Genomic DNA, 144179 nt, shown 5'->3' on the forward strand with positions numbered 1-144179 from the left:
CCAGATGTTTTATGTATCCAGGAACATAGGCGCCAACTTCTGCTCGTGCTGGTAGGTGCTTGATCCCGCCGCTGCCTCCTCCACGGCCCCCATTCCAACCCCTTCCCCGAAGTCCCCGCCCCAACTCTGCCCCTCCCTGCTCCTATTCCAACTCCTTCCCCAAATCGCAACCTCAGCCCCGCCTCATCTCCTGAGCACGCCACGTTCCTGCTGCTCCTCCCAGAGCCTGCTATGCTGCCAAACAGCTGTTTGGCAGCAGCAAGCACTGGGAGGTAGGCGGAGGAGCAGGGACGTGACACATTCGGGGCGGAGGTGGAGCAAAGGTGAGGCGGGGAGGAGAGCTTGGCTGCCGGTGGGTGCAGAGCACTCACTAATTTTTCCCCGTGGGTGCTCCAGCCCAGGAGCACCCATGGAGTCGGTGCATGTGTCCAGGAAACGTGGTTGGTTGAAAAGCTTACTTTTAAAATTCCACAGTATGTTGCCTTTAGGCAAGACTGAAAACTAGGAAAAGGAGGAGGAGTTTGTACTTTCATAAGGGAAAGAATGCACTACATAGCAGTAGAGAATGAAGAATTAAGCCTCAACTATGATGCTGTTGAGGTCACAATGCAGAAGACTAATATTTCTTTATAGACACTATAAATCCTTAATTTATGTGGGAAATTAGAAAGTTCAGAGCGACAAGAAACAGTGAAGAATACTAAAAGACCATATACTACGTGTCGTAACCTAAATAGTCATAATAAATTGTGGGGGAGCAAGACAACTGATAAATGGTGCATGCTTAGAGTTCACTGGTTTTAAACAAGTGTACCCCAACCAGATTTAAATGCAGCAGATGGTCGTTTTCCCTGCTTAGACCTGGGAATTATAACAGAAGGTATTGGAAGTATATGCAAATAGAAAATATATAAGGAAGAAGGAATGGGGAGAAATCATTTCCCTATGCTCATTACTTTTCAAGGGCAAGGTAAGGTTGAAGGTAATGGAAAATTACTCACCTGTAAGTTTAAGAAAGCTAACTGGGGGCTATTTACAAGTAAATGTACTGAATTTGTGAATAATCATTGTGAGTGATGACAAAATTTCAGTGATAATGTAACAAAAGGATTACTAGCAGCAGCTTCTGTAGCCAGACTAGGTTACTGAAGTACCCCAAAACCTCACTTCCGTGGTGGAATGAGGAGTGCAAAATGGCAGTTATAAGAGGTCCGGGAGGGACATGGGGGCCAGCAGTAGGTGAGACACCAGCCTGCAGAGGGCGCTCTGGGCTGGAAGAGCTAATTCCCGAGATGATCAGCAGGAGGCACCGTGCTGGTGAGTCCCACCTCGCTACAGGACCTTTTACTCCAAAATTCTCTAATCCACCCATACATTCTTCTCCTTATCCCTATTGCACCTACTCTGTATAGCAAGCCTCTCCTCCATGGCACATCATGTGCCTTTTCAACATCTTCCTCCCCTAAAACCACTCTGCACCTTATCTGTAATGCCATTGGTTTCCCCAGCAGTAACCCACCATCTGGGTTTCCCAACCCTCTATCCCCACCTTGCCTCAGTGGCTACTGCCAGTCACCATCTAGCCCCCGCTCACTGAGGCAGACTGCAGTCTGTAAGCCACTCATCATCGGCAAGGAGGGTGTGGACTTGCTGCCTTTGTCTAACCCTGGGCTGCCCCTCTGCAACCCCAGTACCTGCTTTGGGCCTTCAGCAAGGCCTGCAGCCTGGGGGTTCTCCAGGCTGGAGCTCCCCAGCTCCTCTGGCCTTTCCCCAGCCCTGCTGCACTCCAGTACCCTGCTCAGCTCCCAGGCAACCAGGTCCTTCTCTCTCTACAGCTAGAGGAAGAGTCTCTTTGAGCTCCTGGTTCACAGCCCTTTTATAGGGCCTGCTGTGGCCTGATTGGGGCATGGCCCCAGCTGTGGCTGCCTTCCCCATCAGCCAAGCCTTTTTTCTCAGCACCGGCCCTCTCCAAGGGCTGGCTTTTAACCCCTTCTGAGCCGGAGCGGGGTGACCGCCCCACTACAGGGCCATGCAAATCAGAGTTGGGAAAGTTATGTCAAATATAGATAATATTAAAAATGGTACACCATAGGGAGGTGTTATCAGCCCAACCTTATTTAATATTTGATATATGATGTCCCAGAATAAATAAATGCTAGGGTATGTGTTACTCTATTTGCAGATGATTGTGCTCTGTGGGTTAAGAGCAGGAATACTGAGGTGTCAGAAAACAGAAGTGTTATGAGAGACCTCTGACTGGGGAAATGCATGGGGTTTCGAGTTCTCCATTGCTAAAATCAAAGGACTGATCTTTACAAAAAGGAAAGTTACAAAGGAATATAAAACTATCTGTTTGGAGAACAAATAGATATGGTTAAAAGGTTCAAGTTCTTAGGGATACTCAGAGGTGAAAGTAAACCAGTATGGTCTGGTACGGTGTACCGGCAAGAGCCCCTGGCCCTTTAAATCACCACCAGAGCCCCGGGCCACCACCGTTATCCCAGGGACTCCGGCAGCGGGGCTCAGGCAGCAATTTAAAGGGCCTAGGGCTCCAGCCGCTGCGGGGAGCCCCGGGCCCTTTAAATCGCCACCCCATCCCCGCTGCCGGAGCCCTGGGGTAGCGGCGGCAGGGCTCTGGCGGGTGATTTAAAGGGCCAGGGGCTTCCAGCCGCTTCTACCGCAGCCAGAGCCTCAGGAAGTTTAAATCTTGATTTAAAGGGCCTGGGTATTTAAAGGCCCCGCCTCTTCTGGTTGAGGCCACGCCCCCTGCTCAGGACTCCGGCGTACCAGTAAGTCCTTTAAGTTACTGTCACCCCTGGGGATATTTGATATTAAATTACTTTGGAAAGATCATATAAACTATGTTAAAGATAAATGTACAGGAAGGATTGACTTGCTTAAAAGTCTTGCTGGGACTAATTGGGAGACAGATAAGAAAACACTACTGATGGTATACAGAGCCTTAAGTAGACCAATTATTAACTATGGCTGACAAGGTTTTGGGTCAGCATCAAAATCAGAACTTAAAAAATCAGATTTAATACAAGCCAAGGCACTATGAATTGCATGTGATACATTTATTACAACACCTATGTGTGCTACAGATAGCATCTAGGGAAATGCCAGTTACGCTATGAGTGAAACTACTGGACCTAACTTTCTGGGCCAAAGTTAATGGGAACTGCAATGATGAAGTACCAAACACATTTGAGGATTGTTGGGAATTCGATAGGTGAACTATAGCACACGATGTTAGAACTCCACATGCTGTTCGAGTTAAAGTGTGGATGCAGGGGCTGAAAGACAAGGAAAAGCTGAATGAAGTCAAAACTTTTAGCCATGGGAAAATTATTTATGGATGGGAAGTCACATGTCCAAATGTGGATTTAGATTTTATAGACTTCATTTTTAATACATACTGTATTTTTATTAAATGTATCAGTGTATAGATGAAAAGTGGAGTTGGTTTTGTCAAATATATACAGATGGGTCCAAAAAAGAAGAAGAAAACCCAGGAAGAATAGGGACAGCACACTGTATACCAAAATAGTCAGATATTCTTTTAGCTGTACTATTTAGTGGTCATGACAGCCAAACTAGAAGCAATAATGCTAACATTAAATTGGCTCTGGGATGTACACCCCGCAGCTGCTGTCATTTTTTCAGATTCAATCTCAGGCCATATGGCAATAAAAATGGGTGTCTCCGTATGTGATTTAATTAATGAAGTTATGTGTAATAACAGAGTTAGTACAGATGGGGATACATGTAGCATTAGCTTGAATCCCAGAGCATATTGGGATAGCAGGGAATGAAATGATAGACAAAGCAGCTAAAAATTCTGTGGCGGGGGGGGAAAAGGAAGGATTGACATAGAAATACCCTTAAATAAATAGGAATTCAAAAGCCTAGTATAGAAAAATGTAAAGGAATGGCAAAAAGTTGTATTAATAAAAAAAGATAATTTTTTTGCATTGTGCCCTACAGTTGAGGATTATGACATACTACAGGACCAAGATGGGACTAATGAAGTGCTTAGGTTTAGAGTAACTGGCCATTGTGGCTTAAATAAAAAAAACTCTTCATAAATATTTGTCTTCACAACACTGCAGTGAGGTGGTAATTTTTACAGATGGGGAACGGACTCATGGAGAAACGAAGGCCCCAGTAGACAAAAGTACGTACTAATTTTGAGTGTCCAACATGAGACACTTAGGGCCTGATTTTTTCAAACTACTTAGAATTTCTGAAGTACTTTATATCAATTGCAGCATCCTGGGATTTTAAGATTCTATGCCTGGGCTATGTTTCTTTTCTCCTAACATAGCACCTGCAAAGTGTGGCACAGTGGAATTGTTATGAGTGTTAGCGTTTCTCTGTGGGTGTGACTGGGTGCACCACTCACCGGCATCGCCTTCAGATCACTCTGGGGATTAGCTCTCGCAGCCAACACCCCTTCCCATGGTCACATGCCATCACATCATCTCTCTCTCAGGTCTGTAGCTCCTCTCTCATCCCATGAACCAGAGCATCCTTTTCATGACTCAGCCCTCCAGCCAGTCACTCAGCATCCCCCCGTTCTAAGGTAATCAAAATCTTTTCTTCAGCAATTCTAGGCAGTCTTCCCATTCACTACCTCAGGTACCACTCCTTCACTGGCTGGTAGGAAAACCCAGGCCCAATGTCTACTCCAGGTTCCAGTCCAGGGACCCTCCACCTAGTAGTTCTGGGCTTTACTCTTCTAGTCCTCACTGCTTCTTCCCTAGATTACTTCCTACCACTCCTGGTTCCCCCATTTTGCTGGGAGTATCAGCTCCAAACCCTCCACCCAGGTTGTGACTGCTGCCTTTTTCAGTAGCCTCTATCTGTTGCAAGGTACCTGGCTTTATAGGCCCTACCTGTTGCTGCCCAGCTGATCTTGCTTGCAATCAATTCCAGGCTCCCTCTCTCTTCCTCCAGGTGCAGCCTGTGGAGTTAATAGGCCTACCTGGACACCTTAATCCTTTCCAATCCTCGGTTTGGTGGACACCCCATCACAATGGGTGGCAGGATTCCAGCAGCTCCAAAAGAAGCTATCATGAGGCCTACACTTAAAAAAATAATAATCAATTCTTGATGTTAAAAGCCTGATGATCAACTTGTGTCCCATCTCTCATTTTTAGGGAAGGTTACTGAGAATATTCTGACAAGGCAACGCTGGCTGTTTCTTGATTCCTCAGAGTTCCTTGACTCTGGGCAATCTGGTTATAAGCCTTGGTATGTGATAGAAACTGCACTGGTTGTGCTTGTTGATTATATCCTCCTAGCAATGGACAAGACAAACTGTTCACGCTGATTCTTTTAGATATATCAATATCCTTTGATACAGCTGACCACAAGATTTTGTTGCCAGACATAAGCGGGGATGTCTTCTTTTTCATGGGCACCAGCAGCAAGATCACTGAGAGCCCAGGAGAGACAGTCTCCCCATTCACAAATCTGCTGCCGAGCACTACACTGGCTGGTGGGAGGAGCCATCCTGTTCAGCCTGTCACCCTGGGCTGCAGTATCCCAGTGCAGAAGGAATCTAAAAAGAACTTAGCTGCCAAACTCTAACCAGTCTCTACTGAGCATGTGCAACCTGAGATTTTTTCAGAGGCTCCTTACCTGGCCAAATTCGGGTAGATTTTCACACGGACAGCAAAAGGTACTTTTTGGATTCCAGGGAAAGATGCCTTCCTCACCAAATCTGTAGTTACACCTCCATCCATTGGAGCAGGAAGAACTTTTCAATGAAAGGGTTATAAGAACTTTTTTAACATTGGCAAAAAAAATGCCAACTTTCTTCTCTGAAAAAATCTTTAAAAGAGAAAAAAATCAGCCGAGGCATGGAAAATGTCAGGCCAAGCAGTTATTTGGCAAAGTTATAAGCAACTGAAAACAGGGTCTTATAATGGGAAGTGGCAAAGAGTCCTGTGGCACCTTATAGACTAACAGATGTATTGGAGCATAAGCTTTCGTGGGTGAGTACCCACTTCGTCAGATGCATGCGCGAAGTGGGTATTCACCCACGAAAGCTGATGCTCCAATACGTCTGTTAGTCTATAAGGTGCCACAGGACTCTGCCGCTTTTACAGATCCAGACTAACACGGTTACCCCCCTGATAATGGAAAGTGTTAGGCAACATTAATTACAGGCATCACTGCTAGTTCTGTTTATAATTCATGAAGAGACACAAGCCCCATGCATCAGACTATATCCTCCCCTCTATTTTATGCAGAACTCTCCATTGAATGAACTGGGGAGTCCCGTATATGGACTAATGCCAGAACACAGCCCATCATTTGCAACTTATGCCATTTCCGAAATGGAGTATTATTGCCTTGGTCTTATTGCCTGGCTCCTGTTTTAAAAACTCAGACTGGAGCTTGCATACCTGCTGCCCTTGTACAGCCAAGTCCCCAGGCCATACAAAAGCAATTAAATGTCAACACTTGACTAGGGAACAGTATAATTGCCAAACAACTGAATGTACGTTCACAAGCTCTACCAGAAGCTTACATTCACATAATAAGCTCTGCTCATGTACACAGCATAATAATGAATACAAGCATTGTATGAAGCTTGCAAAGCTTTTTGCATTAGCCTTGATTTCACTACCCTTGGGAACACAGTGCGGAGGCATTTTACAATAGTACAAACTTCAAAAAAAATTCACTAAAATACTACATTCACTTTGTGCCCAGGTGTGCCTACTTTTGTCTCTCTTGTTTTCTTCTTTCCTGCTGATTTTGAAGAAGCAATTAAAAGCCCAGTGACTTTTGTAATAGATGGTAGAGAGATAAACAACATCTGACCCATGTGATCTTATGAATAAATAGCGATTTAGATGTCATTGTATAGCAGCAGAATTTTTCGATGGTTGCTAGGGAGACTGTCATCTGCATCATATTGCCTGACACAAAGTTTTGGTGGTCTTGACTTTTTCATTCCCTGAGATACCCAGTGGAATTCTTCAGGCAGTCAGTATCTGAGCACTCTGTCGGCTCCTTTCATATCTGAATGACACATTCTGCTAGTCCAAACTCGAGTATCATTTTAGTAAAGGTATAGGTGAGTCAAGTTATTCTAGCTACATTTTAGTACCGTCTAGGCAATATGATGTTTCATAGTTATGGATTTTGGTGGCTTAACCAGAATGGCACCTGATCACACAAATTTTCTTGGAAAATTATAGCTGTACTCTACAAAATTCCCAGTGAATTCAGTCAGAGCACAATTGGGTCCTCTGTGCAGTTTGTAGGTTCAGGCCTTTTCATTTTAAGTACAATTTCGAGCAAGCTGCGCAATGTTGTGTGCAGGTTTACAACCTCTTTGAAGGTTTTTTCATGTCTGTCTCTTTGCACATGTGGGGAATAGATTTATGCTTACATGAAGGTAACAGGCAATGCAGTGTTTTAAATACAGTAGACTCCCATGTATCTGAATGGCCTGGGAGACATCCAAAACTTTTGGACATCCAAGCATTTGGATAAACATAAGTGATGAACTAACTAGTTAACAGGGCAACATGGGGGAACACACTCTGGATTCAGATAACTAGGATTTTTGGAGAAAGGGAATTTGGATATCTGGAATCATACTCGATGGTTACTTGCTCACCTCTGAAAAACATTTTAAGGAAACAGAGCTTCCTGTAAGCAAGGAAAGGCAGAAGAGCAGAAACTCCATGAAGACTGTGTTATTCCAATCTAGTTACCCGAGAGGCACTCAAATACTAAACTTGTGTCAGTACAACACCCTAAAGCAGATCATCCATATTAAACCTTACTCTTGCCTTTCTTTTCAGTCAAATTATTTGTAGCCTGCATATGTGCTTTGAAAGTCTGAGCCTCATCTGGCTCACAAAAGATACAAATTACCTTAGAAACTGGAAAGAATCCTTGTTGGTTGCAGAACAGTTTCCTCCAGGCTGACATCGTTTTGTAGAAATCAGGAAACAGGTTGTAAGAAGAAGCTGCTGTTCCCTACTGTACTCCTTTGTTCCTGAAATACTACACAAAATGGCTGTGCTAACTTGCAATGGCTCTACCATCCCCCTAGGGGACCATTCTGCTGACCCAGGATGACTGGCGCACTCCTGCCCTAGACATGCCCCCAGTGCAGGGAAGGGTGGTGAGAGGGACGAGGAGTGGGTAGTATAGAATTGGCTACGCTAGTCCGACACCACCTAGGCACTCCCCTAGGCAAAGGGAATCCTCAGCTGCTTCCAGGGGGCATGCCATCTATGTAAGCAAGGCATGCATTGCGTGCCTGACTGGCTGTGCATTGTCCATCTGGTGGCCCACCGGACAATTCCATCTGGCCTCCAGAACAAAATGGCATCCTTCACACAGCATGACCTCGCATGCACCATATGAGTGAGTCACGCTGCATGGAAGACACCATTTTGGATCCCCTAAGGCAAGCAAGTTGTTGCGTGCCTTACTAAAACTGTCACTGCAAGCCACTGGCTCTCAGAAGGAGCATTGCAAAGCAACCAGACGGAGGGGGAAAGGATCAGGCCCTTTAACTACCAGAACAGTGAAAAGTTGCTTTAGTCTAAACAAGAACCAGGCCCTCTATGTTTAACGTAGTCAAATCAGGTTAAATTCAGAGTTAGCTGGAAACCATAGGGCCATACATTCCCCTCCCTTTTGCAGCGAGATATAGAATAGTTGGCACTATGCTCTGATGTTAATGATGCCAACAACTAAGCCTGCTGCTACAGGGTAGTACAAAGGGGAAATGCATACTGGGCCTAATCTGGCAAAGGGCTGAGCACCATCCAACTCCCAGTACATCTGATCAGGTCCTTCTAAACCCTGTCTGGCTGGAGTGGCTATACGGAGCCACCAACAATTCCTTTGCTGTACTTACACTGCAAATCCATTCTGCAGCACAGGGAGGCTATAGTGAGACAGAAGGGGAAGGTGACAGGGAACTGCTGTTTGATGTTCCATGAGCAAACTGCTGTGGCTGATGTCGGAATCAGCAGTACAACTCACACCCCACATATGCTCCCATTGACAGGGTTATGGGCGCACCTTGCCAAGGGAGCACAAGTGACAGCTGTGCTACCAGCACTGAGGGAGGAAGTGGGAGGCATATACAGAGACAGAGCGAGCTGACATGTTCGGTCTAGAAATCACCTGGATTAGAGGCTTGAGAATCCTTGGCGTCTGCTTGTGTGCCAGCCCTACCCCCGCCACATTTATGCTACGCTAGCGAGGAATGTCCAGTGGAATTTAGGGACCTCCACCCACATGGTTCATGTTTCTCTCTTCACATGGCGAAACATGGGTTTGACATAGGGAGGGAAGGATTAGGATAATAGGCTCTAGAGATGGTTTGGCCACCCACTTTACCTCGCTGCTTGTGCAGGATTGCTCCCTGCAGCACAGTTCTTTATGAGGTGCTCTCTGCTGGGATCCAGAGATTTTTAAAAGGAGCGATTTGACTCTAAAGCCACAGAAAAAGCAGCTCCCTAGCAAGGGGGGCTCTGCAGTACAGGTGCTCTCAGCACCATGCGTCTCATGTGACCATCTAAATGCAGTGCTGAATACTCTACCAGGACAGCTTTACCAACACAATGGGTAGCCAACAGCCTCCACTTTGGTCACCCTTGTGCTACGACAGCAGAAACCATCTCACTTTGATCTGATGCTCTGAGAAACAGTGAGATGAAACATCCACTTAATTTATATAACTAAATGCTTTTAAATAAATCAGCAAAAGTTTATGCTAATTCTGTGTACATGACTGAATACCGGAGGGGGACACAATGGTTATCTTGTCACCTTATAGGGTAGACCAGTATTCTTTAGCAGCCATTTCAAAGTGAAAGAAAGGGCTCCACAGGCAGATGATTATAAAAACTGTCTCTGAAAGTCTAGTGAGGGCCAGATCCTGAGAAGTAGCTGTAAATTGACTCACCACCTCTCAGGATCAGGCCCTAAATGAGTATGTTGAAATCCAGGGCCACATTCCGAGCTGATGCAATTCCATGTGTTCTGGAGTGCTGGGAGCTCCAGAGCTATGCTGATTGACACCAGCTGAGAGTGTGGGGCATAACTGCTTTCTCAAAGTCCACTTATGAGAGTTGCACTTGGAATATTTATAAATTTGGTTGTCATTTGAAAGAAATTACAGCTGCAGCTGCTCATGGTAGCCTGACAGCATTCTCTGTTGCTATGTATCTGGGAAGCCTTAAGATTCAACTCTAAAAGACTGGTGGTGGGGGAAAAAATAGTCTTGTTTCACTACTGTTACACTGATTTTAAACCGCTGCATTTTCAAGGAGTGTAATTGAATGTATTCTGGGTTTCAAAGCAGTGGATCAGAGTGGAGAATCAGGCCCTCTAATGTGTAACAAAGGACAGGATTGTCTCTTTTTGGAGAAAAGGCTTTAGCAATTAATTTGGAGAGCTGGTTGCAGCTCACAAGAGAATGTGGAAAAACTAACTCAACTATGAGTAAATGGAGGTAAATGCCTGGAGCTCCATGTCGGGGCGGAGGGGGGGGAGAAAAAAATCTGCCATATGAATCTGGAATTTCTGTGCTTTCATCAAATCTACAATTCCGTTTGGTTAATGGGGCTGAGAGCATCAGAGGAGATTCTAGTGCCTTTCCACAGTATGCATCCGATGAAGTCAGCTATAGCTCACGAAAGCTTATGCTCAAATAAATTGGTTAGTCTCTAAGGTGCCACAAGTACTCCTTTTCTTTTTAATAGGAATGTAACTTTAGGGCAGGTTTAGGGTAGTACTTTCACGCCTGAATGACCTCAGACACAAAGACACCATCTGCACTGGCAGAATCACACAGGGAAGCTTTACAAGTGCTTGTCGAAACAATGCCAAGCCCTAGCCAGCAGCACTAGCATTCTCCATATTATTCAAACAACAAAATTCTTGCAATATTTTTTGACAAATAGCTGGGAAAAGAACAATGACATCGAGGCATGCTTTTCATTGTTCCCGTGAACAATGGTTTAGATTTTGGCTGAGCTCAGAGCCTTAAAAATTGAATATGAAATATCAGGCCACCATGAAAATTAAAATAATGTAAGCATACAAGAATGAAAAACATATTATAAGATACTATACACTGCATCCAGTTATAAAAAACATGTATACTATTTTATGTGAGAATAATGTATAATCATATAACTGAAGCCTCATAATGCATACGCCCAACTTTAACTTTGGCAAATTCTGAATTTTAAGTGCTAATTATCATGTTCAGTCTCCGTGTACAGTTGATATAGTTGTGTAGTTATTTTGTATGGAGTTAATATTACAATTCACATTTAAAGAAAGAAGTTCTACACAGTAGAAATAACCCTAAAAGGCAATTCCTGGAACAATCTTTTTTTCTGAGAGGAAGAAATTCTACTGAACAGAAATGCATAATCAAAAAACAAAACACCATGATATTGCTAACCTGAGAAATTTAAATTAACCTTTATTTACAGACAAAATTACACCATCAGAGCCTAAAATTTGCATTTCCTCATTAGCTCTTTACTATTTGTAAAGTTCACATATCCGGTGAAACTGACATGAGTAGTACATACATTGTAACTGTATGCAAGAGATGACATGTTTATACTGGAAATGCAGATCGACATATCAGTCTACTTTATTCTATTCCTCATGGTATCTCACTGCCTTGTGGTGTAGACAATGCAAACAAATTATTTAACGTCTCTGAGATGCCCTTTTTCTCCTTTATTGCTTCCTGGTAACATAGGAGACCCACCAATTGATGCTCTTATAGGCTTCTGATATAAACAATGTTCTTATTTTATTTGTGTATCCAGCCATTCACGCTTAATATTCCTTTTTAACCCTCTTCATTTACATCTTACCAGACACGGTGCATGCTTCTTTCTATTGGCTTCACTATGGTTGGATTTCCAAGCATGTCTTTAAAAGTATAGTTCACAAAAGGAGGCTGGCTACCACTGTTGTGAATTGTTTTTAATGAAGGCGTTTAAAAATATACAGTACAGCTCCACAAAACAGAGATAAGCATTTTAAACCCAGGATAAGTCCATTTAAACCTGCCTTTGACATTTCCTGACCAGTCATAGATTGATATGCTACCATACAGCCTGGCAGCATAGAATAGCAACAGAGGCTATAACATATGTTTTAGGAGCTGGTTACCACAAGTGTTACCCAGAAATTATACTGGGGATTTTTCATGACCTAAACGCTGGTTTTTAAATGAGATTCGGAATATCACCCTGTAGAGTTTTAGCACAAATGCTACTCGGTTTGCCCAAATTGCAGAGAACAGCTCATCTCTTCACATAAAAGCTTTCAGAGCTTTTAATTTAGTGAGTTACTGTTTATTTTAATGAGTGGGTTGGAGATGATTTGGCATTACTAGGGGAAGATTAATTTGTGTACTAATACAATTCGAAAGTTCACTCAATTTACACAAAGAAATGAAAAGCTTAAACTCTCAATAAAAATTCAGCTATTTCACCCACTGATGTTTATAACATGTGCTTCATCAGAGCCAGAATAAGTGAGGCATCGGGAAAAAAAATCAGATCAGTGAAAATGACTTCCCAAATTTATATCAAGGCTTTGATAATTACAACTGTGTACCCTACACTTCAAGGCGCACTGGCTGAAGCAGGGCAAAATGACTGTAATGCTCTGTTTGTGCTGCTGTAGCTATAGGTCTGTCAGTATTTTCGTTATAACCCTCCACTTCAGGAATAAACTAAATGCAGCTCGCACAGAACTCACGAGGAGTTTATCCATTGACTTCAATGGCAACCAAACTTAAACATCAAGGGACTTTTTATGGTGAAGGACCTGATCCTGCAAACCTTACTCATATGAGAAATCCTCATTTAAGGAGCCCTCAGTCAAGTACCTCAGCCATAAAATGATATTTGATACAGAAAGGATTTGCCTAAGGTAGTGGTTCCCAAACTGTGGTTTGAAGAGCATTTTCTGTGGGCCATAAAGACTTGGCTGTTCAGAGAATGCAGCTCCTCCTCCTTGTTTGTAGCTGAAAAATAATGCCCAAAGAAGTTAAAATATATTAAATATTTTCCTAATGTTACACTTCCATGTCAGCAATGTTGTAGTTGCCACAGGAATGTTGTTCAATTTCTAACTGGAGGGGAGGTAGCTCTTGCAATCACTAGTGAGAATGGAGATTGTCCAGAAGCCAATGGCCTATTGAGCTGTAATTTGTTGTGACAAAAATTTGAGAACCACTGATTTAAGCCTATTGAAAAAAAAAATCTCTTTGTGGTTTAATCCCTAAACACAAACCTTCTTTTCCCCTGAAAAACTAAGAGGCCTTACCTCAAAACCAACTGATTTTAACAACAATGTTCTGCAGATAAGGCTACATTGTTTTTTCAGTTATTGTTTTAGAAATTAACTATTGTGCACATTAACTTTTTGCATTAAAAGTGACAAAAAATGTCAGCACACAGATTCACCGCGCTCTCAGGACCTATGTATTACCTCAATAAACTGACTAAAAACATGGCAGTATGTGGGTTGTTGATCTGTTGAGGTAAAAAAAACCCAGACACAGTATATCACAGTAACTTTTCTGAACTATGGCATGAACCATGCTGTATTTAACATGTAATAATTGAAAAGTTCACATCATCTTCAAATAAGTCATTAAAGTCTTTTTTTACCAAATTATATACATGAACAAGTTTTGGTTCTCCCAATGCCTCCTTAAAAAGGATCAGGGGAATTAAAATAAAGACAACGTCTGCTTCAAGTTCATAGGCTATTTTAAAATAGAGTTAATGTCAATAATACAGGTTATTTCACTGACTTTTGCTTATGCTGTTACGCAAGAAAGAGCAGTAAGAGTGATAAAAGGACATAAATGAATGTCTGTGTGCTGGCCTGGATTTTCAGATGTAACTGCAAATTTCCTTCCTTTGCTGAGGTTAAAGTGTGATTGTGTACTAAAGTTACTGAACGAAATTGTAAGGCTTCATGTTTATGATGTTTTGATTTCCAAATCAAATTTGCTCAATTTACAAATACAAACTGTTTTTTTTCTTATGAAAGTCATAGAATCATAGACCTAGAATCATAGGGATCTTGAGAGGTCTAGTCCAGCCTCCATGCTGAGGCAGGACCAAGTAAACCTACACAATCCCTGACAGTTATGTAATCTGTTTTTAAAAAACATCTATGATGCAGATTCCACAGCCTCCCTTGGTCACCTATTCCAGTAGTCAACTATTCTTATAGTTAGAAAGGATTTGTGCTGCAGGTTAAGCCGATTACTACTTTTGTCTTCCTAGGTGAAAGGTCTTGGCCTAAGCAGGTTTCTCACCTATATTCAGTTTCCAGTGGCTTCAGCCCATTCTTGATTGAAGGGCCCATCTTTTTCAGCTTGCAGAGCTCTGGCCCCTTGTGTCTGTCCACTAATGGATGCCAAAGATGGCCTCTCTCCTTGCTTATATTTTCAAAAGTTCAATGACTTTATTTAGAGAGGCAACATAAGATAATACAAGAACATAAGAATGCCCATACTGGGTCAGACCAATAGTTATCTAGCCCAATATCCTGTCTTCAGACAGTGGCCTGTGCCAGATGCTTCAAAGGGAATGAACAGAACAGGGAAATTAGAGAGAAATCCATCACCTGTCTAGTCCCTCGGGGACACTCAGAGCATGGGGTTGTATATCTGACCATTTGGGCTATTAGCCATTGATGGACCTATCCTCCATGAACTTATACAGTTCTTTCTTGAACCCATTTATACTTTTGGCCTTTACAACATTCCCTGGCAAGTTCCCCAAGTTCCCCAACAAGTTCCCCAAATTGACTGTGTGTTGTGTGAAGAAATACTTCCTTTTGTTTGTTTTAAACCTGCTGCCTATTAATTTCTATTCCCAACTGATAAGGCCTCAGTTGGAGTACTGTATCCAGTTCTGGGTGCCACATTTCAGGAAGGATGTGGACAAATTGGAGAAGGTCCAGAGAAGAGAAACAATAATGATTAAAGATCTAGAAAGCATGACCTATGAGGAGAGATTGGAAAGACTGGGTTTGTTTAGAGTGGAGGACTGAGGGGTAGGATATAACAGTTTTCAAGTACATATAAAGTTGTTACAAGGAAGAGGGTGAAAAATTGTTCTTTAACCTCTGAGGACAAGACAAGAAGCAATGTCCTTAAATTGCAGCAAGGAAGGCTTAAGTTGGACATTAGGAAAAATTTCCTAACTGTCAGGGTAGTTAAGCACTGGAATAAATTACCTAGGGAGGCTGTGGAATCTCTGTCCTTGCGAGTTTTTAAGAATAAGTTAGACAAATGCCTGTCAGGCATAGTTTAGTTGTTACGTACTCCTGCCTTGAGTGCAGGGAACTGAATTAGATGACCCCTTGAGGTCTCTTCCAGTCCTATGATTCTATTGTTGGCTCATATTCAATTTATCTTTTTCAGCAGAACTACTGGCTAGCCAGTTATTCCACAATTTGTAGCTGTGCATTTGATCTTTCCTTCCTAAGTGAAATACTTTGCACTTCTCTTTACTGAATTTCATCTTAGTGATTTTAAACCAGTTCTTCAATTTATCAAGGTCATTTTGAATCCTTATCTCCTGTCGTCCAAAATGTTTGCAACCCTTCCCAGCTTGGTGTCATGCACAAATTTTAGAAGCATACTCTCCATTCCATTATCCAAATCACTCATGAAAATATTGAATAGGACCAGACCCAGGTGTGACATACCCGACTACAATCCAGACCAGTGAGTAGCTGCGTCATCCCTGCTATGTGACGTGGGACGCCCTTTACAATGCCTTACTGCTGTAGCAACCAACCTGGACTACTCACAATCAAACAGCCTCCAGCATGCAAGTCACTCCCAGCTATGTCTGTGTGTGCTTCAGCCAGCCAGCCACCTCTTGGCTGTTACAGCCTTAAAGATTACCAGCATGTGACCCAAATCCAGTCCCAGATTTCTGCCCCCCCCCCCCCACCCCCAGCCTCTCAAAATAGGCAGCAGGTTTAAAACAAACAAAAGGAAGTATTTCTTCACACAATGCATAATCAACCTGTGGAACTCTTTGCCAGAGGATGTTGTGAAGGCCAAGACAATAACAGGACTCAAAAAAGAACTAGAGAAGTTCATGGAGGATAGGGCCATCAATGGCTGTTAGCCAGGATGGGCAGGGATGGTGTTCCTAGCCTCTGTTTGCCAGAAGCTGGGAATGAGCAACAGGGGATGGATCACTTGAGGATGGCCTGTTCTGTTCGTTCCCTCTGGGGCACCTGGTATTGGCCATTGTCGGAAGACAGGATACTGGGCTACATGAACCTTTGGTCTGAGCCAGTATGGCCGTTCTTATGTTCAGCTTCCCCCACATCCATTAGGCCAGTAACCCTGTCAAAGAAGGAAATTAGATTGGTCCATGGGTGGCACGTAATGCTGCTGGGGGGTGCGGGGTGCACAGATCTGGGTCCCTCTGAAAAACCTCCCCCCAACCATGGGCCCAGGGTTGGAGAAGTTCTCATGGCACAGAGCTTTTTCTGGTCTCGGGCCACAGGGGGAAAGGAACAAGCGGGGGGTGAGGCTGCAGGGGAGGGAAGAGGTGGAATGGGGGCGGAACAGGAGCAGGATCATGGGGGAAGGGATGGAATAGAGAGGGGCCATGAGTGGGGCCGCAGGCAGAAGAGGCGGAATGGGGAGGGGCTCAGAGCTCCAGCCAGGTCAGATAGATCTGCCATGGTCCCAGCCAACTGTGGCTCTCAGCACCCACGCCCCGGCCAGGGCCACTGCGGGAGGCGGGCGGCGAGCAGCAAGTGGGGATGAGGTTTCGAGCGGAAAAGGCGGGGAGGGGGCTAGCCTCCCCAAGGGAAGCTTCACCCTCTGCCCATGGCTTGGTCCTGCAAACTCAAAACAGGCTTGGAGTTAAAAGCAGTTCTTTTTTCCTCATATATCACGATTAATACAAAGATTTGCAGACCAAATTATGCCTTGTTACATCTGGGCAAGCCCATTGAAGACTAACAAAACCACTCTTCAGCTCCTACCTTGAAGAGTACTTAAAGAAAAATGAGGATTACATACACTACTCTAAGAATTATATCTAGACACACAATTTTCAGAAAAACAGTATCTTTTCATCAGGTGGAAGCTGCTATTGATTTTATACTTGTCAGCAGCAACTCCAGTCAGGTGATACAGAGCCGGGAAGGCGATGGGGGAGGGGGGGATCTTCAGGGAGAATCAAGGCCTAACTGGCCCATGATGCCCCTCTAAACTACACCCAGGAGCTGGTACCTGTTCCAGATGGTGGCTTGTTAGCCAATTAGCAAGGGAGAAGCTGAGTTCTATAAGACTGCCTGCACAGCATAATTAGGAAGCTGCTCAGGTAGGAAGGGAGATCCCAGGTGTGAGGAAGAAGGAAAGTGCTGTTCCTACGCAAGGCCTGGGCCTGGGCCTGGGCCTGGGCCTACCAGCTAGGGAGAACCAGAGCTAGCTCCTGTAAGGGAGGAGCCCTGAGTTATGGCTTAGAGGAAGATCCCCAAAGGAAGATGGTCGAGGCACTAGGGAAGGGGGACAGTAGGGGATGCTTGTTGTCAGGTCTGGGAGGCCAGCTTTTGGGTGCTTTTAGAGAGGCCCAGCAGTTTGGGGCTGGAGAGCTGAACTACAGGAGTAGAGTAGGAGTTGAGCTGTGGGGTGGTGTTCCAAGGGGGTAACAGAAGAGGCCAATGCAAGCAGGCTAGGAGCCCTGAGTTAGGGCCTTCAGGGAACAGGAAAAAAAGGCCAGCAGGGGCAGAGCACTGGTTTGTTGTATTTGGACTCCCAGCAAGGGAAAAGCCAGGGGAGCTGACACTCGGACAAGAGTGAGAGAGAACTGAGTTGAGCCCAGGAAAGGTGAAGGAACTCTTGTTTGTCAACTGGAACCCTGAGTACTCATAGGTGGTTTGAACTGTGGGCTTGGCTGGATGGCTGAACCATGGAAGACCCAGCAAGAGGCAGGCAGCCTGCAGGAGGTGCTGGAGCTGAGGATACTGGTGACATTAGGCACTGAGGCAAGGGGGCACTCCAAGGATGAGTGTGCCCTATAACAGCCTGATTCAAAGCCCACTGACATCCAATGGAAGCCTTTCCTTGGACTTCAGATCAGATCCAGTATCTCAGAACCCAGCAGGAGGAAAAAAAACTCAAAACTTTCAACGCTGTTGTAAGGCCAGTTTTAAATCAGCATTTAGTTAATATAACTCTGACCCTAGGAGCACCCCAGTGTCAGATGGTATGGAGCTCCCTAGTATGGAGCAATGAATCTCAGCTGGCCTCGCCAGCTCAGTCCACTTCACACTAAATCCAGTGGGGGCATTTAATGTCCTCAGAAAACTAATAACTCACTGGTCATTAATATTATGATGTATGTACAATTAACCTGCAAAGAATTATACTAAATGTGCTGGAAATAGGTAACTAAAAATGTCTACACCAGGCATATCAGGAGAAATTGCTACATAGGTTTTTCCAGACAAAGGAAAGGGGCTGACACTTCAAGCCAAGTGTGGCAAGGGAAAGTGGGCCAGCCATTTGTATCGTAGACTGCAAGAAGATCATGTGCATTGTAAAAGTCCCAAGTGGGGGAGGAGCCAGCAGTGGAAAGGAACTTTATCTGGGGATACACTTCAGGATTATACATTTCAAATGTTTACTGGACTATAAAAAGGGGGAGGGGAAGAGGAGATCCCTTAAGTTATCCTTAACCACAGGAGACAAAGAAAACCAAGCACTTCAGGCTATGTAATTGATCCTCAGCCAGGACTAGCCAGCCATGCTGGAAGAATGACTATGGTGAGAACTTTTTTGAACAAAAAGTCTATAGTTTATTGCATTTCAGTCTTGGTAGCATATTTTTGCAACTATTTCTATCACTTAAGCTTATGTCTATGTCAATGAACTTTAGTTTTTACTATAAACCAACTCAGGACTATGTTGAAGGAAAGGGTGAGAGAACCCCAGGTAAGTTAACCAGCTGCTGTGTACTGCCTTGTTAAAAGAACAGCAAAATTGGTAGTTTTGTGGGCGCTACAATAAGCGGGGACTGAGCACTGCAGAAAGATGTCTCTGGGGAGAACTTGGGGCTGGGAGGGTGGTGGAGATCCCTCTGCAATGAGTAACTGGGTGGTGGAAGCCTGGGTGAGATCTGCATGCTTGTAGGCTGTCTGGGCTGTGAGCCACAGCAGAATAACATTCAAGGCACCCAGAGTTGCAGGGCAGGTGGTGATTGAATGCTTTATTGTCCTGGGTGAATCCCAAAGGATCACAATACCCACTTTTAAATTTATCCTTTTTGAAATTATTTAAAAATGTGGTTAACTAACTTATCTTGCAACAATTTTGAACTGAATATCTTTTCTGATCTTTATACGCTACAGATTGTATAACTCTGTTGTTGTGTACACTTCCTAAATAGAATATATACGTGTAAGAAAAAAAATTCACATATCAACATTCCTTTTTAAGCATAACAATTTATTTTGCACACAAGTATTATTTACAGAAAAAGGTACTTTTTTTGGAAGTTGTTCAAGTTCAATAGATTTATCCTGAAAGAAAATTTTATATTTCCATTATAAAAACATATTTCCTTTGCTATGTGAAAACCTGGTGTTTAACTCTCTGGATTTCTTTATCAGGGCTTTCTTTTGAACTTCGTCAAATCGATTGACTTGGAGGTCCTGGTCTCTGTCAAATGGCCTTCTCTCTTGAGGCTTCTTATCTTCAGCTGCTTTGCTCTTTAATTTTTTATGATGCATATCCATGAGAGATTCTGATCTTTTTGAGTCCTGGAAATAGGGGAAGAAGGAGGGTGAATATTGCAGAATGATGGTGAAACGTAGCAAAAACAAAAATGACATAAGCGGTGTTAGAGTCAGGATGGTTAGGAGGAATTCCAGAAAAACAAGTTAAGTTACTGGGCAACATGAAAGTAAATGAAATTCAATGTAGACAAGTGCAGGACAACTCAAATTAGAAAAATACACTTTTATACACAGTTTTAAAATGGGGATCTTCCCTCAAACTGTCACTGGAGACAAGTGACTATGCAGTTACAGGAAAAAAAGTACTAAAGCTTGGTCTTAATTCAAGAAAATACTTAAGCATGTGTTTAAATTTAAGCATTAGATTAGGCCACTGAAGTCAATAGGACTACTCTCCTGCTTGAAGTTAAGCACAGGCTTAGGTGCGTTGCTGAATCAGTGGCTCATGTTGTTTTTCAGAACCTGATGCTGCTCTCATACAAGTCAATGGTAAAACTCCCATTGATTTTAAACAGGAGCAGCATCAGTCCCAAGTAGGGGATGCTGCACCATCCTCTGAGAGTAAAGGGTGTACGTCCTGCTATGGCTAGCCAGTTCCTTGGAACTCCTATCCCACTGCAAACCTGTGCAAAGGCCTGACACAAACTGGTCTATAAGCAAATCTGCTTGTATCTTTGTCTATATTTTTAATGACATCTACATGAAGACAAGCTCTTTGTTAAATTCTATTTTTTCTTCTGCTTATTCCCCACCTGTAGTCACTATCTTCTGTGATATCAAACTGTTGCTGTTGAAAATCATTAAATCACAGGCCAGACTCATTCCTGGTGTAATTCCACTGACTTTAATAGAGTTACACCAGAGGACTGATAGTGCCAAGTTATCACTGCAGATGCTAAAACTAAGATATAAAGCACTTTCCATGGAAGCGGCCTTGGTAGGAAATCAATGGAGAGAGGTCATTTTCAAATGGCTTTTCTTCCTTTTCCTAAGACTCAATTCTATGCAGAACATTTTTCAAAACATTCTCGGAGGCATCAGCTAACCTTGCACAGTAACAGGTTTCTCGTTGGTAGGGGAGATGACAATACAATTTAAAAGAACTGCATTTATGTAATATCCGCAGCGGAACTAGGAGCAGGAAATGCAGAGAAAATTCAAGACCGTACACTAATAGCTCTGGATCTGTAAGCCCTATAAATCTGAAAAGATACATCACCTAATGAACTGCAAATCAATTATTAAGAGTGCCCCATAAACTCAGTTCTTCTAATATAAACCAAGGTTGCTGTTCTCTCAGTTAATTGTTTTCTCTCAGGAGATTTGACTGTCTTCCAGCTGATGGCTGTAAACAAGGGAGAAAAGGAAGGGGCAGCTGTTGGACAGACAATAGCCCATGCTGTGAGACAGCAGTGGGTGGGGGAGGGAAGTGATTGTGAAGCTGATATGAGGCAGATTTTTAGTTACCAATATTTGTCCATGAAAACCACAACTGCTTTTGCAGAAAGCAAGGACTATTTCCAAGTAAAAATATTACCCGAAAGGCAGACAATTATGGTATTGATCTCTTAGGCACATCGAGCCTCCTTTGGATGGTTTTATATTTTAACCTTTCAATTAAACCTGTAATGCTGTTTTCTTCCAGGGATGCCTATAATTCAGTGCAGTCTTTTACTGTTTGACTTGAAACTGTCTGTTCCCAGCAATGGAAGTTCTACCATGGGAATCATTTAAGTAAAACACAAACTCATCTAAGACAATGCATATAAAAACCCTACACACAGACACTATTTTTCAGCAGCGGAAGGGCCCAATCTTGCTCTTGTTGAAGTCAAGGGCAAATTCTCTAATGGCTTAAATGGCCGCAGGTTCGGGCCCCAGAAGAGAAGAATGTAGTGATATTGCCATGGAAACCAACAGTGCTAGGAATGAGAAACCAAAAGAGAGTAAAGAAGTCAAGGAAACCTAGAAGAAAAAGCATTCTGTGCTTATACTTACATTGTATGAAGATAGCTGCTCAGCCAGTCTCTTGTCTCTCGCCGATAATACAATTTCTTCATCAGCTTTACTTGTTGACTTCTTTGCCTCTTGCATTTCCTGATGAAAGAAAGCAGACTGCAATTATGAGCAGGCAGCATACCTGAAGTAAGTGACAAAGAAATCTATATTTATCTTGCTTAAATATTAGAGGAGCAGGTCAAGATAGAGCCTTGGTGCCTCTGCCCCTCAGGCATTTTTGTTCTGCTTGATAAGAAACAGCCTGGCCACACTGTTCGTTAAATTGATACAGAACAATAGACTTCCCAGGCTGTAGCAGACAGAGATAGAATGTTTAATGTAAGGAAAATAACTACTTTAGGTCTGAAATTTCTGTGTTTGGGAACATAATGAGAGCACTTTTATTAGGTTTTCCCTGCATGGCAGAGGGGAACTTTGAGAAGACCTATAACATAGACTGTTAAGTTTATATGAATGAATGAATAAATAAATGCTCACTTGGGCTTTCCTCTCTCTGTCAGCTGGAGTATCTGTCCAAATTGACTTATCTCCTGATTTCTCATCTGTTCTTCTCTTGAAAGTTCTTGGGCCCAATCCAAAGCCTTTCAATTCTGGTGGAAGCTCAGTCATCCAAGACTCCCTTGAAACTTGCTTGGACCCATCCTTTAAGAAAAAAATTACAATTTATTTTTAACTTTCCACTATGGATTCTTCTAGATAACATTTTCTTAAGTGCTACAGTCATTTAGCATCTTCAATACATATAGCTGGGCTTGCTAAAATTCACACAAACCTTTTTAGGCCAAGAAAACACGCACAGTCAAAAGTATTAACTTACGTCATCTGAAGAAGTAAGTTTTTCTTTCATTCGCTGAGCTCTGCGTTCAAAGTCTCTAGTTACATTGGATTCTACTGGTCCTTTTGCAGGCATTGGACCTATGACAGCGTCTTCCTCACTATCTGTTGCCTTCCAAAAATAAAATAAGATCTCTATCAACCATAATAGGTCACTACAGAAATATTTTTAACTACATAAATTGTATGCTATTGTCTCCCTAATGGTTCATATAAACCCAACTCTCTTCTCAAACATGCCTGTCACCAATAATTTCTTTCAATATTCAGAAAGAAGAAGTGTATTATAAATGAACATTACTTATACATCCAAGCATTTAAAAGCTGTGCAGTCCCAGCTCTTACTCCCATTGCCTTTAATAGAGACCAGATTATTTCTAATCTCTACACTTCTGAAAGTGTCACCAGTGGTGGTCAGCAGAACTCTTGCCTGAGAGACATTAATAATGCACTTTTTTTAAAGATGTGTAGAATATTCAACATCAAGATATCATCTTTTGATACTCTGCTCACTCTCCTGAAGCTCTTAGTGATAAATGATTATCAGATACAAGTGAAATGTACACGTACAACTCTGATATCATGGGCACCAATATATCCTCCATTGCCACCATCAGCATTCTTAAGGTATTGCCATAGGTGTGCCTAGCATTTTACATAGCAAGAAAAGAGCTTAGAATTTCAGCTGATTATAGCAAGACTGGATGTTGGGAGGAGGATAACAGGAAAAGGTGGGGGTGGAAAGAAAGAAGGAATACACAGAATATAGTTATGGGATTGCTTCACTGGTACAGCATATGCTATGCTAGTTCCTACTTAAGGTTTGGTGTGTTTTTTTTAAATTCCCTTTCAGCATTGTTTAAAATGGAATTTATATTATTTGAAGGATTGTTGGAAAAAAGTCAGATCTGAAGAGGGCTGGATGGAGTACAGAATAAAGGGAGATGTTCTAGGTGTAGAGTGCTGAATGGGAGATGGCGCAAAAGTCCTTTTAAGAGAAAAGAACTACCATGCCTGCAGACGCTCCAGGTAAACAAAATGAAAATGTATTAGATATTCAATGATTTCATAGAGTTTAAAATCATCAAATTATGGTGTAGACCCGTTTATAAGCCGACCCCCACTCTTTGATGCGTCACTTTTACCAAAAAGTATTCTGCTTCTGAACGAACATATACGGTAAGTTAGGTGGAAATGGAAGGACACAGGTTCTGTGAAAGAGACTGGCAAGTGACGAGTGATGAGCTGTAGGAAGTGGCAGAGTTGTGCAAAGCCTTGAAAATGAGAATAAGGAGTTTGATGCTGATGTAAAGGTGGGGCACGTTGAGTGGGATAGATGCATTCAAGTGGCAGAGGAGAGTATCTATTGGTAACCTACAAGGCAACAACAGGGTTGGCATAGCCCAGAGGAGCGAGCTTGAGTGGAGAACAAGCTGGTGTTGGTAGGGAAGTAACACCACCACTGTGGGCAAGGCTACCTCCTACTAGAGACAGGGACAACAACATGACCAACAGTCCTAGGTACCCCAAGAACCATCCCAATAGACAAGTGTCCCCACCTCCAGTCGATAAGGAAAACCACGGACCCAATCTGGATATTTTGTAAAGGAAGATGTGGCAGGCTTTAGACACCCCGTGAATGTTGGAGAAAGGTGTCACGGAGTGTGGGGGAGTCCAGGCCCTGCACCCCTCTTCCTGGGATTCACTGCGACTCTCTGCCAGCCGATAAAACAGAAGGTTTATTGGACAATAGGAACACAGTCTAAAACAGAGCTTGTGGGTACAATCAGGACCCCTCAGTCAAGTCCTTCTGGGGGGCAGGGAGCTTAGACCCCAGCCCTGGGGTTCCCTGCATTCCACCACTCCACCCAAAACTGAAACCAAACCCCACCCAGGCAGGCTCTCTCCTGCAGCCTTTGTCCAGTTTCCTGGGCAGAGGTGTTACCTACCCCTCCCCTTCCTGGCTCAAGTTACAGGCTCTCAGGTCTCCCATCCCCAGTGAAACTCCCCTGCCACATTCCCAGGTCAACACTCCCCACTCCATGCTGCGTCACATCTCTTCCCCACCCCCATCCCCCTCCTTCGAGACTGAACTGAGCAGGGTCACTCTGACCAGTGACCTGGGGAGTTCAGGGCCCCTTCTCCGGGACAATGCATCCGCTATCATGTTGGCACTTCCCTTTGCAAGGACCACGTCCATGTCATAATCCTGCAGGAGCAGGCTCCACATCAGGAGTTTGGCGTTGGCTCCTTTCATCTAGTGCAGCCAGGTCAGGAGAGAGTGGTCAGTGTACAGGGTGAAGTGTCGCCCAAACAGATATGGCTCTAGTTTCTTGAGGGCCCACACCATGGCCAGGCATTCCTTCTTGATGGCCACGTAGTGTTGCTCCCAGGGTAGCATCTTCTTGCTCAGGAACACGATGGGGTGTCTGTCCCCCTTTTCATCCTCCTGCATTAACACCGCCCCCAGTCCCGTGTCTGAGGCGTCAGTGAACACCACAAAGGGCTTGTCAAAGTCTGGGTTTGCCAGAACTGGGCCACTGACCAGAGCCTCCTTCAGCGCCTGGAAAGCCTCCTGGCACTGCTTGGTCCAGACCACCTTGTCTGGCTTCCCCTTCTTGCATAGCTCGGTGATGGGGGTAGCTATGGCACTAAAGCGGGGCACAAACTTTCGATAGTATCCTGCCAACCCAATAAAGGCTTGGACCTGCTTTTTGGTGTGGGGAGCGGGCCAGTCTCTGATCACCTCCGCCATAGCTGGTTCCGGCTTTAGGTGGCTGCTCCCCACCTGATAGCCCACGTAAGATACTTCAGCTATCCCCACCTTGCATTTCTCAGCTTTTATGGTCAGCCCAGCCTCCTGGAGTCGGTCCAGCACTTGTCTAACCTGGGACACATGGTCCTCCCAGGTCTGGCTAAAGACACAGATGTCATCAATATACGCCACGGCAAAACTCTGCATCCCCCTCAATAGCTGATCCACCAGGCGCTAGAAGGTGGCCGGCGCTCCCTTGAGGCCGAATCATAGAATATCAGGGTTGGAAGGGACCTCAGGAGGTCATCTAGTCCAACCCCCTGCTCAAAGCAGGATCGATCCCCAATTAAATCATCCCAGCCAGGGCTTTGTCAAGCCTGACTTTAAAAGCTTCTAAGGAAGGAGATTTCACCACCTCCCTAGGTAACGCATTCCAGTGTTTCACCACCCTCCTAGTGGAAAAAGTTTTTCCTAATATCCAACCTAAATCTCCCCCACTGCAACTGCAGGTGAGATAAGTACCTGTCCCAATCCTGCGGCTGCTGGTTCATAAAGGTTTTCAGCATCGTCTTTAGCATCCCACTGAACCCCTCCACCAGCCCATTGGACTGGGTTTGATAAGCTGAGGCCCAGTTGTGCCAGACCCCACATTTCTCCCACAAGCACCGGAGCAGGGCCGACATGAAATTGGATCCTTGGTCTGTCAAGACTTCCTTGGGGAACCCCACTTGGCTGAAAATGGTCAGGAGTGCATCTGCCATGGTGTCTGCTTCAATGGAAGCTAAGGGCACTGCCTCTGGGTAGCGGGGGGCAAAATCTACCACCACCAGAATGTATTTCTTCCCCGACTGGGTCGTCTTGCGGAGAGGTCCCACTATGTCCATGGCCACCTTCTGGAAAGGCTCCTCTATGATGGGCAAAGGTTTCAAAGCTGCCTTCCCCACCCTCTGACAGGGGTCACAGGATCAGCAATACTGCCAGACAGTGGTAAAGACTCCAGGCCAGTAAAAGTTCTGTAGCAACCTCTGCCGGGTGCGCCAGATTCCCTGGTGCCCTGAGAGGGGGATGTAATGGGCCAGGTACAGTAGCTTGCGGTGATACTTCTGGGGGACCACCAGCTGCCTCCTGATCCCACAGGACTCCACTTCCCCTGGGGGAGCCCATTTTCAGTACAGGAACCCCTTCTCCCACAGGAACCTCTCCTGGCAACCTCTCCTCATGGTCTGTACCACACTGAGGTCTGTCAGGTCCCTCAGCTTCTGCAAGGAGGGATCTTTCTGCAACTCGGCCTGGAACTCAGTGGCTAGGGAAGGGATGGGGATTGGTTCCCTCTCATTGGCTGGGTCTGAGGCCACAGCCTCTCTGAGCCATGCCCCTCGGCGCTCCCTCCCCACCAGGGTAGGGTTCTGCGCCTCGGGTGTAGTACCCTCCCCAAGTCGGGGCACAGTGCCCCTCGCTGGCTCTGGGTCACAACCAGGGCGGTCTGGGGGTTGCTTGGCCAGTCCTCTAGGTCCCCCTCCCCCATCAAAACCTCAGTGGGCAAATGGTGGTGCACCCCCATGTCCTTGGGGCCCTCCTTGGCCCCCCATTTCAGGTGTACCCTTGCCACAGGCACCTTGAAGGGGGTCCCACCCACCCCCATCAGGGTCAGGTAGGTGTTGGGCACCACCTGATCTGGGGCCACCACCTCAGGCCGGGCCAGCATCACCTCCGCGCCCGTAACCCAGTATCCATTGACCTTTCTCCCATCCACCTCCAGGCACTCGCGCCGCAGGGACAGCCCCGTGCCCACCCTGTAAACAGAGAACCCTGAGTCCAGAGCATCGAGCCCTCTGGAGGAGCTGGCCTCGGGTACTCTTCCCTCCTGAGCAGGTGGTAAGCTGGCAGCCCCCCTTGCCTGGGCTGTCTGCCCCTCGTCCAGGTGGGTCCCTACCCAGTTAACCCTGGGAGGTTGGGTCTGCTCAGTCTGTCCCTGAGTCTGGGGCACTGGGTCCGTACGTGGCCTCTCTGGCCACAGCAATAGCAGCTCATGTCATGTTGGTCCCCTCGAGCGGGTCGGATGGTCCTGATGCCATGCGTTCCCTTTGGGAGGGGGTTCTCCATATTTCCCAGCTGGGAGGTCCCATGGTGACTCACTCTCTGCATCATGGGGGGCCTGTTCTTTTGGGACTCCTCCCTGCTACCCCCTGACCAACTGTTCACAAACTCGTCGGCCAGCTGCCCTGCATGCTGTGGGTTCTCTAGATTTTTGTCCACCAACCATAGCCTCAGGTCGGAAGGGCGCTGTTCATACAGTTGCTCCAGTACAATTAGGTCAAGCAGGTCCTCTTTAGCTTGGGCCCCAGCTGTCCACTTGCGGGCATATCCCTGCATTCGGTTGACCAGTTGTAGGTATGTAACCTCAGGCGTTTTACGTGACTCTGGAACCTTTTCCGGTACATCTCGGGGGTCAGCCCAAACTCACGGAGCAGGGCCTTTTTGAACAGTTCGTAGTCCCCTGCCTCCTCCCCTTTCATTTGGCTGTACACCTCCACGGCTTTGGGGTCCAGTAAGGGGGTGAGAAACTGGAGCCTGTCTGCAGGATCAACCCTGTGCATCTCACAGGCATTCTCAAAGGCCGTCAGGAAGCTATCTATGTCTTCCCCCTCCTTACGCTGGGCCAGGAAGCACTTATCAAAGCTCCTTACAGTCTTGGGTCCCCCCTCACTCACCACAGCTGGGGCCTCACTGCTCCTCAGCCTGGCCAGCTCCAGCTGTCTCTGCTTTTCATGCTGCCTCTGTTTCTCCTTCTCCTCCTGCTCATGCTGACGTTGCTTCTCCTCATGCTGACGCTGTTTTTCATGATCCTCCAGCTCCCTCATTTTCATCTCCCTCTCCCATTCCAGCCAACTTCACTCCAGGGATGGGGAGCTCCGCCGGGAGGATCTCCTGCTGGCTGCCAGGATCAGGGTGCCCTCAGTATTCACTGGGCTTCCCCCAACCCCTCCCCTAGGCATAGGTAGGAAGGGTCTTGGGATGTCCTTGGCAGCAGTCTGACCCCTCCCAGCCCGGTCAGGCCCCAGGGCCCACGCTGCGTCCACTGGGCGGCTTCCCTCAGGGACAGGGATTGGGTCATCCAAGTGATCCTTCTCCTCCAACTGGGCAATCAGCTGTGCCTTAGTGAACCTCCCAATGTGCAGCCCCCTCTGCCTGCACAGCTCCACCAGGTCGCTCTTAAGGCATTTAGCATACATATCCCTGCTGGCCACTCGCAGGCCTGTGCAGCTTTCCACGGTTTTCAGGAAGAACCTCTAGGGTGCCTGTCCTTCTTGAGGTCACCTCCTCTTTGCCCCTGGGACCGCTCGCTGCAATCCACCGGGGGACCCTGTTACTGCAAAAGTCCTCTCTGGTCACACACTCCCAGGGGTTAACCACCCCCTGAAACCGTGTCTCTCTGAATCTTCAGCACGCCTGGTCCCCGTCAATCCCCCTTAATTTCACTATTCCCCAGTCACTTACTGCAGGAAGCGCCATTCACGGGGTGCAGTACATCCCACCTCTGCCACCAGTTGTCACGGAGTGTGGGGGAGTCCGGGCCCTGCACCCCTCTTCCTGGGATTCACTGTGACTCTCAGCCAGCCAGTAAAACAGAAGGTTTATTGGACAATAGGAACACAGTCTAAAACAGAGCTTGTGGGTACAACCAGGACCCCTGAGTCAAGTCCTTCTAGGGGGCAGGGAGCTTAGACCCCAGCCCTGGGGTTCCCTGCGTTCCACCACCCAGCCCAAAACTGAAAACAACCCCACCCCCAGCAGACTCTCTCCTGCAGCCTTTGTCCAGTTTCCCGGGCAGAGGTGTTACCTGCCCCTCCCCTTCCTGGCTCAAGTTACAGGCTCTCAGGTCTCCCATCCCCAGTGAAACTCCCCTGCCACATTCCCAGGTCAACACTCCCCTCTCCCTGCTGCATCACAGAAGGCAAGAGAGTAGGAGGACAATGAGGTTGTGGGCCCACAAAACTGACACAACTGCAGAATTATCTAATGTGATGGAGAAAGGAAAGGAGGGATTTATTTGGGTATGAGACGGTTTTGTCATGCTGAGTTTAAGTTGACAGGTGGGCTTCCAAACAGTGGATGAGGCAGTGGCAGAAGAGAGTGGAGAGAAAAAAACACCAATTTCAGTGTAAAATAAGTTACTCACCTTGTGCAGTAAGGCGGGTTCTTCGAGATGTGTGTCACTATGGGTTCTCCACTGCAGGTGTGCTTGCCTCCCTGCATTGCTGATTGGAGAACTTCAGTAGTAGTGTCGATCAGACAGCAGATGTGGGCTAACCCCCCTCAGTTCCTTCTCTACTGCAGAGTCATAGACAAGAACCCTGGAGTACACAGGAGGAGGGTGGTTTGTGGAGCACCCACGGGGAACACATCTTGAAGAACCATCATTACTGCACAAGATGAGTAACTTCTTTGAGTGGTGTTCGTATGGGTGCTCCACTGCAGGTAACTCCCATGCACTATCCTTATTAGCAGGTTGGGTCTTTGGAGTTGGGTCAGTTACAGATGACTGTATTGTGGAGCTGAAGATGGCATAGGAGGTGGAAACCTTTGTCCTAGCCAGATAAAAGGCTAGGGTTTAGGTTGTATGTGCGAGGAGGAAGTCACGGCTGCAGGAAGAGGTTTACTATACTGTTGAGGAACCTTTTCGTGGTTGGGTGTGATAGTACTGAGTATCCCTCTACTGGTTGGTGGAAGGCTGTTCTAGCTGCTAGGTGCAACTATCTGAGAGCTTAGAGATAGTCCTGGTCTTTTTAGGGCCAGTGCCTAGACTACGAGATGTGAAAGATGTCAGGGATATTTGTTGGGAAGTACACCGAATCCGAAACCTGGACCATTTTTGCTGGTAAGTATGTCATGTTGAGGACTTTTTACCGTGTAATAATACCTCCTTGTACCTCCTTGGAGCAGGAGCTTTCTAGGTGTTGGAACCAAGAAGGAGTCATGCCTCAAAGCGAAGAAACCCTACACCTCAGCCTGGGGAATATCCTCTGCTCTCTGAGAGGAGGTACAGAGTGGCTGGGAGAGGGATCAATGAGCACATTGGAAGCTATGACAGGTAAGAATACCAGGTCTGTCTTGGCCAAGTAGGATGATTAGTATGATGTGCTCCATCTTTTTATTTTCAGCAGGACAGTAGGGGAAAAGGAGGAAAGGCAGAGAGAAAGTCCCTGTCCCAAGGGAGGAGGAGAGCATCACCCAGAAAATGTTATCCTATTCCAGCTCTGGAGCAGCAGCGTAGGCATTTCTTGTTCAGGTAAGTGACAAACAGATCTATGGTCAGTGTCCCCCACCACCCTAATAGAGTGTGAAGTATTTCTGGGTCTTGCTCCTACTTGTGGCTCTGTGGGAATTCCCAACTGAGACTGTCTGCTATCGAGAGTTGTGTGCCCAGGAGGTAAGCTGCTGACAGTGTGACTTCGTGGAAGATACACCAGTTCCACAGTCTCATTGCCTCTGCACAGAGAGAGGGTGAACTGGCTCCCCCTGGTCAATTTATTTAGTACATACAGGCTATGTTGCCTGTTAAGACTCTTGTGTGCGATCCTTTCATCAGTGGGACAAAGTGGGCACAGGCATTCCTGACCGTCTTTAGCTCAAGGAGCTTCATGTAAAGGGCTATCTTTGTGGGTAACCACATGCCTTGTGTTGTGAGGTCATTTAAATGTGAACCCCACTCTGAGCGATGTGTCCGGGAGAGGTGGGGGGAAGGTTGTGAGAAGGGGGTGGCTTTTCCAACGTTCCCTGCGTCTTTCCACCACTCTAAGGAGTTCTTGATCCTGGTGGGTAGTGACAGGGGTTTGTCTAGTCTGTCCCTGTTTGGTCTGTAAACTGAACTGAACCACATATGCGAGGCTTCCCATGCAATGCCTCCAGGTGGTATTACCGCTGTGCTCGCAGCCATTTGCCCCAAGAGTTGGAGGGAGTGTCTGGCTGATATTTGTGGGCTGCTCTGTATGGTCTGAGTGTGGCCAGGGAGAGAAATCTGTGTTGAGGTAGAAGAGGTCTGGCCTGTAATGGGTCGAGGTTGGCACCTATGAATTCCAGGTTTTGCACTGGAACAAGGGTTGACTTTTGGCTGGTGATCTGTAGGCCCAGTTCTGTGAACAAGTGCATTGCAGCTTTACTGACTCAGTGAGCCTCTTGGAGGGATTGTCTTCTCAGAGCCCAATCATCCAGATAACAGTAAACTGTGATCCCCTGGGAGCATAAGCGTGTGGCCACTACTGAGAGAACCTTAGAAAATATTCTCAGGGCCAATGATAGCCCGAAAGGGAGTAGCCTTTACTGGTAGTGTCTTGTCCTAGAGTGAATCTGAGAAATCGTCTGAGAGGGTAAGATTGCGATACAGAAGTAGGCATCCTGAAAGTCGAGGGCTGAAAACCAATCGTCCTATTCCAACACTGGGATGATCATTGCTAGAGTGATCTCGAATTTTTGAGCTTTGACAATCTTGTTGCGAACTCTGCAGTCTAGTATGGATCTCCAACCTCCCTTCCTATTGAGAATTAGGAAATATCAAGAGTAGAATCCTTTGCCTCATAGATGTTGAGGTACTGGTTCTATGGCTTCTAACTGGAAGAGACTATTCAACTCTTGGCATAATAAACTCTCATGAGAAGGTTCACTGAAAAGGGACACGGAAGGGTGTTGGAGAGGGCAGGGATGTAAAATGGATAGAGTACCCACTGCGAATGATCTCTAGGATACATTGGTCCAATATTGTGTGTTTCCAGGTGCTGCAGAACATTGTCAACCAGTGGCCAAATGTCAACCAATGGCTGTAGCAGTTGGAGGAAGTGGTCTATTTACACCTCAACCAACACATCAAAATTGGTGCTTGGATGTAGACTGCTAGGATGAGACAGATTGTGGGCCAGATGGTTTACACCTTGAAAATTTGTTTTTCTTCCTCTGTGGCTTGCAGTAATATTGAGGTAGGTATTGGGAGATGCGTGGTTTGTTCTGGGGCTGCAGACTACACTTCCTCTTTTGTCCTGGCATGTAGATGCCCATGAACAGAGAGTGGTCCAAGAATCTTCAGGGTGTGAAGAGAGGCCTGATTCTTTTCCACTAAGAGCTTAGTGAATCAAAGGGAAGGTTTCCAACGGCTGACTGTACCTCCTTTGGGAATCCCTACAGATGGAGCCATGACACCCATGGCATCACCACCACGTTGGAGAAGGACTTGGCCACTGTGTTGGTTGCATTGAGGACAGATTGTAGCATTGTCTTTCTACTAACTGTCCCTCCTGGATAATGGCCTTAAATTGGTTGAAATGTGACTCAGGCAGCTGCTCAATAAAATCGCTCAGTTTTGAATAATTTATGTAGTCGTATTTTTCTGTCAGGACTTGGTAATTGGCAATTTGAAACTGAAGAATGGCTGAGGAGTTCACCTTCCTCCCAAAGACATTCAAATGCTTCCAGTCACTATCGTAGGGAGTGGACCTCTTCTGTGTTGATGGACACAGGAACTACAGACGCTCCCCGATTTACACAATCGTTCCGTTCTGGAAAGCCTTGCGTAACTCGAATTTTGCATAAGTCAGACACGTATACCTGAACGTTACGCAAAAAACAAACAAACCACCCCACTCCTCTTTCTAGCTTAGGGAACTTTTTCTGTAAGTGCAAATTTGCGTAAGTTGGGTCTTGCGTAACCTGGGGAGCCTCTGTAATAGCATCCTCCACAATGGACTTAGGTGGAGGGTGGGAGAAGAGGAATTCAGTCTCCCTTGCTGGGACATATTTTTTGTCCGGTCGCTTGCAGGTAGGTGCCACCAATGCTGGGGTTTGCCAAATGATTCTTGCCAGGTACAGAATGGCCTTGTTAATAGGGCAATCTTTGAAGACTAGGATGAATGGACTATGTCAAGGAGATGATGGTGGGTGTCTGTGACTTCTTCCAGCAGTATTTGGAGCGTGTCTGCCACTCTCTTCGCTAGGTCCTGGAAGAGACTAAAGTCATCAGCCAGAGACAGTGGGGGAGCCATGACTGCCCCATCTAGGGAGGAGGATCTGGTCCTTGGGGTCACTTCTTTCTCAGCACTGCCCTCCTGTTCTTCCACAATTTCTTCTGGAGGTTCTGAAGCTCTGGACACCGCAGCTAAAGGGGTGCATCTCGAGGGTTCTCAAGTGGGGCCAGAAGCTCGAGAGGCATGCTGGCGACAGGCAGCCCAAGGGTCCCAGTATGGCCACTGTGGTGGCAGAGAGCGTGGTGGGGCCATCTGAAGGTATGCTCGAGGGTCCTGTTGATATTGGACACTGTAAGGAGCCTGGGAGGAGTACTGTGATGCTACCTCCTTGGGTTTGCTATCTGAGCCCTCACTAGAGGGCGGGGGAGTGGGGAGGACTCCTGTGCTGGGCAAAGACTCAGTGCAAAGGTGCTGGTACCAAGAAGAGGCTCTGGTACATCAGATACATGGAGGTCCCTAGAATGTTGGAATTCTGGTGGGACCGCCTGACTTGCTGCCGCTGGCAGTACTGGGGAAGATGGGGATCTTGTCTGTACTGGCTGCTCTGGTGCTGGATGAGGTGTTGATGTTGGTATCGATCTAGACTTTTGTACGAGCAATGCCTTTGTAGCAGAGTGCTTATTCCTGTCCTTGTGACTCAGTGCCTCTGCCCATCGGGTCCATAGGCTTGTCAACTCTACCAGCCACTGCGAACTTCCATGAGCCATAGGTACTGGACTGGGATGGTCTTGCTGCTGATAGTACTGAGCATGCTGGAGAGCGCTTATGGCTCTCTCAGGGCTCACTGTGGTGGACTTCCTGCTTCGACGATTCGTGAGAGGGATTAGCAGCTTGTTTCTTTGACCTGCAACCTTTAGATGCTGAGGGCTGTAGCGAAGACTCACATCTGCCAGGTGACTTGTGGCGAAGGGCCAGAGAGGGTCAGAAAGCCGCCTCCATGAAAATAATCTTCTGTCTGGGCTCTCTATCCTTATGAGAGTGGGACCTGAATTGTTGGCAGAGATCATACTTTTGTTGAATGTGGCCTTCCGCAAAGCAGCAAATGAACTGGGAGTACTTGTCTGAGGTAGGGATCACCTCTTTGCAAGAGAGGCACTTCTTGAAGACCAGTGAACTGGGCATACCCCATTGGGGGAAGGGTCCACAACGGGGGAGGGCGGGAATGGGGAAAAATTTTTTTTTAAAAATTGAGAAAAATAAGGGGAAAAATGACTACACTAAGTACTAACTATGTAAATGCAAAAACGAAAGCAATTGTTGTAGGTGACTGCAAATAGCTATATCTTGAGCCAGGGGTGGTTGAGAAGGAACTGAGCAGGGTTAGCCTGTGTGCACTGACTAGTCTCATCGCAGGGCACAAGGAGAGACAGCACATATACTGACCTAACGGACATGGCTACCGAAGTTCTCCCATCAGCAGCACAGGGCTGCAAGCACACCTACAGTGGAGCAATCATAGGGCCACTACTCGAAGAAGGCGGCCATTTGAGACCATAATCATGGATGGGGTCACCCTGGTCTACAGCACACAGAGAGAAAGAATGGCCAAGGATAAAACCCTGTTGGAAACTGACCACTAGTGGGAGCAGGAAGAAGTGGAAAAACTGAAGCAATACTCCAAAAGTTAGCGAGAGAGAGAGAGGGGTATAGAGTCATGAAACGAGGGAAGAGTTGAAAAGGATGTTGTGACTACCTGCATCCAATAGAAGTTAGAGTTGAAAGGCTGAAGAGGACAAGGATGATTATCCTTTCATAACCCTAATAGTTTGTGTGCATGTAATAGTATTATCTCTTCTCTTTTTACCCTAAAGCTTTTTCACTGATTTTAAACTATAAGTATTGAATAAACTACCACTGTGGTATTTTGTTGTTTCTCAGGATGTGGCCAAAGAGGCTAGAAAAAAAAATCTGGAACAAAAGTTTAAAAGATTTCACAAGTTATCATAAGCGCTTTGAAGATGAAAGATAAAGAAACTCTGCTAGGTTTTAATTGAAGTCCATCTTGTTTCCTTGCTCATTAATGTTAAGTTCAACACACTCCTACCTCCTGTCCCCAAATACATGCACTTAAACAAATCTAAAAATACACAGGTATTGTGAGATAATTCAATACACAATTACAATGAAGAGTCGACAGAATAAGCTGTCTCTACAGATAACAAAAACCTTCTCTTGCCAAACTGAATAGTAAAAAAAAAGTTAATTATTTTAAGGTAGAAAATGCATATCCTCTACAACTGTGCAATAAGTGTCATAGGAACAAATCGCATCAATCACAGCTAACACACTAAAAGATTATAAAAATTTTTACCTGTTGAAACTAGAAAAAAATCTCTGCAATAAATTAAGTTTCTTTGTTACAAACACTTCACTTGACACATGATCTAGAGGTCCCTATTTAACAATGGAGGAATTTTTATACTTTTTTGTTTGAAATGTAGAAACAGCCGAATTTTGATATCTCTGCAACCAGACATTTGTCAATATGACAAACTGCTTAATCATTATTTGCAGTTAGGAATATTTTTAAACAGCAGACTATCATTCTTCATTATAAATCGTGACAATACGCGCTGTAGGAGGTAGCAGAATGGTCACAGCACAAAGTGTTAATAAAAAAAGCTTGGTTTCAAAACAGCACTTACACTCTAGTAGGCTGGGGCCTTGCCTTGAAAATTGAAACGCTTCAGAACAACAGAATAAGGAAAAGTTGGTACAAACACATGCTAACGTTTACCTGAAACAATTACGTGTGTTATGACACTAAACATTTGGCAACAATTCTGTCACATATTTTACACCTTCCCTACCAGTATATATTACCTTGGAGCAGGGCTCCCTGCTAAGTCACGTACCAGTGTGAGTTAGGCATTCAGAGGTAGTAGTGAGAAAGGAAAGACACGAAGGGCAACGGGAGGGAGTAATGGAGAGCAGAATTTTGAAAAAAATCTCAAATAGGGAGGAGAGTATATGGGAAGAAAAATGACCATTTCCCATCCTAAAGCACACCATGATCTGACCAGTAATTGAAGATGACATGCACAGGAGGAGGGGGAGCACTTGTGCCCAATTTTTACTTCCTTATGATAGATAAAGGAGGCATGTAAAGGTATATCAATTTTTTTTTACTTTTTTAAAAACATACAATTCAGGCCCCATCTACATAGAACCACTGACATATCACAAAAGACAAGAGCAACTGAGAAGATATGCAAAAAGAAAAGGAGTACTAGTGGCACCTTAGAGACTAACCAATTTATTTGCGCATAAGTTTTCGTGAGCTACAGCTCACTTCATCGGATGCACAGATAAGATTTTAGACATGTTTAAAACTGTGGCGTTTAAGCTCAATACAAAAATGAACACTTTGGAGAAACTGTCATTGTTAAATATTCAACACCCCTCTCCTTCAAAATAAGTGTGAGATCTCATACTAACTAGTCTAACAGCTCTTTATATCTAGTATGAGAATCATCTGAGCCCAGCACTAATCAACTTTCAGGATTTTTCTCCAGCCACTGCAGGAGTTCAGGGACAGATGGTAGTTTGGGAAGCAGCCCTAGATTACTGCCTCTGTTCACAGTGCAAGAGTGAAGTTTCCAGGTGTGGGGCGTTGGGAATCTGCTGTATCCCTCCCTACTCAACTGTCAATGGGCACTGTCCCAGACTTCTGGGAATGTAGTTTAGAACCCATCAAGCCAGGCTAGCCATTCTGACCATCCGGCTGTCTCTCTCCCAGAAACAGGGAAGTGAATACCATCTATTTGGGATTTATTTGCATTTTGGGTCCTGGGAAGGGAAGCTTGTTTGAACTGTGCCACAATACCCTCTAGGGAGAGACTATCATACCAGAAGAGAAAGTGAGGTGACGTTTGTTTGACTACAAGTCCACAGGCTTGGCTTTTTTATTTAATTCAGTCTACAAACACCCATCCTCCAGCAAAACCAAGAAAAGAGCAGACTTTGTGGTAAAGAATAAGAAGTTTGACTCCATTTTATAACACCTGCTGTTTGCACCCTCATCCCTCCTTTCCCACAAACCTCACAACATTTCCTCTCCTTTGGCCAGCTCCTTACTTCTATCTTCTTGCTCCTCACCAACTCCCTGTCTTGATGTTTTCTCCCAACTCACTTGTTAGATAACTAAACTTAGACTGTAAACTCTACAGGGCAGGGATTATTTCTTTTCTAAATTCCTTGAAGTGCCTAGCATGCTCAAGCACAAGATAAATGAAAAGGTGGGCAGAGAAACTTACTTTTCCTCTGCACAACCCCTTTCAGACAGGATTCTGCAGTTACAGTTCAGAAGCTACTTGATTATCACTGATTGTTTATACTGCAATGGCACCCAAAATGAGCCAGATATTTTAGACCGTAAACTCTACAGGATAGGGATTTGTCTTGCTCTGTAGGTGGAAAGCAAGATCTACTGTATTAAAAAGTTATTTCAGTGGGCTTTGGATCAGGTCATCAGTTTGTTAGAATCCTTCAGATGCCAACGCACTATAAATACAAGATAGATCAGTGCCATTTCAGTTTTTACAAACCTGGGTATGGAATTCTGAAGAAATAGAAGATCCTATGGAATAGCTGTTATCCTCAGTATACTGTGTAGGCTTCCTAAAACCAGGTGGCAAAGCAGGACCTATAACAGGCCTCAAAGAGAAAAAAAGAATTCTTATTTCCTTTCCCTAATTAAAAAAAAGTATCAGCATGAAAAGCACATTTAAGTAACAACTTTTTATTGTTTGCAGCAAGAATCAATATTTGAACAGTTCAGTAAAATGGTAAAGTTGAATGTGTATTCTCTTGTAAAGTCACATTTTCATTGATAGTCATACATTTTCATCTTTCTATGTACATACACAAGGGGGATATCAACTTGAAAAATCACACTTCCATCTCCACGTTCCAGATTTTTAAAGTTATCACTTAAAAAAAAAACAAACCACAAGTAGGTACTGTCTTTATTAAATACTTTCCATCTGTTCATCAATATGACCTCCACTATCCAGGTTTTTGTGCAATCAAAAATACCTCATTAAAGTTTAAGGCCAGAAGGGACCAGCAAATCACCAAGTCTGACCTCCTGTATATTCACAGGCCAACAACATTACCCAGCACCCACACACTAAACTCAACAACCAAAATTAGACTAGAGGATCATTAGACTATTATGTGCCACAGGCAGAGAACTGGAGGGATTGAGGTGCACCACTGCTTGAGGCCCCTTTTATGGCAGGGAAATGATTAAATGAGATATACCCAGATAATCCTGACAAATGACTCGCACCTACACTCTGTGATGGAAGGCGCAAACCCCCAACATCACTGACAGTCTGACCCAGGGGGAAATTCCTTCCTGACCCTGCATATGATGATCCGTTAGACTATAGGTGCTGACTGTTTTTGCCTGTGGGTGCTTTTGAAGAAAGACAGAGAGAGAGAGAGAGTGTGGGGGTACTCTGCCAGTTTTGGGAGAAGGCTATTTTCAGCATATTTATACATTTCTTTATTCTAGTTATTGAATAAGTCTATCATTGGTATCTTTACTATTTGAATGATTAAATTATTATGAACTACATAATTACATTATAATGAATTACAATATATTAAGATCATTGCAATCACCTTCAAGCTGTCTTCACTAACGTCCCAGTTTAAAGACATTATGTCTCACTGGAGCTTTCTGGATGAAACTGTCAGCAATCTTATTTACATCTAGGTTCCCTGTTATTACTGAAATGCACATTAAGGACAGCTACATTAGTCAGTTGTATCTGTCCCATTGATGACTGGAGATAATTTTTAAGTCTTCTGAAGCAGGAAAATGAGCATTCCACAGTTCAGAATGATACAGGCACAGTGAAAAGGATTCTTATGAATTGGCAGTACTCTGGAAAGATAGTGCTTCCAGAGTTCAGCAAATGACTCCAAGATGTGTCTCTTGATTTATGCACCATCATTTTGTATGTATTGTTGGGTTTCTATTTTGCCATGTGCATTACTTTGCATTTAACATTGAATTTCATCTGCCATTTTGTTACCAAATCACCCAGTTTTGTGAGATCCCTTGTAACTCTTTGCAGACTGTTTTGGACTTATCTTGAATAATTTTGTATCATCTGCAAACTTTGCCACCTCACTCTTTACCCCATTTTGCAGAGCATTTATGAATATGCTGAACAGGTCTGATCCCAGACCAGTACAAGCCCCTTGGGGGACACCACTATTTACTTCTCTCCATTCTGAAAATGGACCATTTATTCCTCCCCTTTGTTTCCTATCTTTTAACTGGAGTGCCTGGGAATGTTTTCAGGATCATCTGAGGATCCTTAATGTAATGACAAGCCTTTTGTTATTGTAATCACCCTGTCTCTGTTTATAAACAAACTGCCTGCCCCAAGAGAAGAAGTTGTTAGCAGCACAGAACTCATCACATTCCACACTCAAGCTCTGACTCCTGGGAACTGAGCACCCACTAAATTTTTTTTCCATGGGTGCTTGAGTCCCAGAGCACCTACGGAGTCAGGCTCTATGCATTAGACCAGGGGCGGGCAAACTTTTCGGCCCAAGGGCCACATTGGGGTTGCGAAACAGTATGGAGGATCGGTTAGGGAAGGCTGTGCCTCTGGAAACAGCCTGCCCCTACCCCCCGCCCCCTCCCACTTCCCATCCCCTGACTGTCCCCCTCAGAACCCCCCTGCTCCTTGTCCCGGGACCCCCCGCCCCTAACCGTCCCCCCGCTCCAGGACCCCACCCCCTATCCAACCCCCCCGTCCCCTGACTGCCCCGACCGCTATCCACACCTCCACCCCCTGACAGGCCCCCCCAACCCATCCAACCCCCCCCCCACTCCTTGTCCCCTGACTGCCCCCTCCTGAGACCCCACCCCCTATCCAACCCCCCTGCTCCCTGTCTCCTGACCGCCCCCCCTCCGAACCTCCGTCCCCTGACTGCCCCGCAGGACCTCCTGCCCCTTATTCAAACCCCCCACTCCCCTTACCATGCCGCAGCAGCAGCAGCAGGACAGGCTTATTGCAAAGCCTGGGAGGTGGCTGCGGGGGAGGGGGGACAGTGTGGGAGGGGAGGGGAGATCAGGGGCCGGGCAAGGCAGTCCTGCAGGCCGGTCCCACAGGCCGGATGTGGCCCATGGGCCATAGTTTGCTCACCTCTGCATTAGACCCTCAACATGTTAGTAAGAGCCAGCCAGCCAAGCACCTGAGAGAAAATGCTCAGTGACACTTCAGAGTCCTGGCCCCCCACACCCAATGTCCCATCTCCAGTTGTGGCCATTCCTGATGCTTCAAAGGAGATTTAAAAAAACAAAAAAAACCACAACCCAGAAGACACTGGGGGGAAAAATAATACCTTCCTAACTCCTGCAGACGGCTGGCTGAAACCCTAAACATAAGATTTTAGGAACAGAGGAAATGAGCCCCAGGGCCATTGAATTATGCTTTTATTAAATCTGGTATAATCTAATCAATCAAGCCTTGCAGCAATGATGCTATTGCCAAGACTTCAAGCAAAACAAACAAAATCGTACCAGACCTATAGTCAGAGGATTACACCTACTAACAAAAAGGAGATAGAACAAGGGGCGTATGTGTAAACAGGGGGCACCTGCAAGGTTCAGGGGCAATCCTCCCCCGAGAAGCCAGCGTGCTGTAGCAGGAGTGCTAGGAAGGGGAAGGGTGCTGATAATTCTACTGTGGCACTGCCCTTAGCTAGAGAGCTCCATCTTTCATTGCAGCCTCTGGCTTACAAGTGTCTGCTAAATGTGAAGCTCCACCCCCATCTAGCTGCTGGAAGAGAGAAGCAGCTTTTTGTCTTCTCTTCTGCTTTCTCACGACTAAGGCAGTCTCCACCCAGGAAGGCTTTTTGGTATAACCGAAGTGTGAATTTAAAACAAATACATTTATACTGGCAGTACCCCTTATTTTGGCGGAAGAGTGCCTTTCTTCGGTTTAGCTTACGTTGCTTGGGGAGGGGTGTCCGCCAAACAAGAGAAAGCTACTCTGGCTATGACACTGTAGCCGGAGTGTGATTGTGAGTGCGGGTAGACAGACCTGTGCTAGCTCAGGCAGAGCTAGCACACTAAGTCACGTGGATGTTGCCACACTGACAGCGGCTTGGGCTAGTTGCCTGAGTCCAAGCCTGCCGAAGCCCTTAGTCCAAGCTTGGGTGGTTAGCCCTAGCTGCTGCCCATGCTGCAGTGTCTGCTCTGCAATTTTTAGCACACTAGCTGAGGCAGAGTTAGCATGAGTCTGTCTACCCGTGCTGAGAATCACACCCCAGCTGCAGTGCAGATGTTCCCTCATAGTCCAGAGTAGGGTATCTATGCTGGGGGTTATACCTGTATAACCCATAAAACTTCCCCATGTCGACAAAGCCTGAGAGAGGGGCAGGCCTCCGTTACTCTACCCCCTCCCACCTTGTAGGCTGTTCCAAGGAGTGGGTAGGAAAATGGTTTTCAATATTCTACACGTCCCACAGCCTCCATTTCTGTGGTGTCTTCTGTATGAAGAACTCTGCTGCTGCTGCTGCTCAGGGCTTTCCTCAGCAGCATGGAGCGGACATGATTTTTGACAGCTTCCTGGCTGCCCAGATCATCTCGAACAGCAAGTGCGAATCCGAGTGAAATCTTGTTAATACGCTCTGCTGTTTGGCACAGCTTTGCTGTTTTTCTACAGACTCAGGCAGAAAACAGGGCTGCTGTTTACTTTTGGCACATATGCAGAAGATTATTTTTAGAAATATAAGGGCAGGAAACAATATTTTTTAAAATGAAATTTTAAGTTATGCAAAAAAATCGATGCATTGAGGACCCCCTACTTGCCTGAGAGTTTCCCCATTAGTCACTAGATTTTTCAAGCCATAGCTATTATTATGGTTGAAAATGCACTCTCTTCTCCAATCCTATTTTTATGAGGCTTAATTTCTTCAAAATTTGTACACTTGGGGCTAAAACGTCTTATGTTTGTTTTCAACTCTGATTTTAATTTTTTTTCCGAAAATATTCACAAGTTGAATTTTCATATTATAATATTGTTAGAGGGGGATATTCTTTTCAAAACTAAAGAAAACGGTTCATTTATATTTTGTACTTAACTAACTCAAAAAAGGTGTTTTAAAAGCTGAAAATTGTCATATATACAGTGCTCAGTTAAGAATATATGCTTTGACAAATTTGAAAGATGTGTCTGAGAAATAAAGATGTTCGAAAGGAGTGGGGGATATATTATACAAGGCATAAACAGTATATCCACACACACTTATGAGCCAATCATACATTGGGATATCCATGCACTGAAATCAACATGCATCATTTTGTTTCAGTAATTATGGACTAGATTGAGCAGATTGTAATCTGACCAGAATAAGGGGCACTGTGTTGTTTTGCTGCCCCTGGAATAGCCCAGGAGGGAGACTGCAACTAGGCATCACAATCTCCTTCCCACTCTCCCCACTAATCTGGGGAGGGAGTAAATGGCATCAGATCTATACCAGTCACATCATGTGCTCCTCAATGTCCCAGCATAGTTACACTGCCAGTGCACTGGGGAGCGGTAGAAGAGAGACAAGGCTCTGCCTGGTCCATGCCCTTTTCACACATTTGCTCAAAAAGGGGAGATGGTAGCTCTGCAAAGTCTGTTTCTCTCAAGGTGCAAGGGGATCCCTTTAATGCCCCTTTGCTCCCTTGTGCCAGCACACAGAATGGGGCACAATCTGGCCCCATATGTTCAGTTAATGCACATTAGCCCTAACTGTGCTTTGTTTAATTTGACCATTTAGAAGCAAGTCACTAAACAAAAAAAAAAAATGCGGGAGGGTAGGGGACTAAAAGACTTTAAGACACTCTTAATACAGTATATCCTGCTTAATAGCAATCCGGATACTAGCAACTTTTGGTTACTGGCAAGATTTTGCTGGTAATCGATCCTATTCCATTAACATCAATGTAAATGGAATTTGGATATTGGCAACAGCATGCTGCTTATTAAGAATCTTTCTTTTTCTTTTTTTTTAAAAAAACAACTGCACACAGGTTTGCGGGCCTGCAGTCGGGGAAGGAACCGCTGGGATGTGCTGTGTACACCCTGCACACAGCCTTGCACGTGCTTCCCTGGCTGCAGGCCTGAATAACTGTCTGTGGCAGGTGCTCAGTCCATCCCAGTACTTCCTTCTGGGACAGCTGCCTGGCAAATCAGCCTGTGCACATGGACCACACAGGAGGTAAGTGGCTGTGGACTGGCACGGGAGGATGTGGTCAGGAGAACAGTGGAGAGGGGAAATGCAGCACAGATGTCGGAGCTGCATGGTACTGCTCCCTGAACTCTCCAGGCTGTGCCCTGCTGGGGGCATGCACTGTTGAAGGAACGAAGTGCTGGGACATACTGAGCCCCAACCTTTGGAGAGTTCAGGGAGAGGTATGGTGCAGCCCCAAGGGTCACCAGCATCTCTGATCCCCAGAGAAAGCCCCAGCATCCAGACTGCAGCTTCCATCCCTGCTGCTGCCCTGCCTGCAGCCAGGCTTACAGGACTGCGGCCAGGAAAGGCATGTCCAAGCACTTCTTTCCCTGGGTGCTACCTCAGAAACCTGCCTTTCACTTATTAGCAACTGACAATAATACAGTACCAACTTTTTGCTGGCAACCAAGGGATTGCTAGTAAGCGGAATCTACTCTATGTCAGAAAGTAGAAGTGAAAAGTGCACAGTTCATTGCTCTTTAGTGCACCTTTAAATGGCTGCCTTTCCCCCTCTGGGCCCAATCCTGCTAGCCATGTTCACATGAGTAGTCCCGTCGACATCAAGAGGACTAACTGTGTAAAGCTTTCAGGAGCAGACCCTTTGGCTGTTTTATTAGAGATCCTATTTTTATATGGCTGAAAGAACGTCTCTTGTCCAATGAAACATGTTTTCAGTATTATTTGTGCTGTGGTAGTACCCAGGACCCCACCGTGCAGGGTGCTGGTTCACATTTACTTGCATTTATACAATAATAACCGGGAGAAGAAGGGTAACAGTCACATAGAGTTGTTATTGATGTGTACAACTAGATGGTCCCAAATAATCTAAAGATTAAAAAAAAACGCAAATAAATAATAAAATCAGCTTTCCCCAGCTGCTGTCCCACCTAGCCATTGTTTGGCTGACTTCCTTTATGTGTGACAGCAGAAATCGTTCCTTGAGGAGGGATTTGAAGGATGAGAGGGTAATGGTCCTTATAATGAAAGCAAGCGCTGAGATACCATGTTACTCTGAAATAATTATACAGCTATTTATACTACTTTTAACTACACATTTGGAGACAGTTTTATTGCATTAAAGATGTGGAAGCCCTGGTATAACTTCGCCTGCCGGACACTCACCAAGCTGCTGTTTTGAGTCCACGTGCTTTTAAGCTTCCTGAGTCTAAGCAGAGTCCAGGCACTGCCTTTGGATCACTGGCCACATTCTGGATGTGCAGATCTTCCAGCTTACACTACCTCCTGAAAGTTCAACTGCCTACACCCTATGTTTTGTGCTAGCTCCCCCAGGTTCTCCAGTATCTTAAGCATAGCCTTTCCCAGAGTGCCAACTTTGAGGGAAATCTAGTTTACATTCACCTCTCTAGGTATACGATAGTTGAAACACACAATGCACAGGCTTTGAAAAAGTTCTCAAACTAGTCACTCTTTACTACAGATAGCACAAGACATATACATATCTAGACAAAACAATACAACATCTGCACACCATCCCTGCCTCAGTTTTCTCACCTCTCTTGAGCATTCTTTGGGATTTGGCTCAGTATTTGTTTCTGGAGTTTGGGATCCTTCCTCTCTCCCTGCTCTCCTGTACATGGCTTCTCCTTTGGAACATGGAATCTCTCTGATCTCTTCTCCCTCTCTTTCCTCCAGCCAGCCTCCGTTGACCTTGGCTGGTTCTACAGTCAAAGGTCCCCTTTGCTACAAAAACAAGTTCTGTTTGTTCCCCTCTCCTGCCCAAGCTTCTCCTTGTGTCTGACTCCCTCTGAGTATTTAAAGGTATTACCACCTGGTTTCTTTGGTTTCCTGTTAAGGGATTTTTCCACTCTTCAAACCTTCTTCCCTTCAGACAACCTAGGCAGAATTAGTTCTCACAGCTCAGACACGGTCAGGTGCCACAGGTCTCAAAGCCAGGCCTGCAGGGCTGTTAAGCAGCAGCCTTATCTTCTGTGCCATTGAGCTAGAAGGGCGGACAACAGAACTGCTGCTAATATCTCATCACAGAAGCTACACCCACTGACTCACCATGGTCAGATGGCTAACAGCCGATTGGACACCACCGGGTACAAGACTTCCTGTCCCATTCCTTGTCTGAGCAACTAGTCATTAGGCCTGTTGATGCGCAGACCCCTGAGACCAGGTCCCTGCTTCCTCTCTACCATGCCTTGTTCCTGTTGCCTGCTTCCTTGCCCTGACCCAGTTGCAGACTCTGATTTTGACCCCTGGCGTGGCTTCTGACCTCCGGTGTGATCACAACCCTGTCTCTGCTGCTAGCTCCAACCACTAGTCACACAGCTCAGGTTTTGGGCTCTGCCAAGCACCATCCTTAACATACCCATTGTTCAGCCAGAGTTCAGTTGTTAAAGTTAATGATTTATTTTATCTGTTCTGTAATTTCTTCCAGACGGGTGTGTTTATGAGAGTGAGAGAGATGTCATGGACCCTGGCAGCCCATGGTAGACCTACTTCACGTTGCAGCACCCAATGATACAATATCATAAAATTAACCAGAATTTATACATTGTACACAGAGAGTTTCCCCAAATCATCTCAACAGATTTAAACCTGGAGGACAGACAGTCGTATTTCTTAATATATAGAAATTCTCTCTCAATAGAAGCTCTCAGATTGGAGAAACACTTTCAACTATGGAATTTCTTGCAGACTGTAATGCTACAACCAGAACTGTTCAGCAGCAGACTGGCTCATCTTCCTAACAATGACATTATTTCTGACAGGTAAATATTGGATCATTTTATCTACTAACTCTTTATAGCACTGAGGAAGCAAACAGCACGGATGTCAAAAGCAAATCTGCAAGGAAGTTTCTGCTGAACATTTTATCTAACAACATTCTCTTGAAAGTAGTGATTTCTGTACAGAATATCATTTTGGATTACACTGGAAAGAGCTGAGATTGATGTGAAGATTAGGAGGCTGTCAGATACAGTTAAATTCTGAAAGGAAAATTAACAACTATCTTTCTCCAATAGGTATTTTATAATTGCGTGTGGTTGAATGGGCTTAGTTTCTGACAAAGAGGCTATAAACAATGCTGATTTAGTAAAATATGATTTTAACAAATATACACCATTCAGCATTGTTTACATGAAGAAAACTAATGATCCCAGTGTATTAACAAAACAACCACTGCAGTCATATAACCGTATTATATGACATAGGAACAAATTAACACCTCAGTCCTGCAATGAGTTCCATGCAGGTGGGCCCCCGCACCTGAGGAGTTCATAGAGTTTGGGCCTAATACCAATAAAATCTTCAAAAAAAAATATTGAAAAAAACCACAAGCGTACACCATACAACAGTTTGCCTGACTAACACGTATAGCATACTCTTTTTGAGCTTTATCTTAGAAGGTGGGAGAAATTTGATATTCAAAATATGATTAGACAGTTCATATACAATTTTCCTCTTCTCTCGGACTTTCCAGAGGGTACATGGGGAATTTTGTACTCAAATTACAAAGGAACACTGCTATGTGGAAGAAGGAATTCTAATCACATAAATCTTAAGTATAACTAAGGTGTTCACTGATAGAGCCACAAAATATTTTATTGAAAATAATTATGTTTTAACAAGAGGAGCCTGAACACTATTCCGCTTTAATTACCTCTCTGGAGAATCATCCTGCTTTTTAAACCCAGGAGGAAGAGCAGGTCCAAAAAAGCCATCATCGTCATCTTCCCGAGCTCTTTTCTGTTTTCTACAAATACAGTGATTGAGCTTAATAATTACTCTGACATAGATGGCAATTATCTATACTTTAAAGGAAAAAAAAATAAAAATGATTTCCAAAAGTCTTACATTATGTACTATCTTGCTGTTACCATGGAAACACAGCATAAGAATCTGAAAATTTGGAGCAATTAAATATTTGTTAGCATAAATCTCATTCTTACACTGCAGTGACATTTTAAAAAAAAATGTTATTGGTGTGCAGAAAGAGAAAATCAAATAGTAAAACATGGTAATGCTGTTTTGCATGCATAAAGTAGTTTTAACACCAGCATATTTCTTGCTACATTTTTACCATCATTCTATACATTTTGACTAGTACTTTTCCAAATCGAATTTTAGACCGAACAATGAGTAAATAAAACCCTGGGGGGAAGTGGGGACTATTTACAGTAACGATCATTACATGGAAATCGTATAATGCCCTCTAAGACTCCAATCCTGCAAACACTTACATGTTCTTAAACTTTGCACATTTGACTAGTCCAATTAAATTTGAGTATGTGCAGTTTGCTGAGATTTGCTATTAAAAAAAAAACCATACCCACACTTGTTTAGAGCTTGATCACGCACAGGAATGTTTACGCTGATGTCAGTGGGAGTCAGACTGGTCCCTATATACAGTATTATGACGACAGGCATGTTACAAATATCTAAGTTAAATAGATAATAGCCTAAAAAGGAGATAAAAATGTTTAAGATAAACAGATAATAGAGTTAACATGAACACTGTATCTAGGAGCCCAAACCAGTTCCCACTGAAGTCAATAGAAAGATTCCTATTAACTTGCTAGAGAATCAGAGTTGGATCAGGCCTACTGGGAGTTGAAAATTGTTCACTATGTCATTGGTAATCTAATTTTCCCTGTGATCATCCATGTGATCTATAACTTTGATGTTATGACAATCTGAGTATTCTTACCATATACCTGTTCCTAAAACAGGTGCAGTATCTCCAGTTAGTATGTTTATATTCATGTAGAGTCAAAGGCCACATTTTTCAAGACTTTATGCCTAAAGTTAGAAGAGGCTTAATTTTCAAAGATGCTAAGCACCTCTAGCTATTAACTTCAATGAGATTTGTAGGTGCTTAGAACTTCTGAAAATTGAGCCACTTCTATTTAAGTTCCTAAATATGGATATAGGAGTCTAAGTTTAGGTATACAAGGTTTGAAAATTTTGGCCTTTTTCTTTTTTTTTACCTCAAAATTTCATTCCTACCTCCAATACGTTTCTTAATATACATTTATATTAGGAAACACTAATTTCAAAATTGACAGTCCACTCAAAGTCTACTATAGATGCCATTGCTTATTGCTAGCAAAGATATAGTTTACCAAAATACACTTCCATGAACAGGCCCATCACAGCAACTTTAATATTAGTTATACTAACAAGCTGCTTCTTACTTTCTACAGGGAAACTTGCTGTACTTTGGAAACAGAATTCACTCAATATTAAGTTTTCAGATTTCTAATAAGTGCCCACCATCCACATCTGTTGTGTATACACACAAATTAAACGTACAATCTAAAGGTTAAGTGACACGTCAACCTAGACACAAAATTAAAGTGAAATGAAAAATTTAGATTGCACTGAACAAGCCAGTCACAGTCTAAGGAGACACACAGATTAGGTAGCCACTATCACCCTGGAAAGGATGAGGGGACAACGTTAGCAGACTTTATTTTCGTGTATGCTTTTTTTAGTTGCATAATATAGCCCCTTTCCGATTCTGCATCTGGGCTAATTCAGTCAACTCATTGTATGAAGTGGTCCAATTTCTGCTTATTTTACCAGTGTAAATTACATGAATGACACACAGACTGACTTGGGTACTGGATCAGTGTCCTGCTCCTCTTCAGAATCTCTATTTGCTTCTCTGAGCAGAGGAGGAGACTTGGGGCCTTCATCACGGTCATGCATTTCTGAGCTTTTTTTGTAGCCAGGAGGCAATACTGGACCTGCAACTAAACATGAAGATTTAGTGTGGATATTTTATTAAACACTTTAAATGAATATTACCACTTTTGGCATCATCAAAATGTGTACTTCACTGGATTTAACTTTATTCAAAACAGTCCTGTCTCTACATAAGCGTTAACAATGATTTAACAAAGGTCCTGACACAGCCGAGCACTAAGAACAAGCTTGAATAATTTGCTGAATAAAGATTGATTTCTTTGTTGAATTAGGGCCTAAATGAATAATTGATATCACAGGATTGAATGGCTCTGACACTACTGGACTTTTTATAATTTCACAGTGCATTCTGAGGCATAAACTCCACAGGGCCTTTTGAAATTTCAAACACTGATTTTAAGGCAGGGAAGGGAAACTTATTTGTCTGGGAAGAGGTACAGTGAACTTTTACTACAGCCAAAGAATTAGAACAAAAAAAGATCAGGTACAATGAAGTCAAATAAATGAAGGCTGAGAGAAAATGACATCTACAGTTAAAGAGCTGTGACCTTTTAAATTATGCAAAATAAACCAGATCCATCTAGAAGCTCAACTTTTAATTGGTTTCAGAGTAGCAGCTGTGTTAGTCTGTATCCGCAAAAAGAAAAGGAGTATTTGTGGCATCTTAGAGACTAACAAATTTATTTGAGCATAAGCTTTCGTGAGCTACAGCTCGCTTCATTGGATGCATGCAGTGGAAAAATACAGTGGGGAGATTTTATATACACAGAGAACGTGAAACAATGGGTGTTACCATACACACTGTAATGAGAGCGATCAGGTAAGGTGAAAGATTACCAGCAGGAGAAAAAAAAAGAAACCACCTTTTGTAATGATAATCATAGTGGGCCATTTCCAGCAGTTGACAAGAACGTGTGAGGAACAATGGGGGGGGAATAAACATGGCATATTTTTCCCCTTCTACTGTTCCTCACACATTCTTGCCAACTGCTGGAAATGGCCCACTATGATTATCATTACAAAAGGTGGTTTCTTTTTTTTCTCCTGCTGGTAATCTTTCACCTTACCTGATCACTCTCATTACAGTGTGTATGGTAACACCCATTGTTTCATGTTCTCTGTGTATATAAAATCTCCCCACTGTATTTTCCACTGCATGCATCCGATGAAGTGAGCTGTAGCTCACGAAAGCTTATGCTCAAATAAATCTGTTAGTCTCTTAGGTTCAACTTTTATTAGGTAAGTCTTAGACAAGGATGAGAAAGATTAAAGGGGACATTACACAACTCATCATTTCTTCACGTAACTAAAACACAAAACAAGAACAACATACAATTTACAAAGCAAGCACTGATCTGCCTCTCATCTCAGCTTCTTGTTTGCATGGAAATGAAATGAACCAAGACAACAGATCCACGAGTCCATTTCAATACCAGATATTTCTGGTCAGAGTTGTGCATCCCCTCCACCCCACCAAAAAATTATAAAATGTGATTATGGAAGACACAGGAAAGAGGCCAAGGATTAGTAAGCAACATATTATACTGACTACTGTCAATATGTTACCCATTTTGGTTTGTTTGATCAGTGTAACTGAATGCATGGCATATATATTTTTAAATAACTGATCAAAAATAGATTTAAGACCCTGAAAGCACCTATGCACATTCTCAACTTTACACAACTTAAATTCAGTGGCATTACACATGTATAAAGTTAAATTTATGTATAAATGTTTGCAGGATCAGAACCTAAACGAATAAAGTATCCTACAGGTGTGACAGACAATTATAAATTGGGCTGCTAATGCTACCTATTATTAAGGTTGCCCCAAACTCCCCATTATAAGACCCTGTTTTCAGAGACTTAACACTTTACCAAATATTAACCATTTGGGCTTAAGTTTTCCATGCCTGGTGTCTGTCTCGGGCTGAAATATTTGGAAAATTTCAGCCAAAATGGTTCCGCATTTTCTAAGAACAGGGCTATGGAAAAATACATTGGCAGAATTTTTTAACATGGGCAAAACAATCTCTTCTTTTAACAGATCCTTTGAAGCAGGGACTTAAAATTTGGTGTGAATATGAACTTTGTGTCAAGTAAAAGAAACCTTACTTCTAGCATCTCCTAACTTTTGAATGCTTGATGTTGAAACCTTAATAGTGCCCTTTTAATGTAGTTGTTTAATGTAGTATGTTATATGCAAAACCAATAAGTAGGCATAATGAAGCCAAAAGAATGGATTATTAAATATTTGCTGACATACTGCCTTATGAAAATTACACATAACCAAACTGTGCATGTGAAGTAGCAATTCCATTTCATGAATATTGACATTAATAAATGGTTGTCTTCACTCTTCTGATTTAAGGTATCAAATTAACCCTTTCTGATGGAATTACAAGATTGAAAGTGCACAATTTTGTAGGTCATTTTCTCTAAAGAAGGTAGGCTACAGAGTAGCAGCCGTGTTAGTTTGTATCCGTGAAAAGAAAAGGAGTACTTGTGGCACCCGAGAGACTAACAAATTTATTAGAGCTAAGCTTTCGTGAGCTACAGCTCACTTCACTGGATGCATACGATGAAGTGAGCTGTAGCTCACGAAAGCTTATGCTCTAATAAATTTGTTAGTCGCTCAGGTGCCGCAAGTACTCCTTTTCTTTCTAAAGAAGGTAGATGCTAAAAAAGAGGTCTAGAAATGAAAATGTCCCTGAGGAAAAGCGAAGGACAAGCTCATACATAAATTCAACTACCAAACAAGTGAAAAAAATACATATTTGAAGAGTTGTTCAGATCAGGTCAAAAGAAAAAAAACATCAAGTATCAGTCAAACAAGAGCAAGGCCCAGGAAGGAGCAGCTGGGAAGTGGTGGCAGCAGTGGCAGGTGTGGAATGCTGACATCCTTATCCCCTAGCAAGGTGCACCAGTTCCCCCCATCAAATATCCTCCCATGCACCACAGATAGACCTTTAAACTAAGAATAAAGTAATATTGTTTAAAAATGGTTAACATAATCTGCCTCCGTATAATAACCTTTTAAGATCATTTTACACATGTTAAGTAACCATTTTAAAATTCCTCTAGAGAATTATCTCATAATACTGAATGAGGTTTAGCTTAAATCCATTTATTTGTGCTGCAGACAATGTTTTACAGAATTTGTTGCAAAGCCACTTTAGATCTTTCTCAAGGGCATTCCAACAGCACATAGCAATAATACCAGCATCTTGACTGTTTGCCCAAAGGCTTCTTCAGAACTAGCACAATGTAGATCAGCATAAGCAGCATAAGATATATAAAGCGCTGTATTTTATATTTGTCCGGTGATTTTATGCATTGCAAAACACATTGGATGTGATTTTCAGAGGGGTAATGTGGGTGCTCAAATATGGTTGTAAGAATACTCATAGACAGAATGAATTAAGTTAAATTGTTTTCAAATACATAGTTCAATTTTGCGCTAAGACATAATTTAAACATCCTCCCCAAAATAAATGAGTTTAAAATATAGTCCTTTCTTAAGACAAATGCAGCAGCAAATAGTGAAGCATGACAAAGCAACCTACTCTATGTGAACCAAACCCGAGGTATCTGCGGTCTATCACAGATGACAAAATTCAGTTAAAGGACAAGCAAATGCTATGAAACCTTAAATAGACAAAGTGTAAGGCCAGAAAAAAGTAGTAAGTCTAAAAAAGTCAGTAGCATTAACAATACCTCCCCGGAGGAGAGAAAATAGTAAATTATATGGCAGCTCTGTGTGTGTAAAACAGCAGTTCTCAATCTGTGGGTCGGGACCGCAAAGTGGATCACAAGGGCTGGCTTAGACTTGCTGGGGCTTGGGGCCAAACCCCGAGCCCCACTGCCCAGGGTTGAAGCCCAACAGCTACAGTCCTGGACAGTGGGGCTCAAGTTACAGGCGCCTGCCTGGGGTTGAAGCCTTTGGGTTTCGGCTCCCCACCCCCGCCTGGAGCCCAGAGGTCGGGCTTTGTGCCCCCGGCCCCCCCCCCACCTGGGGCACCAGGGTTCAGGCGAGCTCAGTCCCTCCCCTCCTGGGGTCGTGTAGTAATTTTTGTTGTCAGAAGGGGGTCGTGGTGCAACGAAGTTTGAGAAACCCCTGATGTAAAATATCCTAGAACACAACTACAAGAAAACAGAGTGGTCGTGTGTGTTTATCTTTGACAGGCTCTATGAAATCATCTGAAAACTGGGGTGCAGCACCAGGCAAGTTGCAACTGTGGCCCTCAATGTCACAAAGAAAAAAAGAAATCACTTGCATTAGAGCTCGCAGAAAATCAGCGGCTGTGAAACGAGCAGCTTGCCTCGGCCTTAGCTGTAGCAGGGCAGGAGCACCCAAGAGAGAGGGGTCACTTTGCCGCGCAGCCGCGGCGTTCAACCGCTTTTCCATTTGCGGACCCCGAGAACGTTTCGAAGGAAGGGGCGGACCCCGCCGGCTGGAAAGCGCCGCAGGAAGCGCCACCCGGCCGGCCAGCGGGCAAACAGCCCCGTGCGGGGGTTTGCTAACGGGTCCCGCGGGGCGGCCCGGCCCGCCGAGGCGGGAGACGGGAGGACGCGCTGCTTCGGCCAGCACGGAGCGGCGCCGGGGCTACCCACAGCCCCCGGCTGGGACCGGACTGAACCGCTCTGAGGAGCCCCCGCCTCACGGCTGTATTCCCGGGCCGCACCCAGGTGCCGCTTAAACCCTGGCGCTGGGGCGGCCCGGCCCCCTAACGCGTCCTCACCCTGGCTGAAGTCCTCATCCGGGTCCGCCTCGGCACAGCGGGCAAAGCCCGGGGGCAGCGCCGGCCCCATCAGCTCTCGGGCCATGGCACAACAACGCCGCCGCGGGAGGCGCATGCGTATTGCGTAGCGACCCGTGCGGCCCAGACAAACCCGCCGGCGCACAGGCGGCTGACAGTCTCCATGGCTCTTCCGGCGCTGTGCGATGATGTTCCCCGGTCGTGCGGCCGGCGGGGTTCCGCACGCTGGCTTTGGGGCGGGGTGTTTACAGTAGTGCCGGAAGTGACGTATAATGCAGTGGCCGCCTGCGTCCCCCATGTGGAGGCAGCCGCCGCTGGCAGTGGCAGCACGGGAGGCCGGAGGGGTCTGTTCGGGCCTGACATGAATCCATTCGCCTGGTACCCGCCGCCTCCCGTGTTCAGGCCACCTGTGTTCTGCCCGCCCCCGGGGCCCCCCGCCTGGGACCCCAGCTTCTGGGCGCCGCCGCCTGGGGATTATCCGCCTCCTGGCGCATGGTACCAGCCGTCACCGGCGTACGGCGAGCGGCCGACAGCCCCGCACCCAGGTAGGGGAGACCCCCGCGGGGGCAAGAGGGAGGGGCTTCTGCACCTGGGCCGGATATTCCCCCTCTCCCTGTTCTCCCAACGACCACCCCACTCCGAGGGGCTCCTGCCTCGTTTCCTCATATCCATCCTTCTGCAGGGGGTTTCTCCCCAGCTGCGTCTCGGGGGTGGGGGGTGCGGAGGAGTGGTCCTGGGTGCTGCAGCCCTGCTTCTCACGTGCACTTTGGCTTGCGGATCTGCTTAGGTGGTTGTTGCTTTCCTCCAGTGCTGGCTACTTCTTGCTTATGACTCAAAGAAGGACGGGGTAGTTCCCACGCTCTTTCCCAAGCTTCCCAATCCTGAAACTTAAAACCAGGTTTTTGCCTTTTATTTGCCAAAGATTTGGTGATGCTGTAATATATCTCCAGGGAGGCTGTGTCCTTTTGGGGTTTGCCATGTTGATGATGTTATTGAAAAAACAAACCAAAACATTCCTGTGTTATCTGCACTTTTAAATAATAATAAATCAGTATTTTAGATTTTTTTTTTTTAAGTGGTAGCACTGATTTTCAGGCAGTTTTTTAAAAGGATTGATAGAATAAGGGAGATCCTGAGAAGTCTCAACAGTGACGTTTAGGACACCAAGGGATATAAGATAACAAGTAGTGTAATAGTGTGGTTACACAGATGAGGTAAGGAATATCAGATGGATCAAAAACTTCCATATTTCTGTTTTTCTTTAAAAGATTTTTATAAGGTTATTTCAGTTATTTAGCGTGCACTCTTTTCCCCAAATATAATATTGAAGAAAGTATTAAACAGCTATGTGTAATTTCATTTTTCTTGTAATTTTTTTTATTGAAGGTGGAAATTGCCATTTTACCCAAGAATGGCAAGCTGAACAAACACCTGCATTTTTTAAACATTCTCCAGGTGGAAACTTCAAGCAAAAGGTACTTATTATAGCTATTACGTGGAGTTTAGTAACTCAGTTGTACTTCTGGGTTACAGTACTCTTAATCCCACCACACCGGTTAGGGTTATGTTATAACGTATGTTAATCATTATGTTATAAATGAGAGCATTCCATGATGAGACAAGTCTGCAAGTCCTGGATTCGTTCAAGGGAGGTATACTCTAATCAACTTATTGAAATCGTACATTGTGCACATGATTCTATTGTTGAGACATACTAACCTTGCAACAGCCTTTATTTCTGGTGATGAAGCCACTTTGGTATTTTGGTTATGTTGGCAGTGGTGACACTTAGTAAAAAGATGTAACTTGTAAACTGAGCACATTTGAGTTGGAAACTGCAAGATATGGAACACAATAATTTGATCTTTTTAGTCATTTTTCTGTCTAGATTATGTATCAAATGTTTTGACTATTGAAATTCCATCTAAAATAATTTAAATATCTTCCTGAAAGCATATTCCGGCATATTGGTTTCTATTTAAAAGAAAGTGTAACTTATTTTTTGAAAAAATGAACATAACAGTGTTACTCTTTTAACAGAACAAAAGGAAAAAAGAACCAGTTTTCTCTCATTATTGTGATACTTGTGATCGTGGCTATAAAAACCAAGAAAAATATGATGAACATGTTGCACAGCACACACAGGTTGGTTTAAATAGGCGGGAAAGTTTGTCTTATAAAACGGCTTATATTTACAATTTACAGCCATACCATTTTGGACTGTGGTTTCATAATCTAAGCAGGTGTTGGTCCTAGTCAGTGCTTGAATGGGAGATCACCAACAGAAAATCACGTGCTACAGGAAGTGTTGGTAGGTGGCACTTTCTTTGGAGTCCTCTCCTTCACTAACTCCAAATAGTGCAAGGAGTCGCTGTGTTGCTACGGGTGTGCTTTTTTGATTTAAGATGTAAAATGGAGGCCCTAACTGAGTACAGAGGTTCTGCCTGTACTTATAGGCGTTGGGGTGCTGGTCATGTAGGTCTTTGATTCATAATGGTAAATGTAAAATTGGTAGTTAGTAGTTGAAATTATCCATGGTATATGAACTAGTCATACAATTTTGCGTGCATTACTGAAGTCTTTGGGGATGACGCTACTAGAGGGATTTGCCTTGTTTTGGCCTCTATAGGTATCCAGTACAGCATGAACCTAACAGGTGTTGACAGTGTGCTTGTGCTGTTTGCATCCAATTTGAAATGCTGAAGGTCTTCTGCCCTAGAGCAGGGCTGACTACAGTGTGTACAATTTAGGCAAGTCCTCTATGTTGGGGCTAAGACTAATTCTCGGATGCCAGCTGCCCCAATTCCTGCATGAAATGGTGGAAGGTCTTCACTGCTATAAACTGTTGCGTGCATTCTGAATCCTAAGATGTTATCCTAAATGAGTACTGGGGAGAATAGATATTTTAAAACATAGTGAACATAATGTATTACTCTTACGCCACTTAGTAACTGAATGTCTCCTTTTTAAAATGTAATTCTTAATGCTGTAGTATTGGTACTTAGCCTTTTACATTTTCAAAGCTCTGTGCGAGGAACCGAGACTATGCTGGCAGTTGTTGTTTTGTTTCACCATTCAAGAAAGTGATCTACTATGCAGTGGTATGCAGTATAGTTAAAAATAAGTGAGCTACATCTTGACTCTTTTTGTGCGTAATTCCATTCAAATAGCGTCAGAGTATTTTTCTTCTCTTTCAGTGTGCAGAAGATGGTTGCAGTTTCAGTGCACATGAGAAGTTGGTTCAAATTCACTGGAAGAATGTAGGTACCCCAAGCTGCTTCAAAAATTGAGTCCATGAAAATTGTAGAATTGATTATTAGCTTCTCCTCTGGCTGTCTTTATGCATTTTTATATTTCTTTAGAATGACAAAGTCCAGTCTCAGCCTTAAAAACTGAACCTCAGTCCCATGTTAAACATGAAAAGTATGTAAAAGACAACATAATAGAAATAACAATCACCATGTTTCATTTTTAGTCTTCTCATTTTCTATATGTTACACCCAACTTCAGCACTGTCTGTGTTTTTTAAAGTTGCAGATATTCATGTAATTGCATAAAGGGAATATTCAGTCACATTTTGTAATGCTTCTGAAAACTTGTCCTCCCTAGATGCATGCTCCTGGTGCTAGAAGAATACAATTAGATACTCCAGAGGAGATTGCTAAATGGAGAGAGGAAAGAAAAAGGTGAGTAAGCTTCAGAGACTGTAAGTTGTAAGAGGCTTTCAGTTCCAAAACTTCTCATCACTCTCGTGCACTTTTCCCTTGGGGTTCCTAACGCTTAACTTAATTATTTCTTTAATGCTTTGAGGGGGCAAAAGATTCAAACTCTCAAGTTACGCCAGCAAGAAAAATGTATGCCTCAATCTTTAAGATGCATTATTTTGTCTTTAGATAACTCATACTGTTTTTACATGTCATGTTTAAAGCTCAGATTCCTGAAATGAGGAATGTGTGCTGGATGAAGTTGGAAATAGTTGGGTCTGAAATAATGAAGATGTGAACATCTGAATATGGTGTACTTACCACCGCTATAGTATACTTCATTGGGTGCAGACGTCCAGAAATTGACAAGTAATTTCTGTAGACTTCAAATTTCTACCTAACATTCTTTCTAACCTGTATCCCTTGATTATCATACAGCAAGCTCTGCTAATTCATAAACAGGGGTGTGCGCAGACATTTAAATTTGACCACTTTTGGAGGGCCACGTTAAATACACACAAATGAAGCGTTCGTATGCTGTCCACCCTCTCCCTTCCCTGGCAATTTCTCTGGGCACCTCTGGCAGGATGCCTCTGGTGGGGATGCCCAGCAGTGAGGAGGCAGCGGCTCCCCCTGGCAGCAGCACTCTCTGTGTCCCTGCAGCCGTGGGGTGGAGGAAGCATCAGGGTGGCTGGCTGCAGGCTGAGCTCCTCCTCTCCCCAGCCGTGCAGCTGCTGCTGCTTCTTCCCTGCTGCTGGAGTCCCTGCATTGCTGCCTGCTTTGCAGACCACCTGTTGAGGTGACTCGGGGGTGGAGGCAGCAGGGAAGGAGAAGCAACAGCTGCAGTGGGGGAGGGAGAAGGAGTTCAGCTGGCAGCCAGCCACCCTGCTACTTCCTTCACCGACTACAGGGACACATGGAGATTTTTTTGGGGAGTGTGTGTGTGTGTGGAGGGCGTGCCCTTCTTGCCCCCCCCCTTGTGTATGTCCCTGTTCATAAAGAGCATTTATTCAAGGATGAGTGCTGCTCGGTACCTCTTTCTACTACAAAAACCTTTTCCCGTTTGTAATAGCGTAAAGCACTTTAAATCAAAAGGTATAAGAGATTAAGCTGATTAAGCTTATTCTGTGGCTAATGCATTTATGGGAATGACCAGTTCCTCATCTGTGAAATGGAGATAATGCCTACACTCACAGATAAGCTGAAAGAAAAACAGCTGGATATTTGAAAACAGACACTGTACTGGTCTGAACCTGATCCTACTGAATTTTCAAAGATCAACAGGTTGCAGCTGATTAATAGTTCAGGTTGTCACAGATGTTCTAGATTTTGTTTCTCTGACTGCAGTTGTGTGTTATGAACATATTATATTTATATAGGTGTATAGTGTCTCCCTCTCCCTTACTTTTATTTTATTCATTATTTATATATATGAGAGAGAATTTGTGGTAATGCTTTATAGCATTATATTAGAGAGGTGGGTTTTATTACTGCACTTCAGAAGCAAAACTGGCTCCAGCTTGCAGCCATATTGCAATTGGCTATGATATTACTAGATTGCATAAGAATAGGCCTGGCCGTTGCTTGGATGGGAGGTCTCTTATGCACATAACTGTAGCTCTTCCATGTTCTGCAGAACATCTTGTGTGTCCAGAACTGCTTCTCCCCTTCCTACCCTGTAATAGTCACATGGAGGACTTTTTTATTCAGATGTACTGACATTAAAATCCTGCAATAAAACAAAGTAAGCATGAACTGACTTTGTGTGGAATGGGTCAGTGGATTTGGTGTAGGATGAAAGAGGTACCGTGGAACTGGGGAGATAAGGTGGGCACTGGGATTGAGTTACTGGGCTGGAAACCGGTGGGTAGGCTGGCCAGGGGGTGCAGGGAAACCTACTGCTCTGACCCTGTGCCTTCTGTTCTCCCACATGGCTCTCCGGTTTCTCCTTCTGGAGACATACTAAGAATTGCCTGCACACTGTCTTAATAGACCTTGGCAGGTTTATTATCAGTTCAGGACTCACCCCTAGTGAATCAAAGGAGGTTTGCCAGATGGAGGAGATCTTCCCTTCTCTGTGGTAGATCTACAAGCTCTACTTGTCAGGATACTGCCTCCAAGCCTCCCTCTCTCACCATGTCTCAGTCATAACAGTAGCAAGGAGGGGGCAGGGGGAGAGGGAGGCCCAGTGACAAGTTTGTCTGACAAAGGGGACTGTGTATCTGTGCTACAAAGGGAGCAATTTTTCTAGGAAAATCTATGGCCTGACAGACTTTGGCAGGTAAGATGATGTGAAGTCATGTTGGCAAGCTTTGAATTTTCTGAAAAGCTAGGGGTAAGGATGTTGGGGTGCGGGGCGGAAGGAGGAGGTAGGGACTCTTGCCAGAGAGTCACAGGATAGCAGGGATTCGGTGCTAGGGAAGCAGGCTGGCCGCAGAGAGGAGCTAAGATGGGTAATAGAGACAGCACTGGAGAATAGAAGTTCTTTACAAAGATGTAGAGTTCTTTTTGAAATAAAACAGTTACAGTGAAGAAGCTTGGTATTAAACTTTCCGAAATAACCTAATGTTGTGACCTGCAGCGTAATGCACTGGTGGGTGATAATTCAGATACGTCTACACAGCATTCTGGAGCAAGCAGGAGTGAGCCTTTCATCCCGGGTTCACAGACTAGCTGCATTGCCCTAGCTGTCTAAAAATAGCTGCATAGACAGCTTTCTGAAGCTCGGACCCTGAAGCCCAACCCACCCCCCAAACCCAGGTTTCAGCACCCAGTTCCAGCCCAAGTTGCAACTTCAAAGCTCTGTCTACACAGCTATTTGTAAAGTGCTAGCACAAGCCCCACTAGCCCAGTGCTAGGAGTCTTGCTCCCGTGGGCTCCAAAATGCTGTGTAGACATACCCTTCAAGTTTGTTGCCTCTTTGAGTGTGAGGAGGTCCAAAATAAGATTATCTTCCTTTGTTTTTTACATAAAGTTAGAAAATTGACATTTGTCCTCCTTAGTGAACTCATCTTGGGAACAATCAATGGAAGATTTCCTGCTCATGTGAAGTATTTAAACCCCACGTTAAGTGGAAGCAGCAACATAACCTTATCTATGGAGCCACTACGGTGCCTCTATAAGGCTTGACTTTGTGCATTAATGACTTTTGTGTGGAAATGTACAAGTGATTTATCTTCAGTGTAGTCTTGATTATAATCCCGATATACATTTGTTGCGAGGAGTGTGAGTTAAGTCTTGCTTCGTAGCTGCCACCCAGAACACTTTGTCACATGCAAACAAAGTACATAGCAGGAAATAGATCAGGGGTGGCCAACCTGTGGCTTCGGAGCCATGTGTGGCTCTTCAGAAGTTAATATGCGGCTCCTTGTATAGGCACCGACTCTGGGGTTGGAGATACAGGCACCAACTTTCTGATGTTTCGGAGGGTGCTCACTGCTCAACCCCTGGCTCTGCCACAGGCCCTGCCCCCACTCTGCCCCTTCCTGTCCCCTCCCCTGAGCCTGCCGTGCCCTCGCTCCCGCCCCTCCCTGAGCCTCCTGCACACGACAAAACAGCTGATCAGGAGGTGCGGGGAGGGAGGGGGAGGTGCTGACTGGCAGGGCTGCCGGTGTGTGCGAGGTGCTGGGAGTGGGGTGGGGGAGCTGATGAGAGGGCTGCTGGCATATTACTGTGGCTCTTTGGCAATGTACACTGGTAAATTCTAGCTCCTTCTCAGGCTCAGGTTGCCCCCCCACCCCTGGGAAATACATGTTTTTGTCTTAAGAGCCCTCTTGTGGTGAAGTGCTAATAGAGTTCTGGGAAAAAAGGAAATCACCACTCCAGAGTAAAATTTTCCCACAATGATTATAGCAATTTTTAGCACAAACTGTGGAAACGTTCTGCTGCATCAACAACACTAGACCATCAATTTTTCTATTACCAGTTCAGTTTTTTTAATATTTTATTTGTCAAAATAACACAATATAATCATGCCAGTTACAATTATTTTGGTACTTTATTTCAAAATATCTGTCAGCAAGTATGTCTGTAGCAATACAGACCAAAAAACAAATTCTGGTAATTTTTTTTTTTTGACAGATTCTTTACGAGGCATATTAATACAGAACTTTGTGTAATTCATTTAAATTATAATACAGAACTGTATTTCCTGCACCTGTCAGAAGCAGTGCAAAGGCTTGGGCGAGTCAGGGGTAACAGAGGAGCTGAGGGAGAGGGAAGGAGCCTAGGAGTGAACCTGGAGGGTGTTGGGTGTGAGGTTTTCGTTGGGAGGCAGGGGAGGATTGTTAATGTGTTGGGGAGGCTCCTGTCCCCTCATCCCCATGGGTATCTGCAGCCCCAGGCTTAGCGCTGTCACCCCACTAGCTCCTGAGCCCATGCTCTAGTCTGTCCCCCCACTAGCCGTTCTGAATCCCAGTCTGTGACCCCCACAGCAGCTCTGTGTGCCCTGCCCTGTCCTAACCTGGCTCAGCAGGCAGGATGCTGTGATGAACTCTTCTCCTGGGGGAATTCTGCAGCACTGGGCATAGAATTGTGTATTTTCCCCACATAAAAAACATTTTGCCTAATTGCTGCAGTTCTTTTGCTCCCCAGAGGCCACTGTAGTGCTAGAACAGCAGGCATGAATGCAGCTGGCTGTTCTCGCGCCACAGCGGCCTCTGGTGGGCAAAGGTGGAACAGCACTACTTGGCAAAATGTGTTTTGTGAGTGATAATGATATTATGCGAGACAGATGAATTCTGCGCATCCACAGATGTGCAGAATTCCCCCAGGAGTAACAGTTAATGGGGAAAAAACAAGCTTAACTTTTGTCTAATAACTTTAATGACTGTTAGCTGCTGTAGGTACCAAAGCTTCCTCTTTATCCTAAAGCAATTCAAAAGGATTTCTTGGCTCACTTCCATGTTACCTGGAATTTGGTGTTATAGCAAACTGGCTTTCTTTTTCAGCAAAGCTTCTAGAACCTTCCCCCCACCCCATTATTAATAAGTGTTGCAGAGTTCATTAAATAGAAATATCTTTAAATGTAACCTATGATATTTGTACCCTTTGACTAATTTTTGTGGCACTAGGATAGCTCCAAATAAAAATCTAGTATTTTAGGATAGTTGAAAATTAATAGTGGGTTTTTCACATGCAACTCCTTTCATCACTTCGATTCAAAAAGTCTCCTTTTGGGGGAATATTTGTGGGCAAATTTCCAACTTGTGCTGATGTCAGTTCTGTTTGCTTGTACAGCAAGACTCCCATTTTGTTTGTAGTTATACTTCATCTTCTGTAACGTTGTCCTTGGGAAGGTCAGATAGCAAAGCACAAGGTGTTAACACCCATGGCAAGAAGTACATTGAAACATTCATTTATGTAATGGGATTTAAGCTGTTCATACATGAAGACATGGCTACTGTTTGGCCTACATTAAAAATGCAGTTTGGTTTTGGTTTTGTTTTGGATTTCATTACAAAATACTTTGTAGCACAGGAGATGCATTTTGTACATCAGACTAAGTACCTCTACATCAGAAATTAAAGACTGTTTAATTTTCAGTAAAAACAGGAAGTTAACTTACAAGGTTCTATCTTGATGGTGACCGAAGCATGACTAACAGAATGCCCAAGTAAATATTTAATGTTTCTGAATAATACAGTAGAATTTTACTCGTCTGCACCTTAGATTTGGTTTTGAAACTGGTCATCCTGAGAACCAACTTTAAGGTCTTTGTACATTGAAGTAGTGACTGCTGAGTTTGTCCTGTTTCGGGAGAAGACTACAGTGGTGTGCTCAATGGGTGATGATCTCCTTAGATCTTCTGTGGTGGGTTTTTTTTTTTTTTTTTTTTTTTTTTTTTTAAGTTATAGCAGTGATATTACTTTATTGTATTCCCTCAGAATGAAGGCTTCTCCTTTCCAACTTCTGACGTTGGAGAAGGAAGTGTAACAGTCTTTCAGAATATAAACCATTTGAGGCAGGAACTGTGTTTGTAGAATGCTAGGCATAATGGGGCCCTTACTAGTTGCCTTATAGGTGCTATTGCAGCATTAATGTTGTTCTTTTTTCTCTTGTGCTTTACCTTTCAAAAAACAAGTTAAAATAGATTTTTAATGAAGTAGTAATTAATAAATTCTGTGAAAGGGATATTAAGCCTCATGTTTTAGAGATTAAGCCAATCTCTTACTATTAGAGATTAGGATGAGATTTAATGTGGTAGTGGGGGGTGTGGGCAGATTCACACCTCTGCCTCCTGCTTAGTGCTTACACTTTTCTTTGAAGCACCTGGTGCTGGCCACTGGAGATGGGATACTGGTCTAGATAGACCTCAGGTTTGATCTTGTATGGCACTTTCTGTGTTTCTAAACAGCCCTCTGTTGGGGTATGCAGGTAAAGCCAAACACCTGTTGCATGGCCCTCGATTTGCATGTCTTAGCTGGCTGCCTAGTCACTGGAAAAGTTCTAGGTTTATGTGCATATAAACATTCTGTACTAGACACTAACAGATGAGGGAAATAGTATGAGCTGGATTGAATTAAGGGCATTGGCAAATTTCTAGGTACCCTGCAAAAACTATTCACTTTTTATAAAGTAAAACTGTATGATTTCCTTGTTGAATCTGAGTCAACTATAAAGGTGTCTACAGTTAATTCTAAGTAAACTTTTACTGGTGAAATCTTTTATACCTGAATTGTGTAAGGACTCAAATTTTTCTGCTCAGTATGTGTGTGCAGATACTCTTAATGTCATATTGCAAATAAGTTACTGCAGAAACTTTGTATAAAATTGCCAGAGAAAAATACTTGGAAATGGGCTCGTTGCTGAGCTATAATGAATAGGAATAATAAGGCTGTGTAACTAGGAACTTGTTCTAAAACATGTCCACTAGGTGGTGTAGTTCTGTGGTTTATTTCAGTGCTTTTGTTGCCGTGTGGGCATCTTATTTATAATTAATAGGTGCAACAAAATGACTACATGCGTGGCTTCTGATACTCTTTTTATAAAATGAGGCTGCTCTGTTATAATACCCTGAAAAACTGTAGCTTTTGTGAAGCAGTAATTGGGCCTCCAGTAAAGTAACAATTTAGAACTGAAGTTGTGCCGATGAGTCACAGTAAACAGTGCATTGTAACGAAAAGGGAGCACCAGAGGGAATCTGAGCTGGTAAGCAGTTTGGGGTTGTGATATTAGAAAAACAATTTTCTTCTTTCTGAAAGTTCCTGTGGTTATTCAGGAGGGATTTTTTTTAAGGTAATCATTTGGTGAGCTCATAAATAGATAACAGTGTGTTCATTTCTGTGCTAAGACTCTAAGGGCTCTTTTTAATTCCTCTTCTGTTGCTGGGTTTTTTCAACTATGAATTGTTACTTTGCAGGATCAGAATATATATCAAAATATATTTATTTTTTATATTCGTTGCTCCATCTTCCAAGAATGTGTGTCCTACTAAAACCTATTAGTGAGTCTGCACCTACACCAAGGATGCAAACCCACCTGTAATAGGAAAATTGATACTCTTCTCTCTTCTTAGCCTGCCCAAACAGAACTTTTTTAATCTAGGAAATGTCACTTTAATTGTGGTGGTGACTATGGACTTTGAACTTGCTGTTCCATTGAAAGTCCTGAGGCTGTTTGGGTACTCTCCGTGCCTGGTAAGCACCTCCTCAGCCTCAGAAACCTAAAGTTAGGCAGGTGTGGTGAGGTGCTTTTTGGGGCCTCTGTGCTCACAGACAATGCAGGCAACCAGTAGAGGGCTCTGATGTCAACTTTGTTGATAAAGCTAGTAAATTTCATTTGTGTATTTCCCTCCAGCATGTGGAAAAGTCTCTTGACTTGTTGTTTTGGCAGTTGTATGCAGGGAGAGAGGCAGGGTAAGAAGAATTATTTACCATGAATATGTTTGCCTTCCTTACTATCTCAGAGTGCATTGTTCTCATCTTGCTTCCTTTATATGGTACTCCTGGGGGAATTCTGTGCCACTGCACATGTGCAGAATTCATATCCCCCTGGAGATTTCTTTGCTTCCCTGCAGAAAATACAGGGGAAACAAAGGGAATTTTTGGGGAGGAGGCCAATGCACCTACTTTAGGGGAGGAAGCGGGGGGGCGGAGCAGAGGAAATGGGGGAAGGGTGGGGGGGAGGAAAGGGGGTGGGATGAGGCAGGGGACAGTGGGGAAAGGAAGGGGGAGGGGATGAGGAGGAGGCAGCGGGGAAGGGAATGGGGAGGGGAAGCAGGAGCCTGGCATGCGGCGTCTCCTTGCAGCAAGTGGGGCTCCCCCGTTAAGCAGGCCCATCAACCCCCCCCTCCCCAGCCCCTTGAGCCTCACCCCCTTGCCCCTGGACCACATCTGGACCCCCACACCACTGAGCCCCATCCTCCCACACCCAGATCCCCCCCGCTGAGCTTCAGCCACCCGCCCGCAGAGTCCCATTGCCTGTTCACCAAGAACCCCCCAATGAGCCCCTCTGCATCCAGATCCCCCCACACTGAGTTGCCTGCACCTAGATTTCCCAACACAGAACCCTTTCACCCCACACCTGGATCTCCCCATACTAAGACCCTCTACACTTGGATCCTGCTGGGCTGAACCTGCCTGCCCACACCTTGTGCGCCTGACACAGAGGAGCAGGCCCCCGGGGTGTTTCTGGGTCAGGCCTGGCCCTTGTGCGGGGTCAGGTGCAGCCTCCGTGCTGAATCCCTGTCCCGGGGGCGAGGGCTGCAGGATGATCTCCCACCTCTGGGCAGCTAGTGGCTTGGGCTCCCCATTGCCATGCTGGAGCCTTCACATTTATTTATTGACAAATAAAATTTGCAGAATTTTAGAATGCTGTGCGCAGAATTTTTATTTGTTTGATTTTTCCCTCAAGAGTAATATGGGAAGTACTCCTTCATAATGAAACCTGTGCATTCCATTGGTCCATAAGGAATCAAACTATCCTTTCCCTAGCCGTCTCTTCTGGGGAAAGATTATGAAGGTTATAGCAAGGCAACTCTGGAGTAATCTGAAATTCTTACATTTCCCTTTCAGTTGGTCTTCAGGCCTAGGTATAGTAGAATGTGCATTAGCTGACCATCTCCTTCTGATCTTGTTTGTTTTCACTTGCTCCACTTTTTCTCCCATCCAGTTTTGTCATGTTTCTAGCTGTTCAGGTTAGGGACTGTCTTCTACATTTCTTTGCGGTGCACACTTGGGTGCTCCATGAATGAGTATGAATGCTGACCAAAAGATTGTTTGTTTGTCTGTGGTCTTTTAGATGAAGTAAACTCTGCTGCTAGAGTGGTCTTGTTTCCTCTGTTGGTGCAACCACACCAGGAAAAAGTGTTTTCTTATCCCGTGTTTGGTAACACATGACTAGTAAAGACGAGGCAGTTAGTATTTTTAATGTGCTAACAGGTTGAGTTACGGGGAGCGTACGGCATGCCACAACTTGCTAACCTGCTAGCAGATGTTAGAATCATAGAAGATTAGGGTTGGAAGAGACCTCAGGAGATCATCTAGTCCAACCCCCTGCTCAAAGCAGGACCAACTGAATCATCCCATCCAGGGCTTTGTCAAGCTGGGCCTTAAAAACCTCTAAGGAAGGAGATTCCAGCACCTCCCTAGGTAACCCATTCCAGTGCTTCACCACCCTCCTAGTGAAATAGTGTTTCCTAATATCCGACCTAGACCACCTCCACTGCAACTTGAGATCATTGCTCAAGATGGCTAAAAAACAAAGATTTTTTTTTTAACATTGATTTTATTTTAATTAAATACAGATTTATTTTAAAAAAAAATCAAAGTATTTAAAATGGTCAAGGCCTACACTAATCTATTAATTTTATTTAAATAATTAAAAAAATACCATTAAGCAGTATGTGTTTGCTGTTAAAGTTTTAAAGAAAGCCAAAGCACTGAACATATGGAAATCACTGGCTAAACAGTACCCAGAGTTCGTTAAAGGGCTAAACCAGATTTTGACAGCAGAAGTCTCTTTTGCAGGTGCGGAGAGAATATTTCTTTAGTTTATTCAACTAGTTCAATTTAATTATTAGTTCTTTCAAAGTTAAGAAAGTAATTGGGAGTTGAAAAAGCAGGGAAGCTTGTTTCCTTTTTCCAGGCTATGAATGAAAATGATGTGTGAGAGGCTGAGATCTGCTAGTTCTGAAATCTTGAAGGACCTGGTGACCAGAAACAATAGTTCAATTCACTAACTACAGTTATTTTGTTTAATAAATCAGTTAATTCTAAATGCAAAACATCTTTTCATTAACTTTTTTCTTATGAATCCAGCACATTTAAGGTAGTTTTATTTAACTAATGGAAAAACAATTTTAAAATGCTATTTTTGTGGGGTTTTTTTCTAATTGGATTTAAATTTACATTCACATACAGCTTGACACAAATTACAAGTAAAAAATTAATCTAGGGAGTAAGAAATGGATCATTCGCCATTTTCTACATAATGTAAAAGGTAAAAATTAAGAATCTGAACAAATGTCTGTAAGCTACATAATTGCTTAAAAAATGTATGTAGGTATGGTGTTTCCTCCTTATTAGTAAAAAGCACCAAATTTAGTGTAAAGGCTATATATAGTTGCAAATCAGTATGTTTTAATTCTTACCAACCAATGAAATTCAGCCCTTCTTTAGGAAAATAGGTAAAATCAATGATTTAAATCAAGGCTTCCTGCTTGCAGATTTATATAATGATTAAAATCAGTGATTTCAATTGCTTTGATTTAAATCAATCTACCAAGACCAATTCTTTCCCAAGTGATAGGGTATTTTAGGCGCTTAGATACTGGAGTTTGCTTTTTGTCCACTGGTTGGGCAGAGCCTGTACCTGACCTTTTAAAAGCCCTTCCTTGTTTTTTGAGTCTCTCTTTGACTGGTTGATTAGTTGGGGAGGAAAATGTCCTTGTCATACTACCCTTTGAAAAAGAGGCAAAAACTGTTCTGTTTTTTGTCTAAATTTTTGGATATATGCCCTGAGAAATGTTAAGTCATAGAATCATAGAATATCAGGGTTGGAAGGGACCTCAGGAGGTCATCTAGTCCAACCCCCTGCTCAAAGCAGGACCAATCCCCAACTAAATCATCCCAGCCAGGGCTTTGTCAAGCCTTACCTTAAAAACCTCAAAGGAAGGAGATTCCACCACCTCCCTAGGTAACACATTCCAGTGCTTCACCACCCTCCTAGTGAAAAAGTTTTTCCTAATATCCAATCTAAACCTCCCTCACTGCAACTTGAGACCATTACTCCTTGTTCTGTCATCTGGTACCACTGAGGGCAGTCTAGATCCATCCTCTTTGGAACCCCCTTTCAGGTAGTTGAAAGCCGATATCAAATCCCCCCTCATTCTTCTCTTCTGCAGTCTATAAATCAAAAACAAGTTCAGCCTGGGAAAAGAGAAGAGATGCCCCCATAGTGCAGATACTCTCTCTGTTTAGAGAAGTGTTTCTCCCCACCCTCCCAACCACCTTTTTCTTGACTTGATAGGACTTATTTTTAGGCATTTATGCATATACAGGAAGCAGTCTTCCTTAACTTGAGCTTCTTTACAAGATTCTTTTTAGATGAAAAATCTGAAGAACTGCCCCAAATTGCGGTGTTGTCAGAAGAGGTTTTTGAACAAATTGATAAATTAAACAGTAATAAGTCACCAGGACCTGAGTGTGTTTACCCAAGAGTTCTGATGGAACTAAGATATGAAATGGCAGCACAACTAAGTGTGATATGTAACCTATCACTTAAATTAGCCTCTGTACCAGCTGACTGATGCATAGCTAAGGTAAGGCCAGGTTTTTGGGGTTTTTTTTTTTTTGTTTGTTTTGCTTAAAATGCTCCATAGGCAATCCTGGCAATTACAGGCCGGTAAGCCTACCTTCAGTATCAGGCAAATTGGGTGAAACTATAGGAAATAACACATTTATCAGACACACAGATGAACACAATATGTTGGTGAAGAGTCAACACGGCTTTTATTGTGGGAAATCATGCTCACCAATTCATTAGAATTTTTTTTGAGAGTGTCAATAAACTTGTGGACAAGGGGTGATCCAATGGATATAGCATACTTGGACTTTTTCTGAAAGTTTTTGACAAGGTTTCACACCAAAGGCTCGTAAGTAAAGTAAGGAGTCATGGGATAAGAGGGAAGGTCCTCTCGTGGATCATTAACTGGTTAAAAGATAGGAAACAAAGGGTAAGAATAAATGGTCAGTTTTCACAGTGAAGAGGGGTAAATAGCGGGGTCCCCCAAGGATCTGTACTGGGACCAGTTCTGTTCAACATATTGTAAATGATCTGGAAAAAGGGGTAAACAGTGAGGTGGCTAAGTTTGCAGACGGTACAAAATTATGCAAGATAGTTAAGTCCAAAGCTGATTGGAAGGAGTTAGAGGGATTTCACAAAACTGTGTGTCAGAGCAACAAAATGGCAGATGAAATTCAGTGTTGATTGGAAAACATAATCCCAACTATACATACAAAATGATGGGGTCTAAATTAGCTGTTACCACTCAAGAGAGATCTTGGAGACATTGTGGTTAGTTCTCTGAAAACATCTCCTCAATGTGCAGTAGCAGTCAAAAAAGCTAACAATGTTAGGAACCATCAGGAAAGGGATAGAAAATAAGACCGAAAATATCATAATGCCACTATATAAATCCATGGTATGCTCACACTTCGAATACTGAATGCAGTTCTGGTCTACTCATCTCAAAAAACAATATAGTAGAATTGGGAAAAATACAAAGAAGGGCAACAAAAATTATGAGGGGTATGGAACAGCTTTCATATGAGGAGAGATTGAAAAGAGTGGGACTGTTCAGCTGCTAAAACAGACGAGGGGGGGGGGAATATAATAGAGGTCTATAAAATCATGAGTGGTGTGGAGAAAGTGAATAGGAAAGTGTTATTTATTCCATCACATAACACAAGAACCAGACATTACCCAGTGAAATGAATAGGCAGCAGGTTTAAAACCAACAAAAGGAACTTTTTCTTCACCCAATGCACAGTCAACCTGTGGAATTTGTTGCTGGGGATGCTGTAAAGGACAAAAGTATAACTGGGTTCAAAAAAGAATTAGGTAAATTCACAGATGATAGGTCTGTCAGTGACTGTTAGTCAAGATGGTCAGGGACACAACCCCATGCTTCTGCTAGAAGCTGTGACTGGATGATAGGGGATGGATTACTCAATAAATTGTCCTGTTCTGTTCACTCCCTCTGAAGCATCTGGCACCAGCCACTTTTGGAAGACATGATGTTGGGCTAGATGGACCATTGGTTTGACTCAGTATGGCCATTCTCATGTTCTTAAGATCTCTGCCAGAAAAACAAAAAGATTCGTTTTTCTGTAGTGTGGGTACTTTGTGGACAAGCCTGGGCACTGAAGTTCTCAGAATTTGTACAGCATGTGCAAAAGTTTAAGCTTTCCCAGAAATGTGCCCCACCCCTGACCTGGAAGGACTGTCTCCATAAGTGTGTAGTTATCTATGCTTTTTCATTTCTTGATCTCTCTGCCAACAAAGAAGCTAATTGTGACTGTAGTTTTTGAAATGTGGGCACCTTCCACTGGGGTCTGGATTAATGTTGCCTACTCTGCATATAGGCTACTGAATAGGCGCCATATTGTGACTTCTGGTGACTAGCAATCTAGGCTGCACTTGAACTGGTGACCTGAAGGTAACAGGTTTTAGAGTGGTAAGCCATGTTAGTCTGTTTTGAAGGTAACAGGCTTCATATCCTATTACCAATCAATACTTTTAAAGATTTTTTTTTTTTTTAAATCCTCTCTTCATAATAAATGGCACAGTGAATGTGTTTTGAATGGCTCATCAATCTAGCAATGGTATAACAAGGTCCAATGGCTGGAAGTTGAAGCTAGACAAATTCAGACTGACAATAAGGTGTACGTAAGTGAGGGTAATTAACATTGGAACAAGTTACCAAAGGTTTTGGTGGATTCTCCATCACTGGAAACTTTTAAATCAAGATTCGATGCTTCTATAAAGAAATTTTCTAGTTCAAGGCGGGACTATTTGCGGGAGTTCTCTGGCCTGTGTTATAGAGGAAATTAGACTAGATGATCACAGTGGTCCCTTTTGGCCTCGGAATCTCTATGAAAACATGAATCTAAGCATGATTGGTGAAAACCTCCTAATACCAGAGTTCCTGTTCAAGGCAGCATTTTCAGAAACCAATTCTGCTTTTTCCATCCTTGTCCTTCAGCTTGTCTTGCATCAGTGTGACTTTTTAGCACTTAACTTCTGCTGATATATCATAAAAGGAAGCTGAGTGTGACGAGACTAAATATTTAGGTCTGAAGACTGTTTGTTTTTGATAAAATATATATATATATATATATATATATATATGTATAGCTGTTCTAGGCTTCTCACTCTTCCATCTTAATAGACTTTATAAAATGTTAATGACCTGAATTACTCTCCTAAAGAACAGAATAGAATTAGATGATTATGTGTAGCCTTTTGCTGTCTCAAAGTGCTTTACAGAGCAATGACAGCTAGATACTGAAAGTGTCATGGCTGAATATGCATCCAGAGACTCTTTTGGTGATACAGTTTTGTGGGTTTTTTATCTCAAAACCCAGTGTCAATGAGACTGATAAGCGGAAACTCAGTCTCATCCTCCATGTGAAAATCTTGCTAAACATATATTGTGCCTTTTAAGACAGTTAAAACTAGATTGCACGAAGCACTTAAAATAAAAAATTGTAGGGCAGAATCCTATTCTGTCATAGAGAGTGTGTGTGTGTAAAAAGCTCTGCACTTCAAGGTCCATCTGCACCCACATATATAGGGGTAGAGGTATATGTATTTTTCTTAACCAATCCCTGCTTCAGGAGGAAACAATTTGATTTTAATATTTCATTTTTTGTTTGTGCAACTAAATCTTTCCTGTGCTGTTCATAATACAAATGTGGGTTAGACCAGGGGTGTGTAAAACATTTTTAAAACAAACATATATTTATTTGCTCTAGAAACTTTCCTACGTTGGCCAACATTGAAAAGAAGAAAGCATTACTGAAAGAAAAAGAGGAGAGAGGAGAAGTGCTGACAACTACACAGTTTGGGTAAGCTTTCTCTGACGATTTTGTTCACTCTAGTAGTTGGTCCAAAAATACTATCTTTGATTCTTTTTACCTTTTGTGCAAATACTTGTAACTTTCACTGTACATGTATATAAACTGAGTGCACTTGTATCCTTCATGTAACCCACCAACATGTTACCAATTTAATACGTTGTTCACAGTATTCCATAGTGGACTGTAGTGAGTCTGATCCAGTTGAAACAATACGTTTACAACTTTTGATGTGTTTGCAGAGTTCCACTCTCTGGCTTGTTTAAGAAAACCAAGTTGCAGAATAGCCATTAGGCTAAAGTAATAGACGCCGAGTCTTTGAAAGAGAAGTTACATTGTGTGACTTTGCCCCTACCTGAATCTGACTTGTCTAATGCACTCTCTCCCTGCTTCCCCTTGCAAGAGAGAGAGGGGAAAAAAAAAAAAAAAGTGACTTGGTTTATGATTATAGATTGTATTTCTCTCTCCTCCTCTCCCCTCCCCCCTCGCCTTCATTTTTTCAAATGGTGGGGTCAGAGTAATAATAACAAACTTAAGAAGGAATGATCTATCTGAGTTTCTAAGCTATCTAATTATCACTGTAAACTGGTTTGGTAGCTGAAAGTACCTTCAATACTCTTATTTTCATCTCTTCCACCTTGCCTCATCTTGATTTCTCCTCTGGGGCTCTTCTTTGTTCCTCTTGGATTTTATTTGTTCACTCCCCTCATGTACTCTGATCTGTTTTTCCCCCCTCCATACCTCCACATGTGTGGCCTCTGCTCTTTTCCTCCACACCTTTTTGCATACTGTTTGCCTCATGTCGAGCTTCATCAGTGGCTTTGCTTGAATACTGCTATAGGGAGGGGTTTTTTAAAGGCATTATAATCTCCCAAACTTCCAGGGTCTGGCTTAGTGGACAGAGGATCTGAGTGGGGGCAGCAAGAATGTTCCCAGCTTGTTATGTCAGACTCCTTCCTGCCTCTTTGTGGACCTTTCTTTTTGCTGTGGGAAAGTGGGCTTGGGCCTTGAAGTTGTCTACAGTAAAAATTCTTGCACCAGTGTTACTACATTGATTTGGTTATGCCTGTGCAAATCCCTCATATAGATGGGCTGCACAAATGCAAAGTGGACTTATACCAATGTAACCTAATTTTGGTAATGTCCACCGTTGCAAATATTCTTAATGTAGACGAAGCTTCAGAAGCCAATCCTGTCACTTATATCTCTCCTAGCATCTCAGATACATCTCAGATTGCCTTTACTCATCTCTTCTGGCCCATAGCAAAGCCCTCTGCTCTTAAAGAAATAAGATGGGATTCTCCTTGCAGGTGTGGGGAGGAGTGTGCAATTGCAGGGGCACTTCAACAAGTGCTTGATTCTTAGTACTAGTTGTGAATTTAAAGCACTGAATGCATGAAAACAGACATTAAGCGACTCTCCTACTTGGTTAGTAACTGAAGTTAAAAGTGAGTCTGGCTTGTCAAAGTAACAAAATCAATGGTATTTAATAATTTTTGTTTTACCGCATGTGGCTTCACTAGTGAGTTGTGACTCAGCAGCAGCCCTTAGGTATCACTCAGCAATTATACTTAAATCTCCTACTTCTCCTGGTCAGAAGAGTGATCAGAAAAATGACCGAAACTGTGTCCTGTTTGTTCTCAGTAAGTGATCTCTATAACCCTGGGTTTCTTAAAAAGCCTCTTTCCTAACTGTTAGCCCTATAAACTCAATCTGTTGTCCAAAAAGCTGTAATTTCTGGTATGAATGTCAACAATAGCAATCTGGAACTGGTGCTTAATCTTGCAAATTTACTGATGTGTGAGACAGAGGAGGATTCAGCTTGCTCTCTGGAAGCTTTCCTATTGAGGCAAATAGCTAAGTAAGATTTTTCAAAAGCATTTGATACTTTTATACCACCCTTGAATTCTGGCCCCCTGAAGTGCTTTACAAATGTTAATTCTCAACATCCCTATGGAGTAGATTAGAGATGACCACTTCACCTGTCATTTCAATGTAGCTACCTGCAGGGTGGAATGTAGCAGCTGGTTAATACTGCACAGTTATGCTGTAGTTTTGAACAGGAACTGAAGAATGCATTTGCTAATAGAACCAGCAGATGAGGGCAGAATGCAGTTTCCAAATTGGAATTTGACTGGGACATCCAATTCTGGTTCTTGAGAAGTACCTTGGGTTTTTAGTGACCACAAGTGGTCAGGACCTTGGTTTTATGTCTTGGTCAAAAGACAGCACCTCCAGCATCACAGCCTCCCTTAACCTGTGAAACATTGGTTAAGTATTGCTATTTATGTTAGAGGAGTGCCTAGACACTCCAACTGAGTTCATGGCCCTATTCTGCTAGGCACTGTACAAACATGCAGTAAGAGACAGTTCCTGCCCCAATGAGTTTACAGTCTAAATAAAAGCAAAATGTGGGAGAAAGAGTTCTCCATACCTTGTCCCACCCCCATGGGGGTGGGTGGGTGTGTGTGTGTGTGTGTTTCTCCATTTCTCTGTCTCGCTTTCTTTGTCGTCTTCCCTCCCCTCCCCCCATGTTTGTGTCCAGCATAGCTTCGTCTGCCTTCTGTCATGTCTCAGTTCACTGTGCCAATAGCCAAATGAGACTTACTAGCCCCAAATAAAGCACTTGTAGATAGGTGTTCTGGTAAACTGCATTTGGCTACTAATATGCTGAAACTGGCGGATTAAAGTATTGAAGCAGGGCAGAGCAATGTAAGATGGGAGAGCTGAAAAATGTTGTATTGAAGGATAAATATTCCTCTAATCTCTTGGCTGCTATAGGACACAGGGTTTTTAAAATTTGTTTGGGGGGGGGGGGGTTACCTTGATTAGTTTCATTTACTTTGTGTGGTGTTATTTGTGTAAGAATTTTACATTTTCTTTCCTCTAGCAAAATGAAGGGAATGTGGAAAGCTCCACAAGGTGAAGAGACTTCTGGGTGGCAAGGAAGACAGAAGAAGAAGCAGAAGCGTCAGTTCTGGAAGAAGTTTAGGAAAGGTGATGGAGATGATGCATCTCTGCTGAAAGCTCAAAATGCAGCTAGTGGACCAGAAAATCGTACATTTGTTAAGGAACCTGGAAAACAATCTGTTTCTGATGCACAGACCTGTATGAAGGATGTGGATCCACTTGGCATTCTGGCAAATAGTGATGCTGGTAAGATGAGGGAAGGAGGTTGGAGAAATATTTTACTTTAGGGGGAATTAATGTTACGTAGGTAACAGCTTTTTAGGAGAGCTGGCGACTTGAAAAGAACTTGTCTTTTCAAAGAATTTACACTTGGTTTGGAAGATGCCATTGATAAGTGCTCTGTCATACTTGACAACTCTTCTATCTGCCACTTAAAACATTATTAGGACTTTCTTGCACTACAGCCAAAGCAATTCAAAGGTTAGTAGGTCATAGATTTGTTGCTGCCAGCTTCACTGAAGAGCCTTGTACCCAGGTTTTCATTAGAACTTCCTTTTGAATGGAAATTCCTGCTAAGAACATAAAATGTCGATAGAAGAATCCTGAAACTTTGTACTCCTGGTCAGTGATTTGGAAACCCTGGCAAGGAGAGGTTTGTGTACAGTATTACGTGTTTTACAATAAATAGATTCAAGGGGTAGTGTTAACTTAAATTTGGTCCAGAATTAACTGTTGTAAAAACAAACTTTGATTTAAAAACAAAGGAATAGAAAGGTTTCCACACAAAAATATTGCTTTTAAAAAAAATGAAAGTCCTTTTATGTTTGAAACCAAATTCTGCTGTTCCGAGAATCTAAAAGTGAAACTGACTTCATTGTCTTAAGGTGAGTGAAATGTAAAAAGTAAAACAAAAATAGTGACAAACTATTTTTTTTGTAAATTTTCATGTTTAATAATCTAATGTGGGGTTAATGCATAGGCAATACAATTTTTACAAAATCCTGATTTCAGGTAGTGTTTCTTTAATTCTTGTAATTGAACCAGGCTTCCACAAAAAGTTTCAACAGAGACCTTTCTAATAATGTTACCAATAGGGTTTTGCATGTTTTTTCCCCAAAAATTTCCATGTAGGTTTCATGCAAAAGAACTGACTTGTATTAGCCTTCTGGTTAAATGCCCACATTTGAGTATATCTGTGATGCCTCCAAAGGAAATGGTGTGTCATGGTACATGTAGCTTTGCATCCTATTAAATTTATCTGTGATTTGAATTGTTTACTTGGGGATGCTTTTAGTAGATTTTTCCCTTTTGCCCACTAGCAGCTATTCATAAGTTGTTGGTCCACTTATCCTGTATCTTAGGTCCTTGGCATTCTGTGTTATCGTGAACAATTTGGATTATAAACTCTTTATTCACTAAAGCACCATGCATACAGATGGTGCTAAATACATATTTTTAAGTATTCAAATTCTCCGAGATTTCATTGCCATAGCCTTATAAGCTTGATTTGAATGTCCCTTAGAGTGATTTCACAATCTCAAAATTTCTTCCCCTTGGAAATTCTAATCTTAAATGTAAATAACTCTTCCCCCTGTAAAAGATTAATCTCTGCACATATTTATCACCCAGCTACATCCAGGAAATCTTAAACAAGTTTCTCCCTCTCTATTTTCAATTAATAGCAAAGCCTGTAATTAAATTCACTATATGAAGATGGAGCCAAAAGCCCAAGTCTTTGTTCAGAGAAATCAAACTGTTTTTTCCGTTACAGTCTTTGTCAGGGCTATAAATTGGTGTTTAGACAACTCCTGCCCCTGAATGTTAATGGAAAGAAAGTAGCATGCATTTTATCAAGCAATGGTGTTGAATAACCTTGTCCAGTATCAGATGCATATTCTCCAGGAGAAGATCTAGTGACAAAGCTGGCTGTCAACATCTAGGAGCATTGAAAGGTCTTGGTACTCTCTTTGCAGAGTCAGACAAGGATGGAGCAACTGCAGAGGATGCAAAGTTGGGAGTGACTGTCATTCCGAAGCAGGTAACCTCTGCCCTGAGTTCACTGGTGGCCAACTATGGCAGCACATCCGAGAGCGAGCCAGAGGGTGAGTTGGGGCCTAACAAGCTTTTTTCGCCCTCTCTCTTTTGAACAGCGAAAGCATTCAAAGTTTACCAGAAAAGACATTTTTGTCTCTGTATAAAGATCAATCTGAGAAGGAAGGTGGCATACAGTGCGGGCACCTTGCCCTCTCCTGCCTTTCTGTCCCCCTCCTGCCATCTCTCTTCCCCTAGTCTTGTCCTCATTTATGAATATGTAAATTTGCAGTTTTTTATATTCAGAGACTTACATTCTTAGATCTAACCAAAGACACAAACACAACAATAACTGGCTCTACTTCCAGGGTATTCATGAGCAGGAAAACATCCTGGTTCCTGCACCTCTGGTTGCTGGTGGAGTAATTGAGAGCGGCCTTGGATCTGCCACTGTAGCTTGTTAGGCAGTGAGGGAATACGTGTGTTAAAGGTCGAATGTTTTGTATCTCGAGGGGCAAGGTTTTCTGCTGTTTTGCTTGCAGCGCTGTCTGCTTTCAGTGTACTTCATACGAACACAGACACAAATGGAGGATGAAAAAGGTAACATGGGATGAATGGAAGGATGGGAAAACCCAGCAGGCTACTCTAAGAGCAACTGTTACTCCCTGGGGGAGAGACAACTCATTATTTATATGCAGTAGCAGCCACATTGTACCATTTGTATACCAAGGATTCACCAAGTGAGAACATTAGAATTGCCTAAAAGATCAGACCTCTGATTTATCTAGTTCATAGCCTGTCTATTAATGATCATTCTTTTTTTATACTACATTCCAGAGTTTCCTCAAAGGGCGGCAGGTTCACAGTGTTGTTTTTCTTGTTTTGTTTCCCTCCTCTCCCCCCCCATGTTACGTGTCCTGTCCTACCACCTTATTCTGAGATAAAGGTGGAGATAAATTCTCTTTTTGGATAGGATGTAGAACTTTTGGAGAAATGTATGTGAGGGGAAAAAACAGTCTTAAAATCCTTACCCTAAAATTGTGTTTGGTGAAGAGGGCCAGGAAGGTGCTGTCACTCACTCTCTGAGCTAATACCCAAGTACTAATATCTAGTACTTTCCACATAAGGGTGCTACCACTAGAGATTCTTGTAGTGCTTGGAGATTGAGTGCACATTCTGATTTAAGGCATAGCTCATTCCTTCCATGGTCCCCATTACAGTAATACCTGAGCACTTCATAATCTTTAACGTAGTTTTCCTCATCTCACCCTGGCGAGGGAGTAAGTGCTATTACCACCCATTTTACATACCGGGAACTGAGACGTAGAGACTGAGTGACTTGCCCAAGGTCATAGAGGGAGTCTGTGGCAGAGCAGGGAACTGAATTTGGATCTTGCAAGTCACAGGTTAGCACCTAACCATGGCGCCATCCTTATTGTCCATGTATTTCACTGCAAACTGGGTTATAAAATGGAAGCAGTGTGCTCTAATGTATAGAGCATGGGACTGATTGCAAGACAGAGACCTGAGTTTTGATCCAGACTCTCTCTGCTGGCTCTCTGATATTGGGCAAGTCACTTAACTTCTGTGTGCTTGTTTTCTCTTACGGGAATTGTGATAAGATTCCCTCCTCTGTAGAACTCTATGATCATTAAAACAGGGCATGCTAGTACCAGTAGTAGTAAATAGCTGAGCTGTCGGTATTGAGATCTGTGATCGTTATTGAGACCTTTAGGACTTTGAGAGCTCACAGTTTTGTTCTTTCTTTTTTTAGAAGTTCCTGCCAAGATTGTAGCAAAAGCTCTTAAGGAAAATCAGACTATCCTCCGAAATATCCCTCAGGCTTCAAATATCCCTCAAAGTCCAAATAGTATAAACCGCAAGGAACGTGCAGAATTTACAAGTTTAACATTGGCGAGCTCAAATACAAACACAGGGCACTGCAGAGGTTCTGACAGACGGAGGAAGAAGTCGCTCCCTGTACTGCCCAAACGTCGTCCAACACTGCTGGAAATGGTAAAGGACCTCTGTCTCTTAAATAATGGCTGCCTGCCACACAAGGGTCTTACTTTAACTATACATGAGTCATATTACAGTATAAATCTGTCTATATTAGCAGCAGCTCTTTTAAGGTAGTGGCTGGATGAACATGCAGTTCAGCAAAAATGTTGCACAAATATGTAAACAGATTACTGCATGGTACTGTTCAGATTGTAGCTTGCTTTGGTGAGCCAGAATTGAAAACTTAGTCACATAGTTAAGAAGCTACATTGAGGGCAAAAAAGATATTTTCTTTTTCCTCTAAACAAGATGCACATTATGAATCCTGTTTGCTTTTATGTGGTCCAGTCGTTATTCTGATCCCATTCTTCTCCCCTCCCTCTACCCCTCTTAAAGTGAGGCCCTACATTGAGTGATGTGGTGATCACCAGGCTTCTGGGTGACACAGGCTGGATGGTGGCCTTGTGCCCCATCAACACACATCTCTAATCAGCTAGAATGGTTGTCAGGGAACATCAGGCATCCTATCCAACCCTCTTCTCTCCTTCTTCCCCATTTGGACATTAGGAAAACCTTCCTAACTGTTAGGGTGGTTAAGCACTGGAATAAATTGCCTAGGAAGGTTGTGGAATCTCCATCAATGGAGATTTTTAAGAGCAGGTTAGACAAAAACCTGTCAGGGATGGTCTAGATAATACCTAGTCCAGCTGTGAGTGCAGGGAACTGGACTAGATGACCTCTCGAGGTCCCTTCCAGTCCTATGATTCTATGGTTCCCTCCTGCATACACAGACCTCTTCTATGTAGAAATATAATTTTCAGTGATTCACAAACAGTGATTCAGTGATATATCACTGGTGTTCTGAAGATTTAGGTGAAGCCTCCTTGACCAAAGCAGTCAGTCTTCATGTTATGACTTTTCTTTCTAGCTGAGGACGAGTCAGGGGTATGCAGAGGCTATTCTGATCAGCTAAACTTCAGCAATAAAATAAATAAATGAATCTTTCATCCAGCACAGTTGCTCTTTACATTTCTCTGGCAGATTCAGCTGTGATCAAACGGTCATTTCATAGGTTTCAGAGTAGCAGCCGTGTTAGTCTGTATTTGCAAAAAGAAAAGGAGTACTTGTGGCACCTTAGAGACTAACCAATTTATTTGAGCATAAGCTTTCGTGAGCTACAGCTCACTTCATCGGATGCAGTCATATGCATCCGATGAAGTGAGCTGTAGCTCACGAAAGCTTATGCTCAAATAAATTGGTTAGTCTCTAAGCAAAGTACTTCTTTTCTTTTTGTGTCATTTCATAGAGTTTAAGACCAGGCGGGACCATTCAATCATCTAGTCTGTCCTCACGGGTATTACAGGTACTAAATCGTTGTGTGCCAGAGGCAGAGAAAAATAGGAGAGACTGAGGTGCCACTAATACCCAAGGCCTCTCTGCAATGGCAGGGAATTGATTAGGTGAGATAGGATCATCTGGACATAACAGGCGATCATTGCCCCATGCTGCAGAGAAAGGTTGGAAAAAAAACAACCCTGGTTCCTTTCAAGCAATACTGAAATTGGAGGTGTGGCAATGCTGAGGATGGAACCAATCTATAAAGCGCCTTGGGGATCAGAACAGCAAGAACTGTGCCTAAAAAAGGACTGGCTACTAATGTCAAGTTCTGTAGCCAGAGAGAAGGAATAAACTGCATAGATATAATATGTGGGCTGAGGATCTTAGCTGGATGGAACAGATGTTTAATTGTAAAGCATATTTATTTTTGTCTTCTCACTTTCATATTGTCCTAACATTACTTGTTCATACATTAATCACTGTGGTTGTAGCAAGAAAAATGTAGATTGGAGTAGGTGTTTGTGATGGGAGGTATCCAGAAGAGGATTGCCACTGTAGGAAGTGGTCTGTGGCGTGAAAATTCTGAGAAACCAAGTCAGAAAGTCTCTAGAAAACCTGTCCACCCCCCTCCCTCCCAAGGGATTTGCTTATTGAAAGAATGTGCTGTGTGTGAAATGATGTGGTTTTTTAAAAGCAGATCTTGTAGTGGTGCTGCAGAGCTTTCTGTTGGCATTCAATAAATCGGCTTCAGTACTCCGAGGATGTTTATCATAGTCCCACATATGACAATGTATGTTTAGATGCATCTGTAGCATACAGACTGACTGAGAATAGCAAAAGCCATACGTTACATTTCTTCCAATATCGGTCAATATATACAGCAGGATAAAAAGGTGTTGTGCATCTAGTTGCTCATATGGTTTAAATATAATGTGACAGATGGCTAGTTAACAAACTTTATTAAAGGACGATTGTGTGTCCCATCTGCTTCTTCCTGCCACCACTCGGGAATTCTGCAGTTACCCCAGCTACAGCAACAAGAATGTTATTACATTGTTCTCACCCTGTGTGTGTGTCTGTGTGCGTGTGCGTGTAATGATTACAATCAGCTCCACTAGCTGAACTGCCTTCAATCATACCAAAAATTTTATGTATAGGTAAATATCAAAAAGTGTAACTAGTTCATTTTATGGACTAACTGCCTGCAAGTCTTTTAAAAAGCTATCCTGGATAGCAAACACCCTTTTAACCGGCTAAATAGACATCTTTGTTGGAAATAAATTTATAGCACAAAATTGCTTCCCATCAAATCTTACATGCCAAGTTCAGCTGAGTGCAACTTTTTACAGTAGTTCTCTTGTAAATGATCAGATAGTCACAGATTTAACCCCCTGCTTTATAGTCACATCTTACTCAGCAGTCCATTTACTCCTAGCGTTCACAACCCCAAAAATGTCCTACAGTCTTCCAACTGTTGTATAAATACTCGTTTAACTTTCTCTAAGCATCAGTAGGAGTTCAAAGAAAATAATGCCTTCAGCAGTCTAGTGAAGAAATGTTGTTAATTTTTTCATGGGGGGAAAAAAAAATACATGGCATTTGGATGTATTAACTAATTTTTCTGCCAGGTAGGTAAACTGGGAATGACAGCTTATTCAAAAGGATTTTGTCAAATTCAACCAGCTCTAATGCAGTGATAAAACTCTAGCCCTGTGATTCAGCAAAGTGCTAAAGCATGTGAGTTATCCAATTTGAAGTCAGTGGGAATAAAGGTGCCTTACTGAATCAGGGTCATAAGGTTTGCATACTGATTAAAACTTCCAAAACACTGTATCACTGTTACAAGCCTTGCAGTATCTCTGGAAAGCAATCCCATTTTACAGATAAGTCTCTGACTTTGCCAATGCCCCACAGTAAATCAGCGGTAACTCTGAAATTGGCTCCAAGTCCTGAATTCAACCGAACAGGATAGTTTCTCCTGCCTCTTTGCTTCCAGGTATTGCTTGCAAACCTTTTATATACATTTGCAAACACATCTAAATTAACTAACTGTGCCACCATACCTGTTTAGTTTGCATCTGTTACTGATTCGGGAGACAGAAGCCTGCGTCACTTTCTCTTTTTCATTCCAGTTATTAGCCCAGGACATAAGACACGAAAGGAATGTGATTCTGCAGTGTGTTCGATACGTCACCCGAAATGACATGTTTGGACTTCACTTAAAGACAGAACCAGTCGCTGAACCTGACAGTGGACAGGCTTCTAGAGCTGCAGCGGAGTTTTTGACGGACAGACCTGATGGATCTAATGTTTCTTATAGCTCTGACCGTCAATTAGCAGAAGGAGAACAAGATGCATTATTTATAGCTCAAAGTGAAAAAGCAGCTATCGGTCAGGCATCACAGATGATTCACTATATAGATGAGGAGACATGGGAAACCCCAGCAAGTCGATGTGAAGAAAACTGACGTTTGTTACGGTATGCCTGTGTCATGGAGGGTGGACCAAAGGCTCAACTTTTGTACTTCACTGAAATATTTTTTGAAAGACAGTAGAATAGAAAAAAAAAATCCTATCTTTTGTATTTTAAGAACCATTAAAACCACTTTTCTGAACACTCTGCCAGAAGTGACCCTTTCCTTGTGGAAACTGCATCCATTTCAGGTGGCTCTTTGCCTTCTACTTGAAAAGCTCAGTAGTGGAGCATAGTTACAACTTTCTTCAGTAGCAATCTTTGTTTGCCCCCTGGGTTTGACTTGAGGACTCTTCATTACAGAATATGCCAGTGTTTTAAAACCATAATCCGAGCAAAATTATGCTGTTGATAATGGTGCTCTCGAACATGCTCAGACAACCAGTTGTCACCGGAGGCCCTGAATGTTTTGAAATAAATTTTTAATATATCTCTCAGCTGTTGTTGGTTTAAAATATAAAATTTACAAAACAGTTGGTTTGGCTCTAAAACTTTCACACTGAAATCTACCACTAGTACAATAAATCAGTTGAGCAGAGAGAATGGAAGCACAGTTAAGGTGGTGGCAGCTTTAGATGGGAAGTTAAGTAGAGAGTAGAAAATTGCTTGAAATCATTCTTTAAGTGACAAACCAATAGCTACTGCTACCTTTTATCCATCCTTTAATAACTGCCAGTAACATTAGACATAGCTTCACCTCAAGCCTTAACTGCTGTAGCTGGTCATCCTTATTGCTTGTAGGAATGAGTGCTGTATTTTACTCTGTATTTAAATTATAATTTTGGAGTAAAGGAAGCTTCCTAGGATGAGTTTCTCTTTATCTCCCCTAGTTAATATAAAATTAAGACTATTATCTGGCATTCTATAACCTGTTTTTTTCTGATTCATTTTTAAAATGCCAGTGACACATCCCGTGGATTTCTTTGGAATTGTGCTATTAATGTCACTCATACAAAATGTTCATTCCTCTCTGTGGTGCCTGAAGTTATAAATCTCATACAAGCTTTTATGAGCTTTAAAGTTGCATTAGTTGAGGATTTAAAAATAAGTTCGCCACTTTTTTGGTTAAATTGTGTGTACATTTGTCAGGTGCCTTCTTGTGAAGTTCAGCTGTCAGTTTGTCTCGCTCCTAGTGGAAATATGATATGACAGTGACTTAGTCCATTCAACTGCTTAAAAATAGTTCCCCACATTCTGTATTTTAGCCACAATTCTTACATATTGTAGGCTCAGTTTCTAAATTAAATTGCCTTCTCAGGAAATGCATTGATCTTTCTTTGCTTTACTCATTCTGGTACAAGTGCACCCCTCCATCTAACCTGCAGAATGCTAAGGACTGTAGGTTTTTTTTGTATTATCCAATAGCTGTATGTATTAAGTTCTCTTGTTCAGTTTTTAAAACACTTGTCAGTTTTGTGGAAATAAATCTTGTTCATGGAGTACAGGAGGCTGGGAATAGCTGAAAAATTCCATTTTTACTGCTCTACTATATATAGCTACACTGTATACTATGTTTGTAACATACTGTGTACATTTATGGAATTATATAAATATTGGCACCCATGTAAGAGGGTGGTGAGTCCTAGGAATGTGTATATGTAATAGATTATTAAATACAGCAATCATAAACTTGTTATATTTGTACTTGCAAGCCAGATGACTCATCCTTCCCATGGTGGTCCCACATACCATCACTTCATTTTATTACCTTGAGTGTGGCTCTTACACAGTTTACTGCAGTGAAAAACAGCGAAAATTTAGCTAAGGAGATTGGAACTTTTACAGAATTTGGTTTCTGGATACACTTGTATTCAGACAGGGTATGTGTGTGGGGAGGGGTGTCAAATCAGCAGTTGCATTGTTATACCAATAAAATAAAAACCAGCAGGATCTTATTGTGAATACAGAGAATCATAGTAAGCAGTTAATTATAGCTATAACATTCCATTCAATCTCATATTTATTCACACACACAAGTTCTGCAAGGTTATCATCATAGTTACCAGCCTTAGAGTTGCTCGTGCCAAGCCGCTGGTCAGGTGGCCTGGACACGAGGAGGGAGCAGGGCCTTGTCAGATGCGCATCTGACGCTCCTGGAAGTTGGTTTGCAGAATCAGACCCCAAAGTTCTCACTTTCTAGAGTCCATTTTTATAGGAATTTCTTCCTATGCAAGTCTACGGGAATTGCTTCATCATGCTGTTGCTGAATCAATCAGCAGATGGCACATTCCTGACGGCTTTGTGTTCTTCGGTTCTCCCATCCTTGAGGCTGTTGGGTGGATTCCAGTCTGCCCTCTGGGGGGTCCTCTGGTTGTTTCCACTTGACCCCTCCTTCGGCCGATGGACACTAGATTCTTAGGCTGGCACCTCCCTGATCATTCAGTTATTATCCACATCAAGCATCCATCCACATACATCTTCTATCTCTATTTTAATCACAATTGTTAACAAAGCGAGATAAATGCAACAAAAGGGCAGGGAGTCTCTGTGTGCTGTTTCTGTTACAAAGTATTGCTTTGAGTCTCTCTCTGTGTGAGTAGTTGTTGTTACAAAGTATTGCTTTGAGAATGGACTCTGTCTTAGGATGTACTAACACAATTAGCAGCTTGCACGTTTCACACAGAGAGGGAGAGAAACAGTAAAAACAAGAGACCAAAAACCAAGAGACCTCTTAATTAGTAATACCCTGGAATTTAAACTCATTTGTGATTTTAATACAGAACTTCTTTAATATGATCCAACAGCATCAGTGTAATAAACAAAAAATGAGCAAGTTAGGATTACTACAGAATTGCACTTTTTGGGGGGGGGAAGGGGGGGTAACTAATCCACCGCCCCTTAAGGTCTTGCTCTTGTTCCTGTTGAAGCTTGTGGCAAATCTCCCTTTGCAGAGGGAGGTCCTGTGTGAGGAAGGCTCTGCTATGAATTGCTTGTACCTCTGTTCCCTGACCGAAGATCATTAAAATTCTACAAAAAGTAGATGTAGCCCCATTAGAAGTCCTTCTCTTCCTCCCACCCTCCCGTTGTGTGGTTAGGTACCTTTCTGGGAAAAACATTTAACATAGAAGGACTACCTGTCTTAAATCAATAATACATTTTGCTTTTGTGGTGTTTGTGCTGCATATATTTAAAACTGCCCTTTGTGCTCCAGGAATGAACTGCTTCTGCTTAATCTAAGGGGAGATGGGTAGGTTGCATTAAAATAGGAATAGCAGCTGTGGTCCATATACAGAAAACCCCACTTTTTCACTTTGGTTCCTTTTGTAGGTCAATAGGGAGTTTCACCTGATATTCCAGAATTAGCTTTCCTAATACCTTTTATCTAGACTTCACATTGGAATGTTAATGCTGTAATTTCCTGTCTTGCTTATGTCAAGCAGCTGCAGTTTTGTTTCTGCAGCTTTGCCTTTTCTTTTTGTATTGAGTATGATAATGGATTTTTTCCTCCCACTTGCATGAAGATGCCTGTCTGTGGCTGTGTAAGAAATAACCAGTTGCATTTTGAATGTGCAGTGGTTGATTTCTTTATTATGCTATGCATGGCCTTTAATTGTTTCATTATTGATTTTTGGTTGGATTATGGCATTATGGTTTGAAAAATGGTACTTTCAGCCTTTGTGACTTGCACTGGATAAAAGTACTCAACATTTTACTGCCCCCTCCCCCTTCCAGCTTTGGTAACTTAGCTACAGAAGATGTCTGAATTAAATTCGTTACCCTCCTTTTAAAATTCCATGTTTCACTTATTAATCCAGAAAAACTGAAGTCCGTTTTTACAGCTGTCTAAACCTTAGTCAAGTTTGTGAATGGTGATGTGGCTTAACAGACAACTCTGTTTTGTTTGAACAATGCTTCTCATTTATGGGATAGCTTCTGTCTGTGAAGGGAATAAAGAAATGAACTTTGTGGCCTTGTATTACTGAACTGTAAGCATCTCCTTGTGATTTTGTGTTTACGTGAAGGTTCTTGCAGCTGGTCTGTACTTGTGTTGTAGCAGTTCTAAAGTTGCAGACTTCAGAATTAAAAAATAGGATAAACAAACAGGACAGAACCCTGCACTCTGCCAACGGGGATGGACCAATCATTGTGGGCCCAGGATAGGGTGACTAAATGTCCCGATTTTATAGGGATAGTCCCGATTTTTGGGTCTTTTTCTTATATAGGCTCCAATTACCCCCCACCCCCATCCTGATTTTTCACACTTGCTGTCTGGTCACCCTAGTCCAGGAGGCCGTGCCCCCTTTCCCCTGCTGCGCATGCTCCAGGTGGAAGAACAAAATAAAAAGAGGCAGCCCAGCTCAGTTGGGGCTGGCTGCGGAGGAGGAAGGACGTGTACTGTAGACTCCTCCAGAGATGTTGAGGATGCTCCAAGCAGCAGAGCCTGTGGACCCAGACTACAGTGCAGATGACTCGCCGACGGCAGAGACTGACGGGGACGCCAGGCCACCACCAGTTGAGGAGATGCCTGGGATGCCATTTGTGGTAGGAAGTGAACCAGGGGAGGTAGTAGAAGCCGATGCCTAAATCCTTAGTGAGGAAGTCCCCAGCTTCCTAGGGCCCTGGGTTGGAACCTGGTGGAGCTGGAGGGGCTGGATTCCCCTACCACAGGCCAGTAGGCATAGCTGCTGTTTGCTCTTGGTCCCAGCCCTGGAAGCTCAGGGACCATAGACTGTTTGTTTACGCGGCCCTTCCAGGGAACCGGAGCCCACCTGGCTGCAACTCCCTGAATTAGCAAGGAATCCTGACAACTGAGTGACAGGGTGTACTAAACCCAGACTTGGCCAATGAGGGTGGCCTGGCGTGGCCCATGGAGACCCCCTCACAAACCAAAATACTATGGCACAATTCAGTGAATTGGAGCTAAAAACAGGGATCCGCTGACCCTACCTAGAAAGATATATATCAAGACCTTCTCATCACCCCCACGTTGCCTATCCACAGCAATGCTCACCTCTGTTCATCATTTAAACCCCATTATCCACAAGCAGTCCATTGAACTTACAGTTATAAAGTCTTTTATGGACAAAAATGCAGGTCTTGTAACCTCACTAATATTTTTTTAGAACTAGTGTAGAATATGTTGGTGATTCATCCTGTTACACATGTAGAAGTCCAGCCTTCATTGGGTTTTACACACACAAAACTAATACCAGTATCTAAGTGGGCTACATTGGCTACCATCAGCTGAAGTATGTCTGCCATTTATTTTTAAAGATGGATATTGGTTAAGGTAGAAGAATGTTTTGTAGTTCTCTGCAAGTTCCAGTTCCTCTTGGAGCATTTTAAATGGCATGAGGGAAGGATGGAGAATGTCCTAGGACTTCATCAGTACCCAAGCAAAGCTGAGGCCAGGTGCGGCAGCTGATCTTGGAGAGCCGAAGAGAGGAGAACACTAAAGAAAAGATTATAGTAAGAAGCTAAATGTTTAAAATTCCATATCTACACGTGTTTGAAAGAGAAGGCAGTGGGATCCAAACTCTGAGTCAAAGAGCTGGGTTCATTACCAGCTCTTTGACTTTGTATCACCTTGGGCTATTGATTTAACCTTGCTGCCGCAGTTTCCCTATCTGTGTAAACCAAGAGGAATGCTTAATTACCCTTGTAATTTTGAGAGAGATGGATGAAAAGTACTTAAGTATTCAGCATTGTTCCTTGGAAGGGCACTGGGGCTAGTGAAGCAGAGTGGTATCAGTCTTCAATATTCCTATATTGATACAATCTAGAAACATTTAATAACTTGTAAATATTCCCCTCACTTCCCTGCTTTCTTTGCTTGGGTGATTTGCCCCTTCCCATCTGCTGCTCCTGTGACTGTCCCTAAATAGATTCTTCAGGCAGAGCCTCCTGTCTGTAACTGATAAGATGTGGTGGTTCTCGGCAGAATACAATTTTTCCATCTCTTCTCTATTGTACATGCTATATAGACTTTTACTGGGTCTGTCTGTATAGGTTCCTGTCATTTAAAACACATACCAGCACAGTAAAACAAAACTAACATCCAGGAGAATGTGACACGCTGAAAGATCTAAGATGTTCCAAAGCACAGTACTAGGTTTTTAAAAAAAACAGTTTTACACCATAGATTTCATCAGGAAAAACTGTTCCTGTTGAGACTGATTAATTTGTAAGGGTCTAAACTTAGGGCTCCTCACTGACAAGGGAGACCAAAGACTCAAAAGAAAAGCAATGTAAGATCACAGGAAAGAAAAAAAAAAAAATAAAACAAGTCGAATGTGCAACTAACAATTAGCCCCATTAGCCATAGTGTCTCTTGGAACTGTGCTCCCACTCCATAAGATTAAGTGTCTTACTCTTTGAAAATGCATATATAGTTATTTGGTATGTGCACAATTGTGATTCTGTATGCAAGTTGAGTATTTATATAGGCAAACTGTCAGTTCTGAATTTAACGGGCCCCTTGTGGCATAGTTGTTACTATGCATGCAAACCTAGTTTGCAGTTGCATGTGCTCCTTAACCAATGTGGACTAATGTTTAGGTTAAAAGAGGGATGTGTGTGTGTGTGTGCGGGGGAGGTAGGGTTTCCTCTCAGGTAGTGGGAATATTACTTGTGTCATAAAAAGAACTCACAGAAATAGCTCTCTCTACATTGATAATGGGACTTATCTTTCTGTACTCATAAAAGAATATGCACTTTGCATGTATCAGGCTCTTGAAACCTCTTTCAAGTGTGCCCCACTGGTCTATCTGAATTAGGTAAATTAAGATCCTGGTTTTGAACAGGATCATAATGTATTTAGCTAGCAATGTCAGCATTTACTTGTCTGTACTAATCTACTTATTGTGACTGGAGGACAACCCTTTGCTCAATGCATGCATTAGGTATATTTTTAACTCTGTTTCCTACACCAACTTTATGTGGGGAAATAATGAGCTCTCCCATTAAAAAGACTTGCAGAATGAACTCTGATTTGGTAGCATGAGTGGTCAAAAGACCAAATGAAATGGGGAAGGTTTAGGTTGTGAAAGGGAGGATGCCAGTACATTGTCCAAAGCAATTCTGTAGTTAAGGTTATTTCCTAATGTTGAGTTACAAATATGACATGTGCTCAGCACCACATTTAGGAGCCTTTTTGGTCTCCCAAACTGCATGCCTCACTTTTCAGTTAAGGCCAGTTAATTCTACATTTTAATTTTTCTTTTCTTTAATCACTAGGTAGGTATTTTCTCTCTAGATCTACTCAAAACAGGTCCTGAAATTTGCCTGCCTTATATTGTGAAGACAGAGTAAATCTTAGGGTTTAAAAAAAAAATCCTTTTTTTCACCCCTTGTTTTTGCTGGCACCTATTTAACTTCAGTTTCTAATTCACATTTCTGAGAGACGCCATGTCTGTAAGATTTTTGTAGTACTGTTTACCCATTTAGTTAAGGTGTGAGATCTCCTAATCCATGCCTGAGACAGCCTTGGCATTGGCTAGCAAAGTCATGGAAGACCAGAATTGACACTTCTGTTTCTTTCTAAAGTAAAAAATACCTTAACTTAGGGGGGATGGGGATGGAGCAGCAACATTTCAGGCTTTTTGAAGAAGAAGAAAGTATAAACCCAGTTTCAGAAAAATCTTTGTTTTTTGCACAGAATTGAATAAATATAATGGTGCCATAAAGGTGTAAGTACCTGATATTTATGGGACCAATTAAAGTAGAAACTTGGCATTTCATTATGGTGTGATTTGGTGTATGGAAGACGGGAGCAGGCTAAGCACCTCTATCAGCTTTAAGGGCAAGGGGCTTTATTTTAAATTTCTAGTTATAATGAGAGATTGTTGCCGCAAAGGTGGTGGGCCAAATTCATCCCTGGGGTAGTTCCATTGCTTCTAATAGTTACACCAGTGATTAAATTGGCCCACATTTAACAGATTCTTAGATGTGCTATTCAGATTGAAAAGGTTTCTTTCCTTTGTGGGAGGATGTGTGATTTCCCCTCATGCAGTCGCTGGGCTGCTTCTCTGAAGTTAGAGAGAATATTAATCTCTGATCATTTATGTACAAGAGCTATACTATGCCACTTGCATGCCTTACTCCTGGGGAAATTCCGCACAAAAAATTTAAAAATTGGCAACAAAAAATTAAAAATTCAGCACACACTATTTTCAATTTCTGCAAAATGCTGCATATTTTATTTGTCAGAATCACACAATATAATCACACCAGTTTCAATTATTTTTAGTCATTTATTTCAAAATACCTGTCAGCAAGTATGTCGGTAACAATAGAAACAACAAAAAAGATTCAGAAAATGTTTTTTGACAAATAGATTCCTTACTAGGCATCTTAATAGAGAACTCTGAGCAATAATTCATTTAAGCTACAATATAAAACCATATTTCCTGCATCCCTCAGAAGCAGTGCAAAGGCTGGGGGAAGTCAGGGGTAACGGAGGAGCTGAGGGAGAGGGAAGTAATTGCTGGGAAGGAGCCTTAGCGTGAACTTGGAGGGTTGTTGGGTACAGGTGGGAAAAGTATGGAACATGTTTTTTGGGGGGCAAGAGGGTGGGTGGGGAGGGATTGTTAGGGAGCTTCCCCCAGGCAGACCCTAGCTAACCCCTAGCCTCTTCACCCCCACTCAGACACCCACTCCCCCCATCCACATGTGGCCCTGGACCACTCCCCCTGTCCCCATGTGTCTGTGCCCCCACCCAGCCACCCTCTGCACCCACTCCTCCATCACTATGTGGCCCTGCACCTCCCTCCCCCTGTAGCCCTGTGCCTCCACTCCCATTCAGCCCCCACCCCAGTCTGTTCTCCCCTATTAGCCCTTATGAGCCCCCGTCTGACAACACCCCACACTTTCTGTTTCCCCATACCCCCTGTGTCCTGACCTGGCCTGACAGGTGCTGTGAAGAAGGCAGGCTCTTTTTCTTCCCTTTCACCACAGCACCCTCTGGTGCGCAAAAAGCGGAACTGCAGCAACTTTTCAGCAGAAGCTTTTTTCTGTGCAAAAAATTAAAAATATGCACGGCTCATTAATTATGCACACATGCGGTGGTGCAGAATTCCCCTAGGAGTAATGCTTGCATAAAAGGGCCTTTAAAATGCCTTCAGACGAAACTGAGCCCATAGCCTAGTGTTAATTCTCAGCCTTGCCAGGTAAAAGCCTTGGGTTGCATTGTTTGACTCTGGACTGACAGGCTAAATATACACTTTCAATTGTGGGTTCCTTGTTGCAATTGAGAAAGAATGGTCTTGTGCTTAAGGCACTAGACTGGGATTTAGAAGATCTGGGTTCAAATCCTGACTTTGCTACAGGTTTCCTATTTGACTATGGGCAAGTTATTTAATCTTTGCACCTGAATTCACCATGCAGATACTACTACTTCCTGATCTCTTGGGGGCGTTTGTTTGCAAGGCCTTCAAGTGAAGATCATGTAGGTGCTTCAATAAATGGAACCCCTTTCTGAGGAATTAAGGCCATGCTAATAGCCTTTGAAGGAAGTCAGATCCAGTCTCTGTCAGTAAGTTGGATGGTGGCTGTGACTTAGAAGGGCAATTAAAATTTGGCTGTACACAAAGATCATTGGAATTCTGATGTGTAAAACCCCACAGGGAAACCCAAAATGTAACCCTTTTAATAAAGCCTGATGCAATGTGACACATCATTAGAAAATTGGTAATATAAAGTTGTCTCTCTCATTCTATTTTAAATATTTGAATCATTGTCTTTTTCAAAATTAGCATATAGATGAACTACAGACTGTTCCCAACATGGGATTAGTATATTCAGTTGGGACTTCAGTAAGGAAATACACTTAAGCATTACTTTTAAAAAGGAAATCCTAAGTAGCAGTTGCTTTCTGTGTTAAAAACTAGAGTCTTAAGCTAGTGTGTCATCTGTTTAAATGAAAAAAGAAAAGGAGTGCTTGTGGCACCTTAGAGACTAACCAATTTATTTGAGCATAAGCTTTCGTGAGCTACAGCTCACTTCATCGGATGCATACTGTTTAAATGACTCACTCCTCCCCCGACCCGCTGGATCTACTTTTTATTTGAAACTGTCAGCCATCAGTGGTGCGGGCTTTTGTACTACTTCAGTGTGCATCTTCACTGTTTGTAGAGATTTCATGACTCTACTTTGGCAATGTGGCCTATTGCTGCCTTAATTATTAACAGGGAGAGACATCTCACTGCAAGGACGTAGCGGACAAGGTGGGTGAGGTAATATCTTTTATTGGACCAACTTCTCTTGGTGAGAGACAAGCTTTTGAGTCACAGAGAACTCTGCATACTACAGGGCTTAGCATTCTATGCTCCATCTTGACATGAGCAACCTTGGATCTGTAGTCTCTGGGCCAGAGCTCCACAAACAGCAGGGTTGCTTCAGTCTCTTCATTTGTGCAAACTGAGTACAGACCTAGGGTACATCTGTACTGCATTGTCAATCTGGGTTGAGAGTCATGTTGGAGCTCAACCCCTACTACCATATACATACACCTTTGTGACTCAAGTCAGCAAGCACTCAGAACCCAAGTCAAAGCCCGAGTCCCACTGAAACTCTGGTCCAAACTCCATCACTTTCCAGTGTGGATGGCACTCAAGCCACAGTTCCGAGTCAGAAGGTCTGCATCGTCCAATATGGATCTATTAGCACAGCTGTGAGACCCAGGTCCAGGTTTACAATGTAGTATGTACACTCAAGCAGGGGCTCAGAAACAGAGTCCACAAGTGTAGGTCCCACAGACCTGATTTTGTAGCCATACCCTTAGAGATGTTGTCAAGCTGGGTATATGGTACTTGGTTGGTCTAATTTTTTGGCAACCTTGTCATTGTGACCATAAAGAAAAACAGACAAAATGCAGTAGAAGGGGGCCTACAATGTACAGAGTGCTTTAAAACTGTCATGTAGATATGCCCTGAAATGTTTAGCAAAGACTCGGCAGTTAGGCCAAGAGGTATATCCACACAGTTGTGAGTTTCTCGCTCTTTCCCATCAAACTTGAGTCTGCTCAGGCTTCTGGAAACTTCTAGTTTTTCACTGGACAGGCTCAGAAGCTTAATGCAGGCAGTAAAGAAGTCACTTCCATATTAACACCTCTTGTCACTTGTGTGTTCTTTGCAATTATAACAACTAACCTTATATATCCCTCCAAGAAATTCCATAGTTGACTAACATCTCTTCATGTGCTAGAATATATATTTTGCTTACTGTATTTTTCACTCCATGCATCTGAGGAAGTGGGTTTTAGCCCATGAAAGCTTATGCCCAAATAAATTTGTTAGTCTCTAAGGTGCCACAAGGACTCCTTGTTATCTCTTCCTCATTGCTCTGATCTGGCTAGCTGAAACATTAAAGATAAATTGAGAAAAACAAAAGCAGGTTGTCTAGGGAAGTGTAAATGTAGAGAGTTGCTACCCACCGGTGTCCCTCTAACACAAACAGTGAGTGCTTTACACTGCAAGTATTTCGGGGAGACTGTAGTTTTTCAGTCTGGCTGCGTTAAACAAACTTAAAGGCCAAGACCATTAACACAAGCTAAGCCACGAGGCCAAAGAGACATTTGTTTGACCCAGTTTGAGTGCACCACTTAGATTCATCTTTTTCAGCTCTGTAAATAGCTCAGCTAAATGCAGTTCAGTGGTGATAAATAGAACAATAAGCTTCATACTTGTAGCAAAGAATACAAAGAGGGAAATGCTTTTGAATCAACTGTAACACACTAACTAGGAAAGAAAGAGAATTCACTCATTCAATCTGATGTACAAAAGTCAATCACCAAGTTCTCCTCTTTGTTACTAGAATAATGCAGTAAGAGTCAAATGTATGTATAATTTCATAATGCAATATCCTTAAATGGCATCCAGAACTCAAAGCACTTTGCACACACTAATTTACCTTTCATAAGACTACTGTGAGGTAGGGAAGTGTTATCCTGATTTTATACACAAGAAATTGAGGCACAGAAATTCCTCCTAAAATGCTTCCTTTCTCCCACCCTTTTTGCATATTGTCTATTTACACTGTTAACGCCTCAGGGCAAGGATTGTCACTGTGACTTCATCGGTGCCTGGGAAAATAGGTCCTGAATTCTGTTGGTGTCTGTAGATGCTACCAAGATTTTGGAATGAAATTTCTCGCACAGTTGAAACGCAGAAGTAGTGGAAATACATATTATGAGTATTCTTGGAAAATTCCATGACTAAAAGGCTTTGATACATGATGAAATGGAATGTTGCAGTGCTTATCCAAACAGGTTTTCAGAATGCTAGCGCCTTTTGCATCCTGCCCCATATCAGGCATCACTGGAGGAGGAGGCATCCCTAACCTCTGGACCTCTATGTGGGAGTTTCTGTTTCATCCCCTCCCTGCTGATGCCCCCACTTTAATAAAGGCTCCTGATGGTGCTTTTCGCTCCTTCCCACCTGTGACACGTTTCAGTCGGTCCTCCGAGCCCCTAGGGTGCGATGGAGAGCTATGATTCCACTGGCAGGCCTTAGTTACACCTTTCGGGCGCTGGGGAATTAGCAGGGAAGGTGTGCCGGCCGGAGTCTGCGGCGCGCCCCTCAGGCAGGGGAGCGCCGGCACAAGTCTGCGGCGCGCCCCTCAGGCAGGGGAGCGCCGGCACGAGTCTGCGGCGCGCCCCTCAGGCAGGGGAGCGCCGGCACGAGTCTGCGGCGCGCCCCTCAGGCAGGCTGGCCAGGGTAGGGGAACTCAGGCCCACCCAACTCCACTGCGTTCCAGCCCAGGGCCCGGTCAGTGGCGGGAGGCAAAGGTCCTGGCGCTGGGTCAGCGGGGCCATCCGCGCCCGCTGACCAAACAAACCCACCTCACGGTGCAGTTCTGCCCCTGGGCTACTTCCTACCCGGTCTCTCAAGCGGGTCCCTCCGCTCCCTCCAGCTCGTCTGGGTATTCCGCTGCTGGCAGCTCCAGCTCCCCCTCTGGGTCAGACTCACGCTGGGCTGGGCTGCAGCCGGGCTCCTCCGGGTACTCAGCGGCTGGCAGTCCTGGTCGCCACAGGCCTTCCTCCCGGTCAGGTTCCTCCTTGCCCAGGGCCTCCCCTGGGTCAGCAGCAGGATCACGAGGGAGCAGCCTGTGTCTGTCTCCCTCCCTGGTGCTCTCCTCCCTGGGCAAAGAACCCCACCCTTTGTACTTCATGTCCCACCCCTCCCCTTCTGGGGATTGGCACAAGCTTGGTCTGGCCCCACCCACTCAGGCTGAGAGGGTGGCTCTTTACCCTCTGGTTCGGAGGGGAGCCACCCTGGCTCCCTACATACCTCACCCCTCAAATCCAGCTCCCGATCTTTGGAGCTGGCGTCTTCACCCTCTCCGAGGCGGGATAGGAAATCCGCATTGGCGTTGTCTCGTCCCGCCCGATGGTGAATCGTGAAGGCATAGAGCTGCAGAGCGAGATAACACCGCATCAGCCTGGCATTATTGTCCTTCATCTTATTAAGCCACTTCAGGGGTGCGTGGTCCGTAACCAGTATAAAGGGGGCCCCGAGGATGTAGTAGTGGAGAGCATCGACTGCCCACTTAACTGCTAGGGCCTCTTTCTCCATTACGGAGTAGTTCCGTTCTCTGGGGAACAGCTTCCAACTGAGGTAAACAATCGGGTGTTCCTCCCCGTCCACCTCCTGCGAGAGGACTGCCCCAAGCCCTACGCCTGAGGCATCAGTCTGAACAATAAAGTCACGATGAAAGTCAGGGCTGAAGAGTATTGGATCGCTACACAGCCATTCTTTGATAGTTCGAAAGGCCGTCTCGCACTCGTTGGACCAATGCACCTGGCGGGGACTGTCCTTGGTCAAGAGCTCCGTTAGTGGGGCCGTAATGCTTGCGAAGTGAGGTACAAACCGTCGGTAATAACCAGCTAAGCCCAAGAATTGAGGCACTTGCCTCTTCATGGTCGGCACCGGACATTCCTGGAGTGCTTGGGCTTTCCCAATGAGGGGGCGGACCTATCCCCAGCCCAAGGTGTACCCCAGGTAAGTGGTTTCCTCCCTCCCGATTCGGCATTTTTTTGGATTGGCCGTAAGCCTGGCTGCGCGGAGGTCCCGGAGGACTGCTGCTACTTGGTTAAGATGTTCCTCCCAGTTATTGCCATAGATGACCACATCGTCCAGGTAGGCCGCAGCGTACTTCGTGTGTGGTTGCAACACCCGGTCCATCAAACGCTGGAAGGTTGCTGGGGCCCCATGTAGGCCGAAAGGCATCCGGGTGAAATGGTATAACCCTGAAGGGGTGGCAAACGCGGTCTTCTCCTTGGACCTGGGATCCAAGCGGCTCTGCCAGTACCCTTTGGTGAGATCTAAAGTGGTGATATAACAGGCCTCCCCGAGCTGGTCGAGGAGCTCATCGACGCGGGGCATCGGATAGGCGTCAAATTTTGAGATGGCGTTTACCCTCCGGAAGTCAATGCAAAACCGCCGGCTCCCATCTGGCTTTGGTACGAGGGTGACGGGGCTCCGCCACTCGCTCTGGGTGCGCTCAATAACACCCAGATCCAACATCGCCTGGACTTCCTCCTCTACGGCCTCCCGCATTCACCTAGGCAATGGCCGGGTTGTCTCTCGGACCACCACCCAGGGTTCCATCTGGATCACGTGGTAGGTGAGCGTAGTCCGCCCGGGTTTCGTGGTGAACGTCTTGGGGAACGCCCTTACTAAGCAGAGTGCCTGTTCTAGCTGCTTGACTGTGAGTGTCTCTGCTAGCTGGGGCTCACCATTATCCAACTCCTCGGGTGGTTGGGGCCCCAGTTCCGGTTCAGGGGGATATGGGGCAACTAGGAGCCCTTCCCGGTCCTGCCAGGGTTTTAAGAGGTTTACATGATAAATCTGTTTTTCCTTACGGCGACCAGGTTGCCGAATCTCGTAGATGACCGGCCCTACCTGGCGGAGGACCTCATACGGACCCTGCCAGCGGGCAAAAAGCTTTGATTCCTCCGAGGGGAGCAGGAGGAGTACTCGGTCCCCTGGCCCAAATGATCGAGCCTGGGCGCCCTGATTGTAGTGCTGCTCCTGGGCTCTTTGGGCTGTGTTTAAGTTCTCCCTCGCGAGCTCACCCGCCCGCGCCAGCCGCCCCTGCAGTTGTAAGACGTATTGCAAGAGACCCTGTGTTGCGGATGGGTTGTGTTCCCAAGTCTCCCTCAAGAGGTCCAACACCCCGCGGGGTCGCCGCCCATAGAGGAGCTCGAATGGGGAGAACTTCGTGGACGCCTGTGGGACTTCTCGAATTGCCAGTAGTAAAGTAGGGAGCAGCTGGTACCACTGGCGGAGGTCCTGGGTGGGGAAACGCCGCAACATTCCCTTCAGGGTCCGGTTAAACTGTTTGACCAATCCGTCAGTCTGGGGATGGTAGACCGAGGTCTGCAATTTCTTAATCCCCAATAGGGCACATACCTGACGGAACAGCTTAGACGTGAAGTTGGTCCCTTGATCAGTGAGTATCTCCCGTGGGAGGCCCACCCTTGCGAAGATCTTCACGAGCTCCGCAGCGATAGTGCGGGCGGTGATACTTCTTAAGGGGACGGCTTCGGGGAAGCAGGTGGCGTAGTCCATCAGGACGAGGATGTATTGATGTCCCGCCTTACTTTTTGGAAAAGGCCCGACCAGGTCCATTGCTACCTGCTCAAATGGTACACCTATGACTGGTAACGGGATCAGGGGGGCCTTCCGTACCCCTGCCGGGGCTGCATGTTGGCAGTCCGGGCATGACGCACAGTAATCCTTCACCTCACAGTGGACGCCAGGCCAGAAGAACCTGGCCAGGACCCTGGCCACAGTTTTTTCCTGCCCTAAATGGCCGGCAGCCGGGATGTCATGTGCAAGCTTCAGGACAGCCCGACGATGAATGCGGGGGACCACGAGTTGGGTCTGGACCTCTTGGGTCTGGGGGTCTCGGTCAAGGCGGTAGAGCCACTCGTGGTTGAGTTCAAACCTGGGCCATTGCGTGGTGTGCCGTGCCTCCACGAGCTCACCATCCACCCAGGCCAGCTGCTCATAGGCGAACTGGAGCGTAGGGTCCTCCCTTTGATTCCGGCTAACGTCCACCAGGTCAGGAGGGGGACCAGCCATTTCCAGGCCATCCTGCCCGGGGGTGGGATCTGTGTCAGCTCCAGGGTCAGAGCTCGAGTCAGGTCCTGTCTTCTTGTCAGGCGGGGCTCCCTCGAATGCCTCTTTGGTGGGTAGGGATTGGAGCACCAGGACGAAGTCTGGCCAATCACGGCCCAGGATCACTGGATAGGCGAGGGATGACGCCACTGCCACATTCATTAACTGAGTTGCTCCGTGCTCCGTGATGGGGACCCGAACCGTGGGGTACGATTTTACGTCTCCGTGGATGCACTGAATCCATACTTCCCCAATGGTCCGCTTGGTGTCTGAGAAGAGCACCTGGCGGACAAGGGTCTGCCCACAGCCCGAATCAACTAGACCCACCACGGGGACCCCGGCAACTTCCATGGGAGCTGTCAGTTTAGCCATGGAGGGCAGACGGGCCCGTCTCTCCCCGGCACACACCAGGCCAAGTTGCAGTCCATTGCAGGACAGCCCCGTTGCAGATGACCATAGTCGCCACATTGGAAACAAGGTCCTACCTCTGGGCGCGCCGGCCGCGTGGGGGCACCAGTGGGACCGCAGAGTGGGCTGGGGCCTGGTGGTGGGGTTAAGCGTCCAGGGCCGGAGAGTGGTGTGGACTCAGGCCGTCGGGAAAACTCGGTCCTGCCGCCATCCTGTCATCGTGTACGGTGGGGTGCATTGGTTTGGGAGGTGGGCCCCCTCCGTTCAAGTTTCTGTGCATTGGGTCCAGGGTTTGGGGGGCGGGCGGCCGGTCCTATCGGGGCCTCTGCCTCGAGAAAGTCCTCCATAAGCGTGACGGCCGTGCTCAGACTTTGTGGCTGGTGCCGCAACACCCAAGCCCTCCCCTGGGGTGGGAGGATGTGCACGAACTGTTCGAGGATGACCTGTTTAGTCACCTCAGCTGCGGTTCGACACTCGGGCTGGAGCCATCGGGTACCTGAGTCCTTCAGTTCCTGGGCCACGGCCTGGGGTCTGGCGCCTGGTGGGTAGACTTTTTCCCGAAACCGTCACCGAAAAGTTTCCGGGGTAATGTTGAAGGCATCCAAGATAGCTGTTTTCACTCGAGCATAAATGCGGGCCTCATCATCTGGAAGCCCACGGTAAGCCTTCTGGGCCAGCCCCGTCAGATATGGGGCGAGGAGTGTTGCCCATTAGTCAGGCGCCCAACCAGCCACTGAGGCAACCCGCTCGAAGGTCACTAGATAGGCCTCCGGGTCATCCTCAGGCCCCATCTTGGCCAGACGGATCGGTGGGGCGGGAGGGGTCGGGGTGGCTGCCCGCTCCGGTTGAGCACCACCATGGCCCGGCCACAGGGTTGCAAGCTGCTGGAAGCATTGGGTTTGTTGTTCCTGGTGCTGGGCCCCCAGGGTTTGAAGCAACTGCTGCTGGTGGGCGCCCAGCTGCTGCACAAGTTGGTGCTGCTGCTGTTGCTGGCTCTCAGCCAGGAACTTGATAAGCCGTTCCACCTCCATCTTTCCAGTAGGGGAGCTTCAGAGGCCCCCTCGCACTAACCCCTTTCTGCAGGGATAGGGATCGCCTGCCCACATTCTCCACCACTTGTGACACGTTTCAGTCGGTCCTCCGAGCCCCTAGGGGGCGATGGAGAGCTACGGTTCCACTGGCAGGCCTTAGTCACACCTTTCAGGCGCTGGGGAATTAGCGGGGAAGGTGTGCCGGCCCGAGTCTGCGGCGCGCCCCTCAGGCGGGGGGGGGAGCGCCGGCCCGAGTCTGCGGCGCGCCCCTCAGGTGGGGGGGGGAGCGCCGGCCCGAGTCTGCGGCGCGCCCCTCAGGCGGGGGGGGGAGCGCCGGCCCGAGTCTGCGGCGCGCCCCTCAGGCGGGGGGGGGGAGCGCTGGCCCGGGTTTGTAGCGCACAGTTCTGCTACCCAAGGCAGGCTGGCCGGGGTAGGGGAACTCAGGCCCACCCAACTGCACTGCGTTCCAGCCCAGGGCCCGGTCAGTGGCGGGAGGCGAAGGTCCTGGCGCTGGGTCAGCGGGGCCATCCGCGCCCGCTGCCCAAACACACCCACCCCATGGTGCAGTTCTGCCCCTGGGCTACTTCCTACCCGGTCTCTCAAGCTGGTCCCTCCGGTCCCTCCAGCTCGTCCGGGTATTCCGCTGCTGGCAGCTCCAGCTCCCCCTCTGGGTCGGACTCACGCTGGCCTGGGCTGCAGCCGGGCTCCTCCGGGTACTCAGCGGCTGGCAGTCCTGGTTGCCAAGGCCTTCCTCCCGGTCAGGTTCCTCCTTGCCCAGGGCCTCCCCTGGGTCAGCAGCAGGATCACGAGGGAGCAGCCTGTGTCTGTCTCCCTCCCTGGTGCTCTCCTCCCTGGGCAAAGGGCCCCGCCCTTTGTACTTCCTGTCCCACCCCTCCCCTTCCGGGGATTGGCGTAAGCTTGGTCTGGCCCCGCCCACTCAGGCTGAGAGGGTGGCTCTTTACCCTCTGGTTCGGAGGGGAGCCACCCTGGCTCCCTACACCACCCTTTGCCAACTGCAGTATGTCCTGGAGATCTGCTTGTTCCGCCGCCTAGTCCTGAATGTCCCCATTGCTGCCTTGTGAGAGTCTGAGAGGAGTCGTTCCTTTCGGACAATTTAGTCGGGGCTTATCCCTGGTGTAGGGAAAAGGACCTCAGGGCTTCTGGGAGGAACTCTCAATACTCCACCCCCACAAAATCATAGTTTTAAAATTATACCCTTACTGGATGATTTGCTAATCCTGACCCTCAAGGGCCAGGTACAATCTGAGGATAGCCACTCATTAAGTGACTTGGATTCCCACTCACAGCTAGAATCCCTGTCTAGAGCTGGGATGTCAACTCAGTAGTTCTTGTCCCACCCCCCAAGTCCTGTGCTCAGACCACCCTGCCATGTCTGTCTCTCTGCTGTATATCAGATTTATAGATATTTAGTTATTAGCATTGTTACTAAGCCATCACTTCTGCTCAGTTATATGAAAAGCCTAACTCAGGTGCAACTCTATTGATTTCATGGAGCTGGATGAGAAATTTGTCCCAGTGTCTTTATTACAATCTAAGGCCATGTCTACAGGTACTGCAGTGGTGCAGCTGTACCGATGTAGCGGCGCTCATGCAGCGCGTCTGGTGAAGATGCTATGTGCGGACGGGAGAGAGCTCTCCCACCCGCATAAAAATCCATGCCCGTGATTGGCAGAAGCTATGTTGGTGGAAGAAGCTCTCCTGCCAGCATAGCACTGTATATACTTGGTGTAACTTGGTGTAAGTTGGTGTAACTTATGTCGCTCGGGGGGTGGTTTATTCACACCCCTGAGTGACATAAGTTCTGCCGAGATAGACTGTAGTGTAGACATAGCCTAAGCATTAATGATAGAATTCAGGATATAAATGGGATGACAGATACTAAAATTGTCTCTTCAAAGTTGTCCTGTTCCAGTCATGAGCATAACTGCAGGATCTCTGTTTATAATCTGCCTCATCAGGCTGCCTGAGCCATCCAGTCACCCAGCATTTCTATTTATAATTATTGCTGATTGCATGTACTGGGTGCATTTAACTGCTGAATCACTAGGAGTCTGTTCTACTCAGTCACGATGTGAGAGTTATTGTAATGCATGAACACACACATTCACAGCTTGTAGGCAGCCCACTCCATCCCTCCCTTATGTTTGATGCATGCCTTGGTCTTGGTGGAAGAAATACATATGCTTCTTTTCAGTTCTGCCGAACAAGCCTTGAACCTAGGGATGAGCCCAAGGAGATCAGATGTAGTAGAGCATAACTGGATTTCTATGTGGACTCGTGCATTCTGGGTGCATGAAAAATAACCAGGCTTGCGCTTGGTCTGAAGGTGTTTGGTTGGTTTTATGGTTTTTTTTTGACAGTATGCCCTAACTTGGAATATGGAAACACTTAATTCCAGCATAAAGTGTGTATAATAGAGAGCTTTGATTTCTACTTCAGTAGAACTTCAGTTTTGTCTGAAGGATGTTGCATGCATTAAAATCACTACTGTTTGATGAAGATCTGAACTTATGTCCTCTGAATTACCATATTATTTTTGTGTCTATTTTTATATAAAAAGGTCATGTAAGTTTCTCTGTAATTAGCTAATGAGGAAAAGTTCAATGTGCTAGTGTATTGCGTCAGTGTCCAATACAGTCCGATCCACATCTGCCAGTGAACGGAAATTAGAGAATCTTGAGCACTCTGACCCTCAGTGTTTATTTGCTTTATCCTGCACCATTTAGTGAAAAATCACAATATTCTCTATTCATGGATCCTATTCAAGTATAGGATCCAATGGCCATTCATATGAACTATCCATTTATGTTTTTGGGGAATGGAATTTCTGCAGCAGGGTCATAGCGGTGTGAGAAAAAAAGAAACTGGAGGAGCTGTGATCCAGCAAACCATGTCTTGTTTGTTAGCAGCTGCGCTGACAAGCTAAAAGAAGTACAACTCTTCTCCGGCTAGCTTCTTTGCTCCTCTGGGAGCGAGGGTTACTGAGCACACCTGAAAATCAAGCCCCTTCTAGTTAGGTACCTAAATATGGATTTAGGAACCTAATTGCAGTCATCCAGGTTTGAAAATGTTGGCCTTTATGAAAACCTCGTTGGGCATTAATCAAAAGCTATCCAGTGGCTTTTTTGTGTGTGCGCCTGATGGGAAGCAAATTTTGGTTCACTGGCTCACCCTTAATAAATTCCAGATAATCACTTAAAGCCTGGAAAAGCAACATGTTCTGTTTTTAAAGAGGTAAGTTTCAGAAATGGTGTGGACTACCAGCCTGTGTCTTAATCTGTGATAGAATCTGAATCTCTGTTGCCCTTTGCAGAGCGCGTCCCTGTCAAGTTTTACTGGGGGGAGGAAGTTATCCTGTTTCTCGTTCTTTAATCATTCAGTAACACCCGTTTTTGTGGAATTTAAGGGGGACATTTTCACTGGCACAATGGACAGATAGTGCCTACCTCCCACATGTGTCTTTTGGCTGAGAATAATTGAGGAGGAGATTTTCAGTCTGTTTTATATTATGCAGTTGAGCTCCAATCACTTTCACGTCTTTTGGAACTGTGGTGGCGTTGTCCTGGGCGTATGCTGGGTTCCTTGTTGTTCTTGCAAATATGGATGAAAAGTGCTGTTTTTTAAAACACTGTTGATCAATTAATACTTTACTGTGTTGCTAGAGGACAGTGTCTCTTTCAAAGTCAATTTTAGTGAAGTGAGACATAATTTTGGACTCCCTTGCACTATGAACTGCAACACCAGTAATTAGGGCATTGGCTTCATCTTCAAATAGGGATGAATCTAGGAAGACATAAAGTTAGTAGGGTAATGGGGGACAAAGGGTCATGTGTTTCAGACCTTAGAAGCTAAGCCAGTGGGGACCTGATTAATACTTGGGTGGATAATGAACCAATGCCCCTGCACGGTGACAGGAGACACTGCATTACTGCCAAGATGTAAAGCCATTGTCCTGACATCATTAGAGATGCTATGTTGAGTGTTAATTTTCAAATAACTAGCTCTTGTTTACAGACCATCTCTTTCCTCCAGAGATATAGAAAATCTATGTGACAAAAACATTTATTGGAAGTACAGGAAGCCCTAGTATGAGAAGGCATGTATAGAGAAGGAGGGGTGTGTCTGGTGTGGCATCATCTTTCCATGCTGGGTGGCACATAGCCCAGGCCAGAGGGCATTACTTGTTGTGGTAAGTATGATAGTCCTAAAACATCTTGTGGGTGGTGGTAAATGTTCCTTTGCTGCACATCAGCATTAGGAATTCAAACTGTTTCCAAAACTAAAGGCCTCTCCTCCTGTCTAGCATATGTGTGATGCTCTTCTGATTCTGACAGAGTCATTTGATTTGCCATAATAACAGCTGAGATGCTCCTGGAAATAACACTCTAGATGGGGAGTTCAGGTCAGTGTGGTGCGGTATTGGCATGAGTTTGGGATGGTCGAATTACCCACAAGTAGCCAAATTACGTGCTAGGCAAATCATTTGAAAGGAACGTTGATAGTTTTTACCCTATCCCACTGTGCATTTTGGGTTTGTCACAGATGATAGGTAGGTCTTTTTTGGAAGGGGTTAGCTTGGGTTTTTTTTGTTTTGAAGTGAAGTGACTGGGACTATGTTTTGTCTCCTCTACCTGCAGTGTCTGCTGTCTTAGTCACCAGCAGTCTAACCGTGCTGGGCTCTTGGGGACCGAGAAGCCAAAAATGTTTTTAAAATGATCTGAAATCACTTTTTTCCTAGACTTAACACTAAGGCTTGTTTTTAAGGTCCAGTGCTTTGATCCTTTCTGGTCTAGAAGTCAGTGCTGTTGGGTTCCGTTTGAAGCATGGCTCAGTGAGACAGGCAATGGGGTGGTGGCCTATTGACAAAGCTACACTACACTGTGCAGTTAACCTCATGGAAACAGAGTGGGCCATTTGGGCTACAGGAAAGCCTGTTGTGTCTCCCAGTTGGTTGCCAGACATCAGTCCATCGAGAAGACAGATGGGTGAGATCCTGGTTTTCTTAAAAAGAAAAGGAGGACTTGTGGCACCTTAGAGACTAACAAATTTATTTGAGCATAAGCTTTTGTGAGCTACAGCTCACTTTATCGGATGCATTCAGTGGAAAATACAGTGGGGAGATTTATATACACAGAGAACATGAAACAATGGGTGTTACCATACACACTGTAACGAGAGTGATCAGGTAAGGTGAGCTATTACCAGCAGGAGAGCGGGGGAAGAGGGGGGAAAACCTTTTGTAGGGATGATCAAGGTGGGCCATTTCCAGCAGTTGACAAGAACGTCTGAGGAACAGCGGGGGTGGAGGGATAAACATGGGGAAATAGTTTTACTTTGTGTAATGACCCATTCACTCCCAGTCTTTATTTAAGCCTAATTTAATTGTGTCCAGTTTGCAAATTAATTCCAATTCAGCAGTCTCTCGTTGGAGTCTGTTTTTGAAGTTTTTTTGTTGAAGAATTGCCACTTTTAGGTCTGTAATCGAGTGACCAAAGAGATTGAAGTGTTCTCCGACTGGTTTATGAATGTTATAATTCTTGACATCTGATTTGTGTCCATTTATTCTTTGACGTAGAGACTGCCCAGTTTGGTCAATGTATGTGGCAGAGGGGCTGCCAAGACTGGGAGTGGATGGGTCATTACACAAAATAAAACTATTTCCCCATGTTTATCCTCCCCTTGCCTGCTCCCCCCTCCCCCCGCTGTTCCTCAGACGTTCTTGTCAACTGCTGGAAATTGCCCACCTTGATTATCACTACAAAAGGTCCCCCCCCCCACTCTCCTGCTGGTAATAGCTCACCTTACCAGATCATTCTCATTACAGTGTGTATGGTGACACCCATTGTTTCATGCTCTCTGTGTATATAAATCTCCCCACTGTATTTTCCACTGAATGCATCCAATGAAGTGAGCTGTAGCTCACGAACGCTTATGCTTAAATAAATGTGTTAGTCTCTAAGGTGCCACAAGTCCTCCTTTTCTTTTTGCGGATACAGACTAACACGGCTGCTACTCTGAAACCTGGTTTTCTTGAAGTCGCTTGCAAAACTGTCATTGACTTCAGTGGGGCCAGGATTTCACTCATTGAGTTATCAGGGCCAAGCAGCAGTAATGGTCTGAGCCACTGCTCAGAGCTTTTAAGAATACAACTACCCATGCTTGACCATTGCAACTTACATTTCCCAGCCCACAGTATTGTGGCTTCTCAGAGCAGCACCTACACACATGATAGTACGGTAGCTCTGAAAATTGGGCTACTTTCATTAAGGTACCTACATGTGGATTTAAGTGCCTACGGTGGAACAGCGGAGTCTGAAATGTTGAACCATGGCCTTATTGCCGAAGTTTACAAACCCTCTGAAGGGAGTGAATATATGCAGAAAACAGGATTTCAGTAAGAACTATTGATCTAAACACTTTGTCTTTATTGGTGAGTTATTCCTGCGCATTGTGCCTCCTCTCCATTGTAGTTCATTCTGGTCCATTTTTTTTCTTTAGCTGCTCAGTGGAGAACCGTAAACTCAGAGTGGCGCACCACCTTTTAGCTCTCCTTCTTTAAAATAGTTGTGAAATCAAACTATTGGGTAAAACTCTGATTTTGCTTTAGGTTCTCGCTCACATGTTTGTAAAACAGCATCCTGATATAAAAGCTCTGCAATTCAGCTGAATATCAGTCCGCTTCCATTATGCTTCAGACTTAATGCTTTCAGACTTTTAGTCATCAATACACAGAGCTATTATACCCTTTCTGGATGTGTTCTCTGTTCTGCAGTGAAGTTGTTTGTTACCATGGATATTGCTTTGTCTCTGGAGACCATCAGAGAGGATTTAAACAGAAACATATGGGTCAATATTTCCATAAGAGCAAATGTACATCTTAGGAATTCTACTCATTTGACAGAGCCTTGATGTAATGAAAATGAGCAAACCCAAGCTTTCAGCTGGAGAGATGAAAAACGAGGTGCCTCCGTTCCTTCCTCCTTTTTATTTCATTTTTTAAAAGGTTTTTTTTTTTTTTTTTTTAGCCAGGCCTGAAAAGATGGCACAGATAAATGAATATCTGATCACAGCAAACGAAAAATCAGGTCAAAGTTTCTCTGTTGTGTGTTTTGGAGAATCTGAAATTACTTTTTCTTGCCAGGAATGAATTTTGTAGAAGTGCTTTTCAGTGGGGGGTTTCCAAGATGTGTCATATTGCAGCTTATAAATAGACCTGTGTTCTAGGCAAACAATAGTTGTTACTGTTTTGACACAAGGATTCAATAAAATTTGCTAATGACTGCTACAAAAAAAATGGCCCAATTGAGCTGAGAGAAGTTTTTAGTTTCTGCCCAGGAGCAAAACTCCCACTTTACAGTGCACAAATTTCATTAGGTGAAACTAATTAAAGAGATGTTTCTTATTACAAACATGAAGATCTCTTGGAGAAGAATCACCCAGATCTGTTTTAATTTGTATGTTGCAGTGCAATGATTGTCCTGCTTTGAAATGCAGCAAAGGGGCTTTGTCCTATTTAATTTCACATTTCTGCTATTTATTTCCCTTCGTGACTCATAGCACAACACTAGCAGCAGGCCTAGGAAGTCAGTTTTGGGGTCTGGTTTCGGAACATCAGTAGATTGCATTCCAAGTTTTGTGCTTACATTGCACCATATGCCGTGATGGCATTCAGCTAAATGTGTTCTTACTGCACAGCAAGCTGGTGACTTCAAAAATTAGGATAATAGCTGAAACAAGGCACCAAAGAAGTTCCAATATCTATATTTACATGGCTTTTTTTTGCTGTATAAATTAAAAAAAAAACTACCCCAAAATATGAACCAATCATCCTCCGTTGATCTCTTAGCTTTGGGTACTGTCTTTTGTTTTTTAAACAACAGGTTAATCCATTTCAGCTTCTTGCTTGTGCAAACGCTGCAGTCCCAACCCCCTGTCAGGATTATTGCAGAACAATCATTAGACCTTCACAAATGTAGAATTATCAAATAGTTGTTCACAGAACTAGTATAAAACACTGCTCTTACTTACCAATGGGAGGTAAATGCAGCCACTCACGTTCAAATTAAAGGGGACTTGCTGGCCTGTTGGTATGACAAGTAGTAGTCGTAAAGCTCTGTTTCAGTTGTTCTCAGTATTTTTGATAGTGAGGGAGAGCTCCTACCTCAGTTTCCACTGGCCTGGACTAATTAAATGGAAACTAAACAAGATCTAAGAGGAGATGATCATGGACCTTGAAGTAGAGGATGATGGGCAGCAGTATACCCTTCAGCAAGTCCTGCTAACTCATCAGCACTACTGTGGATTGAGGGACCCATCCAATGCTGAAGACCAAGAGAGAGAACCTGCAATGACACACATAAGGAGGTTATAACAATATTTTGTCCTCAAGAACATAAGAGCTGCCATACTGGGTCAGACCATGGTCGATCTTGCCCAGTATACTGTCTCTAACAGTGGCCTGTATTGGGCATCAGGGCAATTATGGAGTGATTCACCCCATCTTCCATTCTTGGCATGTGGTGGTGGTCTTTTTTTGAACCCAGTTACACTTTTGGCAATCACAGCATCCCATGGCAATGAGTTCCACAGGTTAGTTGTGTGTTGTGCGGAAAAACTACTTCCTCTTCTTTGTATTAAGCCTGCTGCCTATTAATTTCCTTTGGTGACCTGTGGTTTTGTATTGTGTGAAAGGATAAATAACACTTTTTCCACATGAATCATGGTTTTATATACCTCGATATATCTCCTCTTAGCTGTCTCTTTTCTAAGCTCAACAGCCCTAACTATTTAATCTCTCCTCAAATGGAAGCAGTTCCACACCCCTAGTCATTTTTGTTGCCCTTCTCTGACTCATTTTTCCAGTTCCACTATGTCCTTTTTGAGATGGGGCAACCAGAACTGGACACAGTATTCAAGATATGGGCATACCATGGATTTATATAGTGGCATTATGATATTTTCTGTCTTATTTTCTATCCTTTCTTAATAGTTCCTACTAGGACTGTCAAGCAATTAAAAAAATTAATCAATAATAGAATACAATTTATTTAAAGAGTTTTGAATGTTTTCCACATTTTCAGATATATTAATTTCAATTTCAACACAGAATACAAAGTGTACCGTGTTCACTTTATATTTATTTTTGATTATGAGTATTTGCACTGTAAAAAATCAAAAGTAATAGTATTTTTGAATTCACCCAATACAAGTACTGTAGTGCAATCTCTTTATCATGAAAGTTGAACTTACAAATGTAGAATTATGCACAAAAAAATAACTGCATTCAAAAACAAAACAATGTCAAACTTTAGAGCCTACAAATCCACTCAGTCCTACTTCTTGTTCAGCCAATCGCTCAGACAAACAAGTTTGTTTACATTTGCAGGAGATAATACTGCCTGCTTCTTGTTTACAATGTCACCTGAAAGTGAAAACAGGCGTTTGTATGGCACTGTTATAGCTGGCGCCACAAGATATTTGCATGCCAGATGCACTAAAAATTCATATGTCCCTTCATGCTTCAACCACCATTCCAGAGGACATGTGTCCATACTGATGATGGGTTCTGCTCAATAACAATCCATAGTAGTGCAGACCAACGCATGTTCATTTTCATCATCTGAATCAGATGCCACCAGCAGAAGGCTGATTTTTTTTTCTGGTGGTTCGGGTTCTGTCGTTTCTGCATTGTAGTGTTGTTCTTTTAAGACCTCTGAAAGCATGCTCCACACCTTGTCCCTCTCAGATTTTGGAAGGCACTTCAGATTCTTAAACCTTGGGTCGAGTGCTGTAGCTGTCTTTAGAAATCTCACATTAGTACCTTCTTTGCATTTTGTTAAATCTGCAGTGAAAGTGTTCATAAAATGAACAACATGCTGGGTCATCATTCGAGACTGCTATAACATGAAATATATGGCAGAATGCGAGTAAAACATAGAGCAGGAGACATACATTTCTCCCCCAAGGAGTTCAGTCAAAAATTTAATTAATGCATTTTTTTTAATGAGCGTCATCAGCATGGAAGCATGTCCTCCAAAATGGTGGACAAAGCATGAAGGGGCATATGAATGTTTAGCATCTCTGGCATGTAAATACCTTGCAGTGCCAGCTACAAAAGTGCCATGTAAATGCCTGTTCTCACTTTCAGGTCACATTGTAAATAAGCAGGCAGCATTATCTCTCATAAATGTAAACAAACTTGTTTGTCTTAGTGATTGGCTGAACAAGAAGTAGGACTGAGTGGACTTGTAGGCTCTAAAGTTGTACATTGTTTTGTTTTTGAGTGCAATTATGTAACAAAAGAATCTACACTCATAAATTGCACTTCCACGTTAAAGAGATTGCACTACAGTGCTTGAGTATGAGGTGAATTGAAAAATACTATTTCTTTTGTTTATCATTTTTACAGAGCAAGTATTTGTAATAAAAATAATATAAAGTGAACACAGTACACTTTGTATTCTGGATTGTAATTGAAATCAATATATACTTGAAAAAGCAGAAAAACATCCAAAATATTTAATAATCTGCAATTGGTATTCTGTTGTTTAACAGTGAGATTAAATCTGCGATTAATCGCGATTAATTTTTTTGAGTTAATCATGTGAGTTAACTGCGATTAATTGACAGCCCTAGTTCTACCATACTGTTTGCCTTTTTGACCACTGCTGCACATTGTGTGGAAATTTTCAGAGAACTATCCATGGCAGTGGTGGGCAACCTGCAGCCCATCAGGGTAATCCGCTGGTGGGCTGCGAGACAGTTTGTTTACATTGACCATCCGTAGGCATGGCTGCCCGCAGCTCCCAGTGGCTGCGGTTCACTGTTCCTGGCCAATGGGTGCGGCGGGAAGCAGCGTCCAGCACGTACCTGCAGCCCGCGCCACTTACCGCAGCTCCCATTGGCTGGGAAGAGCGAACCGTGGCCACTGGAGCCCTCTTTAAAAATTGGACTTTTGTTAGCTACTTCCCGTCATCTGGTAGAGTCTGATTGCAGTGGTAGGTTACATACTATAGTTAGTAGTTCTGCAATTTCATGTATGAGTTCCTTCAGAACTCCTGGGTGAATACCATCTGGTCCTGGTGACTTATTACTGCTTAGTTTATCAATTTGTTCTAAAACCTCTCTACTAACACATTAATTTGGGACCATACTTTAGATATGTCACCCAAAAAGAATAGCGGTGATGTGTATATCTCCTCCACATCCTCTTCAGAGAACTCTGATTCAAAGAATTCATTTAGCGTCTCTGCAATGGCCTTGTCCTCTTTTAGCACTCCACCTTTGTTGTTTAGTGGCCCAACTGCCCGTGTGGCCGGTTTCCTGCATCTGATATACTTAAAAAAAATTACTGTTAGTTTTTGCATCTTTAGCAAGCTGCTTCTCAAATTCGTTCTTCAACTGCCTTATTATGCTTTTTCATTTTACTTGCTAAAGTTTGTGCTCCTTTCTAGTTCCTCATTAGGATTTGAGTTCCAAATGTTAAAGGATGCCTTTTTGCCTCTAACAGCCTCCATTACTCTGCTGTTTAGCCATAGTGGCATGCTTTTGATGCCCCATCTTTTTTTGATTTAGGGTATACATTTCCTCTAAGCAAAGGGTTCTCAAACTGGGGGTTGTGACCCCTTAGGGGGTCGCAAAATGGTTACATGGGGGTCATGAGCTCTGAGCTCTGTGGGGCTGAAAGCCCTGAGCCCCCATTAAATTCCACCCCCCTTTTAATTTATAAGGTCACCAATACAAAAAGTTTGAAAACCACTGCTCTAAGCCTCTATTATGGTGTTTTTAAAATAGCCTCCATATTGCTTGCAGGCATTTTACCTTGGTGAGTGATCTTTTTAATTTTCATCTAATCCCAAATAAATCCATTTTACTCTGTATAAAGCTTATACAGGGTAAACTCATAAATTTGGGTTTGGATCCCATTGGGAGCTGGGTGTCTGGGTGCCGGAGAGGTAACCTGCTGAGCAGTTTTTGGTTAAAGTCTGCAGCTTTTGGGGCATGGACCAGACCTGGGTCAGTGTCGCAGCAGGCTAGTGTGTCTGGCTCAACGAGGCAGGGTTCTGGAGTCCCAAGCTGGCAGGGAAAATGGGCTCAGAGGTAATTTCAGCACGTCAGGTGACAGTCCCAAGGGGGTCTCTGTAACCAAACCCGTCACAGTGGCAAAGTTGAACAGGATATGTGCACAGCTGATTCCTTTGAGACACTGGTAGTGATTTTGAGTGAGTTTTAATTGTGGTGGCAGGAGAACAGACAAAGTGGTTATTGGTTTGTTATTTTCTGTTTGCTTATTTCGGGTAAGAGAATAGAGACAGAAAAGTAAGCAAAATAGGTGAGAGTGAAGCTCAGAAGAAGCTAGAACTGCACAGGTTGCAAATTGCTAAGAAGGAATGAGAGAGCCAGCAAGCCCTGACTTAAAAGACAAAGAACTTGAGCCCCAGAAACAGGCTCATACTGAAGCACAAAAAGCTGCCCTGGAAAAAGAAAAGGCTGCCCACCAGCAAACCCTGGACTTAAAAGACAAAGAAATTGAGGCCCAGAGACAAGCACAAATTGAGACCCAGAAGCATGAACTGGCTGTAATGGAGTGGAAGAGGTGCACAGAGACATGTATCCTGGAGGTGGAAGTTGGGGTCCTGATGACTGCTGCGATACGAACAGACCCCAAGGACTCTGTAGCTGGAAGCAAGCCGGGGGGATTTGGCTGGCTAGTGAAGGGTCTGTCATAGCTGGTAGCTGTGAGCCCACAACCAGGTCAGGGTCACATTCCCTTTTGGGAGACAAAGGAGTGTCTGCCTCAGAGAGGAGCCCAGAGAGGAAAGTCCAGACGGAAGATGCGGGGGGACAGGAGGGTCTGCCCACCTATTGTAGGAAGGCTTTTCCCCAGGCAAAGGGTGAAGCATCTGCATCTGAAATGCCAGACCCCTCACCTGTGGATCAGGTTTAAAGGGAAGACTGGAGGTCAGATCTCCTGGAGGGGAGAGTGCACCCAGCTGACCTTTTGGGAACAGAGAATGGGGTGACCGCGGGGATATTACCAATCCAAAGCACTCCACTGAAAGATGTTGTTCTTCCTACACTTGTAATAGATAACACTATTGCTTCAAAGCAGGGGGAGGAAAAACTTTTCATTTGGAAAGCATCACAAGCTGGTGGGGTCCAACACAAAGAGATTCCAGCGGGAGGGGCCGAGGGCAGGCATGGTTGCCGTGCACCTTTTCCTTGCCAAAACCCCAAACACATACCTGAATTGCGAGCCTTCTCCAAAGACAACTGGGTAGCAGATGACCTGTCCAGAAAAGAGGAATTTTCCTTGCATTCCATATGCTTTATGAAAATATGCTTATAAATGTGAATATGATGTAACTGGAATATGCTTTATGCAAAAGGTATCTTGTAAGGTATCATTACAAAGCTTATAGTCTACTGAGTGTGTTCATCCTATTTGTTTGCATGTATTAGTTCTATGTCTGGAGTTAGGAGAATAAGATCTAAACTTGTATTACTGATGTAAACATATTAAGTGGAAGCCATTAAGGGTGCTTCAGATTCAATGACCTGTAAATGGCTCTGTTTACTTGCAAACCTTCCTGTGTATTTGTGGCAACTTAGAGACTAACCAATTTATTTGAGCATAAGCTTTCGTGAGCTACAGCTCACTTCATTGGATGCATACTGTGGAAAATGTAGAAGATCTTTTTATACACACAAAGCATGAAAAAATACCTCCCCTCACCCCACTCTCCTGCTGGTAATAGCTTATCTAAAGTGACCACTCTCCTTACAATGTGTATGATAATCAAGGTGGGCCATTTCCAGCACAAATCCAGGGTTTAACAAGAACGTCTGGGGGGGGGGGGGGATAGGAAAAAACAAGGGGAAATAGGTTACCTTGCATAATGACTTAGCCACTCCCAGTCTCTATTCAAGCCTAAGTTAATTGTATCCAATTTGCAAATGAATTCCAATTCAACAGTCTCTCGCTGGAGTCTGGATTTGAAGTTTTTTTGTTGTAATATCGCAACTTTCATGTCTGTAATCGCGTGACCAGAGAGATTGAAGTGTTCTCTGGTGAGAGAGAGTGGGGTGGGGAGAGGTATTTTTTCATGCTTTGTGTGTATAAAAAGATCTTCTACACTTTCCACAGTATGCATCCGATGAAGTGAGCTGTAGCTCACGAAAGCTTATGCTCAAATAAATTGGTTAATCTCTAAGGTGCCACAAGTACTCCTTTTCTTTTTGCGAATACAGACTAACACGGCTGTTACTCTGAAACCTGTCTTATACAACACAAATCTCCCCCTCACTCCTGGGTTTTATTTATTATTTTTGCATGAAAACACTATTTTTATTGATCCGCGCTTCCTGAGATCACCTGAAGTTAGAATCCTTTATTTGTGACATCAGAACTGATTACCACTGGAGAGGATTATGTTTCCAGTTGATAACTATATAGGCACAGAGTTTAAAAAAAGAGGGGGAATTTGTGTCAGCAGATATGCTTCTAATTGGAATATTTTCCCCATAGGGTGTCAGTGTCACACTTTAAAGTGCTTTCAGATTGTACTGGGAAAGAGAAATAGATTTTTTGTGTGACTTTTGTTTTGTTTCTTTGTTTAGTATGATGGGAACTCACTAATGATTAGTTGTCTGTGATTTAATATCCTGGAAGTAAAAATGACTATTAATATAGTATATATTATAGACTGAGTGCTAGTACAGTACATCTTCTGTCTTGCCACCAGCAACACTTAAAATGGCTAAAGCAGTGGAGGCTTAAGCGAAGCTTGGATTCAGCTCATGTCTCTGGCTGACAAAGATTCAACCCACTAAGGCTATTCTGGCATTATCTAAAAGGTGGCCACAGGGACCTTTGATAGGGTATTTTTACTTTCTCAGATGTGTATAGTCAGCTGTAATGGTTTAGCTCATGTTTTCGATTACAGATTCAGGCTAGACCTCATGTCTTGGCTCCATCCTCTGACATATGGACTTACCAAGGTCTAACTGTAATGCTCTTCCCCAAGGAAATGGGGAATTCTTGAGTCTGTTTCCACCCCCCACCCACATTTCCTTACCAGAATGCTCGGAATCACTAGGGTTGAATACAATTTGTGTGATAAATGTAGATCTGCCACCACAAATTTGTTTTTGATTTTTCTGGGGAGGCGGGAGGAATATCTTTTATATTATGTGTTATTGGTCAGAATATCTGGCTCCCTTTTATACAGCATCTATATGCAGGTCTGCTGTGGAACCTGCTCTCTTATCTTGTACATTAGTGTGCTTGCAACTGAGGGCTAGGTTCTGTCAGAGAAATCCCTGTCCATGAGAAGCGTGGGTCTGAGTCTTTCTTTTGGGAGGAAGTTTCCAAAGTGCAGGGAAGGGAAGAGAGACACCTGACAGTTGAGCATTAAGTTGTTGATATTACTTATACAAGTAACCGATATTTCCCTCATCTGTACCTCTGCCTCATAGCTGGCGGTGACACTTGTCCTAATCCAGGCCTACAGCTACACTGTCTCTTCTTCCCCTTCCCATCTTTCATGTACACTGTGTTTTGCTCTTTGTACATGGGTAAAGCATGGCAGTTGAGGGGAGCACACTATGGAGTGTGACTACTTCTTGGCTCTGCTTCCTCCTACTTCTGTTCTAGTATGCTCCATGCCCAAAGCCTTAGATCATTTTAGGGGAGGGACGTGGAATAAAGGGAAAGAATGTGTGGAAGGCACCTCTAAAGGAAAATCCAAACAAATGTTCAATTAAAAAAAGATTTTTCCACCCTATAAAGTTTGAAAGGAACATTTTCTACTAGTTCTAAGCAAGAGGGACTCCCTTTCCCCCCTGTGCCCTGCCAATTCACCATGCCAGACACTCTCCTCTATTTTCATCTTATTTTAATCCACCTGTCAACAGGATAGAGGGATAAGGATTTTGTCCTGGTTTCCCTGACTCAAAATTCTGGATCTGGAGTACATAGTTCAGTGTGTCTCTCCTGTGTTGTAGGTAAGAGCCGCCTCGCTGTTTCTCTCACAGGGCTTTTAGCAATAGAAATCTATACTGAAGTTTAAGTCTAGTCATGGGCCTCCTCAAATGCCCACTGAAATGAATGGAAGGACTCCCATGGACAGCCGTGGGCACTGGACCAGACTCAATGTGAATGTTAGGCTCCTTGGTTTTTCAACTAACAGAAATCGAGGGAATTTGTCTGAAGTGATCTGTCATTTGTAATGGCTAAATTCAAGTAGCAAATGGGTCAGTGAAACCTGGGGGTGCTGGCCGTGCTGCAACAGGCAGCCATGTTTCACAGGACGTTCTGCACAGTGGTCAATGATTTTTATTTGTATATCTTTCCAAAATACTAACATTTGTGAAAGTTCGTTCTACAACTGCAGAAAGAACCTGTTACAATTCCTTTGGTTCCTGGCTTGTGGAGTGGATGAAACTGTTGCTGGTGGCTGTAAGGTGGCAAACAGTGAGAGAGCTCTGGAGCTACATCACTATATTTGTTCCCTATTTAAACTGTTTCTGAATATTTGAGTAATGCTTCCCCATTAAAGTTTAGGGGAAGAGGGTGGAATGATTCACACGTTTACGTTTAATCTCTGGGACCCTGATTTGGTTTTGGGCTGGAACACTTGTGTAAAATGAGTTGTACTGGTCTATGCTTCTATGGCCCATAGCTTCATCTATTTTCCAGTTAATATGTGAGGAAGAAAATAAGTCAGTAGAGTCAGAAAGCAGCTGGCTGTTGTCCTTGAAGCTGCAAGCTTGTTCTAGCCCAGATGTGGCTGCACATCTGTTATTTGGGCAATACTTGCAAAGTGCTTTGAAGTGCCAGGGTGAAATATAAATGATATATAATGATTCATTTCTTGGTTCAGTGAAACAAGGCAGGCTGTAAAATAGGGCTAAATGGAAAATTATAGGCCTAATTTAGTTCTCATTTACACCCAGACAATTTGTTGCTTTCACTAGAATTGACTGAATGTAAATGAGTGCAGAATATGGCTCATTAATAGTAGCTATTTTTCTAGCAAGCCCCAGGGAAATAAGAAGTGGTATCACTTTGCAATTTGCAAAGCATTTGGCTATTAAATGCATTCAATTTAATTGTGGCATTGCATCTTATTTGGGAAGCTTTCACAGTTGCTATATAAAAATTAGCAACAGATAGCCGTAACTGATTCCCTAGCACACATGTGCTCAGAAGTTTGGTGTCTGATGTTGGAGAAGATAGGCATGGTACATGGATTGAAACTCTGGGGAGGAGGCAGCAATATTGACAACACTTTGGGACACGTGGTTTTTCTTCTAACAATAATGTTGGGTGTCATGTTATGTAACAAGGCTTGTGGATGGGGGGAAACGACAGATGTGTTATATCTTGACTTTAGTAAGGCTTTTGATACTGTCTCGCATGATCTACTCATAAACAAACTAGGGAAATGCAACCTAGATGGAGACACTATAAGAGGGTGCATAAGTCATTGGGAAAACATCCCCAAGCGTAGTTATCAGTGGTTCACAGTCTTGCTGGAAGGGCATAATGAGTGGGGTCTAGCTGGGATCTGTTCTGGGTCCTGTTCTGTTCAATATCTTCATCAATGATTTAGATAATGGTATAGAGAGTACACTTATAAAGCTTGTGCATGATACCAAGCTGGGAGGGGTTGCAAGTGCTTTGGAGGATAGGATTATAATTCAAAATGATCTGAACAAACTGGAAAAATGGTCTGACGTAAATAAGATGAAATTCAATAAGGACAAATGCAAAGTACTCCACTTAGGAAGGAACAATCAGTTGCACACATACAAAATGGGAAATGACTGCCTAAGAAGGAGTACTGCAGAAAGGGATCTGGGGGTCATAGTGGATCCACAAGCTAAATATGAATAAACAGTGTAACACCATTGCAAAAAAAGCGAACATCGTTCCGGGATGTATTAGCAGGAGTGTTGTAAGCAAGATGTGAGAAGTAATCCTTCTGCTCTACTCTGTACTAATTAGGCCTCAGCTGGAGTATTGTGTCCACTTCTGGGCACCACATTTCAAGAAAGATGCGGACAAATTAGAGAAAATCCAGAGAAGAGCAACAAAAATAATTAAAGTTCTAGAAAACATGAACTATGAAGGAAGATTGAAAAAATTGGGTTTGTTTAGTCTGGAGAAGAGAAGACTGAGGGGGGACATGATAATAATTTTCAGGTACATAAAAAGTTGTTACAAGGAAGAGGGAGAAAAATTGTTCTTCTTTACCTCTGAGGATAGGACAAGAAGCAATGGGCTTAAATAGCAGCAAGGGAAGTTTAGGTTGTACATTAGGAAAAACTTCCTAACTGTCAGGGTGGTTAAGCACTGGAATAAATTGCCTAGGGAGGTTGTGGAATCTCTGTCATTGGAGATTTTTAAGAGCAGGTTAGATAAACACCTGTCAGGGATGATCTAGATCAGTGGTTCTTAACCTTTCCTTCAGCCTGCACTCCTTTGGTTCTCAAAATATGTTCTTGCACCCCTTACCAAAAATCAAAATATGTTCTTGCACCCTTATCAAAAATTGTTGAAGTAGGTCAGTTCTTTAAACCTAGATATATTTTTTTGTTTGTACATTACAGTAATTGTTAAAAATGTATAATGTTAATAAATACATAGGTTTGATGAAACAAAATAGTCATACTTACGTGCCTGTGCTTAATTTGTGTTTTTGATGATTTACCTTCTAAAAAAATCTGGCATGTCTCATCCCCTCAGAAAGGGCATCTCGCACCCCCAGGGCCCCAAGTTAAGAACCACTGGTCTAGATAATACTTAGTCCTGCCATGAGTGCAGGGGACTGGACTAGATGACCTCTCAAGGTCCCTTCCAGTCCTACAAGTCTATGATTCTATGACTTGGCCACCTTGGCAGCCACATCTCCCCCTTTGTCCTCGTCTGCTTTCCATTTTCAGACACACTGGATAGCTGCACTGAATAGATGTACTACCTAACATTGATCATATCTGAGCATTATGCACTGTCAGCTACCTGCAACTATCAGACCACATTGGGGCTATCATGTCTCAAGCTTCAACATCAGCCTATTTTACTCCTGACTTTGCCACACAGGGTCAGAAGAGTGGACCAATGTGTCTCCAACTCTGGCCTCATTGGACGTACACAACCATTTAGAAAATGTCACTCTCAGCAGATGCAGCAGGTAGAGGAAAGAGATTAACAGGAATATGGGGTTCGGAAGTTGGGGGTTGGGAAGATAGGTAAAACAGCTGAGCAGAAAAGCTCACCGCTTGCCTAACTGCTGCCAAAGGAAAGTGATTTGCAGGCATCACAGCAAAAGCAGATTTGAAGAAAGGCTGTAATACAGGATTAGGTGGTGATTTTTGAAATCTTGATGGAGAGTGTGGTTCTCATTCAGGGGGCAGTACAGCGTAGAGGTTTTTTTGTGGGAGAAGTGGACCAATGGGCAATCCCTACAATACAAATTCATGCAAATTTCAGTATTGATTTTGAATTGGGTGACATTGGGCAATAGCAGCCTAAATTAGCTTTTAACCAAGTTTTGGTTTGGCAGAATTATCAGTATTCTCATGATCAAAACATTTAAACTGCTTTCTTTGTACATGAGCACAGCAAATGCTGTGGAATGCCAATGCACTTCACAATGCATATTTTCAAGGATAGATATCATGGTGACAAGTGTCACCCAAAGTCATTTATGATGAAAGAATATGGCCTTCAAAAGTAAACACTTGGCAGTGGAATTAACAGGATCTTATTTAGGCTAGATTAATTTATGTGATGCAGAACCTGACTCGTAGGAGTGGAGCTGTGGTCTCTGGAAAGCAAGAAGGAAAATGTGTTGACAATTTTGCTACACAATTTTTTTTCCCTCTTTTCATTTAGCATTTGCCAAGTTTCCCAGTTGCTCTCAAGCGATTAAAATGGAAACATCTCATGCCTCATTTACAACGTTCAGGGAACTGAAGCCCTTCAGTACTCTCAGTGTGGATGTTTCTGGGCCCCTTGTAGGAATTTTCACTCAGAAATCCACTGGATCCTAGGACAGCAGACCATGGAGAGTGGTTACTCTCCTGGCTTCTCTCCCTTTTAGGCCCAATATTCCCCCATACCAGCTTGCACAGACTCAACTCCATGGTATGTCTGCATGGGGCTTTGGCCGGCTAGGGGAATGTTTGGAGCATGCAGTGTGCAGTCTCTTCCTTCCCTTCTATGTCCCCTTTATTTCCCCCTCAGTCAGCACAAGTAGAGGGGAGCATCCAACACATTTCCAACAACCTTTCCAGCTTGGAAAGGTTACTTGTTTTTTATACTCCATTACAATGCAATACAAAATGTAATGGAGCATAGGCAATATAATGGAGCAATAGATATAGAAAAAGAGATTGAGAGAGATGTTTCCTGGCAGAAAAGACCTTAACCCATAAAATCATCACTGACAAAGTTTGCAGATGACCCAGAAATTGGGGGAGTGGTAAATAATGAAGGACAGAGCAATCTGGATCACTTAGTAAAGTGGATGAAAGCAAACCTGAGGCATTTTCATACAACTAAATGTAAATGTAAACATCGAGGCACAAAGAACGCAGGCCATACTTATAGGAGGGGAAAACTATGCTGGGAAGCAATGACTCTGAAAAGGGCAATGTAGTTAACACAGCACAATATTAAGGACCAATAATGAATTTGTGTAAACATCCAAACTTTATAGTAAACACCAGGCTCTTTTGTAGAGCATTATCATCATCTATATTGTAAATGTCACAACTGTAGGCAAAATTAGCTATCCTATAAACAAGTGTAATATAATGTAAACAGTTTAGTTACTAATATAATCATGGAAATGCTAGCTTAAGTTTTAACTTGTGACTTCTTTAATCAGAATCTGCGTGTGAAAGATCCACAACTTCTGATTCTGAGCTTTCACTATGGTCTTCATGTACTTCATTAAACTGATGATTTGCATGCAATGAAACAAGTTTCTCAAGTCTTTCATATGTTAGTCTGTTTCTTGATTTTTGTGCGTATATTTCCAAACATTGACCAGTTTCTTTCACATGCTGCAGAAGCTGGAGGAATCTGAAGCAAATGGGAAGCAAGAGGAGTCGGTGATTGTGTTGTACAAAGGCCTTGCCGCCATGCTGTAGGAGCAACGTGCTTGGCAGATTCACAGATTGCATTGTTGGACCAAACACCCGAAGAGGTTCTGTATTCTGCAACATTTGAAGGTACTTTGCCAACATCTAGTCCTAAGTGTGTTGCTTGTTTAATAGTTTAGTCAGATACTGTAACAATGCTATCATCACTAACATTACTACCATTAATCTAAAAGGTTGTATTGGCTTGCAGCAAAATTCTTCTTACCTACAAATAAAGTCCTTCACTTTTACTACATCCTGATTTGTGAGTGCAGATGCATGTAGATTGTCAAAAACAATTGACTTTGTCTTGGCCATATGTTGAGGAATGTCTGAGAAAAGTGGTTGGTCTGATTCAGCTGAAGTGATTGCAGATGCAATTAATTGGCTGTTGAATCTTCAGAGAGTTCTGCAGGTGAACCTAGAAGATCCTCACCAAGTACAGTGTGTCATACACTTTTAAGTACTTTAAGCCGTTCAGTTATCCCTGGTTCATGAAGAGCTTCTTTGTTTTTAAATAAACTTTCAAAAGACATCACCACACTTACCCATCTTGTTCTGCTAGAGAGTTTTAATGTTATGATTTTATTCTGATAGAAGGTGTCAACTTCCCAGTCCACGGAGGAGAGGTGATGTCTCTGGGATGAGTGGCTTGCTCACTGGGACAAGTCTGGAGGACAGCAGCTTCAGGGTAGCAGCTCTCCTACACCAAACTCCACTTCTAGGACAGAAGTCACCAGAGGAAGGCAGGCAGCAATCCACACATAGGGCCCTTGTACTCACTCCTATTCTCTAGTAGAGATGGCAGTGCCCTCTGCGGATTGGGGCTGTAATAATATGCCCCAGGGGTTTACACTGAGAAATATATGGTATATAGACCTTCAGAATATAGGAACTTGTAATTGCCTAATACTATAAGTTTTGAAATAATGTGACTTCATTTGAAATACTTATTAGTTGTCAGCAAGGCTCCATGGTTGTCACAGAGGTCATGGATTCTGTGACTTTGCATGACCTCCGTGACTTCTGCAGCTGCCAGTGCACCTGGCCCTGGGGTGGCACGATCAGCTCAGGCAGCCCCTGGGCCAGGGACATCAGCCATGGCTAGGGCAGTCATGGTCCCTTCTCACCCCCCAGCAGCAGGAGTTTGGATGTGGGGGGGCTCAGGGCTGTGGTTGGGGTGCAGGGCGGCGCTTACCTGCTCTGGGGCTCCCTGAACGCCAACACGAACTCCCCTCCCTCAGCTCCGAGCTCCACGTGCTGCCTCCGCCCAGCCAATGGGAGCTGCAGAACCGGGGCTTGGGGCGGAGCGGAGGCATCATGTGGAGCTAGGCGCTGGGGTCCCCACTTCCCGGGAGCCAGATAAGGTGACGGCCCCAGCTTCACCAACGCCCACCCCCAGCACCCGTGCCCCCCCCCCCCCCCGAGCACCCACAATGGCCCTCGGGTTGTGACTCCCCCGGAGCATCTGTGGTGCCTCCCTGGGCCACGGAGCCCCCGAGCACCTGCACCCCCTCTAGGTCGCAACCCCCCACAGCACCTGTGCTCCCCCTGGGACGCGACCCTCCCCCCGAGCACTCGCAGCGCCCCCCAGGCCACGACTCCCTCCCCAGCACTCGTGGCGCACACATCCCAGGCTATGCTCCCCTGGCCATCACCTGCGGCACCCCCCGGGCCACCCCCTCCTGAGCCATACCCTCCCACACAAGTTTTAGTTAGGGGTGTATAGTGAAAGTTATGGACAGCTCATGGGACATGAATTTTTGTTTACTCCCCATGACCTGTCCATGACTTTTACTAAAAATACCCATGACTAAAACGTAGTCTCAGTTATTAGCATTCTGAAGGACTTGAGTGCAGCAGAAATATCACTTTTAAAAGAAAAGGAGGATTTGTGGCACCTTAGAGACTAACCAATTTATTTGAGCGTAAGCTTTCATGAGCTACAGCTCACTTCATCGGATGCATAAAGTGGAAAATACAGTGGGGAGATTTATATACACACAGACCATGAAAAAATGGGTGTTTATCATACACATTGTAAGGAGAGTGATCACTTGAGATGAGCTATTACCAGCAGGAGAGCGGGGTGGGGGGAAAGAAAACCTTTTGAAGTGATAATCAAGGTGGGCCATTTCCAGCACCTTTCCAGCAGTTAACAAGAACATCTGAGGAATGGGCGGGGGAGGGAATAAATAAGGGGAAATAGTTTTACTTTGTATAATGACTCAACCACTCCCAGTCTCTATTCAAGCCTAAGGTAATTGTATCCAATTTGCAAATTAATTCCAATTCAGCAGTCTCTCGTTGGAGTCTGTTTTCGAAGTTTTTTTGTTGAAGAATAGTCACTTTCAGATCAGAAATCGAGTGACCAGAGAGATTGAAGTGTTCGCCGACTGGTTTATGAATGTTATAATTCTTGACATCTGATTTGTGTCCATTTATTCTTTGACGTAGAGACTGTCCAGTTTGACCAATGTACATGGCAGAGGGGCATTGCTGGCATATATCACATTGGTAGATGTGCAGGTGAATGAGCCTCTGATAGCGTGGCTGATGTGATTAGGCCCTATGATGGTGTCCCCTGAATAGATATGTGGACACAGTTGGCAACGAGCTTTGTTGCAAGGATAGGTTCCTGGGTTAGTGGTTCTGTTGTGTGGTGTGTGGTTGCTGGTGAGTATTTGCTTCAGGTTGGGGGGCTGTCTGTAGGCAAGGACTGGCCTGTCTCCCAAGATTTGTGAGGGTGATGGGTTGTCCTTCAAGATAGGTTAACCTCCTGGAGGGCAGGAGGGGAATGGGGAAAAAAGTTTGTTTTTTTTCCTGAAATCTTACAGGTTTTTCTGGACCCTCACATCTAGAGCTAATGCGATCCTGGGATGCATAAACAAGGGAATCTTGATTAGAAGTAGAAAGGTATTTTACCTCTGTATTCGGCATGGGTGTGACTGCTGCTGGAATATTGTGTCCAGTTTTGGTGCCCATAATTCAAGAAGGTTGTTGAAAATTGGAGAGGGTTCCCAGAAGAGCCATGAGAAATTCACCTGCACCCAGTAACTCAAAGATCTGTTTAGGTCTTGAAAGTACGCTCTCATTGTTCTTGCATTTTCTTTTGTGAGACACTAATGGTTTTGTGTGGCCTAGTGAATACAGTAGGTGATTAGGAGCAAGGATTCCTCACTTCTAGTCCTGATTCTACCATTGATTTCTTGGGTGATCATTTAAACTCTGAGAATTAGCTAGTCAGTACAATAGTACTCCATATTCACTGGAGTGTTGTGAAATGTAACGAATGCCAGTAAAGCACTTTGAGACCCTAGGATGGAAGTTGCTATCAAAATGCAAGTATTAACTTCTTTTTAAACTTGGGTAGCTATAATCTCAACCCTACTGTAATGATATCCTTAAATTGTGACAGATTAATGCATAATGCCAGTAAAATATAAATCAATCAGTTGGCTTCAGAGTGATGATGAAGTTTAAATTGGATTTTAATAATACATTGAACCTGTTTGACATCCCAATGACTCAATGAACATCTATCCTGCCGATACACTGAAAAATGTTACTCATTCACATGAAATTAATTCTGGAGTGTTAATGAGTCTGCAGCCAATGTGTCTTTTCTATTAAAAGATGCTTAGTAGTGCACTACTGGAAATGCCAACAACAAAAGCAGTGACTTAAATTCATTATTCCTTTTTTGTGAAAGAAGCCTTAATTAACAGACTGGTGGCTCTCGTGTGTAAATTTCCTAGGACTGGTGTTGATTGTAAAGTGCGCATTTGAGATCCAGGCTTGGAAATCCTTTGCTGACACATCTCCTAGATGAAAATCACCAAAAGGAAAACCCATTATTTCCTCCTGAGCTTTAAAAATCCTCACTGCCCCCCCCCCCCCCCCGCACGAGAGGAACTTTAAAAAAAGAGATTGAAGAAATAAAATTGAAATGTAGGGCTGAAAGGGACCTCAAGAAGTCAAGTCCAGCCCCCCACACTGTGACAGGACCAAGTAAACCTAGACTATCCCTGACAGGTGTTTGTCCAGCTTGTTTTTAAAAGCTTCCAATGATGGGGACTCCACAATCTCCCTTGGAAGCCTATTCCAGAGCTTAACTACCCTTATAGTTAGAAAACTTTTCCCACTATCTAACCTAAATCTCCCTTGCTGCTGATTAAGCCCATTACTTCTTGTCCTCCCTTCAGTGGGCTTGGAGAACAATTGATCAAGGTCCTTTTTATAACAGCCCTTAACAGGCTAGAAGACTGTTATCAGGTCCCTCTTCAGTCTTCTTTTCTCGAGACTAAACATGCCCACTTTTTTTTAAACCTTTCCTCATAGGTTAGGTTTTCTAAACCTTTTATCATTTTTGTTGCTCTCCTCTAGGCTCTTTCCTGTTTGTCCACATCTTTCTTAAATTGTGGTGCCCAGAATTGGACACAGGAATCCAGCAGGGGTCTCACCAGTGCCGAATAGAGCGGGGCACTTACCTGCTGTGTCTTACAAACAACAGTCCTGTTAATACACACCATAATTATATTAACCTTTTTTGCAGCTGTATCACACTGATGGCTCATATTTGGTTTGTGATCCACTATAACCCCCAGATCCTTTTCAGCAGTACTACCACCTAAAACAGCTATTCCCCATTTTGTAACTGTGCATTTCATTTTTCCTTCCTAACTGAAGTACTTTGCAATTGTCTTTACTGAATTTCAACTTGTTGAATTCAGACCAAATTCTCCAATTTGTCAAGGTCATTTTGAATTTTAAACCTGTCCTCCAAAGTGCTTGCAACCCCTCCCAGATTTTATAAGCATACTCTCTACTCCATTATCCAAATCATTAATGAAAATATTGAACAGTACTGGCCCCAGGACTGACCCCTGCGGGACCCCACTAGATATGAATGTGCTGAAAGAAATTTTGATTTTAAAATTAGAGACTAAAAGAATAGGAGAGGATTGGATAAATGATCATAGCAAACAAGATTTGTTCTTTTAGAGTGAGTTAGTGTTGGGGCAACTCGGAGGAGTGGGTTAGTGTTGGGGCAACTTGGGGCAACTGCTGAACTCATCTGCACTTTTGATATAAGCAAGACTTGATCCCCAGGCCCCAAATTCATGTCTTGATAGCATGACTAATTTCTCATTCTCCCCCATACCCCAAAATCTCTGGGATTACTCATGAGAGTAAAGGCTGCTGGATCTGGCCCCAAAACTTTGGAGATGCAAGGCTAGTTTTCAGCTTCCAAATCAGAGTCCATTTGGATTTTGTTTTCTTCAGACAGCAAAGACTGTTAAACATGGCTTTCTCTTCAGCTTGGCAACATAGCTTTCATAAAAGGCTAAAATCAGAAATGCTTGTAAAAGTGCAAGAAGGCAATGTAAATGGGTCATCTTTTTAAAAACAAGTAACTTTGTAATAACCACTTAGATATTTGTGTGCACATACACAACAGATTTAGGGATGTGATGTGTTTTAGATGCCAAATTTCACTTTAGAAAAAAAATTGGGATTATGAATGAAACTCTGATGGCACCCCCAAAGTTATCAGTGTAACAGAAGTCTTTGGAGACTCAATCAGTTTCCAAAATGCTTTATTCCTAGACAGTTTGGGCTCAGCCCATCAAGAATGGCAAATGCATGCAATGAAATGTTCAGTGGTATGAAAATTGGGCTCAGAGGCTTACATGACATCCACATCACAGAAGTTGTTCCTTCTTTCCATTTGTTCTTCCTGCCTTTCTTGATAAGCAACCACCCTTAGTTCTCCACCCACAAGCTGTAATGAAGCTTGAAAATTATATTAACATAAAATAAATAATTTAAAGTAATAAGCAATTGGGGCCACAGGAATATTAACCACATCGCTACAGCCATGGTACCAATGTTCCAAATACCTCTGCATTGAATGGTATGGGCTTGATCCAGCAAACCCTAACTCATTCACTAATCATGTGAGTTAGACCCATTGAAGTTGTTGGCCCAGGCCTCACACTTGGAACATCTTCTCCTCATTCCATTAATTTCAATGAAATTTGCATTTTAAAGCACAGTACAAGAAAACTCTGGAGGAATGGGGAAGAGATATCTAGGATTGGTCATGAAGGAGTTAAATCATAACAAAATAATTCATATGTAACCCTTCTGCCCATCAGAGTTGGCAGCAACAAGGGCCGGGTTCAGTATCTAGGGGTTCCATTCCAATAACACAATGCAAAACCGGCTCGAGCCCCCACCCAGTGACCTGGGTCAAATATATACCACCCCCGCTGGGCGCCTCCAAGAGGCAATACTTCCCCTCTCGCAAGCACAGAGTCAGAGTGTAGCAAAAAGCCTTTTAATAACAGAGAGAAACAATGTGGCATTATGTTGGGGAAACACCACCAACAGGATTCATAACACAACCCATGAGCAAAAAAACCCTACCCCAAGCAAATTGGGGCATGTCCTTTCCCTTTGGTTCTTGAGTCCAGCAACCCAAAATCACCCGAAGTCCAACGACCCAAAAGTCTCTGTCCCTGGTCAGGGCAGACCCAGAGTTCGAAAGTTTATCTGCAGAGTTTTACCTCCCAACCTGGGTGGAGATGGGGGGGGGGTTTAAGGGGCACCTTACGTGGTCCAAAGCTGATTGCCCCACCTCTCCATGGGGCTCCGCTCTGTCAGCTGCCCCCGTGAGCTGCTCCAGCCATCTGACAAACTGCTCTGCTCCACCAGCCGCTCTGCTTTGCCAGCCGTCCTGCAAAATGCTCCGCAATATATCTTCAGGCTCCCCCACTACTTAACACAACACTCAGTGATTTTAGCTCTTAGTAAGTTTAGCTCTTTTGTGATTTTAGCTTGTAGTAGGGGAGCCTCAGTACTGGTGCACAATTAGCCCAAAGTGAATTCAGCTCAGCAGCCTGTAACTAGACTCTTAATGGAATCAAAATTAGCTCTGATAGTCTACAGTGGAGAGAGAAAGAAGTGCAATTAGCATGTAACACCCTCCCCAGGGGGCCCATACCACCAAGTATTAATACCTATCCCCAACCTCTCTTCATTCACTGGGTTTTGGAACCCATGACCCTTGCCTAGTGAGTGCTGCTTAGTTGACGGTGAGTCCCTCCATTATAACAAAAGGCCAAGTACAGTTCCACTGTCCTTGATTCACATAATCAAGATAATAACAGTTTATTCCTGCCCCAATAACAGAGAAATTGGAGCTCCTACAGCAGCCAAAGTGACCATCTAGGCAGGATGGGTGTGCCTATGCAAATGAGATCAGCCCCTGAAGTTCTTTTCCACAATCCACCATGACTCGCCACCAGATGTCAGGGTAGAGCTCATCCTGACTCTGCTTAAACATATATACATATCATTAGTAACTACAGGCTAATAGCTATTTCTGTATTGTTAATCTGGAAGCCCTAGAACGTGGGTTTGCCTCTTTCACGTGCAATTGATGGTCAATGCTGTTTATTTCTCTAGTGAAGACTGGTTCCCAGAAAGCTGAGCAGCATGGTCACTGCCACTCTTGGAGAGCTCCCAACTTTCATACCTTTTAAATGGCGGGTCCTTCTCTACTGGATGTAGATTCATGTCAGCACAGACAGAGTAGCCTCATTGCCACTGGGTTTCCCATGCTGAGCTATTCAGAGCTGGCACCGGGATTCCCTCTGCACTGTGCAATATGTGTGGGGTTTAAATGTTCTGGAGGGACTTGTATGGGCCCACCATGCTTTGGTGAATTTCACCAATAGTTCAGAAATCCAAAATGGGTTTCACAGGCATTGGAGTGGGGCACAGTGTGTAAAAGGGAGGAGGCCTGATGTTGATTTTATGTGTGGATGTAGACCTGGAGTTACCCTGTTCAAGCTAGTGGAGTTAGACTAATTTTAAGAGGCGAATCTGACCCATCAAGTGCTCTGGAATCTACAAAGGCACTATGAAATATATTTTATATTAACTCTGTGCTAGGGGGAAAAAATCTCTTTATAAATAGACATTGTTGCCTGCTTTGACTCAAGCAGTAGGCCAATATTTAGAGCCTTGTGGGTTGTATTCATTAGGAGGAGAAATTCATGATAGTCAGGTATTCTTTTGATGAAATCCTGTTTATTTACACAGAATGTTCTGTGACAAAGTCAGGCCAGATGGCTGCAAGAGGGTGATCCTGCTGGGATCCGTGAGGAAGCCCACTCCCACGCTAAAGGACCTCCCGCAGCCTAAGGGGAGGATCCACGCAGTCCAGGATCTCAATTAATTACGGCGGACAACGAAAGATATAACAGGGACAGGAGTGAGGTCACAGGGCTAAACGAAGGGAACCTGCCGGGGACACTGAGCAGAGAACCCCGGGCTGCGCCCACTGCTCCTCAAAGGTGTCAAGGGAGCCAGCGGACGCTGCCCAGAGGAACTCTGCCTGGATATGTGAGCGGACGGCAGGTATGTTAGCCCTAGAATGATAAAGGACCTTTTTCCTACAAGCTGAGAAGGGGATACCTTAGGTCCAATTAAGGGCTGCCTGAGACCTTTTAAAACCTGTCCTCTGGTGCTGGTGTGTGTGTGTGGGAGGGGGGAGCGACAAGTTGCTGCAAGGTTAATGGCATCAGGGAGATAGGCTTCTCCGGGGTTGGAGGCTGCTCTCCTCCCTACAGGGGGAAACAACCAAAGCTAAGTGCCCGGGGAGTGGGTGGGGTGTGCTCAACCCCCCTGCCCCAGGCCCACCCCCACCCAGACCCTTCCTCCAAGTCCCCACCCCAACCCTGCCTTTTCCCACCCCTGCTCCGCCCCCAGCCCCACGCCCACTCCACCCCTTCCCCAGGGCTCCACCCTGCCTCTTCCTGCCCCTGACCTGCCCCCGCCCCATCTCTTCCTGCCCCCTCCCTCGAGCGCACCCCATCCCCGCTCCTCCTGCTCCCTCCCAGCGCCTCCTGCATGCCATGGAACCGCTGTTCTGTGACTGCATGCCACAGAACACCTGTTCTGGGAGTTGATCAGTGGGGCCGCTAGCAGACTGGAGGCATTGGGGAAGGAGGGAAGCTAGGCTGCTGGTGGGTGCTAAGCACCCGCTAATTTTTTTCCTTGAGTGCTCCAGGGCTTTCTCTCAGGTCATGCTACAAGTTTCTCTGGTTGTCCTTAGCTTTCTGCTGCCTTGTCTGTCAGCTTCCACACCATCCACCTCCTGCAAAATAATACCCAATGAAACCCCTCTGCCCACATAACTCAGTTTCTGACTAGTCTTGCATGTGGCCTGTGTTTTAGGTGATGGTTCCTGTTATTTCAGCTATCTTAAGATCTTTATATTTTACAGAGTAACTGCTTCTTACCTTTGACCTAAATGAAGGGCACCTGTTTCACCCTCCCCCACCAGCATAACTTTATAGCATATGAATACAGATAGGGGAAAAAGTGTCATTGTGTTTAAACAGAAGCCAGGCAAACAAGGAAGTCAAACGATAATTGAAACAAAGTGCAACAGGTCCAGCAGTGGGTGTTAGCATCTACATTGGTTTGAGCCGCTAATGTTTATATGGTTGGCCATAATGATCAGAAGAAAATATGAATAATAAAATCCTTCACTTCTTAACTGAGCCCATACTGGAGCCATCAAGACAGAAATCTTTGTTTCTTGGACATTTCATTCATTGTTTTCCTTAAGAATGCGAAACCCACTGGGCATTCTACAGCTACAAAGTACAAAGACAGGACTCCTGCCAGACACCAGCCCGCAGTGCCTGCTGGGTTTCGTTGCGCAGAATCTACATTCAACCTGCAGCTGGCCTTAGATCCAAGCAGCAGCAGAAGTCAACTCACTAAGACAAGGAGAGAGACAGAGAGAGTATTAAAGCTAGTCATTTGGCTTTAGTGATATGAAACATTATGCCACTGGAAAAACAAATGAGAGAAACTATCTTTACTGAAGTTTAGGAGGATAAATTGCTTCTGCTAATGTAAAATCACCACAGCTCATGAAAAATAGTGATAGAAATTATTCAGCAATTTGGTCTTCTGTTCCTTTTGTGGCAAGGGGATTAAGAGGGAACATATTATATTTATTAATTACATTAGAAATATTCCACCTCGTTGATTTTTTTTTGTCAAATCAGCGGTAGGTTCTATTAAGTATTTATATTATGGTAATGCATAAGGGGGCCATTTAGCAGGCGGGCTCAAGTGTGCTAAGCACTATGCAAATATATGAAAGACACTGGTTCTGCCCCAAGAAGCTGACAATCTAATTTAAGGCAATGCAAGAAGTGAGTATGACCAAACTATAGGCATAGAGAGGAGAAAGGTAACAGTAACTAATATTCCGTGGTTAATATATACTAGCCAATGGAACTGTATACTTAAAGGGTCTTTTAAATGCCCATCATCTTCTTGTAATATCACTATGCAGCAGATGGGTTGGGGATATTGAGCCTTGGCTACTGATTTTCATTCAGTCCAGGTTTGTAATGACGAAAAGTCACTATAACTTGATGACTCTTCAGTATCTGTGAAATGAGGTAATAGTTTGGGAGATCAAGCATTCACTTTGCCAAAGCCACCCTCAGTATTGGCTGTTGATGGCAGTCTTGCTCTATAAACCAAGGATTGAATGGGGCTTGGAGACTAATTTACCCCCTCATTCTGGAGGCTGTCACTCCCTAACAGGGTTGAGGCATATGGGGAGGGCTGTGTGAGGAAGCATGCAGTACTGCTGCTTGCACTGCCTCTGTCCTATGGCTCAGCAGAGGCCTTCAGGCTCCAGGCTGTCAGTCTAGCATCTTTCCTGAACACTAAATTAAATTTAATTTGAAATAAAATAATTTAAAATCTCAGAGCCATCCTCTGGGTTCCTTCCTGATCTGCTTGGTTTGAGGTACCAGGACTTGGATGGGTGAACAACAGTGCGCTTTGGCTCAGCAGTGCTGGGGAAAGGATGACACAACTCTAATAGGGCAAGAGTTCAACCGATAAGCAGTTAATAAACAACTTCCTTCTGGATGAAAGGACTAAGAAACTGCTGCTGCCACCAGCCTCTCCTACCAAGCTGTGTTGCTACTGTTCTGACTGGTGGGATCTGCCCTGTCACCGTCAGCCCCGTGTGTTCTTGTGGATACTGAGCATCCTCCCCATATCGTCTCACAAAGTTCTTGATGCTTCTTTAGTGATCCAGGGATGATGAAGACCAGAGCACGAGGGATATTAAAATATTTCTTTCCCCAAGTTCTCACAACTCTCTTCTCTTCTCCAGGAACAAATAGGAATATTTTCTTCTTTTCAGACACTCTTGTTTTCCTGAGTTACCTGACCAGTGAGATTAAACATGATAAAAATATGACATTAGTCAGCATCACAGATCCTGTCTTCAGAGCATGAAGCCTTGGGTAACTCGATCATTTAAGACACATTGACTTTTACTGCTGCCACTGGTATGTGCAATTATATTTTACTTGTATTGCCTCTTTTTTGTTTGATAAACAAATCACTAAAATGATGCCTATTAAAATGTAAAACTAAGTAAATGAGTGTTCAAAGGCTATACCACGACTACATCGTACATTTATAGATTGTTAGTGGCCTGATTCTCACTCATGTTAGTTTTACATTGATGAAGCGCCACGGACTTCATTGGAATTACTATAGTATAAGTGAGGGGAGAATCCAGCCCCATTTTTTTATGGCATGTTGTCTGGCATACACAAATGATATTTCTCATCGAAAGTGTGAGGACCTGATTCTGCTAGGCTTACTCGTGTTGGGTAGTACGCAGGCCCTCTCAAAGGTCCAGAGGGGCCCCGGGCCACTTCCAGCTTTTGAGGCTCCTAGCCAGAATAAAAATAAAAAATGACGACACATGAAAACAAAATAAGGCACCAAAAAAAGAGTGAGACATAATTTGAATATTTTTTTGTTTAACAAATGCTTTTCTAGCCTTTTTCTGTGCAAACGCACTAATTATTAAGGAAAAATCTAGCTTTCGTGCAATGTCACAGTTGATATTAAGCATGGCGAGCCCATTCAAATGCTCTTGTCCCATGGATGAATGGTGATAGTTCTTTACCTGCTTCAACACATTGAAGGTGTGTTCACCTGAAGCCACTGATGCAGACAAACTGACAAAAATGTGCAATGCAATTGTGATATTAGGAAACACCACAGAGAGTCCAAGTTCAAGTATTTCTTGAAGCAATTCCTTTGGCTTGCAATCCAATTTAAAGTTTGTGGAATATATTCATTTGAGGAAGATGACCTTGTCACTGAGATCTTTTGAGATTTCTTTGTTGTACGGTTGATGAAATTGTTCAGCTGCAGGAAGTAGATCTTCATTACTCAGTCTGTTGAACTGCCAAAGAAACCCCAAAAGGGTACAAATTAGACACAGTGACTCAAATCGACGTGTAAGACCTGATTGAATAGAGCCAATGATGACAAGGAAGACATTGACCCAATAATGCTGCTCGACATTGGATTCTGTAGGTAAGTTGCGATTGGTGGAGAACTCAGATGAAATGCCAATATTCTGTGCCACTAATTTGGACTCAGACAGGATTGCACCCCATTCATTGTTCACGAATGTGTTGAATGTCATTGATAAGACTTTCAATGTTATCCCTCTCGACATCAAGTGTAGTATTGTGCGCTTCAATTACGAGATTACTTTGGTGGATCAAGTAGCTTCATCCACAAAGATGACATCAGAATGCATTCAAATTTGGACATGTGCTTCTGACTAGACTGAAGTTCAGTTCAAGCCTGTGCAGTGAGATTGAGAGATTCAAGCTCATTTAAAGCCTTTCTCACTGAATTCAAATGCTGCGTAATTGGTTGAACACCATCAATCTGTGCAGACCATCAAGTTTTGGGCATCTCATGCAGTGAAACAGGAAGATATTGCTTCAGAATTTCCCATCTTTGTGGACTGCTGCTGAAGAGATTGTACATTTGCTGAACAGTTCCAAAGTAAGTAATTGCCTCCTTGCATGATTCAGCACAGTCAACACCTACAAGGTTTAGTGTGTGGTTTCCACAGCTGGAGAAAATACAGTTTGAATTATGCTTGTACACCTTTGTACTTCCCAGCCATACTAGATCCATTGTCATAGGCTTGACCAATGCAGACTTGAAAAATCTAATTTAAAAACGTCTAGAATTGCTAGTACTCAGCAGCTATTTCTTTCCCAGTTTTTCTCGTGAAATTATCAAACAAAATAAACTTTTCTTCGATTGAAAATTTTGAGCTGTCTACAATCTTAACATATCAAATAACCATAGTACTCTCTTCCTTGTGAGAACAATCTGGAGTGGCATCAACAATGATTGAAAAATACTTGGCATTTCGAATCTCGTCAAGAATTGTTTGTACGAATGACCCACATAGCTCAATAAACTCATTTTGTTCTATGCGTGTGGAGAGATAATGGACTTGCATGCGCTTTTGACTCTCTTGTGATTCCCAGACATGTTTAACATGCTCTGATAAAAGTGGGTCATATTTGCAGAGGAGCTCAACTATGCCTAGAAAGTTTCCATTTGCACAATCACCAATACATTGACTGGAACCAAAGAAAGCCAATCCCCACTCAAAAAGAAAAAGGATGACATTCAGGATGCACTCAAGAAGTTTATTCCAGTTATTAGTTTCTGTAGAGAGTTCAGTCAAGAGTAACTTCTCAAATGAACTTTCAGCTGATGCTGCCCTACTGGCTGATTTCCATGCAACATAGTTTTCTTTGTGTGACATTGAACTCTCATGTGATGGTATTAGGTCTTTCAACTTCCTCCAACCTCTGTTGATGCTCCATCCTAATTGATCAGAGAGAAGTGATGCATCTGCAGCACTTTTGTTCAAAATGAAGCAGGGTGCACAGTACAGAGATTGTTTTTCTGTACTCCAGCATAACCAGTCTCTTGTGCAGGTCTCTCCATTTGCAAGAGTTTTTGTCAGCAGGAGAGTAGGGAAAACGTGATTATCAGCATCTTGTGGAATGTTACTTGGAATTTCAAAACAACTAATTTGAAGAAAAGATTGCATTTGGGCAGCATTGCTCTTGTCAATAATTCCAGTGTCAGTCACAGTCAAATCTGTAGTACTCATGAATTGCTCTTGCTGGGTAAGATCTACGTGTTCCTGTTGAGTTTCTTGACTGTACACAGGATCTTCTGTTGCATCTGTTACTGTTGGCACATCTCCTTCTTGACTACTATCATCATGTTCAGGTATTGGCATTGAAATATCACCCGTTGCAGTTGTGGAGTTTTCATTATCTGTAGCATTGTTTGTTGGGTAAGATGTGTTTTCCATTGGTTTGAGAAATGAAGTTATTGGCTCTGAGCTCTTAGCTGCTGCTTCACTCAGTTGCTATCGCCATCTTGCTTGCATCACTTTCAAATCTCCTCTTCATAGTGATCTGTCTGAAAAATGGAATAAAAATAAAAATAGAGAACCTCTCCAAAAAATTAGACAAATAAATGCATTCATTTCACTCCTTTTCAATTCTAAATTGAACCCACTCAGCTAATAAAAATAATCCAGTGGATTTCAAGATTACGGAACAATGCTTAGTGTTTTATTTTATTTTATTTTATTTTATTTTATTTTGTGCCCATTATAATAAAATGGTTGAATTGTAAGGTCAAAAAACAAAAGACAGTTAAATGAATTCAGGAGCTCACAAATCAGGGGTGACCAACCTGTGGCTCCGGAGCCACATGTGGCTCTTCAGAAGTTAATATGCGGCTCCTTGTATAGGCACCGACTCTGAGGCTGGAGCTGCAGGCACCAACTTTCCAATGTGCCAGGGGGTGCTCACTGCTCAACCCCTGGCTCTTCCACAGGCCCTGCCCCCACTCCACTCCACCCCTTCCTGCCCCCTCCCCATAGCCTGCCATGCCCTCGCTCCTCCCTCCCAGAGCCTCCTGCATGCCATGAAACAGCTGATCAGGAGGTGCGGGAAGGGAGGGAGAGGCGCTGACTGGCAGGGCTGCCGGTGGGTGGGAGGCACTGGGAGTGGGATGGGGAGCTGATGGTGGCCTGCTGACGTATTACTGTGGCTCTTTGGCAATGTACATTGGTAAATTCTGGCTCCTTCTCAGGCTCAGGTTGGCCACCCCTGTCACAGGTGATACACAAGTTACGAAAATGAGTCAGGCAAAATTGGAGAAAAAGGTGGAAAGGAGGAACAAGGATTCTAGAAAAAGTAAATCACAATGTAAAAAATACAATGCAAGCTAACTACAAAATGTCTTTCATTGCTAAAACATGTAGCCAACCATATTTGAAATGTTCTGCTGTAAATTAGTGGCATATCCATAGTTTAAAATGTTCTAGTGTTAATAAGTAGCCTTTACAACTTGAAATGTCCCCGATTGGTCCTGGTAGTACCTTATTCTGCAAAAAGACCCACTGATTTCAAGTCCCAAGGATGAGTCAGCTACTCTTAACCTTCACTTCAGTTCTGATCAGCATATGTCTCTTTCATGGAATACACACAGACCTTGTCTAATTTAACCTTGGCTTTCTCCATCAAAGATTATGCATTCTTTGAGTTAAAAAAAAATCGGTAACATATTTTTCTAAATTTCCCCCTCAGAAGGTTATTATAGCAACAAAACAACAGGGTCAAGGCTAGCCATAACAGGTGAATGAATTGTTAGTAAAAATTACAAAAGACACCTGAAAATAAATCAAAATGATGTCTACCAAAGAGAACCTGATTTCTCAATATCTGATATATCTATAAAGATGAAGTGAGAAATGTCTCAAACTAATATACCCCAGTGGATTAGAGCTGTAGGGTATGGCTGATGACCTGTAAGCAGCCTGTGTGTAGGTATGTTTGTCACTGGGCAAGTCTGTTTCCCATCACACATCTTTGAAAGTGAACATGGTGTTTCCATCTGTTGCAGCTATGCCAGTGTTTGAAGGGGAAGTCCTAGCCATTGCTCTGTAAGAGTCACAGTCTTGACAAGCCTCTTAAACCCCCTCCCCCCAAAGCCTTCTTTTTGTAGCTCTTGTTTTTTTTGTGTTCTTAATTAATCTGGCTTTTTTTTAACATGCCAAAAGTTTTAGATTACATGACTTACACACAAATTTAAAGAAATATGAATATATTTAGCCAAAAGAAATCATTCCTATGGAATGATTTGGCTGATAAGAGTTTGTGTTTGTGTTGTATGTAATTGTCATGCATTATTTTTGAACCCAATAGACTGCTGTTAAAAGATTGCAGCTGGTACAGAACGATACAGCGAGGGGCCAAATAGAGTCAGGTTATTTGGTCATATTAGTTTGCTTTTCAAATTGCTTCACTGGCCACCAATAACATCTGCTATTAATTTCAAAGTATTTCTGTTTATTTTTGAGGACTTTTAGTAATAGCTCCGGATGACTTAATGACACACCTTTTTTCTAGTCATCTTTTGAGGTTTGAGTTTGCTCGTGTCTGGCTAGCTGCGGAATAGAATTTGAAAACACCCATGATGAGAGAGCTTTTGGTAGCTATGGACTACACTTCTGAAACCACCTTCCTTCATCAAATTGGAAGGCTTGACTTTTGCATTGAAAGACTAAAAGAAGTTATACAGTTGATGCTACATTTTATAGCTTTTGAATTCAAAAGTGCCTACGCCTCATTCTGTGAAGGACAATGCATAGCAGTATGTGATTGTTAAAGGGTTAAAACATAGTGAGCCATAAGCACATAAGGGAAAAGAATTTATAAAAGCAAGGGTTATGGAAACCTAAGTGGAAGAAAACAGCTATTTACACTGGATGAAGGAAAACGAGGAATGGATGACTGCAGCTTAAGATCAGTTGAACTTAAGAATTTTTTCCCAATAACTTATCAGAAAGGACATCAAATACCAGAATGCTTTGCCTGGTGGGGTAATTATGATTCATACAGTAGATGCATTCCAGGCAAGATTAGATAGACACTTGGAAAGTACTGTATATACAGTATTACAGTGGCCATCCTGGAGTCTGAGGAGAGGACATTGGACTCGGTGACTCAGGACTCGGTGACTCAGCCCTGTTATCTATGATTTTTTGTTTCATTTTTTCCATTCATTTCTGTTTCTTCATTTTCATTTCTCATTTTCATTTTCAGCCTTTTGTGTGTTCAAATCCACCCAGACAGGTGGCTGGCTGGCACTGGGAATAGGCTGGAAACAATTAGTTCCACAGTAATTCACAGGAAATACTGTGAGAATGAACTATTCCTGGGATGTTTCATTGCAAAAAGGTACCAATGGTATTTGTTGCCAGTGGACAGATTGAAATGCCAAATGGGCATGCTTAAGATTAGGGTCTGTTTTCACTGGATTTCATGCTATTTGGAGAGTTTTGGCTCTAGTCTCAATGATTTGCTATTTCTAAGGTGCTCCAGATATATGGCGTGTTTGGAGTCGGTACCTGTTCTGGTGCATTTCCAGCCGGTGGTCATCGGCATGAGGATTTCTGCCTTGTTCCTGCGGTTCCAAGGGAACCCTACAGACACTGTATGCCTTATGACAGCACGAGTTCATTCTCTGTGGAATTGCTGTGCTGGCTAATGTTGTCAATGGAGAAAGAACCCTTGGTTTTCTTGAATGCTCTGGCCTTGGAATGGGCTGCAAAAACAATTGCAGGCTGTGAAATTAGGGCAGCGTTTAAAAAAAATAAAATAAGAGGAGGATATATAAATAGTGCCAGCTGGATGTGAAATCAGTTTGGCATTTCACAATAAAAAATATTTCTTTTCTGCTATTTTGCCTGGCATCTAACATCAATGCGGCTGCCACATCATCATTCAGACTTAGCACTCTGGAAAGGAAACTCTCCCCAGCAGAGACCAAGCGGTTGCTTAAACTGCACAGAACAGGACCCCATTGTGGAGGATTGCATGGGATGGAGAAGTCAGCAAACAGTTGTTCCAACAATCAAGTATGCAGATGAGCACACCCACAGGATTCCTCGGAGGAGCTGATAGAGGAAGGCACTAACTGGAATAACTGGATTATTATTTTTTTTTAAATCATAAAGAGCAGCCTCTAGGAAAGAAACTGTTGAATTATTTCTCTGGCTTTTTGTATCCCTGCCTTGGCAGGTATGTTGTAAGTGTGATTCAGACAAGACTGGATTGTGTCAAACAGGCACAGCTCTGTGCTGGGGGCAGGGAAGAGCTATACCGGCCCAGAACGAGCACTGGGAGGAATTCTGCTTTGGTAAAAGAGAATGCATTTCAGAGTTCCCAGCTCTACACAAACTCCGGGCCCCCTACTACACGCATTTGTGGGGCACAGATTACTCTTTGCTGTGTGGCTGCTCAGCTCCATAGGTCCCATCTCCTGCCTGCCCCTCCCCAACCTCTCTGGGCCATGCAGCACCTTTCAGGGAGCAGGGAAGGAGCAGCCTCTGTGCTTTCCAGAGCACAAGAGCTACCACCATGGCTGGGTCTTAGGCAGGATGCGTAAGGGGGAGATGAAGGCTTCTTGTGCTTCTGCCACCATGGCTTACCTGCATCTAGATCAGAGAGAACCTGGCCCAAAGAGATCTACAAACCTGGGGAAACTGTGGGAATTTGCGACCCATCATGTAGTCTGTTGCTTGAGGGTCATGGTGTTTATAGAAGATCAGTTGTTCCAATCAAGCTGTGATAAATCTAGCATTCTTTTAAAACTTCATTAATTAGCATTTTTCCAGGCACATTAGCTTGGACACATCACCAGAAAACATATTATAGGGAACAGTCCTGACTTGGCAGGGAGATGGATTGGATGGTTTAATAAGTCTTTTCCATCTCTAACGTCTGAAATTCTAGGAATACAATACAGATGCAAACCTCGCAACTCACCATTGGTGGTGTGGATTTCATTTTTTTTTTAAGTATTAATATTATACTCCTGATTAAAAACTTCAGACTTTTTTGCATTACATGGAAGCACAAAGGGAAGGTCTTCTAGGTGGGACCATTGAAGATATTTCTGTTTTACTGAATGAAATTGGCAGTGTCTCATTTAAACATCATGAGAATTAGCTGAGTAGTAATAAAATAATATAATGTAATATAAAATGTGCATATAAGTTTTAAATACAGTATGTATGCAATAAAAATGATCAAACATAGAAAATAATAGGGAAATTGGGATTTGGTTAGATGTCCTGGATATGGGGGGTAAAAAATTCAGGGCCTAATTTTTTCATTTGATTTTCAAATTCTAGCCTGTCCTTTTATAGGCTATTTAACACTTGTTATCTATTGTTATCAGGGCTATGAGAAAAAAACTACTCAAACTTCTTCGTGTAGGGGAGATGCCCCCAGGCTGGGCATTATTCCAAATATTTGTTCCCCATAAATAAAGAAGTAACTGATTGGGTCATAGCTTTAGACCAGAAAGTGTTGTCGCTGGGCTGGTGCCCAGAGGAGAGTTCCTTCAAACCGAAGATTTCAGTAAGATAGATGACACACACTGCTGGACTTATTTACACAATGCTGGAAGTCTGCTTCTTAGGGCTGATCTGTGACTAATGTAAACGAGAGACACCAGAGTGCTAGAAAAGCTCATTCCCAGTATTCAGGAGAGTGTGGAGCACTATGGCCAGCAGTGGCCTCAGTTTTAGGGCTACTCAGGAGGATATTGTTCAGGAGGATATTACACCTCCTGGGTCTGAACATGCACACTCTTCACATGAAAAACTCCGATAGGCTTTGCAGATGAACAACATGCATTGCTGTTGCTGCATTATCTGAATTATCCATCTGAATGACACAAGACTGACTACCCAACATGTAACTTAATAGGTCTCTCTACTATTATATAGTGCACATTATTACTTGATGTACTGTTGCATGAACCTTGACTTGATCTGCATGTAACCCTTGTGTCATCCTCAACCAAAAACAAACCTGGGAAATACAGATTTTATTATGGGGACAAATGCAGCAATGGCCTCATTAGAAGTTGTGAAGGACAAAACTGCTTTCGGGTTCGAGTAGCACAGCTGATTACTCCTTATACACCTTTCATTCTTATTGTCAACATCATTGGGAAGGAAAACAAAATAACCCTCGGCCTCCTTCATGATCAAGAAAGAAACCTCTATAAGAGGGAAATCTTTCTGTCTTTCTTTCTTTGAAACATCATGAACTTTCAAACTTGGCAAGGATGTTTTGAGTCAGATCTAATAATAAACTTAAACCTTCTATCACACAAAAGGAACGAGTCTTAACTTGCCTGAACTTGCCACGGCGAGCTGCGATCCAAGGCTCTGTCACTTCTTCAAAAGCTGCTCTCTTTTCGAGAACAGGGTATCATTGCAACAGGGCTTCCTTGCTATTCACTCAGCCTTACTTCCTCCCGATGAACTCACTCTTTCGTGATGTTGGAGGTGGTCCTCCAGCTCCTCTTTGGGTGTACAACAGGCTGCCCCGTTAATCCCTTGTCTTTTCTATGAGTGATTTATGGTGATTTATGGCCACTCCAAGGACACTGAGGCTCAGCACGTTTTCTGTTTTCAAAATGTTCATGAAATGGGAAGTGTATCTTTTCCTGCCTGGGGGAACCTGAAAGACCTGATGGGCTTTTCTGGCAGGACTCATTACTAGTGTTAGGATGGCCAAACAGTCTGCAGAGCAGTAGGAAGTGGGATTTGCATTTGTTTTGACTGTCCCCAGGAACCACGGAAAAAATATTTTGATTTGACTGTGCAGTTTAGTTGCTTGCTAGCACAGAGTAAACTCTCAATTAATGATCAGGAATGTAAAATTCCTAATTTACTTCATCTAGTCAGTTCATTTGGAGTTATAAATAATTTTACATTAAACAAAATTGTAGACTGATTTAGAAACAAATGCAAACACTTTTTATTCCAAGCTTCAATAATCCTAATTCCCCTCTTAAGGAAGACATTTTTTTAATTCTTGTGGAATTGTTAAACTTGTGTCTATTTAAGTGGCTAACCTTTCATAAAGGGGCTGCTTTTCTCTGTAGTTTTTATTTCTTTATAGTACTGAACGTACACTCCACCCCCCTTCCCAAAATTACACAATTTTTACATGTGTAACATTTTATACTTGGGTGGGTGAACAGGACTTGTATTCCTCTTTTTTCTTTTCTTTTCTTAAAAATCAAATAACTAACATTTTATTACTGCATTATGCAGTGTAGCATATTTCATACTACACTGTTAATTTATTACAACTTCCTATCAGATGATGGGAAATACAAAAGTAACAATATGTCAAATACATTTTTATTTGTTATGTTTATACAGTTGTTGTCTTGTACGTATGTGGACAAGTTTCAAAATTATTAAAATTGTAAAAGAACAAGACTAGTGATAAATCACTAAAAAAGAAAAAATGTTCTGAATTGAATGTATATTCTTAACAAAGTTATCTTGCTTACCTGAAGAAGTGGACACCTTCATAGGTATTTACATAACACAGGAATTGCCACACTGGTTCAGATCTGAGGTCCATCTAGTCCACAACCACTAGTCCATCAGGTCCACGTCGGAGGAAGGTGTAAGCATCGCGCAGTAAATGCATATGGGATAGTCCACCCGCCTCGTCACCACAAATTATCTCATCATATTCCCTAGTCGAGACTGGTTTAAGATCCGGAACATGAGGTTTAATATCCCTTCCAAATTTTATGTTAGCATTAAGAATTATAACTCTAGATATTCTTAAAATCCACATAAATATCCAATTCCTTTTTGAATCTAGTGAAGTTTTGGGGCCCACCAACATGCCTAAGTGCTGATTTGACTATCAAAAATGATGTTTTATTAAAGCATCCACACTTGAAAATTGGTCTCTCTGAGGATAAAAGATGTTGAATAACAAAATTCTTCTGAAAATACAACTGCCA

The 144179-nt window shown here is 43.7% G+C and overlaps 2 protein-coding genes and 1 long non-coding RNA gene across 9 annotated transcripts; 2 read left to right on the forward strand and 1 right to left on the reverse strand.

Moving 5' to 3' along the window:
• Window positions 1-2769: 2769 nt before the first annotated feature.
• Window positions 2770-32773, forward strand: LOC122461734. Of its 4 annotated transcripts, none has more exons than XR_006283876.1 (6): window positions 2770-2789; window positions 4133-4177; window positions 23564-23706; window positions 30377-30524; window positions 30595-30722; window positions 32203-32773. It is a non-coding gene; the product is annotated as an uncharacterized LOC122461734 (long non-coding RNA). The 4 variants fall into 4 exon arrangements; XR_006283875.1 differs by lacking the exons at window positions 2770-2789; window positions 4133-4177 and adding exons at window positions 17420-18224; window positions 18772-18853; XR_006283871.1 differs by lacking the exons at window positions 2770-2789; window positions 4133-4177 and adding an exon at window positions 17420-18853.
• GPALPP1 (GPALPP motifs containing 1) lies at window positions 19518-54255 on the reverse strand. Of its 4 annotated transcripts, none has more exons than XM_043522695.1 (8): window positions 54120-54255; window positions 49282-49418; window positions 47330-47422; window positions 37992-38100; window positions 22661-22789; window positions 22321-22485; window positions 21823-21921; window positions 19518-19848 (listed from the first exon to the last, which is right to left on the reverse strand). In XM_043522695.1, the coding sequence occupies exons 1-8, from the start codon at window positions 54135-54137 to the stop codon at window positions 19633-19635; spliced, it is 966 nt and encodes a 321-aa protein (XP_043378630.1). In that variant the 5' UTR covers window positions 54138-54255; the 3' UTR covers window positions 19518-19632. The 4 variants fall into 4 exon arrangements, with proteins under 4 accessions (XP_043378630.1, XP_043378628.1, XP_037750303.1 ...); XM_043522693.1 differs by having other exon boundaries at window positions 49282-49424; window positions 54120-54254; XM_037894375.2 differs by having other exon boundaries at window positions 49286-49418; window positions 54120-54249.
• A 45-nt stretch (window positions 54256-54300) lies between these two features.
• On the forward strand, window positions 54301-85318 carry NUFIP1 (nuclear FMR1 interacting protein 1). Its single transcript, XM_007058769.4, has 10 exons — window positions 54301-54682; window positions 55524-55612; window positions 56178-56282; window positions 57335-57397; window positions 57747-57823; window positions 72820-72912; window positions 75812-76077; window positions 77805-77933; window positions 79637-79878; window positions 83334-85318. Exons 1-10 carry the CDS (start codon window positions 54301-54303, stop codon window positions 83667-83669), a joined length of 1782 nt encoding a protein of 593 aa, XP_007058831.3. The 3' UTR covers window positions 83670-85318.
• Window positions 85319-144179: the final 58861 nt, after the last annotated feature.

The sequence above is a fragment of the Chelonia mydas genome, chromosome 1, assembly GCF_015237465.2.
Source record: "Chelonia mydas isolate rCheMyd1 chromosome 1, rCheMyd1.pri.v2, whole genome shotgun sequence".
NCBI lineage: Eukaryota > Metazoa > Chordata > Testudines > Cheloniidae > Chelonia > Chelonia mydas.

What these genes read in the sequence shown, in the direction of transcription:
- GPALPP1 (XM_037894369.2), bottom strand. Translation starts at nt 54,234, where the DNA reads ATGCGCCTCCCGCGGCGGCGTTGTTGTGCCATGGCCCGAGAGCTGATG. An exon ending in GGATGAGGACTTCAGCCAGG is followed by an intron (nt 49,425 to 54,119) that starts GTGAGGACGCGT and finishes CTTCATGTTTAG; the next exon opens with TTGCAGGTCCAGTATTGCCT. An exon ending in CTTCAGAATTCCATACCCAG is followed by an intron (nt 22,790 to 37,991) that starts GTTTGTAAAAAC and finishes TATTTTTGGAAG; the next exon opens with GCAACAGATAGTGAGGAAGA.
- NUFIP1 (XM_007058769.4), top strand. Translation starts at nt 54,301, where the DNA reads ATGGCTCTTCCGGCGCTGTGCGATGATGTTCCCCGGTCGTGCGGCCGG. An exon ending in GCCGACAGCCCCGCACCCAG is followed by an intron (nt 54,683 to 55,523) that starts GTAGGGGAGACC and finishes TTTTTATTGAAG; the next exon opens with GTGGAAATTGCCATTTTACC. An exon ending in TGGAGAGAGGAAAGAAAAAG is followed by an intron (nt 57,824 to 72,819) that starts GTGAGTAAGCTT and finishes TATTTGCTCTAG; the next exon opens with AAACTTTCCTACGTTGGCCA.